This window comes from Erpetoichthys calabaricus, chromosome 1 (assembly GCF_900747795.2).
Source record: "Erpetoichthys calabaricus chromosome 1, fErpCal1.3, whole genome shotgun sequence".
NCBI lineage: Eukaryota > Metazoa > Chordata > Cladistia > Polypteriformes > Polypteridae > Erpetoichthys > Erpetoichthys calabaricus.
The window spans coordinates 352087393-352231571 of record NC_041394.2 but is presented as its reverse complement, the minus strand read 5'-3'; the positions used below and the strand labels follow the sequence as shown (position 1 = coordinate 352231571).

Here is a 144179-nt window from a genome sequence, read left to right as displayed (position 1 = left end):
GATGTAAAAAACAATAAATTTATAATCATAGATTACAATCATGTCAGTGATTAGACTAAATGTAGCAATAAATTAGCCAACAATATAAGGTAGCACAGAGCAAAGGTTTTTATTTTTTTTCAATCAAGTACACATACATTCATAGAACAGATGGATCTTCAATCACTTCTTAAATCCATTGAGCGAGTCAACAGTATGGATGGAGGTGGGCAGCCCATTCCACAAACTTGCAACTACACATGAAAAGAGTCTGGATTGAGACATGATACCACACAGACGCAGCATCACCAGATAATCTTTGTTGCCAGATATGAGTGGGCAAGAAGGAGTAGAGAACCTCACCAGTGTCTCCATATACTCAGGTGATGACCCTCTGACTACTCTGTAGGCAAACACCAGGGATTTGAACTTAATATGTGCTGCTACAGGGAGCCAATGTAGCGACTTGTAGATAGGAGTGACATGTGCCCACCTTGGGTGGTTAAATACAAGACAGGCCACTGCATTCTGGATCATCTGCATTGGCTTGAGAGCACGTCTGGGTACTCCTGCCAGAAGTATGTTGCTGTAGTCCAAACGCAACAAGACTAAATCCTGGACCAGAACTTGTGTTGTATACTCTGTCAGATAAGGTCTGATCTTGTGGATGTTGTACAGTGTGAACCTGCATGAATGAGAAACGGGAGAAATCTGGTCAATAAAAGATATCTGCTCACCAGTGACCACCACAAGGTTGTGTACTGACTTGTCAGGTGTTATTGACGGTGAGCTAAGCTGTACAGAGATAAGGAGCTGAACAGACTGGCTGGTCAGTTTTTGCCAGGTTGAGCTGTAGATGGTGGTCGTTCATCCAGGTTGAGATAACATGCAGAGACTCTTGCTGATACCATGTTGTCCTCGGGCAGGAAGGACAGGTACAGCTGTGTGCTATCACCATAGCACTGATAAGTGAACCCATGGGATTGGATGATGATGGTGTACAGAGAAAAAAGTAGTTGACCCAACACTGATCCTTCTACATGTCTGGTGTGCCGTTGACAACTTTCATCATCAGCACACATTGTAGGATCTGCCGAAGATGTAGGACTCAAACCATCTGAGAGCTGTCCCAGTGATGCCAGTGTCAAGAAGGATGGCGTGGTTGACCATGTCATAGGCAGAGTAGAGATCTAGCAGTATCTGAACCAATGACATGTTGGTCACAACTAGTCGACCACAGTCAGTTGAGGCGTCTCAGTCAAGTGGATCCTCTTGAAGACAGACTGGTTGGTATCCATTCTGTACAAGAAAGGAAGAGACCTGGTTAGAAACGATACATTCAAGTGTTTTGGAACACAAGGAAAGGAGAGAGACAGGTCTGTAATTGTTTACCTGGGATGGATCGAGTGGTGGTTTTATAAGAAATGAGGTTATCACAGCATATTTGAAGATGGGAGAAAAGGTGCTAATGATGTGTGTAATTACAGGAATGAGTGAGGGGGGAGATGGCATGAAGGAGATGTGAGGGGATAGGGTCAAGTGGATATACCATGTTTGTTTTAGTTTTGGACTTCTTCCATTTCCTTTTGATTGTCCTGAGGTCTTCCAACTCATTACATCAAACTGTATTAAATCACCTAAAGGCAGAATGTAAGTAGACTGTGATCAGGGCAGTACACTCTCCTCGAATGAATCTTCTCTTGTCTCACTTGTTTTATTTCACATTCTCCAGTTCCATTTCTTTTCAAACCACCTGTTCACCTTCATTCCTTATCATGTATTCCTTCAGTCGGTGTCCTAGCAGGACTGCCAAATTCTTTGAGTGTGAGGAGCAGACGCTGCCATCTCAGATTTTATTTTTCAATTTACGAGTTTAAACTCCCTGCAGTAACACACAGTCTAGTCAATGATACACTTGCAAAAGCAAAATGGCAATAGAGGCTTTGTGTTCCAAATATCCTTCAAATAAAAAACAGAAAGCTCAAAACCTGCTCCTTCTATGAAGATCAGAGAGTTAAATGGGAAAAAGAGATCAGCGTATTTACTGTTATCCATTAAATCAGCAGTGCAAGTCCAGAGAACACCCGGTAAGCTGTTTAACGATGATATGAATTCATTCTTGACGATATCTTGAACAGCTGCTCAGACAGATAATTTCCCATCGAGTTATGAGAGGTATATTTGGATTATTCCAATGGAATAAGAGTAGTTGTGCGGTCATGTAGTGCAGAATATGAAGCTGAATGAATTTTCATTAAATATTCTGCTTATTCCTAGAATGTATAACATAAGCACTGATATAACCAATACCAGGTCTAAAACAACCTGAATTATTTATTTATTTATTTAGTACACAGAAGTCACCAGAGACATGAATGTCGCTGCTGTAGTAGATGGATTTGGAGAGCATTGGGGGTTATGAGGTCACTGGTGTGTGGTGCTCCTGATATCTCTGCAAAAGGACAAATGTCCAAGTCTTTAGAGTCCTGGTGCTCCCTGTTTTGCTATATGGTTGCGAGAGATGGACGCTATCCAGTGACTTGAGATGAAGACTGGACTCCTTCATTACTGTGTCTCTTGGGAGAATCCTTGGGTATCGCTGGTTTGAGTTTGTGTTGAACAAGCAGTTACTCACAGTGTCCCGAATGAGTCACATTACCTCCCTTGTGAGGGAGCGTCACTTACGGCACTACGGCCATATGGCGCAATTCCCATTACGGGTGGTACTGATTATCCGTCAAACAGTATTCTCATTGTTGAGGACTCTGGTGGCTGGACCAGGCCAAGGGGATGCCCATGTAACACCTGGCAGCAGTAGATGGTCATTTCCGGAGGGTGAGACTGGACTGTGTGTCTACCTGGGGGGGGTTCCCAACCAGGATCCCGAGCTGTTTCATCATGTGCTGGGTGCGGCAACGTGCTGTACCAGTGCATGATCTCCAACCTGACCTGACTGTGATGATGCAGGTCCAGCTTCAAGCTTGCTCTTTCCATTTGGGAGCCTGTCAACCCAACACCGTCGGTAATGTCACTGGATAGGCTGGTCTGATGGGGGCAAATCAAGTTGAGCAAGGGGATGGTGTAAAGGTGCAAAAAGTGCTTTTATTAAAAACAAACAAAACCAAAACAATGTCCAAAGTGAAAGTGCAGTGATTCAAAGTTCAATAAATAAATAAACCATAAAATGACAAATGGAGGTTAAAAATCCAAAATAAATAAATCCATTAAAATGAGGTTAAAAACAACAGGCTGTTAGCAGCCCCCTTTGAAAATCCCGGTGCCTTCACCTTTCATCTGACGGCTCCTCTGCTTATCCCTCTCAGGCGTGGCAGCAGAGGAGTCGCTCCTTTCAGCAGGTGCAGCTGCCTTCAAAACTGCTCGAGTCACGCCAGACCAAGACTCGGGTTTCCCAACGACCAGGGCGCTCACGTTGGGATTCTCCCTCCCAAGCCTCCACGACTCACACTGCCTTCCACGGCGACCCATCTTTGATCCTGGTCACTACTGCTCCTCTGAAAAACTTTGCAAGTGTGACCCAATCCATCTGCCGCTGAGTGCTGGCCAAACACCCCGCCAGGGCTCTCTTCTCAGCTGCCTGCCATTACTACTGCGAGCCTCCTCTGCTCTCTCCTTTGCCTTCTTCTGTCACTCTTAACCCCCATCCTCTCTTTTCTTCTTTCTTTTTCCCTCTGCAATCACGCTCTTCCTATTTATAATGCGGACGTGGCACAGTTGTGGGAATTAGCAGCTAGCGGCATCAACTACAGACACTGGCGATTCCACACCTGTGCACTTCAGTGAGGAAACCCCCAAGCCCGTATCGCAACTGGGACCATTCCAGCCACACTCCCAAGCCCCCTCCTTAAACCGCAAGTGTGGTAATTATTTATTTAAAATGGCAAACAGCCGGGCACCTCACTTTACCACACTGAATTGACAGTAGAAGAAGAATAAAAAAAGAAGAAGGATAACATAATAAGGTAGGATATGGCACTAAGATCCACTGAACTGTTGCCATTTAACAACATAAAGAATAATAGTTCAATGGAAAGTTTGTGACCAACACACATCAAATGAGACTAAATCTCAATAATGGGCACAATTATTTAATAATGAATGATTCACAGTCGTACTTAATGAAGAATCACATTCCTGCTGTTATGGTCACAGGATACGCCTCATAAAATAATAGTCAAACTGAAACAAGCCACAGCTATTCTTGTGCTGTTCCCAGAAGTCCCCTTCACTTTTCCAGTGCTCCCAATTGTCTCCCACTGTTGTGTGTTCTGCTTCTCCATGTTATCTTCTCTGAAGCTCCATTTTTACAGTTCCCTGGGAGTCTCTGCCTACTTGAACCTTCCCAGACTTGTGAAATGTAATAGGAATGTATCAAAAGTTGCTGAAATGCAGAGCTCAGTATACCTGTGGGACATTTTGCTGTCAATCACCCATTCAGCCCACTGCTTATCTTCAGGGTAGTATGCCAGCTACAACACTACCACCTGTGTGCTGATTATCACTCAGGGCAATGACCTTTAACTGTGTGCCAATTGGCGTGAATGCAGCTTACTTTAACATTACCTCACTTGCAGTGTCAGGAAAAGGTAAGAAAATCAGCAGTTGCAAAGGAGTTCAATGTTTGGTGTAAAATCTGAGAAATGGTGAGTCGTGACATTCCCAATTCAGCGCTATTGCAAACGTAATGTTACCAGCACTTTAAGTTTAGTTGACCAGGTACAGCTTGTCTGTGTAGATCAGTGGGTACTCTTTTCTCCTGGTAGAGTTCAGTTTTTAGTATACAGTTTTCATCGGCGTTAGACGCCAATTGTTCCGCTGTTTCAGCTCAAGCCGTGAATGCCTGCTTAACGTCTTCCAGCTGATCTGTAACGTCATTCATCTGATCGGCAAGTTTTTTCAGATTGGATCTGTTTTCTTCGATGTGTTCCTCTAATTTCTCCAACATGCTTTTAAATGTCACGTCAAAACGTTTAAGTAGACGCGTTCCCCGGTCTTTGTTATCCTTTTTAAGCTCAATGTTAGCCTTCTTAAGCTCATTCTTGTTATCCTCCTTAAGATCATTTATGGCCATAGCCATGGCGGTGTGGCCAGTGTAGCGATCATCTCTTTCAATTCGGACAGTTCGCTTCGGATTTCGTGCTCCACGAGTGGAAATGCAGCTCCTGTTACAGGCTCGCAATGAGTAGATGAGAGCACATCCTGCAGGGCCTTTTCTAGTCTCAAATGATCCTCAGAAATCGGCGATCCATCGCGACCTGTATCACTTGCACCTTCGCTCCCATTTTCACTCTCGACTGGAGACGATACAATGCAGTGGGGTCCCAGGAAATCTGCGCATTCGTCTGCCTGTTCCAGGTCAGTCTCCGAGAGGCCATACCTTGCACTCGGGCCGGATGTCTGTCCAGAATTTGATGCAGCTTTAAGTTTCTTTTCCGGTTCTTTCTGACTTTTCTTCTTGCTACTCATGCTTGTATATTGTAGTGGAAGTTCCTTGGTCGGGTTAAATACAGGATACCTCGAAATAATATGAAATACGTGAGAAAATAAAGCCGCTGCTAGCAGAGCTCTGCTTCAGACGTCCATCTCCTATAACGGACGAGACCACTAGTGTTTATTGATAATGTGACACAGGACATGAGCAGCCGAATGAATTCTGAGGTGTTCAGAGACATACTGTCTGCTCAAATCCAGCTAAATGCAGTCAAATTGATTGGGCGGCATTTCATGATACAGATGGACAATGACCCAAAACATACAGCCAAAGCAACCCAGGAGTTTATTAAAGCAAAGAAGTGGAAAATTCTGGAATGGACCAGTCAGTCACCTGATCTTAACCCAATTCAGCATGCATTTCACTTGTTGAAGACTAAACTTCAGACAGAAAGGCCCACAAACAAACAGCAACTGAAAGCCGCTGCAGTAAAGGCCTGGCAGAGCATTAAAAAGGAGGAAACCCAGCATCTGGTGATGTCCATGAGTTCAAGACTTCAGGCTGTCATTGCCAGCAAAGGGTTTTCAACCAAGTATAAGAAATGAACATTTTGTTTCCAGTTATTCAATTTGTCCAATTACTTTTGAGCCCCTGAAATGAAGGGATTGTGTTCAAAAAATGCTTTAGTTGCCTCACATTTTTATGCAATCGTTTTGTTCGCCCCACTGAATTAAAACTGAAAGTCTGCACTTCAACTGCATCTGAGTTGTTTCATTTCAAATTCATTGTGGTAACGTACAGAACCAAAATTAGAAAAAAGTTGTCTCTCTCCAAATATTTATGGACCTAACTGTAGATATAACTCACTATAATAAGTCGGCTAAAGGTTTTGGATGTACTTATTCAGTATTGTTCAGCAAACATTTTTTTTCAGTGTAAGAAAGAAATCTTTGATTAGCTTCCAGAAACTTGTTTTATGTCATTGCTCCAACGTTTTCATGTTGTTTTGCTCAACCAACTTGCCAAGTACAGTCATATACACTTTAGTTAAGTTAGATTTTTCACATTGTACTATTGTACTACTACTATTACTATTATTATTACTATTATTATTATTATTATTATTATTATTATTATTATTATTATTATTATTATTATTACACGGCTTTGTGGAACAGTCTATTCTGACAAAAAATTGAAGCACTCAATGGTTTTGATTCAAATTATTATTTTTCACAGTTGACCGTTGTTAAGAATAACTGACCAGAGCTGTGTGTGACAGACAGTAATCGAGTGTCAATGACGGTGATATCGTTCAGCATATGTCCGTCATATCACAGTTCAAAAGAAATAAAAATAAGACAAAATCAAAAGAAATATAAGCAATCAGAATAATACTGTACTTTAGATATCAAAATATACTCCAGCAAGAAAACAAACAGAGCCTGTGCCGATAGGTGGTGATTACGGCACAGAAAAATCTTCTGTTTGGAAGACTTAAAAAAACTAATAAAGGCCATAAAGTTTTTATAAGTGCAGTAAATTTAAAAGTATAACCCAACCACAGGGGATGCACAAGCCAGTGTGTTTCTTCATGCTGGTCCCAAGCCCAGATAAATGGAGAGGGTTACGTCAGGAAGGGCATCCGGTGTAAAATTTTGCCAAATCAATATGCGGACAGCAACACAAATTTCTAAATCAGATTGGTCTTGCCCCAGGTTAGCAATGAGTGCCACCTGTGCTGTTAGCCAACAGGGTGCTGGAGGAAATTGGGATACTGTTGGCTGAAGAAGGAGAAGAAGAGGGGAGAGACATGTCTGAAGGCATTAAGAGAGAAGGAAGATAAAGAGATTGGAACTGAGGGTAGGAACCTTGAATGTTGGCAGTATGACTGGTAAGGGGAGAGAGTTAGCAGATATGATGGAGAGAAGGAAGGTTGATATATTGAGAGCAAAAGAGACTAAATGGAAGGGGAGTAAGGCCTGGTGGATCGGAGGTGGATTCAAATTGTTCTATCATGGTGTGGATGGGAGGAGAAATGGCACAGGAGTAATTCTGAAGGAACAGTATGTCAAGAGAGCTTTGGAGGTGAAAAGAGTGTCAGACAGAGTAATGATTACGAAGCTGGAAATTGGAGGTGTGGTGATGAATGTTGTTAGTGCATATGCACCGCAAGTTGGGTGTACAATGGGTGAGAAAAAAGACTTCTGGAGTGAGTTGGATGGATGAAGTGATGAACAGTGTACCCAAGGGACAGAAAGTGGTGATTGGAGCGGATTTCAGTGGACATGTTGATGAAGGGAACAGTGGAGACGAGGAGGTGATGGGTAGGTGTGATGTCAAGGAGTGGAATGAAGAAGGTCAGAGGATAGTGGATTTTGCCAAAAGGATGGACATGGCTGTGGTGAATACGTATTTTAAGAAGAAAGAGGAACATAGGGTTACGTACAAGAGTGGAGGAAGATGCACACAGGTAGATTACATCCTATGCAGAAGAGTTGATCTAAAGGAGATTGAAGACTGCAAAGTGGTGGCAGGGGGAAAGTGTAGTTAAGCATGGTGGTCTATAGGATGACGGTGCAGATCAAGAAGAGGAAGAGAGTGAGGGCAAAGCCAAGGATCAAATGGTGGAAGTTGAAAAAGGAAGACTGCAAGGCTGGATTTAGGGAGGAGGTGAGACAGGCACTGGGTGGCAGTGAAAAGCTACAAGATAGTTGGGAAACTACAGCAGAAGTAGTAATGGTGACAGCAAGAAGGGTGCTTGGCGTGACATCTGGACAGAAGAAGGAGGAAAAGGAAACCTGGTACTGGAATGGGGAAGTACAGGAGAGTATACAGAGGAAGAGGATGGCAAAGAAGAAGTGGGATAGTCAGAGAGATGCAGAAAATAGACAAGAGTACAAGGAGATAAGGCGCTGAGAGAGGTGGCGAAGGCTAAAGAAAAGGCATATGATGAGTTGTATGAGAGGTTGGACACCAATGAGGGAGAAAAGGACCAGTGGGCTAAACAGAGGGACTGAGCTGGGAAAGATGTGCAGCAGGTTAGGGTGATAAAGGATAAAGATGGAAACGTACTCACAAGCGAGGAGAGTGTGTTGAACAGATGGAAAGAGTACTTTGAGAGGCTGAAGAATTAAGAGAATGAGAGAGAGAAGGTTGGATGATGTGGAGATAGTGAATCAGGAAGTGCAAGCGATTAGCAAGGAGGAAGTAAGGACAGCTATGAAGAAGATGAAAAATGGAAAGGTCATTGGTTTAGATGACATACCTGTTGAAGCATGGATGTGTTTAGGAGAGATGGCAATGGAGTCTTTAACCAGATTGTTTAATTGGATCTTGGAAAGTGAGAGGATGACTGAGGAGTGGAGAAGAAGTGTACTGGTGACGATATTTAAGAATAAGGGGGATGTGCAGAACTACATTAGGAAAAAATTGATGAGCAAAAGCATGAAGTTATAGGAAGCTCGGTTAAGAAGTGAGGTGATGATTAGCGAGCAGCAGTATGTTTTCATGCCAAGAAAGAGCACCACAGATGCGATGTTTGCTCTGCGGGTGTTGATGGAGACGTTTAGAGAAGGCCAAAAGGAGTTGCATTGCATCTTTGTGGACCTGGAGAAAGCATATAACAGGGTGCCTCAAAAGGAGTTGTGGTATTGTATGAGGAAGTCAGGAATGGCAGAGAAGTATGGAAGAGTTGTACAGGATATGTACGAGGGAAGTGTGACTGTGGTGAGGTCTGAGGTAGGAGTGACTGATGCATTCAAGGTGGAGGTGGGATTACATCAGGGATCGGCTCTGAGCCCTTTCTTATTTACAATGGTGATGGACAGGTTGACAGACGAGATTAGACAGGAGCCCCTGTGGACTATGATGTTTGCTGATGACATTATGATCTATAGTGATAGTAGGGAGCAGGTCCAGGAGACCCTGGAGAAGTGGAGATATGCTCTGGAGAGGAGAGGAATGAAGGTCAGTAGGAACAAGACAGAATACATGTGTGTGAATGACAGGGAGGTCAGTGAAATGGTGAGGATGCAAGGAGTAGAGTTGGTGAAGGTGGATAAGTTTAAATACTTGGGATCAACAGTACAGAGTTATGGGGATTGTGGAAGAGAGGTGAAAAAGAGAGTGCAGGCAGGGTGGAGTGGGTGGAGAAGAGTGTCAGGAGTGATTTGTGACAGATGGGTATCAGCAAGAGTGAAAGGGAAGGTCTACAGGAGGGTAGTGAGACCAGCTGTGTTATATGGGTTGGAGACGGTGGCACTGACCAGAAATCAGGAGACAGAGCTGGAGGTGGCAGAGTGAAAGATGCTAAGATTTGCATTGGGTGTGATGAGGATGGACAGGATTAGAAATGAGGACAATTAGAGGTATAAGCTCAGGTTGGATGGTTGGGAGACAACGTCAGAGAAACGAGATTGCATTGGTTTGGACATGTGCAGAGGAGAGATGTGGAGTATATTGAGAGAAGGATGCTAAGGATAGAGCTGCCAGGGAAGAGGAAAAGAGGAAGACCTAAGAGGAGGTTTATGGATGTGGTGAGAGAGGACATGCAAGGTGATCAGTGTAACAGAACAAGATGCAGACGACAGAAAGATATGGAAGAAGATGATCTGCTTGGCAACCACTAACGGGAGCAGCCGGAAGAAGAAGAAGAAGAGTTAAAAGTCTGAAAAGCACACTTGCTGTCAGTGTTGTGCATGAACTAGTTCAAAAAAGCGAGTGCATTGAACAAGCTAATTTTTCTAAGAACAGTGAACTTAACGTAACCTATTTGCAAGTGAAGAACTTGAACGTGAGCTTGTTCAGTTTTATGTGACATTCTGAAATTGGTTTTGGTCCAGATTAAACGTTTTGCCTTACCCTGTAATGTAGGGGTGGAGCCAAATCCAAATATCGCTGGTTCCACACTCACCATTTGTGTCACATTGTTGGAAATAGAGTGGTACTTTATATTTATACTTACATCAATTTAATTTCTTTTTTGAACGGGAGGATATTAGCATATATGGTTATACATGTTTGTTGCTGAGTATAACTCAATAAAGTGTATTTAAATAAAAACGTCTTCATATTAATTGTATTTTATTCAATAGCTAAGACATGCAAAATTGAAAAAAGTAAACTCATGGGTTATTTATTCTCACTCCTTAAAAATACAAAATGAACTGAACATGAACTAGTTCAAATTGAAATGGTAAACTATGAGCGTGAATCTATTCACTTAAATATGTGTGAACTGAATTTTGAGCGAGTTCTTCTGAGGTGTGAACTTATAAATTTCTTTGGTTAATTGTTTTTATGTACAGTACAAAATTCAGGATTAACACAAGTGACTATGAACAAAACATAAGTGCCACAGCATCATTCATGAAAGTTTTTCATTCTTTTCAATGCTATTACAGTAGACGTCTCAAAATAATATTCATGACTTCATGGTCGGCTGCCCTGCATTCTTCAAAAATGCTGCACATTTCCCAGGTTTAATAATTGTTTGTATTTCTTTTAGATTTGGAACACAGTGAGATTACTCTATTGAAGTTATGAGATTAACACACCATTTTGTTTGGTGCTCCTCTTGCTGATTGTGTCACAAAGTCACAGAGCCTGCAGACATCATCAGCCATTTACACAGCCACACTAGGACAGGGCCGACTCGGGAGGAGTGTGGAGGTCTCGGGAATACAAATGAATGTCCACGTTCATCACGTGACACTAAACAAAATCAGAGACAGCAGGATCTCCACTTGAACAGCAAAAGAACAACATGACAAATAATGACAAAATCATACACTGTACACATTTGGCTTTGCTTACATTTAGATTCAGTTTTTGCATTGTTCTGTATTAACACTTTTTTGTCTGTTTTTAATCATTTATTTTCCATATACTGTTTCCTATATTAGTAATCTGTCATTTTTCACATACCCATCTTACTCACCAGACAGTTTTTTTTTAGGGTCAGCTTTGCAGGTTAAGGGTCTTCCTCAAGGGCCAAACGGAGTGGAATTCTTTCTGGCACTACCAGGATTCGAACCGGCAACTTTCAAATTTTCATGGTTCTGTATTAGCACATTTTTGGCTTAAAACCATTTTAGTAGAATGTGACAAAGATTATAATACTGATACTTTAATGTCAAAGTACATAAATGTGGAATTACGTCACGCATAATTAATAAGCTATATTCTCATTTGTATGCTGCCTTATTGCACCTCACTCTACTATTTGCACTTTCTGGTTAGACATTCAGCAGCATTTTGTTGTACCTCTAGTCTATAATGACAATAAAGCTGAATCCAATACGATTATGTGTTTAGACGCATCATTAGATCTGTCTATTATTCACTCGATTATTGTGATTTTAAAAAATGTTAAACAACGTGTTGGGCTTTTTCAGAAAATTTGACAATACTTGCATGCGTAACATTTTTTTTAAATTTAAGGTGATCTGAATTTTTTATCAAAAGTATATGAGTTTAGCAAAATTACACTTGATGTTTCATTTTTTTCCCCTCTCTTTACCGTTTCAGAATACTCAAGTGTTCACTGAACGGCCCGGTTCGTTCTTATTGTACGTATCAGAAGACGGCGCGTTTTTAAAAATGCCGCGTTGTATTCAACAGCTGGGTGTTCGCCCACTTCATTGTTTAAAGTCTGATCTGCTCTCTCAGTTCTATTCATTGTGTCACCAAGGGTCGCGTTGTGTGGTGTTTGTGGGGTCTTAATCGGCCCTTGGTCACCTCACTGGATGATACCAGCCCTAGTGAAACTACTGATTGTTCATTTCAACTGACACACGTATCTGAAGGGGAGGAGTCTGACAGCGAGACTCTACCTGAAGGGGCGTGGCTCTCGTGAGATGCCGCGCAGGGGACGTGTCAGTCAGAGATCGTGAATGACTTGGAGAGCAGCTTCGAGCTGCTCCGCTGTTTACATCCATTAGCCTGGCTATGTGAGCATCTGGTGATCGGAGGAAGAAAAAACTTCATCGGGGCCACATGGAAATATTGATGTAGTGCCGGTCTCTCGAGTGGAAGACAAAATTTGAAACGGAGGACAGGTACGTACCTGTAGGTTTGGTTTCAGCAAATAGTGACTGCCGATATGAATGTCATTCAAGACTCTGTTTTTTGTCTGATCGATGGCCTGTAAACGCAGGCGCACTAACGAGTGATTGTTTCTTAGCTCATTTCTTACCTGTGCGCGACGTTTCGCGTTTTGATTTTGCCTAAAGTCGCCATGCCCGTCGGTAGTGTGCATGCGCACACGCTATTTCTTTCAGACGTGCACTCATCTCCGATCGGTCTGTTCATTCCGTTTTGAAGGTTGCGGTGTCTTTGGAAGCTTGTAATATTTTTAAAGGGTACAGAACACTGTTGACACGTAGACAAAATGTCCTTGCAAAGGTAAGAAAACTAGTAACACTGTACACTTGGGTAATATACTGACGGAAGAAAAATAACAACACTCTCTGAAACTTCTCGACTAGGAAAAACACCGGTCTTGCAGTCTCCCTTTATTATAATTTCTCTTTACGTGTACATACGCACCACCGGGCACCAAAATCACGCGAGCACTTAACAAGGGAACACATCTTTACATTCATATGTTAACACCTCCCGTTGCTCTCACATTGCTATGCATTCTTGACAACAGCCTTCCATAAAAACAAAACAGACTTCTCAATTTGCATACCAAATAAAAATCCTTTGATCTTTTGTTACAGATTTTGTCATAATGTTGGCACCTATTTCTTCTGTTGGACAGTACTACAGAGTAATTTTCCATCATTAACATTGCTCTGACAAAGTGGTTCCCAATGTCCACATGTTTACACCTCTGTCTGCTTACAGGGCTCTTTGCTAGAGTAATTGCAGCCTGGTTATCGTCATGAATTTCCACTGGTTCATGGTGAACTTCACCATCTTTTCCTTTTAAGTGCTGCATGAGGTGCATACTGTCCTGTACTGTGGTGGTAAGTGCCATATATAATCAGCATCACATGTAGATGATGTCACAGTGGATTGCTTCTTTGTTTTCCATTAAATTAACCCCCACCCCCCCTCCATTTTACTTAGACTGTAACAGTATCCAGGCATGCTGCGTACGTCTGTCATCTGCATCTGTTTCTCAATCTGCATCACTATAGGCCTGTACTTTTAATTGATTGTCACATTTTCTATAACATATACCATAGTCAGCTGTTCCTTTCAAATATTGTAACACATGTTTTGCTGTCACCCACTGTTGGGCACATGGTTTGGACAAGTACTGTGATAACTTACTGGTGACAAAACATAAGTCTGGTCTGGTGCATGTCATTACACACTGTAGATCAAACTGCCAACTAGTTCTCTAAACCTTAGCTGACTTCTCATACTCCTGGTTATAATTCAGCTTCTGCTCTCATGGTGTTGCTCTTATTTTACATTCTGTCAAGTCAAACCTCTCCAAAGTTTTCTTAATATACCCCTCTTGGTCCATTTTTACAAAATCTTCTCCTTGCTCAAAGTTTATTCCTAAGAAATGTTTCAGTTTTCCCAGGTCTTTCATTTTACACTTCTCTGTTAGCATTTCTTTGACATTTTTTCATCACCTCTTCATCACTTGCAGCTCGTATCAAATTGTCAATCCAAATAATGGTTGTTACTTTGTCAGATCCAGTTTCTTTGGTAAACACACAATGGTCAGCCGGATTTAGGAATCCATTTTTACTCAAGTGATCGTGTAACATTTTGTACCAATACCTGCCTGACTGTTTTAACCCACTCCATGATTTCTCCAATTTGCATTCCAATTTTTCTCCTTTCTCAGAATCAACCTCAGATCCTTCCTGCTGTTCCATATACACTTCACAGTCTATCGGCACACGCAAGTATGCAGTTTTTACATCCATCTGGTGTAACAACATACCATTCTGTGCAGTTGTTTGGATCAAAACCCTTATGCTTGTCATATTTGTGGATGGTGAAAAAGTAATTTTATAATCTACTCCCACCACCTGATTGTACCTTTTAGCTACATACCTCGCTTTGTACGTCTCAGAACCATCAGGATTGTTTTTAATGGCATACACCCCCCCCCCCCCCCCCACTCAATTTTTACCTTCAGGTACAGTGGTTTATGTGAAAGTCTTGTTTTCTTTCAATAACTTCATTTCTTCCACTCTCTGGATCGATTGGAATTCACGACTTCTGTAAATGTTTGTGGCATGTTACTCATAATATTGTAACAATAATCAATATTAACTATTGTTTGGCCGTTATTATCTATATAAAATACATAAACATCCAAGTTCACTGGCTTCCTATGCTGTCTGCTGGGATAGTTTGTACCAGGATTGTCTTGGTTATCTGCTCCAGTTTGATTTCCATGAACCTGTACTGGCTTTACATCAGTAATGGCAGAACTACCAATAATTCTGCTAATCTGCCCAGTGTTACCCTTCCTCAGGTCATAATCATCACTGTCATCAATCTCTTTTCTGGTCGTCTGTGTGCTCTGCTCTATCCTACTTTTCTGGGTAAATTTCACTAGTCATGTGCTTTAGGACCCTGCCAGTATCTGGATAGTAGATTATGTAGGCTGGGCTATATTTGTCATAGCCAACAAAAAATACCTTTCTCACACCTACTGTCTAACTTCTTTTTGTCTTGTTTGTATGCATAGCACACTGACCCAAACTTGTGCTTCCCAGAAATATTAGGCTTTTAACCTTTCAAGAGAGTTTGGTGTGACTGCAGTAGCACGTGTTCCTGATTGCCAGTGTTGTTTCTACCACATACACCCATAGCTCTTTGGGGAGGTTACTCTCAGTGAGTTTGCACCTGGCCATGTCAAACAGTGTTCTCCACTGTCGTTCAGCAGTATCAGTGCTCTTAGCCGAGAGAGCGGTACAAACCCTCTTTTTTTTTCTTCCTCGGAAACCAGCCCACGTCTGTGGGTCCCTCCCACCTTCTCCTTTCTGTAGGATTTATGCCCAGGGGTGTCTTTGTGGAGCATAGCATGTACCGGGTCTTTCCTGACCCCCTGATGCACTCCCCATCCAGAAACTCGGCCCCGGTACTTTCCTAACTCAGTTGCTTTTGGGTTCCATCCTGGTTTCTTCTGGGACGTCATCCTGCCGGCTACGCCACTGTAACAAGGAAGGACACCAGACATTGCAATGGTTTGGGGCAGCCACCCGTATAATGTGTTCCTGGCTGCAAAAGCAAAAGGTTTTAGAGTGAGTAGTGTTTACAAGACAGAGTCCAAAACAGCACTAAAATCCAGAGGGAGGGAGTGAGGTTTTATAGGGAGTCTGGGGAGAGTGATGTCATACTCGGGGCTGGGACCGGAAATGATGTGTCCCATGCTGAGGTAGCAGCTCCTGGTGAGATTTCCCGGGAAAGGTCTGCAGGAGACTTAGAAAAAGAGTTACTGCACCCCACTACCCCTCGGGCAGAGATGTTACTACCAGTCGTTAAGCCCTTCATCTGCCTCCTATTCGCACGTGTGTGTGACACTTGTAAAAGTCTTCCTTATTTTCCTTTAGTTTTACAAATCTTAATCTTCCATTTTGGCAGGCAGTCAGTCAGAACAAAAACTAAAAATAAGTGGACTGCTGCAGTGCACTTGACTTTCTGATATCGCTAACTTATCGGTGCCAATAGCCTCTGTATAGAAGAACATAAGAAAATGATCACCTGTTTTGCTCACATGCGCCCCCTTCAGGCCGGCACAGTACTGTCTGCTCACCTTCTGCCTTTTCACTGCGGTTTTATGTCGGATCAGCAAGACTAAATATGTCACACACATTCATTAAAGATATTAGCCATACTGTGGAAAGTCATGGTGTATAATAAATGTGTCTGCAAACCCCTTATATTGGCGACATACAGAGAGACAGCGACAGGCAAGTGCCAATTGCAGGCATCAACCCAGTTTGTGAGGGAGAGCGCAGTCCGAGGTGAGATGAGGCTTGTCGCTACCGCACCTCACGTGTCTCCCCTGGATATGAACAGGAAATGTGCCAATTCAGCGATTTGGACTATAAAAATTATACAATTATTGGAATCATACAGAAAAGAAATTTATAGCACATACCAGTGGACAATTTAATTTATATTATCATTATTAGTTTTTTTACTTTTCATGATGACCTTCCCTGACTGCATGTCCCTGATACGAGGTGTATTACCACGTGAGGCTTTTACTCCAGTAAGGTCCAAGCTGGGCACAGGGGCTAGTAAAGCAGTTGTTTGACTTTATTTTTCATGTCGCTGACACACTTTGGAGCTCATTTAGGACATGTGGCTCACAAATTGTAGGAGAGAGTGTTTTATTGAGGAATTCTGAGTTCCACGTAGGTTTTTGCTTGCAATGCCACTAGAGCGCAGAACAACTTCTACATACAGTATGACTGAAATAGCAAATGTTACTGAGTCTTCTCGGTAGACATTTGACATGTTGAGGTACTGTGATTCTGAGTTGTGATTCACAGCAGTTTTAATTTTAAATTCAATTTAAATGATTTTTATCATATGTGGTAAAAGACTGTGAGCTTTTTCAGTGTCTATTGTCTTTTGCTGCTTTGCAGTAAGGAGACTGTGGAAGATTGTGGGTTCGCTTCCTGGTTCCTCCCTGTGAGGATAGCGTTTTGAGTACTGAGAAAAGTGCTATATAAATGTAATGAATTATTATTATTATTAGTGGTCTACAGAACAGTGACAGCAGTTCATTTCCAGGTGTCTTTTTACAATAATGGGGCTTGGAGACGATTCTTCAGGTGAAAAGTATGTGCTGGAGGAAAGAACAGCCCTGCTGGGGTGGGGGACGAGCAGCGAGGTGAAGCACACAGCCAGTATGCTCTTAAAAATGGTGGAATTTCACAAGATGTTATTTCCTTCCTAAAATACATGAATATAAAGAGCAAGTTCAGCTTAGTTCTCATAATAGTTTTTTTTTTTTACTGGTTTTCAATGATGTCCTCAATGCTATTTCCTATCCAGTAAAATCTTTTTTTTTCCCCCAGTCTGTTTTCCAGCCCTTGGTTTCTCAGTGTCATCTCCATACTTTGGATCAAGTGCAGCAGTTTCCCCTTGGAATTTGAATTATAAGACCCTTTGTTGGTTAATGAGTGTGTGTAATAATGTTGGTAATGTAATAAAAAGGGTGCCTTAAATTGTACAACTCATTTTTTTAAAGTTGTAGTCCTGAAGATCATTAAATCGCGTCTGTTAAATTTCTGTACAATATGACTCAGAACTTTGTCCAGGGACTGGGAATTGGAAGTTCATGCATTTTTATGGGGTTTCTGTCTTGTTGTTGAGTGTTTGATGTTGATGTTGAGATATCTGGTAATCTTGTGCTTTAGTGCTTTTACTGTATGTCCACATACTCTGTATTGATAGATCTTCATTTTATGTATTTTTATGGCATTATTCTGTCAACTTTTTATCATTACTGCTACTGGTAGCCTAACACATTTTCAGATGTTCAGATCTTTCACACCACTACCTTTCATGCAACTCCAATGGTCTTTTCATTTCTGCGTCCACTGCTTTCACAGTAATTTCCATCACATTCCCTAAGTTAGGGTCAGAAGAGACCCCATCTGTACTCAGTTTCCAAAACTCAGTCAGCAGATCCAACCCAGGATCCTTCCATCTTCTGACAGTGCCTTTCTCTCACTGCCACTTCTGACAGTGTCTCTCTTATTTTTTGTGACACTCCATCACCCATTTTCCAGCCCAAAGTGCCAGTGTAAGAGGGGTCTGATTGTAATGAGCTGTGAGGGATGACTGAATGAGTCGCCTCCAAAGTACACATTTTTTTGGAGAACTTCTTATTTCGACTCTTCTCTCTCTGTACAGATCACAAGGAGGCTGCTATCTCAACTTATCCGACATGGAGAAGGCAAATTTATCTGTTCAAGGAACTCAACTTGTGAAATATAAATGTGAAGAGAATGTCTCTGAAGAAGTGTGTGAGAATGAACAAGAGACATATCACAGAATGCACTGGGGCCTCCTTTTGATGCATGGTATTGAAGTTGATGAAGAGCACTGTAAATGGAGTTCTGGACATCTTGAACAGGAGAGTGTCTGCATTAATAAGCAGGAGGATTGTGATAGTGGACCTATGGACTTTACAGTGGACTCTGAGCTGTTGTCTTCCATTACCGATGTGCAGAAAAACAAAGCTGTCAGCAGCATAAAGGAAGAAGACCTCAGTTCTGAGTCTGACAGGCAGTGTTCTGATCCAGATGAAGAGGCTCCTGGATTGGGATTGACCCCCAGTAGACACTGCCCCCTACAGCAACATTCTCTCCATATGAAGATGGAATTTGTGGGATCTCACATGAAGAGGACAGTCAAAGCATCAGATTCAAGTCCTTCTGATGAAGGTAGGTGCTAAAATACAAGAATTATCCTGAGGCCCTGGGCTAATGGATTTGACTTGACATGTACAGCATTTTCTTTATCAGCGATCTCAGAATTTCATGTTGGTTTTGGTTTGTCCCAACAAATTAAATAATTTATTTCACATTTTATATTGAGCAATTGTTTTTTTATCCTTGAGAATTCAAAAATATTACTCTTTTTAAACAGTAGCATGACTGGCAGTGACCACCATTAGGCACATTAAAATGGCAGCATAAGTGCAGTGAGATGGGCAGCATGCAGATGTTGGAAATGCTTGTTAGAGTAAGTCAGTGATCAGGGCTCAGATTAATGCGGTAGAATTTGCTAGTAATTAATTTGTGTAATGCACTCTAAATAAGGGGACATCAAATAGGTTTGACATGGGGGGGGGGGGGGGGCATATTGCTGCAGAGTAAATTCACTTTTAGTGGGGCAGCACTTTGGCTAATAAAAGTGGGAAAGATTCGATTCACACACCGTTTTACTGACCTAAAACTGATATTTTTTTCTTAGGTGATTTCTCAAATGTGCAACATGACACTCAGTAAATCAAGGTTTGTGAGGGGGTTCAATGGTTGTTTTTTTTTCAGTCTTTTAAAATGAAGAATGTTGCTTGTTAAAACCTCATGCTGTGTTCATGTGCTATCAGACAGATGTTGAATATAACTTTCCTCATGAACGCCATACAAACTCAGAGCTACAAGTCAGCCAATTAGAAGAAAACAAAGCTACCTGAGTTCTCCTGATCTTTCACCTTAATCAGTTGTTTTAAAATAAAAATATCACCTTGTCACCCTGAAATGTCATTATTGTGGTAAAATTGCATTTGGAGTTAATTGATACACATGAACCATGTTTAATTTGGTCTTCATTTCCATAAACATACAGTTTATCCTTAATTCTGTTTTACAGACCAAGTAACAAATGAACAGCGGCCTTGCGTCTTTCCAAATAGTCCAATCTGAAATGAACACACTTAGAAAACATCTACATGTATCAGGAAATGAGCCCTATGCCCTGCGACTTACTTTTTTAAATTTAACTTGAGATCTTTAAAAAAAATAGTACAGTAATCCCTCCTCCATCGCGGGGGTTGCGTTCCAGAGCCACCCGCGAAATAAGAAAATCCGCGAAGTAGAAACCATATGTTTATATGGTTATTTTTATATTGTCATGCTTGGGTCGCAGATTTGCGCAGAAACACAGGAGGTTGTAGAGAGACAGGAACGTTATTCAAACACTGCAAACAAACATTTGTCTCTTTTTCAAAAGTTTAAACTGTGCTCCATGACAAGACAGAGATGACAGTTCTGTCTCACAATTAAAAGAATGCAAACATATCTTCCTCTTCAAAGGAGTGCGCGTCAGGAGAGAGAGAGAGAGAGAGAACAAAGCAAGCAGTCAAAAATCAATAGTGCTGTTTCGCTTAAGTATGCGAAGCACCGCCAGTACAAAGCTGTTGAAGGCGGCAGCTCACACCCCCTCCGTCAGGAGCAGGGAGAGAGAGAGAGAAAAACAAAGTCAAAAATCAATACGTGCCCTTTGAGCTTTTAAGTATGTGAAGCACCGTGCAGCATGTCACTTCAGGAAGCAGCTGCACACAGAAGGTAGCAACGTGAAGATAATCTTTCAGCATTTTTAGACGAGCGTCCGTATCGTCTAGGTGTGCGAACAGCCCCCCTGCTCACACCCCCCTACGTCAGCGCAAGAGAGAGAGAGAGAAAGTAAGTTGGGTAGCTTCTCAGCCATCTGCCAATAGCGTCCCTTGTATGAAATCAACTGGGCAAACCAACTGAGGAAACATGTACCAGAAATTAAAAGACCCATTGTCCTCAGAAATCCGCGAACCAGCAAAAAATCTGCGATATATATTTAAATATGCTTACATATAAAATCTGCGATAGAGTGAAGCCGCGAAAGGCGAAGCGCGATATAGCGAGGGATCACTGTACATGACAGGCAGACACCTGAAATGATTGTAAGAAAAGTTCAACCAAACGGGAGCTACACAGATTTCTTTGTGTCAATGGAATAAATTTAGCTCAAAACATTATTTGTTACGTGAAATATGGAGTTTCATTTCCATTTTGTGCATCACCATACCAGAGGTCATGCTGTTCTTTTGATTTTAATGGGGTGTTAGTTAAGTCATAACAGTGTTTTTCTCTGGCCTTTCCCATGCAGATCACAAAATCCCACTTGTTAGGCCCTCACACAGGTAAAGCCCTCCAGCTCCTTGGCCTGTATATTTTAACTACGCACACTCTTTTGTGTACTCCTGATGATATTCGCTATTGCAAACACCCTTTAGGTAACAGGATGGAGCAGTCATGGACACTGAACTGAACTTTAACACTGAAACACAGCCCTGTGCTAAAACTTTATTTTAACTCCAAGGGGAAAATTGAGACTGTACAGAAGCTTGACAAAAAATACAAATATATCAAACAGCAATCCTCCAAACACACACAAGAGCTTCTAGCTTTACTAATAGTAAGAGAGCTGTTGCCATCTGATCACAGGCTTATAGGTGAGAATATAAGGATTAAGATTGTGGTCAGATCTGCCCAGTGGTGCCACAGGTTTACATTTAAAGGCATACTCTGACTGTTGGCCTTCCTCTGTTTCTCTAGGATGGGGAGTTTGATCTGAATTTAGTTTTATTATGTTTGACTTGATTCTATGGAATGTTACCTCCTTTTAATAAAATCAATGGAAAAAAAAAGGAATTTTTGCTTTGCGCCCTACCCCACCATAACCTTTTGTCTATATGGGAGGAGCGAACGCTTTCAAATTGTCAAAAATTACAATGTTCAGTTTTCAATGGATCTTGATGTTTTCGGGTCCCCGATACCAAAAACATTGATAACTTAATGATGGTTGTGTTTCTGTCTCTGTGTGCCTGTATGTCTGTGTGTCACAGTTTCTTGAGGGTGGTCTAGAGCAGTGTCCTGGGGACCCACCGTGGCTGCAGGTTTTTCTTCCAACCAGCTTCTGTTTTTAATCAGATTCTTGGGATTATTAAGTGATGTGTTATTTCCCAAGTTCTGTGTTTTGGGAACAATATAGAAATGAGAAAACTAAGTTTGTTAAAAAGATATATATCTATCTATTATATCAAAAAAAATTGGGTCAAGACGTGATCATCTCGGGGAGACACTTTGAAGTCCCACGAGACTTCTTGCACATTACGCCCTACTTACAAACAATTTCTCGGAGACACTTTAACGTCCCGGGAGACAAGGAAGTGAGACAAAAGGACAGCTGCTGTACAGACTTTTAAATGATCGTTGTACAGCGCGACACGCAGATCATGCAACAGCTGATTTGTCCGCATCTCCTTAGCGTGTGTTCAGCCTCCCCCCAAAACAATATGAGCGGCAGAGATGCGAAGGGGTGAGCGTGAAGCGCGTCCCTGGAGAGAGGGTTATAACATGCGTATATATATATATTATGGGAATAATGTATTTTTTTTGTTTTTAATAATATTTTCATCTTGATTTTCATTCTACCTTTCTAGGTGTTCTAATTGTTTAATTAATCCATGATTTACTAAGTAGTGGGTCTGACGCTAAAGTCATTGCAGCCTTTGATTATTCCGTGTTGTTTCCCAGCATGTCTGCTCATTTGTAATTGTCATTAATAAGATACAACGAAGGGGACAAACTGCACAAAGAGCAAAACAGAATGAAATCAACCAAAGAGAGTTAATCACTTAAATCTCTAGCAAAAGCAGAAATATTTCTAAATGTCTTATAAATGTAAAAATCATGCTGCTGTGCTTTTCTGAATGTAGAATACAAGAAAAATAATACCAGCTAAGTAAATGAGATGAGTGCTATCAGGTGTTGTCACTGATGAGGAATCGGATGAAACAAAAACCTGCAGTCACAGGGGGTCCCCAGGATCGAGGTTGGGAAACACTGAACTAGAGCTAAAACGTCTGGACGGAAAAATACTAAACTCGAAGCTTAAGCCTGTTATGAGATGACGATGTGCTGATCAGTTTTTGAGCCAAATCGTGCGAGAGAAAGAGGCACTCTAGAGGAACCCTCTAATACCGTAATTCTGCAACTCATTATTAATTCTCATCACTTGCTATCGTAATGACCTATTTTATGATCAGAAAGATCACAGCTTGTAAATCATCACTGAAATGTTATTGAATAGTTTGGGTAACTTAGTCCCTAGGATGCAAAGCCTACTGATGATCATGTCCGAATTTTTAATATTTGAAAACCGCAGGTGCAGCTTGTGTCCACCAGTAGAACATGACATATACGTATAAAAGTTTGTGATTGTTCCTTCTAAACTAACATGGTTTTTAAATTGAAATCAGAAACTGAAATTAATTTTTACTCTTTAAAGAAAATAAAAAAACAATCACATTATCTTCATGACACCCCTTAGTCCTCATTATGACTGCTGGTTTGTAAAGCTCCTTGACTGTGGCAGCTCTGTATTCAACTGTCAGCTTTGATGCAGTGCACTGGAGATGAGTGATATTTTAAATAACTGTGCTATATGAGCAAACGTGTATAGAGATCCTTACCATTAATAAGGAATGTGTATTGTTAATTCCATGTTATGTTTCCCCAAGTGGTTTGTGAAAAGTAGGAACTGCAAGAACAAGCTGAAGTATTCAGAAAACTACGTACAGTGGAACCTCGGTTCACGACCATAATTCGTTCCAAAACTCTGGTCGGAAACCGATTTGGTCGTGAAGCAAAGCAATTTCCCCCATAGGATTGTATGTAAATACAATTAATCCGTTCCAGACCGTGCAAACTGTATGTAAATATATATTTTTTTTTAATTTTTAAGCACAAATATAGTTAATTATACCATAGAATGCACAGCGTAATAGCAAACTAAATGTAAAAACATTGAATAACACTGAGAAAACCTTGAACAACAGAGAAAACTAACACTGCAATAGTTCGTGCTATAGTGCTAGGAACCGCTCGCTAAAAACACTTTTTTTTTTTAATGAGTTTTAAGCACAGGGGGAAAAATTAACATTTGAAAAATCCGTAATTTAATAAACCACCAAGAAAAGTAACATTGCAACAATGCACGCTACAAACCGATCGCTGTAAACAGAAGTGAAAACAAAATCAAGCCTTCTCTACCTTATGCATCCCTCGCTCTCTTGCTCGCTTTCTCTCTCTCTTTTGTGAGCCTGGAGCGCCTGTGTGTGTGTCTCTCTAGCGCACTCCTGTGTGTGTGCGCGCCTCTCTCTCACGCTCCTGTGTCTGTGCGCGTCTGTCTCTCTCTGGTGCTGCCTGTGTGTGTGTGTCGCTCTCTCGCTCTCTCTCTCTCTCTCTCTCTCTTGCTCGCTGCACAGGGAGAGACTGAACATGTACAAACCGAACGGGAACCTGGCTTGTTCGTATACCGAGTGTGTGGTCGTGCACCGAGGCAAAAGTTTGGCAAACTTTTTGGTCGTAAACCGATTTGTACGTGTACCTAGACGTTCGTGAACCGAGGTTCCACTGTACTGTATATTATCTCTTTTTACCAAGTGTTTACTGCATGCAACAGACTGTGTGATTGGGGTTTGATGTGCGGCACTTGCTGGGCAAATAAGGCATTGATTTGAGGAAAACTGAATCCCCAATGAAACGTTGAGTTTCACTTTGAAGAAAAACAAACCAATAAGAGGAAGATCTTCTCTCTTGGCAGTGAGAGGGCCTGAAGCCTCCTCTCATTGTGGCTATGTAGCCCCTGACTCAACAATGAAACCTCTCCAATACAATTGTGCCCCCCACCCCATTAGCCCCCAAAGGTTTAATTGCTTTTCTCAGCATTTTCTTGAGCTTCAAAGGATGCAATGAAGTCATGAACTGGACTCTGGTCAATTATCTTCCCCCACCCATGTCACAGTTGACCAAAGCGTTTTCTTATCAGTAATCAAGGGTGTAAAACTGTTAGGGATAGAAGTTACTATAGCTTACTTTAAGAAGGCCATTTCTTTCTTTAAAATGCTTTAAATGACCTTATAATATACAATTCTCAAAATGCTTAATATTACAAACACACAGCAGTGTGAAACAATCACAAAAGCACATTAGCAAAGCAATGTTTCAGTTAACAACTGTAATTTGTTGCAGTCCTTAAACTCGGCGTATTTCTCCTCTGCATATTTTTATTTCCAAGTATATTTTTATTCCCGGTAGATGTATTTATCTTTGTTTCAGTTCTGTTCTGAGAATTGCACAGGTCCAAAAAGCATGCATGACACTATTATAACAAATGTATTGCCAAACTAATTAAATTGCTTAAGTTTTCACTCAAATTTAATAATGCGGGATGGCTAAAAACATAAAGAACTGATTTCCATTCTCTTTGTTACTGCTCTGCAACTCCATTTTGTACATTTTTTCATTTTTTGTTCTTTTGTGGTCATGTTTACTCTCAAATCAGAATCACCTTTATCTCCATATTTGTTTTCTCTGCAGCTTTACAAGCCAATGGCAGCTTCTTCTTCTCCCCATTGGCTCAGATATCTCCTCAGTGCAGATCTCAACAGACAGTTTATGAAAAGAATATGAAGAACCTGACATTAGCATCAGAGAACGGGATACCCACCTCTATACAGGATGATTCTCAGCCGGTGATGAAACTAAACACAGTAGGTGTGATCACCACTCAAACTCAGATACCCAATACGGACGTAACCACAGTCTACCAGACAAAGAGTGAATTGGTGGACAGCAAATGTAAGTCCAGGAATGGTAATCTGTGTCAGACACAACAGGAGCCATATGAGTGTTCTGAATGTGGCAAGATATTCCAACAAATGAGCGATCTAAAAAAACACAGAATACTTCATACTGAAGAGAAGCCATTTTCCTGCCTGGAATGTGGAAAAGGATATGTAACCATTGGCAGCCTTCGTAGACATGTAAAAATTCACACAGGAGAAAAGCCATTTTGTTGTGCAGAATGTGGAAAACGATTCACCTACAGGAATAGCCTTCAGAAACACATTACAGTTCATACTGGAGAGAAGCCATATTGTTGTTCTGATTGTGGTAAGCGATTCAAACAATGGAGCAGTCTAAAGGCCCACAAAGGAATTCACAAAGGAGAGAAGCCATATAGTTGTTCAGAATGTGGTAAAGGATTTTCTTTTACTAGCAACCTTCAGAGACATAGAAAAATTCATACTGGAGAGAAACCATGTTGTTGTTCTGAATGTGGAAAGCGATTCAGAAAGATTGCCGATCTTCAGGTGCACAGAAGAATTCACACAGGAGAGAAGCCATATTGTTGTTCTGATTGTGATAAGCGATTCACACAAATATGCAGTCTGAAGATCCACAGAAGAACTCACACAGGAGAGATGCCATATTGTTGTTCAGATTGTGGTAGGGGATTTACCAACATTGCCAGCCTTCAGAAACATGTGAAAGTACACATGGGAGAAAAGCCATATTATTGTTCAGAATGTGGTAGGGGATTTACCAAGAAGAATACCCTCAAGGTCCACACAGGAACTCATACTGGAAAGAAGGCTGAATAAGGATAATTCAAGTACTAAAACAAGGCCTGTAGCAGTAAATACATGACTTCCTGATTCAAGAGTGAGGTTCATGTCTGTCTTGAAAATACTCATGCAAAACCATTGCTGAGAATTTAACCTCGATAGAAGCACTAAAGTAGTAAGCAGGAGGATGAAGAATGAAGGAGCACAGGGAGGCGAGAAATGTAAGTCTCCATACTGTTCGAGGCTTGATGAGTATCTTCATGCTGTGGGCTTTGCTGCACACCAAACCTCCTCAAGGTAAATCTATTTTTAAAAGGACCTGGAGAGTACTTCAATGTGGCTGTTCATCTCCCTGAATTAAAGGTGCCCACTCCCTGTGTGGTTGTAGTGATAGTGCAACATCTTCAGATGAACAGAAGACCACCAAATATGGTGTCAGTCCAAATGGACAATATTTCCAGCCCCACCAGATTGGACATGGTCAGGACACAAATGTGCAACATGAGCAAGAAATGAAGGAAACTGCAGAGAGTCCAGTGGTCATCTGAAGACAACGCATGATGGGAACACAGGTGCACTTTTGCTGCCGCTCCTCTCTGTGAATAACACTTTTTTGTTGAAATTTGCAATGAGCCTTTCTCTGTTTGGATTACATTTCACTTTTTCTCACTGTGTGTTTTGTTCAAGGGTCCAAACAGGTCCTTTTTGTCCTCAGTTTGGATTTATTTTTATGGATTATGCATTTGCTGGGTTTGCGGCCTGTGAGACAATTGATTTGAATTTCTGTGAGCTTCACTGAATGAACCTTTTTATCAATTGTCCAGCCTATTGCCTGGCATGGAGGTCAAGTTTTTGGGAAAGTTCCACTTTCTTTAATGTACTGGATTGCTGTCTGCACTTTCTTTATGTACTTCAATAAAGAAATGACCCAATGTCTGCGCCCACCTGTGAGTCATTTCTGGTTGTGGTGGCCCTACTGGCCAGTTTGTTTGTTTGTTTGTTTTTGTGTACTTCACTCCGTGTTTCATGATGTTTTTGTGTGGATTGTTGACTATTTGTCACCAGCTTTACTTGGGGGCTTGTGACACTATGGGGATCACAACTGCTGACTGCCTGTTACTGTGTAGTGGGACCCCCAAGCTTTCTTCTCAACTCTTGCTGTGTTGTCACATCTCGCTTTCCCTGCTGTGCTGCTCTGCTTTTACGTCAGCTTGCTGTTTGACAGTTAATGTAAGTCCTGGCTTTGCTGTATGTTGAAATACTCTCACGATAAATATCTGTATATTAAACAATTTGTTCAGAGCAAACGGTCAGACTGGAATATCTTAAGAGACTTTGGAATTGTGTGGCACCCAAAATATGTACACCGTGGATCCGTGTCAAGAAACGTGACTGCGGCTTCTTACACTAACAGCAATACAGTAATCCCTCGCTATATCGCGCTTCGCCTTTCGCGGCTTCACTCTATCGCGGATTTTATATGTAAGCATATTTAAATAATATATATCGCGGATTTTTCGCTGCTTCGCGGGTTTCTGCGGACAATGGGTCATTTTACTTCTGGTACATGCTTCCTCAGTTGGTTTGCCCAGTTGATTTCATTGGCGGATGGCTGAGAAGCTACCTAATCAGAGCACACAGTTAAGTTCCTGTGTGCTGATTGGCTCAGCGACGGAGTGCTGCATTAACCAGGAAGTCTCATCTCACTCATTCAGTATTAATGTGCTCCTGCTGCTGCTTCAGGGGCCGTGTCCAAGCGCCAACAGAAGATGCAAATGATTGCAGAAAAGGTAAAAGTTTTGGATATGTTGAAGGAAGGGAACAGCTACATCAATGAGTCCACGATTCTTTTTATTTAAAAAGGAGGAAAAGCATATAAGATCTATGGCCGCAGTGTCCTTTAACCAGGGCGCAAAACGAGTTGCAAGTGGACGTGATAAAGCAGTAGTCTGGATGGAATCTGCTTTAGGGATTTGGATTGAAGAGTGATGGAAGAAGAACAACTGTCGCCTGAAGAGGCTCCTTTAGAAGAGCTGTAACGCTATCCTTTGTTGTGCAGTAAAATTAAACTCATCGTTATCAGACAAGTCGTCGTGTCATTGTTGGTGAGTAACCATAATTATCTACGTACAGTTCTTATTTCATGTACATAGTTTAGTGTCACTGTACACACATTTTACTGAATACAATTTTTCTTGCATTGTACGTATTTATTGCTGGTGGCCTGTCTGTCGTAATGGCTGTAACATATGTGATATCGGAGATGCTCAATATCTTTAAAATAATATTTAGGTTTTACTGTATGTAAACTGTGTTTGCATACATAATTTCAACGAATCTTACCTAATAACTAAGAGAATATAAAGGGTTTATGCTGTATAACTGTACGAGGAATATTTATAAACCATGTGGGGGAGTTTATAAGGACTTAAAATATATAAAAATAACCATATAAACATATGGTTTCTACTTTGCGGGTGGCTCTGGAACGCAACCCCCGTGATGGAGGAGGGATTACTGTACATCTGTTTGACTTGGCCGTCCCAGTACCACTTTCATTTTAAATTTTCTTTCTTTTTAGACATTCTGGTGTGTGTGTTCAGACCACAGTGTGTGTGGGTGTGTATTTTTCTATCTGTTTCTTTATTTATGTATTTATTTTTAAAGATCTTCCCAAACAAGGCAAATTTCATCCTGGAGAGAAATAAAGTTCTGTCTGTGTTCTGTTGTTTATAATGAAGGTTTCTACATTAAGGAAAGATAGATCATTTATTAAGTGGTACATACTAATGGAAGTAAAGTAAGAAAGAAATGACGGTCATTAAGTGTTTATACTGAAAGGTGCTATATGAACAAAGGAAATCATTAAGTGGTGTATAATAAAGAACAGTATGAAATGCTCTCTATGACGTAAATTAAGTACAGTTATTGAGCTGTTTAAATTAATGTCCAGAAAGAAAGAAAAAAGAACGAACAGATAATAAGCATAAGTGAATATTGACTTCTTGCCACCCTCTGGTGGTTACAATGTAAATTGCAGTTGATTTCATCCGTTATTGCTTAAAAAGAAATTCTCTGTAACCGCCTCGCTGTGCTTGTATCACTACACGTGCTATAACACAGTGTGCGTTGTGAAAGAACGAAACAGGACATCATTACGTGTTGCTTATTCTATGCAGAAAAAAGACGACGTCAACTGAGAAAATGAACTGCAACTTCATACAGGGCTATGGTAGTTCATATGTGGGGACCTGAAAGTTGTATCGGTGTATCTTGACGGGTCAGCAGTCACGGCAGGTTAAATTTGTTAGTGGGACAGCAGAGCCAAGAACGGACATTGGGTGCAGAAGGAATGGCCAGCTAGAAAAAAAAGCTACAGTTTGGTGACAAAAAACATCACCAGACCTCGCTTGGTGGATCAAGATAAAGTGCCGCTACTCCTGCTTCATATGAAGTTTCGTTTAATGATGTACTTTGTCCTGTCACAAGATGGCGCCTGTTTGATGTATTTGTTCCAAAAGTCTCCGTGATTGACTGCGGCTAAACTGAAAGAGGACATTTTTGCCGAGCCTGATATTTGAAAACTGTTTTCTAAGGCAGAATGTAAAGGTGCAATGGACGAAATGAAGTGAGAGGCTTGTATATCATTCAGAGATGTTATATCTATGTTTTTAGGTAAAGGTCCAAATTATAAAGAAATTGTGAACAATGCGTTAGTTATGTTTAAGGGATTTCATTTTCAACATGAGCATCAAATTCTACATTTAGAATTTCCCCCTGAAAATCTTAGAGCGGTGAGTGAAGAGTGGGGTGTAAGATTTAATCAGGACAAGGTATCACGGAGTTTGGGATGTCAGTTTGATGGTGGACTACTGCTGGATGATGAAATAGTGGACAAAGGACAAGCCAGCAAACAGCTAAGAAATGGCAACAACAAGAAGCATTATATGGACAGCAATGATTTTTAATGTGAAAATTTTAGAACAATATGTATGCATCAAAAAATTATTTACAATTTAAATTAAATTACAACTTTAATTAAATTTAACTTTAAATCCAGCCACAGGGTAGTCACAAGCCAGTGTGTTTCTTCGCGCCGGTCACAAGCCCAGATAAATAGTGAGGGTTATGTCAGGAAGGGCATCCGGTGTAAAATTTTGCCAAATCAATATACGGACAACAATACAAATTTCCAAATCGGATCGGTCGAGCCTTGGGCCAACAGGGTGCTGGCGGAAATTGGGCTACTGTTGGCCGAAGAAGAGGGGGGAGACGTGTCCGGAGGCAGGAGGAGAGGAGGAAACTAAAGAGAGGTTAGGAACTTTAAATGTTGGTAGTATGACTGGTAAGGGGAGAGAGTTAGACTTAATCGGCCCTTGGTCACTGCACTGAGTGATACCAGCCATAGCGACACTACTAGTTGTTGAATTGAATTGACACACCGTCTGAAGGGGAGGAGTCTGAGAGCGAGACTCTGAAGGGGCGGGGCTATCCTGATATTCCGTGCAGAGGGCGTGTCACTCAGAGATCGTGAATGACTTAGAGAGCAGCACTGATTCGAGCTGCTCCGCTGTTTACATCCATTAGCCTGGATATGTGAGCATCTGGCGATCGGAGGAAAAGAAAACTTCATCAGGGCCTCATGAAAAAGCTGATGTAGTGCTGACCTGTCGAGTGGAAGACACGATTTGAAACAAAGGACAGGTACGTACTTGAAGGTCTGGTTTCAGCAAATAGTGAACGCCGATGTAAAAGTCGTTCACGTGAAGATTCGGAATGGGAGACTCTTTGTTTCCTGTCTGACTGATGGCCAGTAAACGCAGGCGCACTAACGAGTGATTGTTTCCTATCTCATGTTTACGTGTGTGCGGGGTTTCGCATTTTGATTTTACCTAAAGTCATCTTGCCCATCCGTAGTGTGAATGCGCAGACGCTTACTCTTGCACATGTGCAGTCATATGTCAGTTCATTTCGTCGTGAAGGTTGCTGTGTCTTTGAAAGCTTGTAATATTTTAAAGGGTATAAGAACACACACAATGTGTTTTTTTTCTTATCGTCCATTATGTTGAAGACAAAGCCCATGTCCGTCCTCGTTGTTTTCTTTAAGACTAAGAAAGGACAGTCATTGCGGTGTGTAAAATAATGTCCAGAAAGAACAGATGATAAACAGAAGTGAATACTGTAGTGACTTCTTGACGCCCTCTTGTGGTGTCAATGAAAGTTGCAGTTAGCTTGATCCGATATTGCTTAAAAAGAAAAATGACCTGTGACCTGGGTCCGTGTACTTTTTGGTATTTGAAATTTCATTTTAGAATCAAAAACGAAAAAACGAAAATGAAAGGAATTTTCAGATTTTGATTTTTGATTAAAGAATAAAATGATGGAAAATAAAGTATTTTTTAATTCTGTGGTAACAAATAGCAGTCATAAACTTAAAATTACACATACTTTTCTGGATTCATTTGTGATTCAAATAATGAAAGTGTAATAGCTCAAAAACAGCAAAACAGACGCATTTTTGTTGTCTGGCACCAGAGGTACTTCTTCTTCTGCGCGATTTTTGATGACACGTGCGAACAGTCATCCTCACAACACATCGACCGACGGCCTTGAAGTTTTACTGCATAGCATCAGCAGGGGATGGACCATTATGTTGTTTTTCAGAACATTAAAAGAACATTTCAATTTTCACTCCGGGACGAGGACATGACTGCAGAAAAACTGAGTCGCATCTTTCAGGTAAAAATACAAGCTTTGCAAACTTTGCTTCATTGATGTAGCAGTTCTTTTATGAACGTTATTGTTGTTACTTACTACGAAACAGCTAACATTTGGTGATTTCATTTACTAACACTAAGTCTGGCAAATTTTATAGTGCTAACATTTTGAATGTGTGTAAATGTGTGAATGGTTGCTCATCGACAAGTGTAGCACATGTTAAGAAAACTTTCTGTAAATCACGTTGCTCTCCTAAAGTGTTACACGTCAATGAGCAACCATTCAAAATGCTAGCACTATAAAAATTGCCAGACTTAGTGTTAGTAAATGAAATCACCAAATGTTAGCTGTTTCATAGTAACAACAATAATGTTCATAAAAGAACTGCTACATCAATGAAGGAAAGTTTGCAAAGCTTGTATTTTTACCGGAAAGATGCGACTCAGTTTTTCTGCAGTCATGTCCTCGTCCCGGAGTGTCACTCTTTTACTGTTCCGAAAAACAACGTAATGGTCCATCCTCTGCTGATGCCATGCAGTGTAATTTCAAGGCCGTCGATCGATGTGTTGTGAGAAGGACTGTTCGCACGTGTCATCAAAAATCGCGCAGAAGAAGAAGTACCTCTGGTTTCAGACAACTAAAATGCGTCTGTTTTGTTGTTTTTGAGCTATAACACTTTCATTATTTGAATCACAAATAAATCCAGAAAAATATGTGTAATTGTATGTTTATGACTGCTATTTGTTACCACAGAATTAAAAACATACCTTATTTTCTCACATTTTATTCTTTAATCAAAAATCAAAATCTGAAAATTCCTTTCATTTTCGTTTTTTTGTTTTTGCTTCTAAAAAGCCTCGCCGTACATGCTTCGCTACACTTGCTATAAAACAGTGTGCATTGTGGGAGTACGAAAAATGACGTCATTACGCTACAGTGACCAGACGTCCCGGTTTACCCGGGACAGTCCCTATTTTTGGATCACCCGTCCCGGCGTCCCCGAAAGATCAGGAAATGTCCGGCCTGTGGCGTTTTCGGACAAAATGCGTACTTTTCCCTAGAGGCCTAGACCCCATTCAGCCTTTCTGATTCCAAATCATACTTTCTACCCATCATGACGTCAGGTGGTTAGTCGACCTTCTTCTGAGTCTGACGCCTGCTGGTGGCCATTGTTTGCAGTATGGAAACGCACGGAAGGCGAGAAGGTGGAAGCGGACGCATCGTCGGATGGTATCGGCTAGTGATGGGCGGAGTGAAGCCTCACGAAACATCAACACGTTTGAAGCAATTGTGTCGGAGATCGTATCGAAGCTTCGAAGCATTTGACACTCACCTCTCTAGGGACACCTCCTGGCCATTTTCATTAACGTTACACAAACTTATGATCCACTTCAGTGACGTCTGTCACAACTCTTTTATTACTTTTATTTTTTCGCAGCTACAGACTGACAATGAAGAGAAGGGTTCGTCAGCAGCTTCTAGTGTCTGATGTCTAAAATATATAAATATAACTAACGCCGACAGGCAGAATGCACTATACGATAGCAAGAGTTAAACAAAATAAGACGCCTCACTCATGGATTCCCGGCTCTTTCAATTAGTATTTACTTTTGCACTGTATCATTATAATCGCTCCTGTTATTAGTATTATAATTAACCCTCATCTTCTCTTGAGATCACATTTAATAGCCTTAAATGTTTTCTTTAGTCTGACTTAATTAAAAACAGAGTAGACAGAAAATAAAGGTTTATCCTTGTACTTTGCCATGATATAGGTAAGCACATTTGAGAAAGAAAATGTGAAATCCTTAAATCACAGATGTTATTATTCGATCAAGTATTAAAATATTTCATTTATTAATACTTTACAATATTTTTGGATCTCAAAAATAACGAGTTCGCTACGAGAAAAGACGCCGTCAGTGGCTCAATTAACTAAGGTGGTTGCTTTTCAAATTCTGAGCGTAGTGCTAGCCCGAGTTCGATCCAAACTAAAGACTCATCATAATTAATAAAAATTAAAAAAAAAATCTCGAGTGAAATCTTTATAACCAATTTGAACTAAATAATTTTGAGAGATACTGTGGAAGGATCGCATAAGAGATCTGTTCGGGAATCATCTCCACTTAGAATCGCCATCAAAATGCGATGACTAATTGCGTAAGGCAGCTCACGTATTTACATTAATTCATCTTCTATTCATCGCCATTTGACGTCCATGAACCCCTCCATTGAATAAGGTGATAACAAACCCACTGTGGTAGATCAGGTTGAATTTGCTCTGCTGCACCAAACATTCAAAGATGTCAATCCGGAGCACATCGGAGAGGCTGAGAGACACAGCGCAGATCAGTCACCGGCACACCGACACACACGGGACACTCCAAGGTGAGCAGTGCATGTATCAAGGTCGGCATTAAAGATCCTCTTGAGTGCTGAGGCAACAACAGTGGGATAAACACATCTGGACCTGCTGCCGAAAAAGCATTTGTTTTTAACAACAGCATCCCTCCCTCGTGAACACATCTTCAAGGTCCAGACAGGCGATCAGGAAAACGTTGTCTTAGTCACAGCACAGTGCAATAGTAAAACATTTCCTAAACTAATATGACAGTTGTCCAGTCTGTATCATTCCTAAGCAATCTTCCAGTTATAGAGGCGCAATCCCAGTTACTAACACATTTATCGTGTAGCTCTCACCCCCAACACTCAAAGTAAGAACACATTCCACCTTATTAATTTAATATTTAAAATTTTAAACCGCTAAACCCGCCATCAACAACTACAATAACAGTTGAAATCGTCACTCAAATATTTTTTTTTTGTTATAGACATAAAACAAGATGCCCATTTCCATTTGATAGATCTTTACTGGTGTTCTCGCCTTGCTTGCTCTCGGTCCACAGTGGAATTTGCTGTTAAATGGAAAAAAAAAAAAGAAAAATAGACTCTTTAGGGTCACAATTCACAATGGGTGGACGTGGGACCCGAACCCACACAAGCCTTATTATGGAGCAGCAACGCTACCGCTGCACCACTACTATGGTGCTCTTTGTTTGTGTTGCCCTTGTATGCTGCCTCATATTTTATCTTCTTATATCTTTTGCAGTCTGTGTTGTTCTTATATGTTGCACCAGTACAATCAAGACAAATTCCTAGTGCACGTTAGTGTGCCTGGCCAATCAAGTGAACTCTGATTCTGCCTAACTGGTGTGAAACTTTGAGACAATTGGTGCATTTTTATTAAATATTTCACATTAAGAGTTATCGATTATTAATTTTTTTCTAATATATTTTACTTAGTGTTTGTGGCCGCCACAGCTCCCCAAACCCAACACTGACAGACACCAGGCATAAGTCCAGAAGCATGGAAGGTTTTATTTCAGTGGGAAACGCTTTTCTTTTTGTTTCCCACCAGCACCAAGCGCAGCACTTTCTTTTCTTCTTTCTCTCTCTCTCGCTTTGTCTGTCCTTCCACCTACACTCCTGCTCTGGCAAGCTTTGACCTCCTTCCGACTCTGGCTCCCCGCATGAAGGCAGGTGGCTCCTTTTATGCAGCACCCGGGAGTACTGCAGGTGGCTCATTGGTGAAGTCTGGAAGCATGCCCAGGTGTGGTAGAAGCCCAACACAGCAAGGCTCTGTCACTTTCCTTGGTGGCCCCCAAAGATCCCAACAGGGCTGTGCCAAACTCCAACTCCCATGGAGTCCCGTGTCCTGTGCACATCTGCTCCCCCAGTCCTTCTTTCACAATGGCGTCCTGTGCAGGAAAGGGCTCCAGCCATCTTGTCACACTTTAAAAGCCTCCACACATTGACTGAACATCTTGCATGACTGAAATAAGCACAGGGTACCACCTGGTGTGGGCAGACTGTCACTTCTCTTCCAAAGGGTTAGTGGCCGAGGAGGGACACCTCCAACAATGAGCAGTGGAGGAAAGAGAACTTCACTGCTGGTAAGTGACAGTAAAGCACACCGTCCTCCATTGTCTTGTGGACACCAGCTTGGTTTGCTCTACCTCTGCTAGAGCCACGTAGTCAGGGCTTAAGTGAGCTTGTATGTGTGAGATAAGCCTTAGCTGTGCAACAGCAGGCCCACCAATAAGGAATCAAGCGAGTCCAAATCACTCTATGACTATCCAGGGTGTGAGATTTATTGTTGCGTCAGAACAATGAAATTCTTATGGGCATGTGTACTCAGAACAGCTGACATTTATACAACAACAAAAACACAAACACTAAGTTCCGGGTCTTTGTGGGGATGTAGCAGTAAGGCACCTCCTGTATTTGTGGTCTTACCAGAAGTCTATCCAGTTTGTACAAAACTCAGTTCTGCCATTTACCTACAGATAAGGTGAAGGGTATTTGCCATCACTTTTGTACAATAATGACTTAAATGTTAGAACTTTTTGTTTGTTTCATGGTTGAATGTCTTCTGTACAGGCCACCAACTTGACTCGGCCAGGTACCAGGGGAGACTTGCTGGCTTTGAAAGTGGGGGAGCAGGCCCTCTAAATGGGAAACTGGTCACAAAAACTGCATCTCCCAAAATGCACTAGTGAATACCCTTAGAGGGAGAAGGACACCTGTAAACCATAATAAAGGGCAGTCAAAGAATCGGTATAACAATAAAATATTTATTTCTGCAAATGTAAAATGCTCAAAAGAGCCCCAAAAGCACAAATGGATATCCCCATATGTTATATATATATATATATATATGTTACGGCCAAAACCCGAAGTTCAGCCAGTTCCCGAATTGACCGGCCATTTCGCATTTTGGCCGCGAGGTGTGGCCAAAGTCCGAAGTACTAGAAATGACCAGCATATATGCTACTTTGGCCAGCCATTTCGCGAAGTGGCAAGAACTCCCTGGTCAAAATCCGAAGATGCTTAAAAATTTTCAGATGCAGATTCAGAAGTGAGTTTTCCATTCTGCACGAGAAACTGCTCAAGGCGGGTCTTGTTCAGCAAAGCGGACGCCACTTGAGACGGCCTTCCCCTCACCCAAACACTAACCTTAAGGTCAATAAAATAGGTCCCTGATGTTAAGTCACTATTTTATTGCTAAAATAATAACAGAAATGTGAAATCTACTTATATACCTGATCTTAATTATTGTGAAACAACCAAGTGGCGTTCTGAACATGAGCCGCCAAGGCTACACTCAATGCAATTGCACTAGTAAGTGCGCAACAAATCGCTGCTCATGCCTTTTTCCTTCCGACTTTGGCCGATCGCCCCATGCCATTTCGCAAACTGGCTGGCCAAATCCCGAAATTCAGGAAAAGATCGGACATTGGCCGGTCAATTTACAGCGACATTGGCCATAACATACATATTATATATATATATATATATATATATATATATATATATATATATATATATATACACACACACAGTGGGGCAAAAAAGTATTTAGTCAGCCACCAATTGTGCAAGTTCTCCCACTTAAAAAGATGAGAGAGGCCTGTAATTTTCATCATAGGTATACCTCAACTATGAGAGACAAAATGAGAAAAAAAAAATCCAGAAAAATCACATTCTCTGATTTTTAAAGAATTTATTTGCAAATTATGGTGGAAAATAAGTATTTGGTCACCTACAAACAAGCAAGATTTCTGGCTCTCACAGACCGGTAACTTCTTCTGTAAGAGGCTCCTCTGTCCTCCACTCGTCACCTGTATTAATGGCACCTGTTTGAACTCGTTATCAATATAAAAGACACCTGTCCACAACCTCAAACAGTCACACTCCAAACTCCACTATGGCCAAGACCAAAGAGATGTCAAAGGACACCAGAAACAAAATTGTAGACCTGCACCAGGCTGGGAAGACTGAATCTGCAATAGGTAAGCAGCTTGGTGTGAAGAAATCAACTGTGGGAGCAATTATTAGAAAATGGAAGACATACAAGACCACTGATAATCTCCCTCAATCTGGGGCTCCACGCAAGATCTCACTCCGTGGGGTCAAAATGATCACAAGAACGGTGAGCAAAAATCCCAGAACCACACGGGGGGACCTAGTGAATGACCTGCAGAGAGCTGGGACCAAAGTAACAAAGGCTACCATCAGTAACACACTACGCCGCCAGGGACTCAAATCCTGCAGTGCCAGACGTGTCCCCCTGCTTAAGCCAGTACATGTGCAGGCCCGTCTGAAGTTTGCTAGAGAGCATTTGGATGATCCAGAAGAGGACTGGGAGAATGTCATATGGTCAGATGAAACCAAAATAGAACTTTTTGGTAAAAACTCTACTTGTCGTGTTTGGAGGAATAAGAATGCTGAGTTGCACCCAAAGAACACCATACCTATTGTAAAGCATGGGGGTGGTAACATCATGCTTTGGGGCTGTTTTTCTGCAAAGGGACCAGGACGACTGATCCGTGTAAAGGAAAGAATGAATGGGGCCATGTATCATCAGATTTTGAGTGAAAACCTCCTTCCATCAGGAAGGGCATTGAAGATGAAACGTCGCTGGGTCTTTCAGCATGACAATGATCCCAAACACACCGCCCGGGTAACAAAGGAGTGGCTTCGTAAGAAGCATTTCAAGGTCCTGGAGTGGCCTAGCCAGTCTCCAGATCTCAACCCCATAGAAAATCTTTGGAGGGAGTTGAAAGTCCGTGTTGCCCAGCGACAGCCCCGAAACATCACTGCTCTAGAGGAGATCTGCATGGAGGAATGGGCCAAAATACCAGCAACAGTGTGTGAAAACCTTGTGAAGACTTACAGAAAACGTTTGACCTCTGTCATTGCCAACAAAGGGTATATAACAAAGTATTGAGATGAACTTTTGTTTTTGACCAAATAGTTTTTTTCCACCATAATTTGCAAATAAATTCTTCAAAAATCAGACAATGTGATTTTCTGGATTTTTTTTCTCATTTTGTCTCTCATAGTTGAGGTATACCGATGAAGAAAATTACAGGCCTCTCTCATCTTTTTAAGTGGGAGAACTTGCACAATTGGTGGCTGACTAAATACTTTTTTGCCCCACTGTACATTATATGATTTTGACACATGGTCAAAAACAGTCCAGACATCAGAAATCTAGTGAATCACATAAAACAATACTATTCTAAAAAAACATAAGAGAACTTGCCAACAGCAGGAACAAATGAACGGACCACATTTGGCCAGTGGGTCTCCTCTGGATTAACAGAGCTAGTGCAATTCAACATGGAGGAAGAGAGGTGGTCCCGCCTCCCGGGCAACAGCCCAAAAAATACAAGGGACATATCAGAACATAAATACACACACAGAAACAAAACTACATAATAAATGAAAAATATACACCTCACATAAATACAGTGCCCTTCACAATTATTGACACCCCTAGTTAAGATGTGTTCTTCGGCTTCTAATAAATTATTTTTTTCCCCCAAAAAATATAGGCTCACAACACAAAAAAAAGAGAAAAATCCAACCTTTATTTGAAGTACATTTATTCGATGGGGGGAAAAAATCCCACATTAAGAAATAAATTTTTACATGAAATCATGTGTGCCACAATTAATGGCACCCCTAACAATTCCTATAAAATAAATATAACTGAAGCATTTTTGTAATTCGTTTTTAAAGTTGATCAGAGTAAATTGGAACATTAAATTAGTAATTAATGACTTGCTGTGTCCCTGGGGTATAAATATGACGTGACACAGAGTCCTATTGTTCTTAGCCACTCTTCAACATGGGAAAGACAAGAGAACATGCCGTTCATTTCAGGCAGATGTGTGTCGACCCTTGTAAGTCAGATAATGGCTACTCGCCTAAACCTGCCTGTATCTACAGTCAGAGGAATAATAAAGAAGTATAAAACAATAGGAACAGTGACAAACAAGGCTGGACGAGGACCACCACACACAGTGAGGAGGATGGTAAGAAGTAATACATTCTCCAAAGCTTACTGTTAGAGAACTGCACCAAAGAGTGGTATCTTGGGGGTCACAAAGTCTCCATGCCAACAAGCTGTTTAGGAGACATGCAAGAGAAAAGCCTTTTCTCACCTACAATCACAAACGTAAATGTCTGGAGTTTGTTAAGTGGTACCGGGGCTTCAACTGGGACCATCTGCTTTGGTCAGATGAGACTAAAATGGAGCTTTTTGGCAATAAACATTCTAAGTGGGTCTGGCGTGAATTCAAGAATGAGTATGCGGAAAAGCACCTCATGCCCACCGTAAAGTACGGTGGGAGGATCTGTGATGCTGTGGGGCTGTTACTCTTCCAAAGGCCCTAGGAACCTTGTTAGGGTGCATAGCATCATGAACTCCTTGAAATACCAGGATATTGTAAATCAAAATCTGGTGGCCTCTGCCAGAAAGCTGAAGATGGGTTGTCACTGGGTCTTCCAGCAGGATTATGATCCTAAACATATGGCAAAATTGACACAGAAATGGCTCAGTAGACACTCACTCAAGCACCTCCCATGGCCATCTCAATCCCCTGACCTCAACCCCGTTGAAAACCTGTGGGGTGAGCTGAAGAGGAGAGGACCCAGGACTCTGGAAGATCTAGAAAGATTGTGCAAAGAGGAATGGTCAAAAATCCCCGTCTCTGTAGTCTACAACCTTGTGAAATGTTAGAGGAGAAGATTAAGTGCAGTCTTGTTGGGAAAAGGGGGTTGTACCAAATATTAACAGCAGGGGTGCCAATAATCGTGGCACACATGATTTCATGTAATGATCCCCCCCGCCAATGAATAAATGTACTTCAATTAAAGGTTGGATTTTTCTCTTTTTTGTGTTGTGAGCCTAAATGTTTGGGGGGAAAAAATAATTTATTAGAAGCTGAAGAACACATCTTAACCAGGGGTGCCAATAATTGTGGAGGACGCTGTACAATAAACACATAGAAAAAACTTGAAATTCAAACAAATTAAGACATGAAAAGGGAACTTAAACAGTAAACACATTAAAAAGCAGAACCAAATAAGTCAGCATGACTTCTCTTTTGTGTGAATCTTTTCGTGGCTCCGCAGATTAAACTTCAGTGAAAACTGCTTCCCACATTCTGAACAGCAATATGGCTTTTCTCCCGTATGAATTCTTTTGTGCCTCCTAAGATTGTTCTTTTGTGAAAACTGTTTGCCACACTCAGAACAGCAATACGGCTTCTCTCCTGTGTGAATTCTTTCATGGCTCTTCAGAGTGTTTCTTTGAGAAAACCGCTGGCCACATTCAGAACAGCAATAGGGCTTCTCTCCGGTGTGAATTCTTTTGTGGTTTTGAAGATTGCTCTTTTGTGAAAACTCTTTGCCACAATCAGAACAGCAATGAGACTTCTCTGCAGTGTGAATTCGTCTGTGGCTCTGAAGAGTGTTTCTTTTAGAAAACTGTTTGCCACACTCAGAACAGCAATACATCTCCCTTTGGGTGTGACTTTTCGCGTGGTGCCTGAGAGAACCCCTGTCCCGATATCGTTTGCCACATTCCGAACAGGAATATGGCCTCTCTCCGGTGTGAATTCTTGTATGGATCTGAAGGCTGCTCTTCCAGGAAAAGTGTTTCCCACACTCAGAACAGCAATACGGCTTCTCTCCAGTGTGAGTTCTTGCATGTTTTTGAAGATCAGCGCTATCTAAGAATCTTTTGCCACATTCAGAACAGCAATGCAGCTTCTCTCCGGTGTGTAGTCTAGTGTGTTTGTTGAGACTTTTCCCGCTGCAGAATTGTTTGCCACATTCAGAACAGCGGTACGGAGTCTTTCCAGTGTGAATTCTCATGTGACGTCGAAGCTTCCTTAAATGCGAAAATCGTCTGCCACATTCAGAACAGCAGAAAGGTTTATCTCCTGTATAAAGTTGAAAAGGGAGAAAAAAAAATGTTGTGAATCCAATGCCCTACGATTGATATTAAGCAACAACACAAAATGATTTTTGAAATTATGAACACATTTTTTGTAGCACAAGTAAATACACGTGAGAAAACACTCAAATGATAATTCAGCCTTCTGTATTACAACTACGCATGGGCACTTTTTTTTTTTTTAAATTTAAGCTATATTTGTTCCAGATAAACTTTACAGAAGAAGTTAAAAAATACTGCAATCACATAGTATTAAAAAAATAAGATTAACAACATACATTCAATCTGAACATATAATCACTGAAACAGTAACATATTAAATGAACACAATTACCATAGTTAAGTTGAAATTGTAAAAAGCATAGATCACATGTGATGGACCCAGTGGGCCTCATTTTGATAGCTATATTACAGAACTGTGTAATCATTTAACCATCATAGTCTCAAAATATTATTGAAAATTACACATTGCCCATAGTTTATTCAATTGAGGAAAAATGGCGTAATGAAGAGCATTTCATTTGTAAAACACAGTGCCATGTCCAAATGTGAAATGCTTTTTCAATAATCAGAATGTACCCTGACATTCCTCCATTTATGGCCCATTCACACCTAAGCGTTTTCCTAGCATTTCAGCGCTGCACCAGAACAACTCCTAACTGCTTGAAAAGTGATTTGCCATTATTTTCAACGACACTATTCACACCTTTAGCAGCAAGGGGTTTAGAAAAACTCCTGCACACAGCAGTTTTCAACCATTTTTAGCCAAACATTTGTTCCAGTGTTGGGTACAAAAAACCCATTTTGAAGCATTTGTACAGGAAGTTGCAGCCTCTACTGGATTAGCCAGAAGAGACACAGATCACTGAAAAAAATACCAGTGTTATCATGCAAGTGAGCGCAAGGTACAGCAATTGAGAATGACGTCAACTGTCTTGAAATCAGGCAACAGGAACTCAACGAAAGTCCAAAGTATACATTTAATTTTAATCATGTTTAAGTTCGGCACATAAAGCAGCAGCTCCAACTGTATGGGCTTTGCATGTTTTCTCCTTGGGGTGTGGAGCGATGGCATTGAAGCTAAGGATCTGTGATGTTACCTGGAAGGTTGCCAGTTCGAATCCCCGTATTGCCAGGAGGGATCCTACTCTGTTGGTCACTTGACCTGAAAATGGCTCCAGGGGCGCTGGCTGTACAATGGCTCACCCTGTGCCCCGACCCCCTCAAAAGTCACATGAAAAGAAAATAATTTTCCCTCGGCGATTAATACAGTGTACCAAATACCAAAATATTGGTGTATTGATCGCTGCTTTAGGAGTGTTTAACAGAGTAGTATTACCCGTTTTAACAATAAATACTGGAAATGTGTCAACAATATTTTTCAGTTAAGAAAATATGTTTAGTGCTTTACGTAGTGAATAACATCTGCCCCCTTTTTCCGTCCCCAATCTGAAACCCTGGCTAAACAGTAACCGCTGCGCCCACAAATCACAGTTTCAAAAAAAATATTTAGCAAATAAGTGAATTGAAAATAACAGATACTTATAATAGGATTCTGTTGCTGGATTGAAAGCAGCACACTCTTTACTGCTTGGCTGTGTGACTAATCCCTGACAAGAACTGGTGCACCGTCAAGCAAATTTGCTTTTTATGTTACACCCAGTGCTACGGAGTGGCACAATAGTGCAGTAGTTGTGCTGCTGCCTCACAGTAAGTAGGCCCGGAGGCAAGGAGGCTCCCTACGTGGAGTTAGCATATTCACCCAGTGTGTGTGTGGGTTTCCTCCCACAGTCCAAAACTTGCTAGTTAGATGATTTGGCGATTCCAGATTGGCCTGTGTGTGGGTGTGTTCACTCCATGTTGGACCGGCACCCTGCCCAGGGTTTGTTCCAGGCCTTTCACCCTTAGCTAACTGGGATAGGCTCCAGCAGGTTCCCGTGATCTTGTTCAACAATAAATGGATTAGAGAATGACTGACTGATCCAGTGCTCCTGCAAAATTCAGTTGCAAATTAAACTTACCTCTCAGTATACACAGGATTAAGTAAATATGGTTAATTAAATAGGGCGGCACGGTGGTGCAGTGGGTAGTGCTGCTGCCTCGCAGTTAGGAGACCCGGGTTCGCCCTGTGTGGAGTTTGCATGTCCTTCCCGTGTCTACGTGGGTTTCCACCCACAGTCCAAAGACATGCAGGTTAGGTGCATTGGCAATCCTAAATTGTCCCTAGTGTGTGTGCCCTGCGGTGGGCTGGCGCCCTGCCTGGGGTTTGTTTCCTGCCTTGCGCCCTGTGTTGGCTCCGGCAGACCCCCGTGACCCTTTAGTTAGGATATAGCAGTTCAGTGAATGATATAAAGTGTGATGCAGGCAAAACTGAAAAGGTTTTGTGTTGAAAAGGGAAACCACGGACAGTAATGTTAATGTATTAATGGTAACATTTTCCTGTATTGTAATTTTCTTTTTAAATTCTGTTATGTTTTGATAATAAGTTGTGAAGTGCAGGCAGCTTGTGATGTGCTGTTGGGAAGCAGAAAGTGTGTAAGTAATGGGACTGGGTGAAGGGTGAAGGGCTTCTGTTCTGTAAGGGGAGGACATGTCTGTCAGGAGAAGTTAGGAGAAAAAGGAAAAGGTGCGGCGAAAAAGCCCTTTAAGTTGTAGCAGCGCTACTTAAAATTCCTACAAGTCCCAGCAGCCCCAGCATTATGCAGTAATGCTACTGGATAACTTCAGGGGGCAGGGGCTGCTGGAAAGATAGGTGAGACCTTTAAAAAAAAATAACTTTAAAAGATGCTGTGGGGATTGCAATCATCTGTTTGTGAATATGCCTCATGCCCACTACAGTTTTCTGCCTGGATGTATGTGCTGCCCTTGGACTGATTGGATATGTCTTCATCTGAGGGAGCACTTGCAATCAACTCAAACCCCACAGCGCATCAGGATCCTGGTAGGACAAAACTTTACATTGATTTCAGAAGGCTGTTCACAGAGGTTTTCATTCACACATCCATCATCAACTGCATCTGCTAAACTGGATTGTTTTGGACAATGGTGTTAATGTTTTTACAGCTTAGTGTTGATGGTTAAGAGTTACAATTTATTATTGGTGTCGATAATGAACTGAATGTAGACAAAACTGCTGAGACCACTGCAGGTAAACTGAGGTTGAGATGAATGAGCAATGGCAATGCTGACTAGAAATAGTAGGAAGAAGACAACTGGTGTGGCAAAAACTCACACACTCCTTGTCTTGAGATGTGGTAGCAGTTGTAAATTAGTCAAATTCCATATGTTGTAAGTCGATATGTATCTGTATTTTTGAAGAGTTAAGTGGATTGGACTGGCAAGCTTTGTTGGGTTGAATGGACTCATTCTTCTAATGTTCTACTTAAATTAAGAAGCTACATTCACATCCAAAACAAAAAATACAAACTTCAAGTAAACAGCCATTAATGTAGTTTTCCTCCTTGGGCAATATACAGTCGACCCTGACATGCGAACAACTTAGTTTACGACCAAAATTTTTGTTTTGAATTACGACCAATGTCTTGTGTTACGACCCGATTGTGGTCACGTGTAAACAACGTGTAAACAAACAGCCAAGAGCGTTTGTAAGCGTCAGTCAGAGCCCAGATACATGTGTTTGTGGACGTAATTTTGGTCAGTGCAGCGATTTATATAATTTTGATAATTGCTAAGGAAGGAAGAGAAGGTAACAAAGGTAAAGAAAGAAATCACAATCAAAATGAAACGAAGAAGGAAATTGTGTGGAAATATGAGTGGCGATCATGTGACCAATCTCGCTAATATGTACTGCATGTCGAAATCCACCATCTCGACAATTTTACAAAGAAAAGATTTGTATAAGGAGGCTCCTTCCAAACAATAACCACCTTCCATTTCATTCTCCTCCTCCTCCCTTCCTGCAGCCCAAAGATGTCAACTTAAATGGTGAATACAGTATGAAATTGTTCTGGTAGGCTAGGCAATTTTTATAACTTTTTGGTCAGTACATTAGAAAAATTATTGGTGTTTTTGGTAAATTATGCACCTTATACAACCCTTTTTTTTTGTTTTTTTTTCTTTTTTTAAAGTTAAGTGTTGCGGTGGGTGGTTCGGAACACATTAAGGGGATTTCCATTATTTCTTATGGGAAAACCAGTCTTGACTTACAACCAACTTGAGTTACAACCGGCCTTCGCGAACGAATTGAGTTCGTAAGTCAAGGGTCCACTGTACAAACATGAAACACGACCATGGGGGATGCAAAAATCAATGTGATTCTTTGTTGCGGTCCCAACCCTAGGACCCTATGATTTCCGCGATGCGGAAAACACAGATGGAGTCACATAATTAACACTTAAAAACTAATTTTAGATTTAAAATCGTAAATGTGTGGAATTTAGAGACTGAAGGGGTGACTGTTACGAAACTTCCCAATAAATTAAACGAATGAATAATCTGTAGTTCTATCATGCAGATACTATTTTCAAGTTTGTTGTTTTTGAAGCGAATGCAATTCTTCGCAGAAATTTGGCCATGCCTCTAATCTGTTTGTGCGTGTGTTTCCTGAATGTTTTCTCGTTAAAAAGGCATGTGAATTAGCTAACTGCACAAGACAGAAATCTCGAAGCGAGCAGTATCAGGTACCCTAACTACGTCGAAAAAAAAATAATAAAACACAAGCTTAAGTGCAAAATTGAGGGCACAACAATATTCCGTCGACTTTAAAGAATCTGGACAACTTTTCTGCAAGTTTTGCCAGCATGCTATGCACTGGACATGAAAAGATACTCGCAATGACCATGTCAAATCTAAAACCCATCTCAAGAACAAGGAGAAATTAAAATCAAAAAGTGTTCCCCTTCAGGTAACAGCAGTGGGAACGACAAAATCGTCAGATGCAAGACGGCAGTTTGTGTCCATGCGAGTCAGACATACCACGTGAAAAAATGCGTCCTTTCTTTATTAAGCATTGTAAATAAGGAGGCGCGCTGCCAGAAAATGACAGCAGTATTTGTCAAAGTCAATTGCCCTGTGTCTTTGAATAACAAGTGGACACCGTTCTTCGAAAGATCTGTGGCAAGAGAATACATGTTGTAGTCGATGAAACCATGGATAGCCGAGACCACGGCATTCTCCACATAGTGACAGGTGAGCAAACATTTGGCGATATGGTAATTCTGTTTTTTACAATGTCTGTTTTTTACCTGCATTATTATCAATCTTTAATATTGTTTTTTTTATCAGTATGCTGCTGCTGGAGTATGTGAATTTCCCCTTGGGATTAATAAAGTATCTATCTATCTATCTTCTTTTATGTAGGCAGTTCAAATTGTACGTGATTTATTTACTGTGAACCATTTAACCGATTCAATTTCACAGGTATTTAACCGGTATTAACAGTCTTTCCCATAGAAAAATGTTACTAGTGAATGGCACTGGTTATTAACAGTTTCCCTTTTACAAATTAACAACGATGTTTTCGGGATTTAATAAATGTTACGCCTCACGGTGACAAGGCACGCAAGCTGCACATTTGACTCTATAAACTCGGCACCTACAAACCTGGGCAGAAGAGCAGCAGGCATCTCATCAGATGCAACAAGCCCTTAACAGCGGGTCACTCTTTCTTTTTTCTAAAAGTGAAGTTCACATTCATCTCAGAAGGATGCATCAAAGTAGTAACAGCTCTTACAATTCAGGAGGACACTCACTGTCCTACTGCAGTCTCAGCATACAGCATCATGGAGGGTCTGGGCTCCTACCTGATGAATGGAACTGCAAAATAAGGTTCAGTTGTGCTAGTGTGCCAATTCATTAAAAGGAATGTAGAGTGTGGTTTCATTATTGTTTGTTTTGTTGTAGCTGTTACTACTTTCTTACAGTAGAAAAAAAAATGTAAAAACCCAAAAATATGAACGGTGAAAACTGAAAATTATTAAGAAAATAAAACGGAATTTGTGAAAAAATAAAACACTCCATAGGGCCCGACAAGCCCACATAAATGGAGAGGGTTATGTTAGGAAAGGCATCCATTGTAAAATTTTGCCAGATCAAAATGCGGACAACAATACACATTTCCATACCAGTTCGGTTGAGGCCCGGGTTAACACTGGTTGCAACCAGTACTGTTAGCTAACACTAGGGAAAACTGGCCTAACATTGGCTGAAGGAGAACAAGAAGAAGTGGAAGATTTTTCCGAATGCAGGAAAAGAGGAGGAAGGTTAGAAGAGTGGAAGTGAGGCTAGGAACTTTGAATACTGGCAGTATGACTGGTAAAGGGAGAGAGTTAGCAGATATGATGGAGATAAGGAAGGGGTGATTTGTGCGTGCAAGAGACCAGATACAGGGCAGGTAAGGCCAGGTGTGTCGGAGGCGAGTTCAAATTGTTATACCATGGTGTGAATGGGAGGAGAAATGGGGTAGGGGTTACCCTGAAGGAACAGTATGTCAAAAGTGTTTTTTTAGGTGAAAGGTGAAGGTGTCAGACAGAGTGAGGATTATGAAGCTTGAAAGTGATGGCGTGATGATGAATGTTGTTAGTGCATATGCCCCACAAGTTGGGTGCGCAATGGATGAGAAAGAAAATTTCTGGAGTGAGTTGGATGAAGTGGTGGAGAGTGTCCCAAGGGAGAGAGGCAGGTGATTGGAGCAGATTTTCAATGAGCATGTTTGTGGAGGGAACAGTGCGGATGAGGAGGTGATAGGTAGGGATTGTGTTAAGGAGAGGAATGATAACAGTCAGATGGTAGTGGATGTTGAGAAAACGATGGACATGGCTGTGGTGAATACATGTGTTAGGTAGAGAATGGAACACAGGGTGACATACAAGAGTGGAGCAAGATGCAGATAGATGGATTATATCCTATGCAGTAGGGTCAGTCTGAAGGAGATTGGAGACTAAAAAGTGGAGGCAGGGTAAAGTGTACTTAAACAGCAAAGGATGGTGGTCTGTAAGATGATAGAGATCAAGAAGAGGAGGAGAGTGAGGACAGAGCCAAGGATCAAGTGGTGTAAGTTGAAAAAGGAAGGCTAAGGTGGAGTTCAGGGAGGAGGTAAGACAGACACTGGGTGGCAGAGAAGGGAGTTACCAGATAGCTGGGCAACTACAGCAGAAGTAGTAAGGGTGAGAACAAGAAGGGTGCTTGGCGTGACATCTGGGCAGAGGAAGGAGGAAAAGGAAACCTTGTGGTGGAATGGGGAAGTACAGGAGAGTATACAGAGGAAGAGGATGGCAAAGAAGAAGTGGGATAGTCAGAGAGATGCAGAAAGTAGACAAGAGTACAAGGAGATAAGGCACAAGGTGAAGAGAGAGGTGGCAAAGGCTAAAGAAAAGGAATGTGATGAGTTGTATGAGAGGTTGGACACTAAGGAGGGAGAAAAGGACCTGTACCGATTGGCTAGACAGAGGGAATGAGCTGGGAAAAATGTGCAGCAGGTTAGGGTGATAAAGGATAAAGATGGAAATTTACTCATACGCAAGGAGTGTGTTCAGTAGATGGAAAGAGTACTTTGAGTGGCTGATGAATGGAGAGAATGAGAGACAGAAGGTTGGATGATGTGGTGATAGTGAATCAGGAAGTGCAACGGATTAGCAAAGAGGAAATAAGAACAGGCATGAACAGAATGAAGAATGGAAAGGCCGTTGGTCCAGATGACATGCCTGTGGAAGCACGGAGGTGTTTAGGAGAGATGGCAGTGGAGTTTTTAACCAGATTGTTTAATGGAATCTTGGAAAGTGAGAGGATGCCTGAGGAGTGGAGAAGAAGTGTACTGGTGCTGATTTTTAAAAATAAGAGGGATGTGCAGAGCTGTTTTAACTACAGAGGGATAAAACTGAACAGCCACAGCATGAAGTTATGAGAAAGAGTATTAGAAGCTCGGTAAAGAAGTGAGGTGATGATTAGCGAGCAGCAGTATGGTCTCATGCCAGGAAAGAGCATCACAGATGCAATGTTTGCTCTGAGGATGTTGATGGAGAAGTTCAGAGAAAGCCAGAAGGAGTTGCACTGTGTTTTTGTCGACTTAGAGAAAGCAAATGACAGGGTGCCTCAAGAGGAGCTGTGATATTGAATGAGGAAGTCGGGAGTGGCAAAGAAGTATGCAAGAGTGGTACAGGATATGTACAAGGGAAGTGTGACAGTGGGGAGGTCTGCAGTAGGGGTGATGGATGCATTCAATGTGGTGGTGGGATTATATCAGGGATTTGGTACGTGACAGATTGACAGAGAAGATTAGACAGGAGTCCCAATGGACTATGATGATTGAGGATGCCATTATGATCTGTAGCAAAAGTAGGGAGCAGGTTGAGGAGACCCTGGATAGGTGGAGATCTGCTCTAGAGAGGAGAGGAATGAAGGTCAGTAAGAACAAGACAGAATACATGTGTGTGAATGAGGGAGGTCAGAGAAATGGTGAGGATGCAGGGAGTAGAGTTGGCGAAGGTGGATGAGTTTAAATACTTGGGATCAACAGTACAGAGTAACAGGGAGTTTTGAAAAGAGGTGAAGAAGAGAGTGCAGGCAGGGTGGAGTGGGTGGAGAAAAGTGTCAGAAGTGTTTTGTGACAGAAGGGTATCAGCAAGAGTGAAAGGTCTACAAGACGGTAGTGAGACCAGCTATGTTATACGGCTTGGAGACGGTGGTACTGACAAAAAGACAGAAGATAAACTGGAGGTGGCAGAATTAAAGATGTTAAGATTGCATGCACTGGGTGTGATGAGGATGGACAGGATTAGAGGGTCAGCTCAGGTTGGACGGTTTGAACTAAAATTCAGAGTGGCGAGATTGTGTTGGTTTGGACATGTGCAGAGGAGAGATGCTGGGTATATTGGGAGAAGGATATTAAGGATAGAGCTGCCAGGCAAGAGGAAAAGAGGAAGACCTAAGAGAAGGTTTATGGATGTGGTGAGAGAGGACATGCAGGTGATGGGTGTGACAGAGCAAGGTGCAGATGACAGGAAGATATGGAAACTGATGATCCTTTGTGATGACCCCTAATTGAAGCAGCCGAAAGAAGAAAAACCAATATACAAACATTGAACAACTCATTCAAAAGAAAACCTCGGATCCTTGCTCCATTTTTTTTCTCCTAACACTCACCAGTACCACCAGAAATCATGGGCAGAGTCAACAGAATCACATTTAGAAACAGGACAGCAGTTATGTGGATTTTATTCAACATTTAGAAGTTGTACAAGTTCTACCTAGATTTTGCCCATTCTTACCAATACCAGAATATTACCGCATCTCGACCCTCATGTTTTATCTAGGGGGAGGCAGGTCCACATTGTTTTTGCCAGATTGGGTTACGTGGACCACCTAGCTACTAGGTGCTAGCCAGATTTTGGTTTCACTCTTCCTAGTGACTCTCTTTAAATGATTGAATCACAACTGAAACGAGGGTCATTTATTGATCATTCTTTGTGTGACACCTCCTCTTAGTCTAATCCAGGATGGAGTATAATTCTCCAGACAACATCACTCAAAGACTCGACTGGGGCACACAAGCCCCCCTCAACTGACCCAGCTCTAGGAGGGGGAAGTGGAAAGTCAACACATTAAGCATTTATCTCATCGCTTCCTAATGAAATTAATAGCGGCAATAAGGATTACTTTGACAATAAACGTACAAGAACGGGAGGAGGAAAAAAAAAATTGCAACGTTCTTTTATTCTCCAAACGGAAACTTGCAATTTTACACAAAGATATTTTAATATAAAAGAAATTAGAAAAAAATATAATAAAAAGGCAAAAAATATAAAAAATAAATTTACTATACACAGTCAAATCAGTATCTAACCTACACCATTCTAATGGCAAACAAGAAAAACCTTACCCAGTTACCTTTCTTTGTTCAGATTTATTACTTACAAAACCTGAAATACGGAGTCGGGTGACCAACCTGAACGTTTATTATTAACCTCTCACACCCTTTTTTTTGTCCTTCATGCTTGTTGTGCCAGTCTCTAAAACAGTTTCGACTTAAAACAAAGCAGAGCGCAACATCACACTTGGTGCAATATACCGGTGTCTTTCCATGACAGATGACACACTTTCTTCTGCTTTGTTTGGCTTCTTGTCCAAAGTATGCTGGCATGAAACTTCCTTGTCTGGGTTGGTCAGGCACCGGTGGCTTGGCTGCATCAGAAAGTTCCACCATCAGCTGTTGGCGGAAAGCCTTTTGTGTCAGTGGCGGTTTGTTCTGGGATTTCAGCAGCTCTTTGTGCAAAATAAAAGCATTGACAACCGCAATGTCTACAAAATGCTGAAAAAGTTATGTACCATTTTTTTGTTTTGTGGAGGACGTTGTAGTATCCCAAGAGTGCATCTGAGAGGTCAACTCCACCCATATGTTTATTGTAGTCCAGCACAGTATCTGGAACGGGTATGTCCCTTTTGGACCAAACACCCTCATGGTCCTTCACTCTTCTCTTGACTGTGGCCCCTGAAAAGGCTTTGTGAATGGAGGAACACATGCTTACTTCACGGGAGTCCATCCACTTGACAAATAGAAGACCGTCTTTCCTTAGTCACCGGATGGATCCTCTTTCTGCTTGGTTTGAAAGGTCATTCTCTTTTCTTTGTGGAAATCCCTCCCTGTTGGACCAGATTGTGCCACATGCGCCTGTATGTTTTTCCAGCAAATCCTGGAATAAAGCTGGACTTGTGTAAAATTTGTCAACGTACAACTTGTAGGCCATTCCAAGCCGTGAAAACTCCATTAGTGACATGACAGACTGATGACTAAGACCACTGTCTGAGAGCATTTTTTCTTCTTGATAAATAAAGAAATTCCAGGTATAACCAGAGATGGAATCTGCAAGCACAAACAGTTTATAACCCCATTTCGCTGCTTTGTTCTTTACGTACTGCTTCAGACCAATGCGCGCTTTTGTCGCAACCATCCGTTCATCAATGGAGAGGTGTCTGTCTGGCTGGTAGAAAGATTTACAAGACGACACAAGTTCATCATGCAGGTGTTTCACTTTGAAAAGGCAATCAAAGCCATCGGTGCCCTTCTTCTGTTGGTTCTTCTTGTCATCACTGGGGTCACAGAGATGCAGAGACCACGAAATTGCAAGAAACCGGTCTCTGGACATTACTGATGATGGAAATGAGAAGTTGTACCCACGCTTTATGCTCCAGTAATTGGTCAGATTACTTGCTTTGAAGAGGCCCATGTAAATAACCAAGGCAATGTAACCAAAAAATTCAGGTACAGACAGAAGAGTCCATTTATATTTCTTCCCCATTCCAGAGCGTTCACATGCAAACTTATTGGTGTTTTCAACAATGGTGGTCACAGAATTGCAGCTAAAAAATAGCTGAAACAGCTGCAAAGGTGAATAGCTCTGTGACACGATCAACTGTGGCCCTGGAGGACGCTTGGGTACAAAATCTAGCCGAGGTGGAACATGGTCATCTTCATCTGATATGCAGTGCCACACTTCTTCAGGCTGACAAGGAACGCAGAGTGTCTGTTTTGTGGCCTTCCTGGATTGTGAGGTTGTGGATAAGTGGATGGACATTTGAACTGGGCCTGTACTTCTGGCTGGATGTGATGCTTTCACAGGGAAGCTGCTTCTTGCTTGATTTTGACAGTCTATCACCATGGCCAGACATGAGGGAGGGTTCTACTAAACTCTTCTTAAGGGGAGGCTCCCAGTCCTCATCCAACTGGTCTCTGTGCAATCATCAATTTTATAAACATATTGTCAAAATGCAATAAACTGTAAATGGACAATGACACCAAATCAACACAGTGACAACAACTACACAGAAAGCACACACAAAGTTTTGCTATACACATATAAACAGTATTGCTCACACACATACACACGTACACATAAACACTGAACAGTTTTACAGTGGGTATAAAAAAGAACCCCCCCCCCCCCACACACACACACACACACCTTTGAAATATTCCCTTTTTTGCTTTAAAGCCTTAAATGAAAACACATAAACCAATATTTTTCCAGCTTTACTTACTCAATGCAATCTGTAATATCCAAGTGAAAGATATCACAGCTACAGTTCAGAAGAATTATAAACAAAATCAAAAACAAGGCCTACTGAGATTAATAAAGGATCACCCCCAATGTTAATGTCATTTTGTTGAACCCCCTTTTGATTTAATGACAGCCTTGAGTCTGTTGATTCTTCTCTATCAGCTTTGCACATCTAGATTGAGCCCACTCAATATCTGCCCCCCATTCTTCTTCGGTCACATTGGATGGTGAGCGTTGGTGGTCTGCTATCTTCAGATCTTTCCACAGATTTTCACTGTGATTTAGGTCTGGGCTCTGACTGGTCACACCAGGACATTCACTTTTTTCTCCTTCTGCCAATGTGTGGTCCATTTTGCTGTGTGCTTCGGGTCGTTGTCGTGTTGAAAAGTGAACATTCTGCCCATCTTCAACATTCTGGCAGAGGGTAACAGGTTTTCCTCAAGAATTTGACCGTATTTTGCCTGATCCATTTTTCCTTCTACCCTAACAAGAGCCCCAGGCCCTGCAACAGAGAAACACCCCCACAACAGGATGCTGCTACCGCCATGCTTTACTGTAGGTATGGTGTGTTGTGGATGGTCAGCTGCATTGGATTTCCGCCAGGTGTACCGTTCAATTTTAGTCTCATCTGACCATAAGACCTTTTTCCACTTGGCACTAGAATCTTCAAGGTACATTCTGGCAAAGCTCAAATGAGCCTTAAGGTGTCCTTTCTTGAGAAGTGGCTTTTTCCTTGCGACCCTCCTGAACAAGGCACAATTGTGGAGTGCTTGTGAAATTGTTGTCATATGCACACAAAAGACTACTCTGTGCCATCAAATCCTTTAACTCCTTCACAGTGGACATTGGCCTCTTGGTAGCCTCTCTTACCAGTTACCTCTTTGCTCTTCCATCCAGTTTGGAGGGATGGCCAGATCCAGGGAGGGTTCTAGTAGCAACAAACACTTGCCACTTCTTTATGATGGACTTTACTGACCTGCTTGGGATTGATAAAGCCTTTGAGATTGTTTTGTCTCCATCTCCTGCCTTATGTCTGTCCACAAGTCTATCCCGGAGATCTTCTGAAAGTGGTTTGCCACCCATAGTCAGTTGTTTGCTGTCAGTTGCACTACCAAGGAAGGGAATGAATGCTCCAGGAACAGCTTCACTAATCACACTCATTACAGTTGATCACAGGTGGAAGGAAGCCAGGAACCGCAATGGAAATGGTGAGCACTTAACACCTGATTGAGTTTAGGGGGGGGTCCTTTATTAATCTCAGGTTATCTTGTTTTTGATTTTTGAAAATTCTTCTGAACTGTAGCTGTGATATCTCTCACTTGGATGGACTGCATTGAGCAAGTAAAGCTGGAAAAAATATTGGTTTGTGTGTTTTCATTTAAGGCTGTAAAGCAAAAAAATGGGAATATTTTGAAGGGGGGGGTTTGTTTTCTATACCCACTGTATGTATATAAAAAAAATATATATAAACGCCTTTGAGTATATATTATTATGTAACACTAACAAACAGAGATGCAGTTATATGCATTGTAATATACATACACATTAAATATAATATATACACTCACCGGTCACTCTATTGGGTACACCTGTTCAACTGCTTGTTAATGCAAATATCTAATCAGCCAATCATATGGCAGCAAATCCATGCATTTCAATGTGTAGACATTGTCAAGACAATCTGCTAAAGTTCAAACCGAGCATCAAAAAGAGGAAAAAAGGTGACTGAAGTGACTTTGAATGTGGCATGATTGTGCGTGCCAGACGGGCTGGTCCGAGTATTTCAGAAACTGCTGATCTACCGGGATTTTCATGCACAACCAATGCCAGCGAGTGGCAGTTCTCTGGGCGAGAACACCTTGTTGATGCCAGAGGTCTGAGGAGAATGGCCAGACTGGTCTGAGCTGATAGAAAGGCAACAGTAACTCGAATAAGCACTTGCTACAACCAAAGTATGCCGAAGAGCATCTCTGAACACACAACACATTGAACCTTGAAGCAGAGGGGCTACAGCAGCAGGAGACCACACCAGGTGCCACTCCTGTCAGCTAAGAACTGGCCACTTTAGCTACAATTCACACGGGCTCAACAAACTTGGACATTAAACACTGCCTGATCTGATGAGTTTCGATTTCTGCTGTGACATTCGGATGATAAGGTCAGAATTTGGTGTCATCAACATGAAAACATGGACCCATCCTTCCTTGTATCAATGGTTCAGGCTGCTGGTGGTGGTTTATTGGTGTGGGGGACATTTTCATGACACACATTGGGCCCCTTAGTAACAACTGAGCATCATTTAAATGCCTCCGCCTACCCGCGCATTGGTGCTGACCATGTCCATTCCTTTATGACCGCAGTGTACACACCTTCTGATAGCTACTTCCACAGGATAACATATGATGTTGTAAAGCTCAGATTATCTCAAACTGGCTTCTTGAACATAACAATGGGTTCACTGTACTCAAATGGCCTCCATGGTCACCAGTGGCCTCATGCATAAATGGTGTGCATGCACAGAAATGTTGCGTACACCTGTTTACACGCTCACTTCGAGATGTATAAAAACTAAACTTGGGGTAAAGCCACTTACATTTTCACAGCAGCCTCCTGCATTGCGTACATACGATTCTGCTTGGTTTTGCAAACTGGCGGCACCCCGCGTCAAAGCGGTGCTACCAATTCTGTGTCGTTTCCCTTTCTTTTTTAGATTCACACCCATGATGCGGCTTTATCAAATACACCAAATTTAACTGCATATTGCTTACAAATTTAAGGCACTTGATTGTAATCATTCTGTAACAACTAGGGGGCTCCGCCCCCTGCTCGCTTCGCTCGCCAACCCCTGGTGTTGGGAATGACAAAGAGCGTGATGTATGAATGAGATATAGAATAGTGTGACGGTGTAGATGATGCAAATAGAAAGCACACAATAAAGTGTGTGGCACAGTGTAAAGGTTTATTGGAAAATTTCTTTGTACACGCCGTTTAAGTGTAAAAGGTAATTCCAGGTCAGAACTTGTAAGGTCAATGAAGATGGTCATTATCGTGATCAGAGTCAACTTTGTCAGAGCTTAGAAAGAGTTGTGTCTCTCCAGGAAGTAATGGAATGACTTGGGTATTTATGTTTTCCACATTAATATTTTTTGGACATAATATAGTGCGTTGTGTTAAAAGGGGCATTTGGTCTAATGAGATTGCTGTTCCAAATCTCTCTGTAACTAAGTCGTCGCAGATAAAGGCTTGAGGAATTGTAATAATATGTGGCTGAAGTCCATCTGTATTGGTGAGTGTACCATCTCTCAGTTGTAATAAGCAATTGTTATGATCTGGTTCTGGACATCGTATCTTTTTTACTAACTGTATCTTTTGAAAGCAATGCCAATTGTCTGCGTATTTTAAGGTGCACTGAACAATAGCTGAGTGCATGGCATCTGGAAGAATAGCTAATCACTGTTTAAAATCTCCTCCTAATAAAAGTACCTTTCCTCCAAATCGAATATTATTATTCATAAACGTTTGTAGAAGTTTATGAATGGTGTTGAGTAAGTGACTTCATGCCATTGTACATTCATCAATAAACAACATTTTTTGAAGACGGATGTCACGTGCAGTGCCACCGTTAATGTTCATAGTGGATACCGATTTGTAGGATCTAATGCAGTTGATAAAGATTTCACTTTCAGGTACATCGTCAGTTAGAATCTTCTGTAGATATTCAACATATGAATGTAAAGAAGGCAGTCTAATTTGACCCTTTTGACAACACCGTCTAAATGTATTACTTGTATTGCCAGTTGTTTCTTCAGGGAAGTGAACTGAATGACAATGATTGCAAATGACATTCATTAATCTGAATGAATTTTCCCGGTGTATATTTTGCTTGTGCCGTTTGAGAGGTGCGTTGTTGCATGTGTAGTATTTGGGACGTGTTGTTTTGGAGCTGTAATCGATTTGCCTGTGCTGTGTGAGACGCCCGTTGTAGCCTTCCTTGCCGTTAACGTATGTCTGAGACGGGAGGTGTTTCGTTTTGAATCCGTGCCTGTTGCGATGCAGCACTTTGATTGATAGTTTGCGTAATGTGGATCTAGGATGTAGATTTGTGCATATTTGCGTTGTTGATTTGTTTCAGGGTGCACTGTTCCAATGCGATGCAGTATTTGTGCACATATGGGAAAGCAGTATGGGCCATTGCCTTTTGGTGGCCTGATATTTACTAAAAGCAAATAAACTATTGTAGGATCTAACGCAGTTCATAAAGTTTTTACTTTTAGGTACATCGTTAGTTAGAAGCTTTAGTTGAGCTTTGCGTTTTTGGAGTCGAGACATTTTTTCTTTTAGAAATATGGATAAGTAATAAGAAGTATTGCACTCACTGTTAATATGGAGCCTTTTCTGCGGTTGAACGGTTAATAGTGCCTTATTGTAATGAGATCCACCTATGCTGCATAGCCGTCTATTTTGTTGTTTCTTTCGTGCTCGTGTGTTTGTTCCTGTTATCCTTTCCTTTTCGTTTTGTACCCGTGACCGTGTATTCATGACTTGTTTCTTTCTCAGCATCCGAAATATGGATAAGTAATAAGGAGGATCGCAGTCACTGTTAATATGTTTCCTTTTCTGCAGTTGAACGGTTAATAGTGCTTTATTGTAAGGAGATCCACCAATGCTGACACCTATGCTGTCTAGTGTGAAGGTGCTGACGTTCACTTTAGAATATGTGGCTTTGGGTGTGACTTCTTATGGATGTGGGTGGGGGGGGGGGGGGATTGTTGAGGATTGTTGTTGCGCGAGCGTCTTCTTTCTTTTTGTGTTCCTGTGTCTTGTTGAATCCCCCTCTTTGTGTGTGTCCCGTCCCTCGCTTGTAGGGTCTGTGGGGTGGTTTTGTGTTCTTTTTTTTGTGTTCTATGGGCTTGTTGAATCCCCCTCTTGGTGTGTGTCCCGTCCGGTGCCTGTAGGGGGGGGGGGGGGTGCCTTGCTGTTGTGCGCGAGCCTCTTTTTTTTTTTTTTTTTCGGGTCTAGTTTCGTGTGCAATGTGTTTCGTGCTTTTCCTGTGTTTGACTTTGCGCCTCATTTCTCCTTTTTGTATGTGCTCACTCCTTTTTTCTGTGGTCTTGTCCGCCACTCGCGGCCCCTCATCCGCCTTTGTCGCCCTCTTTTCTCCGCCTTTCTCCAACTCTCGCGGACTCTTTTTGCGCCTGCGCCTCTCACGGCCCCTCATCCGCCTCTCTCGCCCTCTTTTGTCCGCCTTTCTCGGCTCCTCAGCCGACTCTCGCGGACTCTTTTTGCGCCTGCGCAGTACGTCTTTTTGCAGCTACGGCCCATGGCCGGATGTGCCTGCGTCCATCATCCGGTTTAGCATTCTCAGTTAGTAATATGGATATAATGGTACACGGAATGGCCAAACTATTCTAACTACCAATGATGCTGTAGCATTGTTAGAAGACATCGCAAATGGATGAATCAGAAAAGATCTAATGATGCAGGGAATGGCCAAACTGTTCTAACAACCATGGCTGCTGTAGCATTGTTAGAAGATAACGCAAACGGAAGAATTAGAAAAGAGTGCATATTTACATATTTACAGATGATGATGACAACTGGCTTCTAAGTCGATTTAGATTTCCAAGAGCTATTTTCTTGGAGCTCTGTGCTGTTAGAATACTAGGATGTATACTTGATATCATTTCTATGATAAAATGCATTAAAGTATGTATATTACATTTTAAAAGATAACATTGTTTAAACAAAGTTAATTTAAGTATTAAACAAACATGTCGGGGCAGGGTGGCACAGTGGTAGCGATGAGCTGGTACCCCATCTAAGGATTGTTCCTGCCTCGCAGACGATGCTTGATGGGACGGGTGCAATCCTAGATGGAATCATTTATTGCAGCAGTACTGTCTCTGTCACATGTACCAACACCTAATCCTGTCCTTCCGTTTTCTTTCGCCACATAACCAACTTTCACAAAATAAGAGTCTGTAACAAATGTAAAATGTGAGGCACGAACAATCCCTAGCTCATTGCTACCACTGCACTACAGTGCCTCCACATGCTTAATACATGCTTTAAAGGATTTCTTCATGAGAAATATACATCCTAGTATTTTAAAATGTTCAGAGAGCATGAATGTAATGTATTCTGTGTGGTGATCACTGCCTGTGCGCTCCTATCAGCATAAGAGAAAGCCCATTTAAGAAGCATATAGTAATTAACGACTGGGATGAGGAACACTCAGAATATGTAGCATTTTACGTGCTACTTTAGATACAATGGGATGTGACAAACTCCAGGAAATTAAACATCATTTTTAAAATAAAGTTTATAATGTTCCACTTTAATGACAAAATAAAGTATGAGATTAAAGTGGAAACTTTGAGATTAAAGTCGGCATTTCGACATATTGATTTCCATATTCAAATAGGCAAAATTTTGGGAGGAGTCAGGGTGGGGCTGTAGGTGCATGCATGTTAGTTAAAATTAGTGTCAATGAGGATTTATAAAGGGGAAGTGCGTGGAACTTTACTCACGCAGTTTTAAGCATCTGAATTTATTTGTGCATGCTCACATTTCTGTTTTTGTTTGTACACCATGTTTTAGTGTGAATTCTACGCCTGGCGTTATACATGACAGCCCAGATCTTAATACAACAAAGCGCCTTTGTGATGTGGTGGAATGGGAGACTCGCATCAAATCTGCAGCAACTGCATGATGTTATCATGTCTATATGGACTAAAACCCCTTGTTGAATCTATGCCACGAGGAATTATGGCACTTCTGACAAAAGGGGGTCAAACCAAGAACAAGTAAGGTGTGCCTAATAAAGTGGCCAGTAAGTAAATGAATAATCCATCCATCCATTATCCAACCCGCTGAATCCGAACACAGGGTCACCAGGGTCTGCTGGAGCCAATCCCAGCCAACACAGGGCACAAGACAGGAACCAATCTTGGGCAGGGTGCCAACCCACCGCAGGACACACACAAACACACCCACACACCAAGCACACACTGGGGCCAATTTAGAATCGCCAATCCACCTAACCTGCATGTCTTTGGACTGTGGGAGGAAACCGGAGCACCCGGAGGAAACCCACGCAGACACGGGGAGAACATGCAAACTCCACGCAGGGAGGACCTGGGAAGCAAACCTGGGTCTCCTAACTGCAAGGCAGCAGCGCTACCACTGCACCACCGTGCCGCCCTGAATGAATTATATATTATAAAATGTATATTATGGCTGATTGATAGTGCCATTGTCAATATAACATTAGTTATGATAATTTCAAGTAGCAACGATCTATACTGATCAAACAACGCTAAATAAGAATTGCACAGAGTAACAGTTTAGCAAATTTACTTACTCAGGAAGCTCTTCTTCTGAACTGTTGTTTGTGTCGGACTCTAAACCAGCCAGCTCTTTATCACTGTCTTCTGAATTGCTGTCTGTGTTGGACTCAAAATCAGCCAGGTCTTTATCACTGTCTTCAGAGATAGCCTGCAAAACCTCACTCAAAGTGAGTTTTGGTCGACTTGAAGTCATTTCTGGAAATGTCACTGCTGGCGATATCGGAACTGGAGGAATTGTTAGGAGAAGTTCAATGGGGGCTACTCTGAAAAAAGGGGAGCAACACCTGAGATCCACTGACCAATAAGAGGCCTGCCCCAATTGGCTCCAAACTATATTGCAGTTAGTTAACAGAGATGAACACCAGGAACAGAAACTAGCAAAAAAATGGGAACACAAGGCACCAAAGACACCACGACACTGCAACAATTCAAAACTCAAAGGAACATTGGCCATTTTTTGTATCAACTATATCATGTTGTCAGATGGACACAGTATAAGGAGTCAGGGGACAGTCTACACCTAAACAGAACCTAAATATGTGATATCATTACAAAGGAATGACTGCCCTTCAAATCTCTTTAAAATAAAAGCACAAAGTTCTTTTTTTGTATGCAGATAAAACTTTTATTCTATTAAGTTTTGTTAATCTGAGGGAAAGCATTTCAGTGCAAAGAATGCCATGGTGGACTGTACTGAAAGAGGGCACAGCAATGTCTAACGTCTGACAAGAAACTTCAACCTGGACTGGAGTCTCTCATGATTTTCATCTCAAAACACTGTAAATTAATTTTATTGTTTTATTATGCATTCAAAAAAAGGACAGCAGTGTGAAATTTACACTTGAATTATTTGTCATAGCTTCACCTGCTTAACCAATTTTGTTATTTCCCACAAAGTTCCATTTTGGACAATTTTCTAGCTTTTTTTATTTATTTATTTAAAAAGCACCTTTTGCAGACAGAGCCGCAAAGTGCTGTACACTATAAAAAACAATTAAGACACACAGTTACAAACAGTACTAAATAAAATTAACATCTCAACAAAACGGAACAACCAAAAACTGCTACCCATATGCTAACCCAAATGTTTTTATGTGTATCTGCAGTCCGTAAGGCACAAGGAAGGCCACTTCAACAGACTGAAAAGCCCGATCCCCACAAGTCTTCAGCCGAGTACGTGGATCAATAAGTTAGCCCTGGTCTGATGACCTAAATGGGTGACTGGTAATACAATGTAAAAAAAAAAAAAAAAAACAGAAATATATTCTGGTATTTGAGCATGCAGAGCTCTATAGGTGAGATTACTAAAATTTTAAAACAGATTCTAAATTCCACTGGGAGCCAATAAAGAGAAAATAAAATCAAAGGAATGCAAAACCACTTATTGGAGCGGGTTAACAATCTAGCAGTAGCATTTTGAATACCGTCTTGAAACCCGAAAAAATCAATCATAAAATCAGACCCCCGACTTGTACGCGCATTAGAACATTTTTGAACATCCTCTTGCCTCCTCCAATCTCGCATCAGTTTCTCAGACGCATCAAAGTTTGTTGCAGCAGTGCAGTTACCAATTTCTTTTGCTACATCAACGACGTTTAATTTAAAACCAGCTTCCTATTTTCTTCTGATTGAATGCTCCATCGTAGATGAGGGATGCTCTTACGATAAAGGTGTATGAGGGTGTGAGATACAAAAAACAGAAAACAGTGCAAACATCGCTTTGGAATAGTTCGGGTATCACCGTGTGGTCACGTAGGCACAATAGAGAGAGACAGGATAGGAGTACATGCTGATACAGCACATTGCCACATCCACATATAGAAAAAAAAAAGGCCTTGTGTTCCGTCGCTACTCTCTCAGGCGGGAGTTAGCATATTATAATCTCTTGTACCAATAGTGTGAGTTTTCCGCATTCGACTTATACGAGCGACATTATAAAATACCAGAAATTATACTGTAAAATCAAGTCCTGACTTATCCGCGGGAAAACTTATCCGCAAGTATATACGGTAGACTGAAGCCGCAGCAGTGGCATATTGTTTAAACATTTAAATAAGAAATACGTTAATCAGGATGTGAAAAAATAAAAGCATGCATTAATGTCACCATTTGAGCCCTTGATGCTATTGTTCTTCGGTTCGATCTAATCCTCAGATGATAAAAACAAGAACGAGATGAGCAACAAGATTTAGTGACGGGTTAAATAGAACACCCAGGTTCTGGGCGCAAGATTTAAAGATAAGTGAAACAGCCGATAATTTGAGGCTGATCTCTGTGTGCAAATTTAACAGGGCAATAACAAAAACGTCAGTTTTTAAAGAACTGAGCTGCATAAAATTAGCAGCTAGCCAATTATTTATTTCACTCAGACATTCAACCAGAGCAGTTAAACTTATGGAGGAGTTGTGGTTTAAAAAGCATGAAAGCTGAATATTGTCAACATAAATGTGATATGAAAGATCTTTGAAAGAACTTAAAATAAGAGCAAAAGGAAAAATGTACCAGGAAGATTAACACTGGCCCAAAAACAAATTCTTGCAGCACTCCACACGACAAGCACGCTGGGGTTGACATGTACTCACCCACGTTAACCAAGAATCTCCTTTCTGCCAAATAAGAAGTAAACCAGTCTAAGGCGGTCCCAGGGATACTCGAGCAACGATTTAACCTGAAAAGCATATGGTCTACAGCATCAAATGCTGCACTAAGCTCCAAAAGAACAAGAACTGAACACTCCCGCACATCAGCAGGCATAAGAAGGTCATTAGCCACCTTAAGAAGCACCATTTCTGTAGAAGGTTGTTTCCAAAATGCCAGACTGAAATGAATCTAAAATCTGATATTTATTAAGAAAAGCAGTCAGCTGTGATTTAACTACCTTTTCTAAAATTTTAGCTAGGAATGGGAGTGGAGAGAGAGAGAGAGAGAGAGAGAGAGAGGACTTAGATTACTGAAAATCAGAGGGATGGATGGATGGATGGATGGATGGATGGATGGATGGATACATACATACATAGATACATACATACATAGATACATACATACTTAATTAATTAATTAATTCCAATGGGAAATTCACATTTTCCAGCACCAGCATACTGATACAATAAATAATATTAAAGAATGATAATAATGCAGGTGAAAAAAAGACAATAACTTTGTATAATCTTAAATGTTAACGTTTACCCCCCTGGGTGGAATTATATCCTAATAATGAACAATAATAGCAAGTAGACCAGATATAACACCAAAATCTACAAGACTGCAGCTACTACAGTGTTAGGCCAGCTTTGTACTTCATGCTCCTGCGGATGCTACTGCTACACAAGTTTTGTGCTGTTTATACTTGTGTGCGTACTTACGCAAATCTGGAAGATTCCACCAGATGGCAGTGCGAGATATCATTCAGTTTCCCTGTGTTGTGAATTGCCTGAAACGTCCATTAAATTCCCAGGACGCCTTGCCACAATATCTCTGAAAAGGATGTTTAATGATTACATCCATCAATCCGGGGATGTGCCCATTCCAGCAAGCATTGGGCACGAGGCAGAAACACAATCCCTGGATGGGGCATCAGCTCATCGCAAGGTGAACAGAAACACACACACACATTAGCATCATTTTAGCTTCACCAAATCCCCAAACCTTCATGTCTTTGGAAGGAAACTGTGGAAACAGGAAAACTCCAGGCATGGAACACCAAGGACGTGATTCCCTGTGAGACAACAGCGCTACCGCTCTGCCACAGTGGCACCCCCACGTGTAATTAGTATTCATTATTTAAATGAAGTTAACGACTGATCTGTAAAATGTAATATATATATTTTAATGCATTTCATCATGAAAGTGATATCCAGTATAAATCTAAGGATTCTAAATGTGCCGAGAGCTGGAATATCATAAATGTAATGTGTTCTTTGTGGCGATCTATTGCTGCTTGCCGCCATTGTCAATGCAGGAGGAAGACCCAGAAGCTCATAGCGATCAACAGCTGGGTTGGTTTTAAGATGATGTTTACAATGAACTACTTCAATGACAAAATAAACTATGAGATTGAAGTGGACATTTCAAGATTTAAGCTGAAATTTCTACTTTAAATCCCAAAATACACCTTTTTACCATGTCCTTAATTTTTTCTCAGTGGTTCAAATACGACGCCGTACATTCTGATGACGGCACGAAAGATGGTATGTGAGACTTTTAAAATGTATTGTGTCATTACATTGGGGAATATGCGACAATTGAATATCAAAGCACCATGAGCGCATTTGAAGGTCGGCATTTTGCTTCACCACATCGAATCATTCATCAAACATCGAAGCACGCACATTAATCCCGTATTATCCGCAAAGTGGCTTTCTGTCACATGTAGATAGTAAACAGAAACTCTGACGTAACGTTCTGACTTTTATCAGACTGCGCCCCCGACTTTTTGCTGGTACTGCAACTGATGCAACACATTGCATTCATTTCTGGGGATGAGCTCAGAGGACGTGTCAAATGAACGCTGGGAGCACGTGGCGGCCATGATTGCATGTGTGTACATGTTCTGAGCGTGAAGTATAAACCGGCCCTTAGACCCGGCCGACTAGTAAATTTCAGGTGAAATAACTAAAATGTCTGAGCTCCTTGCACAAAGTCACAATTACAGGTGTTCAAAAACAGAAGAGTTCAAGCTTAAGAGAGTTTTTGTGAGAGAGTTTAATTTAACTTGTTCTTTCAAGTTACGTGCCATCATCTTCACAGTTACAAGAATCAGTGTGGTATTGCACAGTAATTTTCTATGTTGGATGCAACGTGTCACCATTCTCATTTGGACATCTACGTACAGTGTATTATTCTTGTTTGGGACAGACACTGCACAGCGTTATTCTTGGTTGGGGAATGCAACCAACAAGGCAGAAGACATGGATGATCTAGAAACAAAGTCTTTTCATTTATCCCCTTCTCACTCATTGTCACAATAATAAACTGCCCCAAACTGTTTCTCAGTTTGTTCACTGACTGATAAATTGATGGAGGTATTTCTTTGTCATCTAGACAGCACAGTTACTTTTTATTCTTGCTTTTTGTTCAAAGTAAAACATTGTGCAGATGAGCAATGAGTTTCATATGTGCGTTTAGTTTGCAATTCACAATTTACAACTCAGAGTCCTGCCATGTGCAAAAGTTCGCTGACAACACTGCTATCTTGGGCTGCATCAGGAATGGACAGGAGGAGGAGTATAGGAACCTAATCAAGGACTTTGTTAAATGGTGCGACTCAAACCACCCACAACTGAACACCAGCAAAACCAAGGAGCTGGTGGTGGATTTTAGGAGGACCAGGCCCCTCATGGAGCCTGTGATCATCAGAGGTGACTGTGTGCTGATGGTGCAGACCTATAAATACCTGGGAGTGCAGCTGGATGATAAATTGGACTGGACTGCCAATACTGATGCTCTGTGCAAGAGAGGACAGATCCGACTATACTTCCTTAGAAGGCTGGTGTCCTTCAACATCTGCAATAAGATGCTGCAGATGGTCTATCAGACAGTTGAGGCGAGCTCCCTCTTCTACGCGGTGGTGTGCTGGGGAGGCAGCATTAAGAAGAGGGATGCCTCACGCCTGGACAAACTGGTGAGGAAGGCAGGCTCTATTGTAGGCATGGAGCTGGACAGTTTGACATCCATGGCAGAGCGACGGGCGCTCAGCAGGCTCCTATCAATTATGAAGAATCCACTGCATCCACTAAACAGTATCATCTCCAGACAGAGGAGCAGCTTCAGCGACAGACTGCTGTCACCATCCTGCTCCACTGACAGACTGAGGAGATCATTCCTCCCCCACACTATGCGACTCTTCAATTCCACCAGGGGTGTTAAACGTTAACATTATACAAAGTTATTGTCTGTCTCTTATACCTGCATTGTTATCACTCTTTAATTTAATATTGTTTTTTTATCAGTATGATGCTGCTGGAGTATGTGAATTTCCCCTTGGGATTAATAAAATATCTATCTATCTATCTATCTATCTATCTATCTATCTATCTATCTATCTATCTATCTATTCAAGCGTACGCTGTCATACACATGCAGGGAAGTATAAAGGCAGGGATGTCAAACTTTACTTTTTTTTTCTTTTTTCAATGTATCTGAACTTATGTTCTCTTCACACTATGAGGAGGAGGTTAGGAGCAGGTGCTGATACAGTGCATTGCTGCACCCACCACATGACAAACCAACTCAGGTTCCAGATAAGGACAAGAGTGCAGCCATGCAACGGGTGACATCTCGGCACCACACTAGTTCAGATGAAATGGAACAATGTGAGGTTTTTTATAGTGACTGGAGTGCCAATTGCGCCACCAATCCCCAAGTTTTCCCTGCAGGTTAGAGGGTCTACATGTAGGCCTGGATGCAGATTAACGTCACATCCAGGATGGAGCAACTGCAGGTTAAGTGCCTAGGTTTTATATAGGGTTTATAATATATAGGGTTTGACTTCAGGTGCCACAAAGATTTATAATCTCTCTGTCCCCAGGAAGGAGGACACCGGAAGTGACACCAGAGATATTATATTTGTCAATCACCCCGATCTGCAAAGACAGGAAGAGAAAAGGCATCAGTCAACACTGCCCTCTGGTGTTCTGGTGGGAGATTACAATTATCTACGCTCTTGAGTTGCACGTATGTGACTAAACGTATAATGCCACAACTACGAACAAGCTTAATGGAGGCTGTATTACAGGTTTATAATGATGGGAAAAGGCCTCTTGTAAGTGTGTTTTAAGAGTGACTGTGTTGATTTTAATGGAATTTCACGTTTAAGAAATATGGGTGAAAATAACGGGAGGAAAATGCTAATGGGGTTATGATTTTGCTTTTCTTTTTTTTTCCCCCCCAAATGAGATTTTGTCTTATGAGGGTATTTTCAGGAAGGCATTATATTTGTAAAAAGCAAGACGACTGTGTAATGCAACAACGGTGTATTGCCTACCGTTACAAAATTAACAACCATGAACACTAAAACTACATTAAAACATACAGGAAAAAAATTTGTTATTTCAATTTGATTGGCAAAAACAGACCGTGACAATATCAAGCATGTGTACCTACCGATTCCTGTCCTTATTTTCAACAGTTTGACTCATTCTCCTATTTACATCTTCTTTAATTGTCCATTGGCTCAGTCCGACTTTCCTAACCTCGGGTAGCTCTTCTTTACACATTCACTAGTGTCTCTGGATCCTCTTTGGAATACACATCTCAATACTCTACTTTATTGCTTCTCTCTTCTGATTCTCTATTTAACTAACCTTAAACTCCTATCTTGATGTTCAGGGTGTGGGAGTGAATGTAAAAATAAGGATAGATGTACTTGACTACTGGCGTCACAAGAGGGTGGACATGGCCTTTATATAAGAAAAGAAGCTTTTATAAAAATGGCAGGGCTCCTACAGTCACCAGCGGTGTTCTCCTTGAACACAACAGCACTTGAAAAATGACACCTTAGAGTTTAGGATCAACAATATGGAGGCCAATTTACCTGAAAAGAGCCCAAAACCATCACCTCCACTACTTAGGACTGAACCCACACAAACTCCATGGAGCGCACGCTTTTCACCCTTGTATATTAAACCTTACTAAATTAACAAGTTTTACATAAAAAGTGCTAGACAGCCTTTTTATGCTCATACTGCTGACCCTAAAACTTAAAATATAATGTTGTTTTACACTTACTCATATCAGCCGAGATTGAAGGTGCTGGTTGATCTTTCCGAGTTGTAATAGCTGACGTTTCCTCAGTCCTTTCCTGGACCTCACAGTTTAAAGACTCATGGGGGGTCCGAGACTTGTTTGTCTCAGACTGCAACGACTTGGCCCTCACCTTGAAGTCGTCGTGGTCCACACTTTCATGTTTGTGCATCTCTACATTTACGCAATTCTCCTCGGCCTCTTCTTTAACGGCCACTGACCCCACTTCATGATCTTCATCCTTAATACTGAGATTCTCCTGCTTAGGGTGCACAGACTCCCATTCACAGTTCTCCTTCTTAACAGCTGCAGTTGTTAGTGCCATGGTATTTAGGTCAACCTCACACATCTCCTGTTTCACAGCCATCTTGGAATGGAAGTAAATGGCTGCTGCTTTTTCCTTGCTGTTGAAAGAACAGAATTTAAATCCATTAAAACTATACCAGCTCAGGTTTACAGACTTGTTATACCATCCCAACAGCTAAAGTTGTATAGTTTAGAGAATTCACACTACAGAATACTGACAGCAAATCATTACTCTTTAAACAAATGAAATTATCAGGTGTAAAACAAACTTAGAACAGCTGAGTGAAGAATCAGCAGACTTGAGTAGGACCACCTCACACAGATTGGCCAACCAGAACTACTTGGCTTACACTTATCGTGTTTGTAGTGAGAAGTCAAGCAAAATGACACCTTTTATTGGCTAACTAAAAAGATTACAATATGCAAGCTTTCGAGGCAACTCAGGTCCCTTCTTCAGGCAAGATGTCATACAAAAGCTGGAGTTCTCTGTTTTTATATACACACTAAGACAAATAACAATATTGGAAAACCTTCAAGTAAGAAATTAATAGACCTCTTCTGTCCAACAAAGTCTTTTGAAGTTTCTGATTAGTTTTCCAATACAATGTGGGTCTGCAGACAGGTTGTCTGTATCAGTTGGACAATTACATTATTAGAATATTAGAACACTCTAGACAAGAACAGGCCATTCAGCCCAACAAAGCTCGCCAGTCCTATCCTCTTATTTCTTCCAAAAAAACATCAAGTCAAGTTTTGAAAGTCCATAAAGTCTTACTGTCCACCGCTCTACTTGATAGCTTATTCCAAGTGTCTGTGGTCCTCTGTGTAAAGAAATACTTCCTAATGTTTGTGTGATATTTATCATTAACAAGTTTCCAACTGTGTCCCCGTGTTCTTGATGAACGCATTTTAAAGGTCACCGTCTTGATCCACTGGACTAATTCCCTTCATAATTTTAAACAATTCAGTCCTGTCACCTCTTAATCTTCTTTTGCTTAAACTGTAAAGACTCAGCTCTTTTCATCTTTCCTCATAACTCATCCTCTGTAGCCCTGAATCAGCCTTCTCCAGTTTTAATGTCACTACACTGGTTACCTGTCTCATTCAGAATTGATTTTAAAATTCTGCTTATGGTTTATAAAGCCTTAAATAATCTCGCCCCATCTTATATATCGGAATGTCTGACATCTTATATTCCAAATCGCAACCTCAGATCCTCAACTGAGTGTCTCCTTAGAATTCCAAGAGCAAAACTTAAAAGAAGTGGTGAGGCGGCCTTCTGCTGTTATGCACCTAAAATCTGGAATAGCCTGCCAGTAGGAATTCGACAGGGTAATACAGTGGAGCACTTTAAAAAACTGCTGAAAACACATTACTTTAACATGGCCTTCTCATAACTTCACTGTAATTTAAATCCTGATACTCAGTATATCCAATTCATTATAATAACTATTCATTCAAAATCTGTACTAACCCCTACTCTCTCTTCTGTTTCCTTTTCGAGGCATCAAAGTACACAGTTCATTGGGAAATGGTGTAGACACTTCCTCATAGATATATTTTAACAAAGTGAAAGAAATTTCACATAAGATCAGATCTGTGAATTTCCCCTTGGGGATTAATAAAGTATCTATCTATCTACTCATAAATATTATCCATGTAATAGGTTAATGTCTAAATTTATTCCAGATGTATTAAATGAATGTAGCTTTTGTGGTGAAAATAATGTATTGAGCATGTTTTCTGTAACTGTGTACATTCAAAAGAGTTTTGGTTTGCTTTATTGAAGGACATTGGACATAAAATGAATATTACAACAAATATAGAAAACGGTGATATCCTATTCCGTTATACAAAAAGTAACAAAGAATGTAACTATGTAATAAATCTCTGCATATTACCTGCAAAACACTTTATTCACAAAATGAGAGCTAGTAACAGACTTCCAATAATTTATTATATATATATATATATATATATATATATATATATATATATATATATATATATATATATATATATATATATATATATATATATATATATATATACAGTGCATCCGGAAAGTATTCACAGTGCATCACTTTTTCCACATTTTGTTATGTTACAGCCTTATTCCAAAATGGATTAAATTCATTTTTTCCTCAGAATTCTACACACAACACCCCATAATGACAACGTGAAAAATGTTTACTTGAGGTTTTTGCAAATTTATTAAAAATAAAAAAAACTGAGAAAGCACATGTACATAAGTATCCACAGCTTTTGCCATGAAGCTCAAAATTGAGCTTAGGTGCATCCTTTTTCCCCTGATCATCCTTGAGATGTTTCTGCAACTTAATTGGAGTCCACCTGTGGTCAATTCAGTTCACTGGACATGATTTGGAAAGGCACACACCTGTCTATATAAGGTCCCACAGTTGACAGTTCATGTCAGAGCACAAACTAAGCATGAAGTCAAAAGGAATTGTCTGTAGACCTCCGAGACAGGATTGTCTCGAGGCACAAATCTGGGGAAGGTTACAGAAAAAATTCTGCTGCTTTTGAAGGTCCCAATGAGCACAGTGGCCTCCATCATTCTTAAGTGGAAGAAGTTCGAAACCACCAGGATTCTTCCTAGAGCTGGCTGGCCATCTAAACTGAGCGATCAGGGGAGAAGGACCTTAGTCAGGAAGGTGACCAAGAACCCGATGGTCACTCTGTCAGAGCTCCAGAGGTCCTCTGTGGAGAGAGGAGACCCTTCCAGAAGGACAACCATCTCTGCAGCAATCCACCAATCAGGCCTGTATGGTAGAGTGGCCAGACGGAAGCCACTCCTTAGTAAAAGGCACATGACAGCCCACCTGGAGTTTGCCAAAAGGCACCTGAAGGACTCTCAGACCATGAGAAAGAAAATTCTCTGGTCTGATGAGACAAAGATTGAACTCTTTGGTGTGAATGCCAGGCACCACGTTTGAAGGAAACCGGGCACCGCTCATCAGCAGGCCAATACCATCCCTACAGTGAAGCATAGTGGTGGCAGCATCATGCAGTGGGGATGTTTTTCAGCAGCAGGGACTGGGAGACTAGTCAGGATAAAGGGAAAGATGACTGCAGCAATGTACAGACACATCCTGGATGAAAACCTGCTCCAGAGCGCTCTTGACGTCAGACTGGGGCGACGGTTCATCTTTCAGCAGGTCAACGACCCTAAGCACACAGCCAAGATATCAAAGGAGTGGCTTCAGGACAACTCTGTGAATGTCCTTGAGTGGCCCAGCCAGAGCCCAGACTTGAATCTGATTGAACATCTCTGGAGAGATCTTAAAATGGCTGTGCATACCTCTTCTCTAATGGCTACTGTACATGAAATCCTACTCTCTTCAACTCCCAAGATATGTCATTCCTCAGTCAAACACTTCAAGTTAAAAGTCCTTCTACCACTACTAGTTTACATCAGCAGATTAAAAGTTTTAGCAGGTTCAGATGCACATAACATACTTCCTCTTTCCATTCTGTTTCCTTACCAAAAAAAAAGTATGTAAATTATTAAATACAATGATAGACAGATACATAGATAGATAGATAGTTGCAATAAAATAAAATAAGATAGCAGGCTCCTATCAATTATGGAGAATCCACTGCAGCCACTAAATAGTATCATCTCCAGACAGAAGAGCAGCTTCAGCGACAGACTGCTGTCACTGTCCTGCTCCACTGACAGATTGAGGAGATCGTTCCTCCCCCAAACTATGCGACTCTTCAATTCCTATCTATCTATTTATCTATCAATTGTAAAGTTGGTTACAAATGTAGAATGAAAATGTTCTACTGTGGTGTCTGTATGCAGACTTGTATGTCAACTGTGTGCCTTCTTCTTCGTCTTTGTTCCCCTAATCTAGTAATGGTTTCCTCTGTTGACTGTACACAGCTGCGGGTGGCACAAGGTTTTGAATTTCACTAATGATGTTTCTCCATGCTAGGCAGTCCAAAGTGATGGCTATGGCGTCCTGGAGGCTTAGTCGACAGGTCTTCAAATCCTCCTCGATTTGTTTTGTCCAAATTTTTTGGTGCCCTTCTTTGCATCTTCCAATCCTGTGGTCATTTTCACCTTATAAATTTGTATAGTGCCTGGTTCTAGTCCATTCACCAGACATGACCAAAATGACCTGTGTGTATGCAATAAGTGTAACGGCAACCACACCACTGTAGGAACATTTTTGTTAGACAGTTTATCCATATTACTAACCGAAGGTTGTAAACCGGATGGGCGCAGGGCTCACCGGATGTCCGGCATCCCCGGATGTACAGAATCCCCAAAGGTCCATGCTGTGACACCGCGCGCGGCTCAAACCAAAGGTCCATGCTGTGAGCGCGCCTACAACGCACTTGCGAAAGGAGTTATGGCTCAAACCAAAGGTCCACGCGCGCGCCTACAATGCGCTTGCAAAAGGAGTCATGGCTCAAAAATGAAAGGAGTCACTGCTCAAACCAACTAACAACAGAAACGAGAATATTCAGTGCATATTTCAGTCACATTCCAGTATTACAGTACGGAAACCCCACACGTCCACACTACATGGCATATGTACGCAGGCGCCTACAACGCAAATGCCTATACAGTAATAATAAGCCACAGAAAACACCGAGACGAGAGCAGATGGATAAACACAATAAATGAGCGCAGGGCTCACCGGATGTACGGCATCCCCGAATCCCCAACGGTCCATGCTGCGACAACGTGCGCGGCTCAAACCAAAGGTCCATGCTGTGCGAAAGGAGACATGGCTCAAAAACGAAAGGATTCAAGCAGTCAGTGTCAGTGAAGGCAACAGACTCACGTCTCCACAAAACGAAACCGCTTTAGTACAGATATGCTTATTGGATTAAATGACATTTCCCCAGACGCACCCGCCCTCCATGATATGTCATCCATCCACAGATCGGACGGAACAGAAACTGATTGCCATTCTAGGATTTCCAATTTGCTAGCGAATCGCGGGCTTACTTGTTATGTAGAAATGAAGTTAACATTTTGGATAAGAGTTGTAATAATAATTGTATATAGCACTTATTAAACAGACAATTGACTCTTCAGTGACATTTCAATGGTCATCTCAACAAAGGAATTACCGTCAACTCAATCTAAGTCTTAACAAAATCAAAACGAAACTGGTGCTGTTTAATACATTGCACAGATAATACAAAGTTAATAAAACACTCTGCAAGTCCTGTGATACTTACATGTTTTGTAAAGGGGCTAAACATTCTATTCTATGGACTGATTTTGTTTCCATTTTGCATTTGTCAATTCTTTACAGAAAGATTTTTTTTTTTTTGAACAGCATGAAAATAATTTGTAGGGGGATCCCATTTCAATGTTGCTACATACAATTACATTCTAGGAATGCCTCCTTAAGGTCAGATGAACACAATATAATTATGTAGTATTAACTAAATGTTACATCTATAGGACTGATATTTATACTGTACATAATAATTCATATTATTGCTCAACTAAGTTTGTGAGCGCAGCCTAAGAAAATGTTAAGTAAATAATACTTCAAGTCAAATACACTGTAGCTAATTTAAAAGTAATCCATATTACTAACCGAAGGTTATGGATGCAGGACGCAGGACACAGGCTCACAGCTCACGGACGCATCGAGGTGCACGCGCACTGCGATTCAAGGTCAAGCAAAGGAGTCACGGCTCCACTATATTGTGAGTGGCACTGCTGAAGTAATGAATAATGTACTGCCTGGGATTGTACAAAGGTCAAGCAAAGGAGTCACGGCTCCAAAAAGAAAGAGCTCAACTAACGGAAATACAAAAACGAGCACGTATTAATAAAAACAATGAACGAAGGCGCCTACAACGCGCTTCTCAAACAGCAGAAGCAAAGAAGTCACGGCTCCAAAAAGAAAGAGCTCAACGATTGGACGAACGACAGACAGCCGCTGAACAATTCTGCCAGTTAGCTGACAACCCATTCTATAATGTTAGGTCACAATACAACCGCTGCCCGAGAGGAAGACAAGACAGGCTATAAGTAATAATCTTTAACAGGTCCTTTACTAAGATCGTTTTCCAGAGTACACATTACACAGCTCCCCAATACCCATAATTCCGTATTACTACGGAATCCCCAAAGGTCCAGACTACAATATAGTACAGCATATTTGAATCACATTACAGTAATTCAGTATTAACAGTAAGTGCCATTATAAACGAGACCAGATGGATATAAACAATAAACGAACGCTCCTTATCAAAAGTACGCCTACAACGCGCTTCTCAAACAGCAGAAGCAAAGGAGTCATGGCTCCAAAAAGAAAGCGCTCAACAATTGGAAGAACGACAGACAGCCGCTGAACAATTCTGCCAGTTAGCTGACAACCCATTCTATAACGTTAGGTCACAATACAACCGCTGCCCGAGAGGAAGACAAGACAGGCTATAAGTAATAATCTTTAACAGGTCCTTTACTAAGATCGTTTTCCAGAGTACACATTACAACAGCTCCCCAATACCCATAATTCCATATTACTACGGAATCCCCAAAGGTCCAGACTACAATATACTACAGCATATTTGAATCACATTACAGTAATTCAGTATTAACAGTAAGTGCCATTATAAACGAGACCAGATGGATATAAATAATAAACGAACGCTCCTTATTTAAAGTACGCCTACAACGCGCTTCTAAAACAGCAGAAGCAAAGGAGTCACGGCTCCAAAAACAACCCAGAGTTCAGTAGGTAGCGCCCAAGCAACACAACACAGCCTGTAAACTAAACGTTACATCACAATACAACCACTGCCCGAGAGGAAGACGAGACAGGCTATAAGTAATAAACTTTAACAGGTCCTTTACTAAGATCATCTTCCACGTCACAATGCAACCGCTGCCCTTCTGAAACACCAGAAGCAAAGGTGGCACGGCTCCAAAAAGAAACAGCTCAGGTATCATATAGTCGGGCTGACGTATCGTGTCTACTGGGAAACACAGTAAATGCGGCGTTTATCTATATATGTGCATGTATCTAAACATGAGGTAGTGGTGACTACTGACAGTGCCAGCAGTCAGCTACTCCACAGTGCCTGCGGTCAGCAGTCCAATTATAATTCCTAACAGCAAACGATGTCTAGCTAACAATGAACGAAGGCGCCTACAACGCGCTTCTGAAACACCAGAACCAAATGAGTCATGGCTCCAAAACGAAACCGCTTTACTACAAATATATTTATTTCATTAAATTAATACTTTCCCAGGATGCTCCCACCCTCCATGATCTTACATCCCTACAAATATTGGAGAGAACAGAAACTAATTGCCATTCTTGTTTTTGCGATTCTGTAGAGAATCGCGGGTTTACTGGTTTAATAGAACTATTGGAATTCAACAAAAAGGTGGCAGGAGTGAGTTGTGATAGAAGTGTAACTGCAAGACTGAAATGAAAGGTCTATAAAGTGATAGCGAGACCAGCAATGTTGTATGATTTGGAGATGGTGGCACTGAAGCAAAGACAAGAGAAAGAGCTGAAAATGGCAGAGTTGAAGATGCTACGATTTTTATTCAGAGTAACAAGGGTAGACTGGATTAGGTATGAGTATATTAGAGGGACAACAAAGGCGCGACTGCTTGGTGACCACATGACAGGGGTGAGACTGAGATGGTTTGGGCACGTGCAGAGGAGACATGAGGGGTACATCCGAAAAGAATATGGAGGATGAAACCGCCAGGCAAGATGACACGAGTAAATCCAAAGAGGAGGTTTATGGAGTTGGTGAGGGAGGACATGAAGGCAGAAAATAATGTAAAAGACAGGGACTGATGGAGACAGATGATCTGCTGAAGAAGAAGGTATCCATATTACTAACCGAGAATGGTAAACCGGAAGGCATAGACGCAGGTCTCGGTAAACCGGAAGGCACAGACGCAGGTACACGGCGATGGACCCAGGAGACATAGTGCGCAGGCGCCTACAGCGCGCGTCTCATAAACCGCAAGCGAAATCTGATCCACCGCGAATGAAGGAGTTACGGCTCAAAAACGAAAGAGCTCAACTAACGTAAATAAGACATGAAGCAACAACGCGCCCATAGCTAACGACTAACGACACAGCCACACAGAAAAGAGGATTCTGCACTGCACCCTGGAGTCAAACGGAAGACACTACGGAGTCCGCAAGGGTCCACAACGATAGTATGGAAGGCGCAAGCGAAGTCTGATCCACCGTGAATGAAGGAGTCACGGCTCAAACATGAAAGAGGTCAACTAACGTAAATAAGACATGAAGCGACAACGCGCCCATAGCTAACGACTAACGACACAGCCACACAGAAAAGAGGAGGATTCAGCCCACCGCCCCAGAGTGAAACGGGAAAAACTACGGAGCCCACAAAGGTCCACAACACACAGCATAATCAAAACCGAGATAGTACGGAAAGCGCAGGCGCCTACAACGCGCTTCTGAACCATAGCTAACCACCGCAAGCGAATTCTGATACACCGCCAAAAACGAAACAGCTCAGCTAACGGAAATAGGAAATAAAGCAACGAGCCCAGACAATACAGAACCCTAACCGTCCACACTACACAGCATAGTCAAACCCGACATAGTACGGAAGGTGCGGGCGCCTACAACGCGCGTCTAACACACCGCAGGCAAAACCCCCGAGATGGTACAGAAGCCCCAGAGATACAGACTCCACAGCATATGTGAATCACATTTCAGTAATACAATAATATGAGTGCTCACAGAAAAAACAAACACAAGACACTTCGGCGTCCCGCCCCACAATCAAACTGGAGAGAGTATGGAGTCCCCAAACGTCCACAAGACACAGCATAGTCAAACCCGAGATAGTACGGAGGGCGCATGCGCCTACAACGACAACCACATGAAACACACACATGGCACCGGAGGTATAATATTAATAAACGAACGCTCCGTATTAAACGGACAGAATCCCCAAACATCCAGAGTACACAGCATATGTGAAGCACATTACAGTGATACATTACTAACAGTACAACCACGGAACACACAGACACGAGACCAGATGGAGGAGTACGGAACAGTGCACGCCCACACTACACGGCATAGTCAGACCCGACATAGTACGGAAGGTGCAAGCGCCTACAACGCACGTCTAAAACACCGCAGCCAAAAACCCAGGATAGTACAGACGCCCCAAAGATCCGGACTCCACAGCATATGTGAATCACATTACAGTAATACAATATTATAAGTACTCACGGAAGTAACAAACACAAGAGGCCTCGGCGTCCCGCCCCACAGTCAAACCAGACAAAGTACGGAGTCCCCAAATGTCCACAAACCACAGCATGATCAAACCCGACATAGTACGGAGCGCCTACAACGACAAACACAGACAACACACACACGACACCAGAGGTATAATATGAATAAACGAACGCTCCATATTATATGGACGGAATCCCCAAACGTCCAAACTACACAGCATATGTGAAGCACATTACAGTGATACATTATTAATGGCTGCTAACAATACTGTTCACTTAAACGACGCCAATCTTCCATTAAAGCTGCATTTGCAATGACAATCAACAAATCCCAAAGACATACCATGGATAGAGTCGGCCTTTACCTCTTTGAGCCTGTATTTAGACATGGACAACTTTATGTAGCCTTCTCAAGAGTTCGGCATTCATGTGACGTTAACGTTAAGATTATAATAACTCCATACCAGGGAACACTCATTCACGGACAACACTCCATCTATACTACACATATTGTGTATATCTGTACTTCCTATATACGCCATCTACACCTTTACACTCCAATATGTCTCATACATAGATCTGCACATCTATACCTACATAACATAACAATTAAACTGCTATTGTCATTTACATATATTACATAGACCTACAGATATCGTGGCAGTGAACATGATACATATGTAACAATCACCAAGAAAGACAATAATCTCTATCAAATGTATTTCGGGTTACCCAAGACCAGGGGTTGGCGAGCGAAGCGAGCAGGAGGCGGAGCCCCCTAGTTCAACATATTATGCTTATGCCCTTCTTTTTTAAACCTATAAATAATGCTCAGATGTTAGCTATATAGCACTGTTTATGTTAGATATTCTTGAAAAGTGCAACCTATGTAATAAAAAAATACACTGTCCTACAATACATGGCTCATACTCATTTAATTAGAAGAAATCAATCTCATACCTTAATGGGGAAATCTCTTATCTGAAACTGGAAAAAAAAAATGAAATTGTCTCTGAGTAGCTGCTCAAGAGTTGTGTAGAATTTGGCAGGAATTAATTCATGTTCCCCCGTGACCCTGTATTCGGATTCAGCGGGTTGGAAAATGGATGGATGGATAATTCATGTTACCGTACAACTGCCAGCTGGGTCTCCGCTTGACTGTTACTTCTGTCTTAACAGACACGAGGAAGCAGAACGTTGGCTGCTAACTCGCATTTTCCTTTCTACCTCAAATCGCAGAACCTCAATCGGCCTTGTTTTGTCTTTATTATCATATTGCTCTCTGATGTAGCAGCACAAGAGGTTTTGTGTGCGATCTCATTTTACTGGATGGATTTTTTGGGAACGCAATGATCGTACCGCTTTCACGTGCGTATCTTTGACTCACGTAAGTTTCTATGCGATATCACCTTTTCCTAAAACTATAAGAAAGGGGCTATTTCACGAGAACACTAAAAGAAGAAATACACAGCAAGGAATGGAGGGGTTCCCATGAGCACTGAGGTAGGAACGGGACACGACAATATAAAGTGAAAGGAGCCGCACAGGAAAGAAAATTTTAATTCCAAAAAAATCCAACATTCATAAAGTGACGGCCCAAACGTACATCACTTACCTTCTGCCTCTGGGCGATGAGATTCTTTTTAAAAGTCGATCCACTGAAGAACAACAGCTTAACGTCTCGTCTGCGGCCTCCAGTTTACTTTAACTATTCAAAAAGTTTCGTTTTCGTCGCCTAATATGACGTCACAGACAGCCTATTCTACGCCGGCATGCAGAGAGCCTGATTTTTTAAAGTAACATAAAATGTCCACACAGACCACACTCTATGCCACTCACGACACCTTACAGATGAGTGTAATTATGAATTCATAGTTTTAAAGTGAAACAGAGAGGAAAAACACTGGCGGCGACGCGCAGACTCATATATACGAGAGCGAGCAAATGCGCGAGCACGAAGACGACTTGTTACGTAATCAAATGCGACAAACATTGAAGTCGGCGGACAGATGTGACATTTGTCGCTACCCGATCTGCGTGCCTACCAGATTTGCGCGCGCAGGCGTATTGAAAGCGCGAGACAAATCGGATGGGGACTCGTGTCGCAAAGTAAAAAAAACGCAGATCGTGCAGGGTCGTAATAGTTAAGCTCTGCGCATGCGCGCGCAAATCGGGTAGGCACCGCAGATCGGGTAGCGACAGGCACCACAGATCGCGTAGCGGTCAGTGAGCAAAGTGAAATACGATGTGTGGCTATCACACAAAGCGAGACAAAAACGTGGCTTCTGTTTCCGTCGCCTTGAATGACGTAGCTGTTTGGTAAAACTACTTGGGTAATCGGCCAAATGCCTCAAATGTGACGCCATCAATGGCGAAGAAAACAAAATTGGTGTGCACGTGCGTTTCGTGTCTTTTTTACTTTTGAGTTGTAAATTGGAGAACTGGATCGAGACGGTTGAGTCAGCAGACTTTTAAAAAAGCATCATGTCACCCAGAGGCAAAGGGTAAGTGGTTCGAGTTTGGAGTCTTGATTTTTCTGATGTGGATTTTGCTTCTATCTTTCAACTTCACTCCGAGTTAAGACACGCTACGGAATGTTAAAGATTGTTCTCGACTGCATTTCTGTGTGTCATTCGGTACTCGCCATTCATTGTTTTTGTATGCGGCTCGCGCCACTTCGTGTTGTTGAGACTTGATTCTACTTTAAAACCACCGAGAAACTTCGCCATCCTTAGCCGTATCTTCTGTCCGTGTTCCGTAGGATCCCCGAATTCTTTGAGCTTGAGAAGAAGGCAATTTCATAGTCAAACTACGCTTTGTCTTTTTTTAAAGAGATGTGAGTAAAACGTCCACCGCAACACACAGTCAAAGTAAAGATACACTCGTGAGGGCAGTACAGCCATTGTGTCCCAAAACTCCATCAGATAAGAGAAAGCGCACACACAACCTCCTCCTCCGATCAGCATCTGAGAGCAAATATGAACAAAAAAGAGCCGTTTGGGGTACCACGATTTAAGGTGGGAGTAAAAGGGAGAACAGTTAGCCAACTTAAACCTCCTTGTTGTTTCCGTTTAAAATGGCAATAATACTCAACCGATTACCTGGCAAGTGGTTTTACGATAAATTATTTTCTAATAAATCCCACAAACACCCGAACATCTCTTCAGAGAGACAATTACATTTTATTTCTATGAAGTTTAGATCTCATTTTCCATTGAGTTACGAACTCGGGTGTACAGGTATTTGAATTCTTCCAACTAAATGAGTATTTTTGCGAGACATGTAGTGTTGTATCGTTTACTTTTTATTAAAAAAAATCTACACATGCCAAGAATACATAACATGATAATTGATATAACCAATATAAGGCCTACGGTTCTTAGTTTTTAATACACAGGATAAAACCGGAAAAAGTTACACAAAATCGAATACCAAACTTAGATTGAGATAAGAATTCTTAACAGAGCAGTTGATTTAGTTAATGGTTTGTTTTTGTTGAGATTGCAAACCTATGAGTGTAGTTGAGTTTATTTAATAATAGATTAGTTCATACTAACTGTATTCTGCATATGATGGTATCCATCTCTTACATATGCTAGTATTTGGTAGGATGCAGATTCAAATCTCTTTACTGCCAGAAGGACCCTTGAGCAAGGCCCTTAACCTGAAAATTTTTTCAGGGGCTCTTGCTGTACAATGGCCAACCCCGCACTCTGTCCCATAAAGGTCATGCGAAAAGACAATATCACCTCGGGGATTAATACAGTGTGCCAAGTCTTAAAAAAATATATACAGTATATCTTGTAGTTAGAGTTAATGGATGCATTATCAACATGCAATTGTATATAGCAGGTTTGAAAAGGGAACTTACTACAATTATTTAATTCGTGTTCAATAATGGACTTCTCCAAAAATAGCGGTCAAACGCTCAACTACATTTACCTTTATATATTTTGCTGATGTCTTTATTCAAGGTGACTTACAATATTTATGACACAATTGGTTACATTTCTTTTTTTGGTTAAAAATAAACCTGTTGAATAGAATGTTCAGCCCCTTTACCTAACATACAAGCATCTCTTATGTCAAGGGACTTGTTGCATAGTGTTTTAGTAACTGGTTAGTATTAGTGACATATTTTTAGGCAGGAATTCTCATTTTGTTTTTAATAAGGTACAGGTGGAGTCAACACCATTTGCTTTTACAGTCATGGCCGAAATTATCGGCACCCCTGGAATTTTTCTTAAAAATGCACCATTTCTCCCAGAAAATTGTTGCAATTACAAATGTTTTGGTATACACATGTTTATTTCCTTTATGTGCATTGGAGCAACACAAAAAAACAGAGAAAAAAGGCCAAATCTGACATCATTTCACACACAACTCAAAAACCAGGCTGGACAAAATTATTGGCACCCTCTACTTAATATTTGGTTGCACGCCCTTTGGAAAAAATAACTGAAATCAAGCGCTTCGTATAACCATCAACAAGCTTGTTACACCTCTCAACTGGAATTTCCGACCACTCTTCTTTTGCAAACTGCTCAAGGTTTCTCAGATATGAAGGACTCCTTCTCTCAACAGCAATTTTGAGATCTCTCCATAAGTGTTCAATCAGATTTAGATCCAAACTCATTGCTGGCCACTTCAGAACTCTCCAGCGCTTTGTCTTCAACCATTTCTGAGTGCTTTTAGAGGTATGTTTGGGGTCATTGTCCTGCTGGAACACCCATGACTTCTGACACAGACCCAGCTTTCTGACACTGGGCCATACTTCCATCCATCCATTTTCCAACCCGCTGAATCCGAACACAGGGTCACGGGGGCCTGCTGGAGCCAATCCCAGCCAACACAGGGCACAAGGCAGGAACCAATCCCGGGCAGGGTGCCAACCCACCGCAGGACTGGGCCATACTTTGCGCCCCAATATCTTTTAGTAGTCTTAAGATTTCATGATGCCTTGCACACAGTCAAGGCATCCAGTGCCAGAGGCAGCAAGACATCCCCAAAACATCTTAGAACCTCCACCATGTTTGACTGTAGGTACCATGTTCTTTTCTTCGTAGACCTCATTCCGTTTTCTGTAAACAGTAGAAGCTACAGTGCCATGTGTTGTGAACTTCTTGATTATGTTGCGCACAGTGGACAAAGGAACATGAAGATCTCTGGAGATGGACTTGTAGCCTTGAGATTGTTGATATTTTTCCACAGTTTTTGTTCTCAAGTCCTCAGACAATTCTCTGGGGGGTACTTTTCGTATGTGGATTACTCGTTTAGCCGGATTTAATTGCTGACGATTTGGCCTGATCCTGGATCTGTCGGTTTTTCAAAACTCTTGCTGGAAGTGTTGTCATAGCAACACATCCTAATCCTCAAACCTGCTCGGAGCAGGGGGGTATTTTCCGTACGTCGCTTAAATCATCCGAGATCAGATGCCTCATTTTGGACGAGTTAATGCCAGTGAAACTCATCCCTGAAAAGTCGGTTTTTCAAATGCAGCCATGTAGTAAATTAGTCGAGCTGGATCTAATCATCCGAGATGAATGCACGCGCCCGCTCTGATTGAAAAGCCCATATATATTGAGTCTAGAAAATATGATCAGCAAGTCTTTGATAGGCTGTAACAAAATGACGAAAGAACGGGCGCATTTTTTTTCACACAAGCGGAGCAAGACCTTTTATTCGAAGGACATGAAGAATTTCAAGATTTAATATGCACAAGGGGTAACACTGCAAAAGCAGCCCAAACCAGAAAAGACAGCTGGCAAAAAGTGGTCGACAAATTCAACGCCAAGTAGTGTGCATTGTACTTACTGAATGCAGCGTTTCATTTCCTATTTGTCAGATTAATTATTATTTAATATGTCATAATTCCAGATCAAACATGAGCACAAGGAGAACATGGAAACAGGTTACAGTGAAGTACAAGAATATACTTCAAACTGGTAAATATTGGTATATAACTATTTAAAGAATTGTTGACATAAAGAATCACACATAATATAAAAAACATTTAATTTTAAAGCTAAAAACAGGTGGAGGACCACGCGGTCCAGAGCTAGCCCCTGCAGAAGAGTTGGCTCTCCAGCAAAATGCCCATCGCCCTGTTTCTGAGGGCATTCCAGGGGGAAGCTCCTCCTCCGAACCAGTGACAGGATGCAGTGGTCACTTCATTTCGGGTGAAGGATGGTCATTGCATATATTTGTCATTGAAATGTGCCATAGGTATGTTCCATATAGCCCTCTTTTTTTTGTTGGGTCAGTTGTAGGGAATGTCATATCCCTAGAACTTGTCTGACCAACGAGATATTGACGAAGGTCAAATATTTGATGAAGACACTTGTGTCTGATTATTTGGAAAATGTACCTCTCCTCCTGATGAATAATGTTTGATCAAACTCCACTCTGATCAGTCCCAAGTGCCCCAATCACATTTGGAAATCCTGGGTAATGAGAATGTTAGGCTGATTGTGAGATTCTTTATGGAACTGTTAGTGTTTTAGCCTGTGTATTACCTACCTGCAATGACATGAAATGCCTCTTTTATTGTCTGCACACGCAGGTGTCCAGGAAACACTATGAAAACCCAAAGGAAACATTTCAGAGCCAAACAGACTTTACGAATTGCCTGGCAAACTGCACTTTTAGAGAGATTTTCTGCATCGCCTACAGTATATAAAAAAAGTGCCGCTTGCAAAAAAATTTAAAGCAATGCCTACTGTCTGTGTGGTTGTGAGAGCCCGTCTTCGCTGAGTTTGACTTTTGATGTATGGGGTTAAGGTCAGGCGAGCTTGTTGGCCAATCAAGAACAGGGATACCATGGTCCGTAAACCAGGTACTGGTAGCTTTGGCACTGTGTGCAGGTGCCAGGTCCTGTTGGAAAATGAAATCTGCATCTCCATAAAGTTTGTCAGCAGCAGAAAGCATGAAGTGCTCTAAAACTTCCTGATAGACGGCTGCGTTGACCTTGGACCTCAGAACACACAATGAACCAACACCAGCAGATGACATGGCACCCCAAACCATCACTGACTGTGGAAACTTTACACTGGACCTCACGCAACATGGATTCTGTGCCTCCCCTCTCTTCCTCCAGACTCTGGGACCTTGATTTCCAAAGGAAATGCAAAATTTTCTTTCATTAGAAAGCAGCAGTCCAGTCCTTTTTGTCTTTAGCCCAGGCAAAACGCTTCTGACACTGTCTCTTGTTCAAGTCTTACATACGTCTGTGTGTGGTGGTTCTTGAAGCACTGACTCCAGCTGCAGTCCACTCTTTGTGAATCTCCCCCACATTTTTGAATGAGTTTTGTTTCACAATCCTCTCCAGGGTGCGGTTATCCCTATTGCTTGTACACTTTTTTCTACCACATCTTGTCCTTCCCTTCGCCTCTCTATTAATGTGCTTGGACACAGAGCTCTGTGAACAGCCAGCCTCTTTAGTAATGACCTTTTGTGTCTTGCCCTCCTTGTGCAAGGTGTCAATGGTCGTGTTTTGGACAACTGTCAAGTCAGCAGTCTTCCCCATGATTGTGTAGCCTACAGAACTTGACTGAGAGACCATTTAAAGGCTTTTGCAGGTGTTTTGAGTTAATTAGCTGATTAGAGTGTGGCACCAGGTGTCTTCAATATTGAACCTTTTCACAATATTCTAATTTTCCGAGATACTGAATTTGGGACTTTCATTAGTTGTCAGTTATAATCATCAACATTAAAAGAAATAAACATTTGATTAAACATCAGTCTGTATGTAATGAATGAATCTAATATACAAGTTTCACTTTTTGAATGGAATTACTGAAATAAATCAACTTTGTCATGATACTCTAATTTTATGACCAGCACCTGTATATGCAATGACCATCCTTTATCTGAAATGAAGTGACCACTGCCTCCTGCCACTGGTTCTGAGGAGGAGCTTCCCCCTGGAATGCCCTCAGAAACGGGGCGATAGGCATTTTGCTGGAGAGCCAACTCTTCTGCAGGGGTTAGGTCTGGACTGTGTGGACCTCCACCTGTTTTTTGCTTGTCTGCCTTCTTATTAGCTTTAAAATTAATGTTCTTTACATTATATATGATTCTTTATGTCAACAATTCTTTAAATAGTCATATACCAATATTTACCAGTTTGAAGTATATTCTTGTACTTCACTTTAACCTGTTCCCATGCTCCCCTTGTGCTCACGTTTGATCTGGAATTGACATATTAAATTAATCTGACACATAGGAAATGAAACGCTGCTTTCAGTAAGTACAATGCACACTACTTAGCATTAAATTTGCTGGCCACTTTTAGCCAGCTGTCTTTTCTGGTTTGGGCTTCTTTTGCAGTGTTACCCCTTGTGCGTCTTAAATCTTGAAATTCTTCATGTCCTTCGAATAAAAGGTCTTGCTCTGCTTGTGTGATGAAAAAAAAAATGCGCCCATCATTTTGTTACAGCCTATCAAAGACTTGCTGATCATGTTTTCTAGTCTCAATATATATGGGCTTTTCAATCAGTGCATGCACGCGCATTCATCTCGGATGATTAGATCCAGCTAAACTAACCTACTACACGGCTGCGTTTGAAAAACCGACTTATGAGTTAACCGACCGATGAGTTTCACCGGCATTAACTCATCCAAGATCAGGCATCTGATCTCGGATGATTTAAGCGACATACGGAAAATACCCCTCTGCTCTTCTTTCTGTTCTCCATGCTTAGTGTGGCACAGTCAGACACACAACAGAAAGGTTCAGTCAATTGTTCTCCATTTTAACTGGCTTCAGGTGTGATTGCTGTATTGCCAGCACCTGTTTCTTGCCACAGGTGAGTTCAAACGAGCATCATATGCTTGAAATAAAACGATTTACCCACAATTTTGAAACGGTGCCAATAATTTTGTCCGGCGCATTTTTGGAGTTCTGTGTGACATGATGTCAGATTTGGCTTTTTTTGTTTTTTTGTGTTGTTCCATTGCACATAAAGGAAATAAACATGTTTATACAAAAACATTTGTAATTGTAATAATTTTCTGAGAGAAATGGTGCATTTTCTGGGAAAATTCCAGGGGTGCCGATAATTTCGGCCATGACTGTAAGTTGGCCATTGAAATGTCACTGGTGGGTCAGTGTTATGATTTAATTAGTGCAATATGCATTTATCTTGTCTGATATGTTAAGTTCATTTATAGATAATAAACTGTAATATAATTATTCACAGTGATGTGGTCAACTTTATGGTAAGAGGAAAACGCATCTGGGATAAAGTCATATACCATTATACACTTCTCTAAATGAAAGACCTACACATCTAATGGAAATAATGCCCTGCCTCATTTGATTTAATTGCCATTTTCTTGCCATCATCACTGGAATATTGTCCAAATGTTACTTCAGGGAGTGTAGTAACAGTCTGGTCCAACTCTGCTTTAAGACACACAGATGGTTTGTAAGTAATCAACACAAGTTGGGACACCTGTGCAAGTTGTTTGCTTCAGCGTTCAAGGCTTCATTTACTTGAATTGCTGCAGAACATCTGTAGGTTGTAACCTATTAGTTTTTCCCTGAAATTCCCTTTTTCAGTTTTTGCAAACCTAAACCTGAAATGTAAACCTCTGACAGTTTACTGCTTACCTTTTCACCATTTTAGGCCATTCATTGTATTTCAACTGATTAAATTTGAAGAAAAACTGCGGTGTTCTAAAACTTTTGACTGGTAGTGGTCCTGTCTGAAACATAGGTTAATTTAAACAACAAAAAAAAAAATTCTGTAAATCTGTGTGTGTATATACGTATATGTATGTAGTTGGGTACAGAGAAGCTAATAACTTAAATGTTTACCAGCCAAAAGGGGGCTTTGTGAGATCAAGAAGACAGTGGTTGGAAAAAGGAGAAAATTTTTTTTTAGTCTAGAACAGGGGTCCCCAACCCCCGGTCCGCGGCCCACTACCGGTCCGCAGCCGTCTGACAGCCGGGCCACGAGAGAACTGCCGGCAACGGCGACTCACTCAGACTTTTCAGAACGCTTGGTGGGTGGGGCTTTGCAGTGGCGCAGAGAGAGGAGAGACTGAGGTGACAGAGTATTACAACAAAGTATTTTTATGGTCACGACAGTTTCCCCATATGACATGAGTCTATAGAAATCCCGTTACTACGAAGTACATTAAGCAGATCCTTTCATTACAACGAAGTGACCTTGAAATGCTTGAACGAATCATCCACAGAGCAGTTAGATCTGTGGTGGCAGCTCAGTTGTGCATGTTTGCACAACGATCCCCAAACAGAAACATTGTAAAAAAAATCTCTTTCTTCGAACTTTCCTCGTACTGTTTTTTTTTTTTTTTTTTTTGCTGTTTTTGTTGTCTGTGGTTTTCAGTGATTCCTTTTGCTTATTACTTGTCAACATTTGAAAAACATCCATTGGAATTTAACTCATTGTCACCCTCCTATAGAAACGTCAGACACGAACAGTGTTAATGTTTGTGATGTGCAGTCTGTTGGAATGGCAAATGCAAAGCATATGTCTTTGTTATATGCAAAAAAAGAAGAAAAGTCTCAGGTTGCAAACGTATGCAAACTGCTTAATAACTTAATAATAATAGAAATGTTATGTAAATTGTGTCTAAAACTGCCCCCCCCCCCGACCGGTCCGTGGAAAAATTTACATCTAATAAAGTGGTCCTTTCTGTCAAAAAGGTTGGGGACCACTGGTCTAGAAGATATAGAAGTAAAATCAACATACTTTGAAAGCTCATAATTAATGAGGTCCTTTTTGAGAATCCTACAGTAATTGAAGAATTTACAACCAATTTTTTATAACGAACTTTATATATTAGATAGTAATCTTGACATATTTGGGTCCCAGCATACAAGTATAAATGAAATAGGCCATCAAAAATTTAAAAGATAATAAATCACTTGGGAACGATGACCTAACCTCAGAATTTTATAAAATGTTTTTAGATCACATTTCATATTTTTAATTGCAACTTTCAAAGGTTTTGAAATGAGAGAATGACCAAATTTAGTAAGACAAGGCATCATTACCTTAATTCCTAAGCCTAATAAAGATGTTTTACTTTTGGATAATTGGCATTCTGTAACGCTTTTGAACAATGATTACAAGATACTAGCCTTGGTATTCTCTAATGAAATTTGGGATAAATGACCTTGTTGACGAATGTCAGTCAAGTTATGTTAAAGATAGTTATAGTTCTAATAATATCTGTTTGATTTTAGACTTGACTGAATATAATGAATTGCTGTCTGGAGACCCAGTGATTCTATTTCTGGATTTTCAAAGGGTATATGACACAATAAGACATGAATTTTTCTTTGTCAAAAATCTATTTATGAATTTAGGGAAACCCTACAAAAATTTTAAATTTAATTATTTTGTTTTTTTTTGTAAAAGCAATTATGACGGTTTATAAGTGAAGTAATGGCTCAGTTAAAGTTTCTCATGGAACCTCCCCACAATTTGAAATTCAGAGGAATTTGTCAACATTGCCTCTTATCACCCATACCCCCCACATTTTCTCCTTACTTCTGAAATTCTTAGTTTGTTGGTCACTCAAAGTGAACTTAAAGGTATTAAACTCAATTTAAAAAAAAAAAATAAAAAAATAAGGATCTCACAGCTGGCAGACGACACTACTTTTTTTTTTTGAAAATGTCAGTGAAGTGCATACAGCACTTGATGTTATTGAAATATTTTCAAGCAAATGTGAACTACTGGAGCTGAAACAAAGTAATCAAACTAAATTCTGTGAAATTCCTGTTGAAACACAGTTACTTACTTGGAAATTAAGATCAACAAAGCAACAACAAATAATAAAAACAGTGTACTAGACCTTAATTCAGTTGTTGCTCCATTAAGAAAACAATTCACTCATGGCTGACTAGAGATCTGACCGATCATGGCAGATTCTTACTACCAAAAGCTGAATGCTTATATCATGTTTCCTATACATTTTCAGCTCCTCTTGTACCCTTCTCTTCATGGCCAGCCTTTACCAATTGAAAAATAAAAGTAGTAAAAGTTTAATAGACGTCATTGAAGTTAATCATCAGTTTGTGTAACGTTAATGCAGATGGCCAGGAGATGTCACTAGGGAGGTGAGTGTTAAATTCTTCAACATAGTTTTCAACGCAGTTGCTTCAAATATTTCGATGCTTCTTGAGGCTTCCCTTCGCCCATTACTACTTTACACTTCTGATATGTCTTCTTCTTTTGGCTGCTCCCGTTAGGGGTTGCCACAGCAGATCATCTTTTTCCATCTCTTTCTGTCCTCTTTCTCTGTCACACTCGTCACTTTCATGTCCTCTCTCACCACATCCATAAACCTTCTCTTAAGCCTTCCTCTTTTTCTCCTGCCTGCCAGCTCTATTCTTATCATTCTTCTCCCAATATTTCCAGCATCTCTCCTCTGCACCAAACCAATGCAATCTCGCCTCTCTGACTTTGTCTCCCAACCTGAGCTGACCCTCTATGTCCTCATTTCTAATCCTGTCCATCCTCGTCACACCCAATGTAAATCTTAGCATCTTTAACTCTGCCACCTCCAGCTCTGTCTCCTTCTTTCTGGTCAGTGCCACCGTCTAGACCTTCCCTTTCACTCTTGCTGATATCCGTCTATCATTAATCACTCCTGTCACTCTTCTCCACCTATTCCAACCTGCCTGCACTCTTTTTCACTTCTCTTCCACAAGCCCTTTTACTCTGTACTGTTGATCCCAAGTATTTAAACTCATCCACCTTCACCAACTCTATTTCCCTCATCCTCACCATTCCACTGACCTCCCTCACATTCACACACATTTTCTGTCTTGTTCCTACTGACCCTCATTCCTCTCCTCTCTAGAGCAGATCTCCACCTTTCCAGGGTCTCTTCAACCTGCTCACTACTATCGCCACAGATCACAATGTCATCAGAACAGAACTTTACAATTCTGGTAAGTAAAAGAAAAAAACAAACTGAGAAGAACTTGAGTCTGTGACTGTGGTGGACAGAATACAAGATGAGAACGAATACAAATGTATACTGTGAGGAACTACACTTATCTCCCACTCTAATTTTTCTAATTTTCCTGTAGACGTTAATAACTGGCAAAGGTCGTCCATCAACTTTCTGCACACTTTGTGCTCTGGGTTTAATTTTAAATTTGCCAGTTTTGCCCAACACTGTCCACTCAATAACACGTAATGACAAAGTGAAAAAATGTCTTCTTAAAGGTTTGCATATGTAATGCAAATCAAAAATCTGAATCTCTCATTTATATATGTACTTAGACACTTCTGTACTTTGTAGAAGCCCCATTGGCAACAGTTCCAGCTTTGAGTCTTCCTAAGCAAGTCTCTATAGGCTGAGCACACCTGGATTTGGGCAGTTTATTGAATTCTTCTTGGTAAATCTGTCTTCCATTTTGGAAGCTGTTTGAAGTTACTTTATGGCTGTGCCAATCCTGCCGCCAATCCCCAAGTTTTCCCTGCAAGTTGGAGGACCAATTGCAGGACCGGACTGAACAGGGTGTTGCCAACAAGGATCGCGAGCTGTTTTGTCATGTGGTGGGTGTGGCAACACGCTGTACCAGTGCATGCTCCCCAGCCTGACCTGAGATCTTCTCATGCTCTGTTAGATTGTATGGGAAGCATCAGAAAATCTACCAGGTCTCTCCACAGCTGTTCTATGGGGTTTAAATGTGGTCTTTAGCTGGACCACTCTTAGACACTCAAACTTTCCACAAAGCCAGCATATCATTGTATTGGTGGTATACTTTTTGTCATTATCATGGTGAAAGGAAAGCCATCTCCCCTGTCTGAGGTTGTGTGTACTCTGGAGCAGGTTTTGCTCAAGGTTCTCTCTGTATTTGACTGCATACATTCTTTCCTCAGTTCTGACCACTTTTTCCATCCCTGCTGCTGAGGAGCACTCCATAGCATGATGCTGCCATCACCATGCTTCAAAGAAGAGATGATATTAGGCAGATGATGAGCATTGCCTGATTTTTGCCCGAGACAGTGGTTGGAGTTTTGCCCAAATAGTTCAAATTCTGTCTCATGCAACCAGAGAATCTTTTTCCTCATGCTCTGAGTCCTTTAAATGTCAGTTGGCAAACTTCAAGTGATCCATTATATGCCTTTTACTCAATAATGACTTCCATCTAGTCACTCTACCATAAATGTCTGATTGATGGAGTGCTGCCAAGATGTTCGTTCTTCTAACTGGTTCTCCCAACTTCTGAAGCTCTGTTACAGCAACCATTAGGTGTTTGATCACCTTCATGACCAATGCCTATCTTGGAGTGTTACTCTGTTTGGCTGGACTGCACATTCCAGGTGAAATCCTGGTGGTGCCAATATTCTTCCATTTCACAATTATTAAGGCCAGAGTATCACTGGAAATGCACACAGCTTTAGAAATGGTTTTTATCCCCTTGTCCTTATCTATGCCTGACCACAATTTGATTGCAGAGGTCTACGGAGAGTTCCTTGGACATCTTGGCTTAGGTTTCATTGTGACATGCAGTTTAAATCATGGGGACTTACATACACAGGTACACGTGTGCTTTTCTAAACGACGTCAAATGAAGTCAATTTGTCACAGGTGGTCTCCAATGAGGTTCTAGACACATCTCAAGAAGAATGAAAGCAAATAGGATGCACCTGAACACAATCTGAAGAGCCACAGCAAAGTGTCTGAATATGTCTAATGTTGAAATGAGAGAATACAGTTTTTAAACTTTTTTGAAAATATATTTTCATGTTGTCATTGAGTGTGCATTGATGGGCAAAAGTGTCAAATGTATCCATTTAAAATTGAACCTGCAACAAAATCAAGTGTACAGAAAATGAAAGGCTCTGAATACTTGATGAAGCCTCCATATGGTTTTTTCATCCATCCAGTATCCAACCCACTATATCCTAACTACAGGGTCACAGGGGTCTGCTGGAGCCAATATACGGTTCTTGTAAACTACTTATTCCAGTTAAAACAGCATACATTTCCATGCATTGAGTGGATTAGATTTTTTTTTTCTCTCCCTAATCCTATCCCACCGTACTTCATAATTTTATATCTTTTGGTGCTAAAGTTCAACTGGTAATGCCTTATAATGAGAGTATTACAAAAGTTATTAACAATTTGAAGTCTGTGTTCCTGCCGCACAGCTCCAGTATTGCGAGTTTAAACCGCAGCCTGTTTGCGTCCCATGTGCAGTTTTCCTGTGTGTCCTGTTTCTGCCTTTATTATTATTATTATTATTTATTTATTCTCCCATGTTCTAAAGATGCATTGAGAAATCTAACTTTGCTTTGCAAGGTAGTGTTAGATCGATGCTCAGTCTTTTGACATTGGTATCAATACCAGCATTCAGACCGCAATATTGGTACCGAGTCAGTAAATTACGGTCATCCCTACATACCACCTGACCTCTCTCCTCTTATCAAGATCCTCTTTGAGTAGAATATTCATGAAGGTTAGTATTTGGTTGCTGCTTATCTGGTTTCTCCTCTTAGGGTTACCCACAGCAGATTGATTGTCTTGTTTCAGCTTATTGGACTTTCCCTCCGCTCCCAAGATTGTTTCACATCTCATAATTTGAAATAAAGAGTACTGTGCTACTGTCGGCATGCTATGAACAGACAAACTTTACATAAACCTTAACAGAGAGGGTGTTGTGAAATGACATTTAAGTGACTTCAGATCTAAGTGATGCAGTTTTAATGAAGTTAATTCCTGTTCTTTTTACAGAGAAAAAGAAAATGCTGATGTTTACTGAAACATTTCAATGGATGTGAAACAGGAGAGCTGTGATGTGGACAGAAATGTCATGGATATTAAGGAGGAGGACTGCGAGTTGGAGTCCATCTACCTTAAACAGGAAAGTCTGAGCATCAAGGAGGAGAACAGTGAACTGCAGGCAGCGGGCAGTAAAGAAGAACTTGAAGAGAAGTCTGTCAGTATTGAGATGCACAACCATACAAATCTGAACAGTGTAAAAGAAGACAACCTTCATGATGGGTGTCAAGATGGAGTGGTGACCAGGTTAGACTCTTCTCAAGGCAGACAATGTTCATCTCCAGAGCCTTCTGTCAATGTGAAGACTGAATCATTACAGTCTAAACCAAAGGGGACTAAGAAAACTACATCTGTTAGAGCTCAGGAAAATTGGCCACCATCTACAAAGAAGTCTGGAAAAAGTAAGTGCAAAATAAAAAATGGGCAAGTTTTAGGGTTGGGGTTTATGGGCTTGAAAGGTCGGGTCTTGCGGTTTTTATGAGAAATACTGTGTTTTATTGTGTGCTTAAATATATTTTGAGATTTCATCAATGTGTATGTAAGGTTTAGCAATTTTTCATGCAAAAGTCCTAAACATGTCCTTGGTAAAGAGTGCTATCCAAATATACAGCTGCAAAAGAAGGTTGTGATCCTTTTCGAATTCCCTGGATATCTGCTTTAATTCATCTTAACAATGTGGTCTGATCTTCAATTATGCTCCAAATACATACAACCACAGTTGTCCTAAGCTAATAACTCACAAACAATTGGACGACTTCTTTTCAGTCCTGAACATTCACAGTCCACCCTGTGACTTTCCTATCTTTACAGACTGGTTGACCCTTCTTTAATAGTAATGGCCTCCACCAAACTTCATGTGGCTGCTGATCAGCCTTGAATTTTAATCCATCCCTTTTCTCCAAACCTTTTTGGTTCCTTTTATTCCTGAGAGCTCTTTTTCTGATCAGTTCTCTTTAGGTCAGACAACAGCAATGTGTGTCTCTTACTGGCCATTCCAGAACACCAGTTTCCTTCTGTTTAAGTCTTTCTCTTTTTGACTTTTTCCTGTGTTATGGCTCATTGTCTTGTATGATAACTCAACTTTTGTTAAGCTTTTGCTATCCTGATGTTTTGCTCTCAGATTTTTTGACAATGTTTTGAATTCACTGTCCCTTTGATAGTGTCAAGCTCTCCAGGCTCTGAAGATGCAAAGCAGGCCAACCCATGATGCTCCCTTCACCTTGAGGCTTTAGTATTGGTGTAGAGTTGTCTCCTTCCTCCAAGCATCGTGTCACGTGTTTTGACAGATGAGTTCAACTTTTTCCTGATTCGTCTACAGAACATTGTCTGTTCTGGAACTTCGAGGTGATCTTTTACAAGTTTGAGGTGTGCAGTGATGCTTTTGTTAGATTATCCTGATTTCTTTTGTGTTGTCCTTCCATAAACCCCATTCTTATTTACTGCTCAAAAAATTAAAGGAATAATTTTTTAATCAGAGTATAGCATCAAGTTAATTAAACTTTTGGGCTATTGATCTGGTCAGTTAAGTAGCAGAGGGGGTTGTTAATTAGTCTCAGCTGCTGTGGTGTTAATGAAATGAACAACAGGGGCATTAGAGGGGCAACAATGAGCTGACCCCCAAACCAGGAATGGTTTACAGTAATCCGTCGCTATATCATGCTTCGACTTTCGTGCCTTCACTCTATCACGGATTTTTTATGTAAGCATTTTTAAATATATATTGCGGATTTTTTCTGGTTCGTGGGTTTCTGCAGACAATGGGTCTTTTAATTTCTGGTACATGCTTCCTCAGTTGGTTTGCCCAGTTGATTTCATACAAGGGACGCTATTGGCAGATGGCTGAGAAGCTACCCAACCAGAGTGCGTATTACGTATTAAATAAAACTCCAACTATATTGTGAGCACGGGGGCTGTTCGCACCCCTAGAGGATACGGCCGCTCCTCAAAAAATGCTGAAAGATTACCTTCACATTGCTCTCTTCCTTGCTGGGCTTACATATGGCTGCTTTGTCAAGTGATATGCATCCCACACTGTGCTTCGCATACTTAAATGCTCGAAGGGCACGTATTGATTTTTGATTGTTTGCTTTTCTCTTTCTTGCTCTGACATTCTCTGCTCCTGACGGAGGAGGTGTGAGCGGGGGGGCTGTTCGCACCCCTAGACGATACAGACGCTCGTCTAAAAATGCTGAAAGATTACCTTCACGTTGCTCCCTTCTGTGCAGCTGGTTTGTCAAGCGACATGCTTCCCGCACGGTGCTTCGCATACTTAAAAGCTCGAAGGGCACGTATTGATTTTTGATTGTCTGTTTTTCTCTCTCTCTCTCTCTCTCTGACATTCTCTGCTCCTGACGGAGGGGGTGTGAGCAGAGGGGCTGTTTGCACACTGGCCTAGAGGATACGGACACTCCTCTAAAAAATGCTGAAAGACTACCTTTACATTGTACATCCTTGCAGCTGCTTTGTCTGGCGGTGCTTTGCATACTTAAAAGCCAAACAGCCCTATTGATTTTTGTTTGCTTTTTTCTCTCTCTCTCCGACATTCTCTGCTCCTGACTCCTTTGAAGAGGAAGATATGCTTGCATTCTTTTAATTGTGAGACGGAACTGTCATCTCTGTCTTGTCATGGAGCACAGTTTAAACTTTTGAAAAAGAGACAAATGTTTGTTTGCAGTGTTTGAATAACGTTCCTGTCTCTCTACAACCTCCTGTGTTTCTGTGCAAATCTGTGACCCAAGCATGACAATATAAAAATAACCATATAAACATATGGTTTCTACTTCGTGGATTTTCACCTTTCGCGGGGGGTTCTGGAATGCAACACCCGCGATCGAGGAGGGATTACTGTAATAGGTGGAAGGAGGCCACTGACATTTTTTCCCTCCGTCTTTTTTTTTTTTTTTTTTTTTCCACTAGTTTTTGCATTTGGCTATGGTCAGTGTCACTACTGGTTAAATGAGGTGATACCTAGACAATACAGAGATGGCACAGGTAGTCCAACTTCTCCTGGATTGGCAGACACATCAATACGTGCCTGTCATTGCCAGAAGGTTTGCTGTATCTCCCAGCACAGTCTCAAGGGCGTGGAGGAGATTGCAGGAGACAGGCAGTTACTCTACGAGAGCTGCATAGGGCACCTTGTAGAAGGTCCTTAACCCATCAGCAGGACCCACCGGTATCTGCTCCTTTGGGCAAGGAGGAACAGGATGAGCACTGCCAGAGCCTACAAAATGTCCTCCAGCAGGCAGGCCACTGGTGTGAATGTCTCTGACCAAACCATCAGAAACAGGCTTCATGAGGGTGGCATGTGGGCCCAATGTTCTCTAGTGGGCACCATGGAGCTCGATTAGCACTTGTCATAGAATACCAGAATTGGCAGGTTCACCCTGAGCACATGTGACAGACATGAAAGGGTCTGGAGAAGCTGTGGACAACATTATGCTGCCTGTAACATCGTTCAGCATGACCGCTTTGGTGGTGGGTCAGTGATGGTATATCTGGGGGGGCATATCCATGGAGAGACGCACAGACCTCTACAGACTAGACAGCTGCACCTTGACTGCCATTAGTTATCAGGATGAAATTCTTCGACCCTTTGTCAGACCCTATGCTGGTGCAGTGGCTCCTGGGTTCCTTCTGGTGCATGACAATGCCCAGCCTCATGTGTTTGCGAGAGTATGCAGACAGTTCCTGGGGGATGAAGGAATTGATACCATTGACTGGCCCCCACACTCACTCGCCTGACCTCAATCCAATAGAACACCTCTGGGTGGGACATTATGTTTTGGTCCATCCGACGCCTCCGACTGTCCAGGAGCTCAGTGATGCCCTGGTCCAGATTTGGGAGGAATTCCCGCAGGTCACCATCCGTCGTCTTATTAGGACGTTGTCAGGCATGCATACAAGCACATGGGAGCCATACAGACTACCGAGTACGATTTGGAGTTGCTGCAATGAAATTTTGGCCAAATGGACTCGCCTGCCTACTGCATCATTTATTCCTTTTGATTTTTTGGGGGGTCTTTGAATTCAGCCCTCTGTAGGTGGATCATTTTCATTTCCATCAAACAATGTGTCTGCCATCCTTTCGTTCCTAACACATTACCCTATCAGTCCATGGCAGTAGAGATAGCCAGCAGGATTTTTTTTCCCCATTGAGATCTGATGGGTTTTCATAGTGTTCCTTTAATTTTTTAAGCATTTTATTTTCCTTCACATGGGCACATGCACAAATTTTTTTTTCACCTCTGCTTTCACACGGTGATCTTTGCAGGATTCCCACTCCAGTACTGAATTTGCTCCATTTTTGTAGACAGTTTGGCTCCCCGTCAAGCCTTTCAAAATGCTTTGTTCATGTTTTCCAGTTTTATATAGCTCTTCAGATCTTTTAAGGTCCTTTTGAAAACCCTTATGAGGTATCTGGATGGAACATTGAAGCACTGAATTGGAGCAACATCGTTGTTGTGATGTGAAATTTTTCATACAAGTTGATAAATATTTTGTATGTCTTTATTTTTAATTTAGGCAACGCAATGTAATACTGCTGTTGCATTAGTGATAAGCATTCATGTTTGCCCCTGCCTTTTGGGAATGGGTCTGTTTGAATTTTACGACAGAGTTGGCGGGAAGTGCCTTAGACAAGTTTGGCTAATGTTTCTCTGAAGTCTCTGTCAACCCTCCTGGGAAAGTCAGGCTGCCTAACTGCAAAGCTTTAACTTAACATATGGTTTGGGGGCAGGTGTGAAGATGTTCTTTTTCCCCATTGGTCTGAAGTATGGCTGTTTTGAACTGGCTTGTATCAGAAGCCTTTAAGTATCACAACGTCCTATTGGCTCTAGGGGTTGGACAGAACATCTATAAATTTGCTTGTTTAACCTCACTCTCTCTCTCTCTCACCAAACTGATGAACTGAAAAGGACAACACAATGAAGAGCACAGCTCGGCAGCCATATTCAGACAGGCATGTGGCCTGCTCTGAAAAAAGTTGACCACAAAAAATGCCTTAACTAGAGACAATTTAAGTAACTAACAAGTCTGTGTGCCGCCTGAAACTACACATCACCATTTAATCATGTTGTATGGTTGCCAGTATTCAAATGTACTTTGCATATTGTTATTGTTTATAAATATTATCAATAATTGTTTAAATTGTAACTTAACTCCTGGTTGTCTTTTACTACACCTAATTGACTGACGTTATAAATGTAGGGAGGGAAGGTGGGGAGAAGTTATATACTATAATACCTTATAAACAGTGGTAAGTCTGTGAGATTTGAGGCGTTCTGACAGAGGTTACATATTAATAATAAAATAGGGGAAAGTAGAGCAAAATATATTACTCTTCCAAGACAAAACAACACAGTGAAGTGACATGCTAACATCATTCTTGCATTGTAAAGTGAAAAAGGCTGTGTGTATGTGTTACTTTTGTGTGAGAGTGAGTTAAATATAACTTTTGCTCATGAAAACTTTTTGTTTTTGTGGTTACCGTTAAGGAGTTTGGAGAGTGTTTCCTACCTTTTATCTATTTGTTTTTCTTTTTTTTTTTGCCATCTACACAAGAGCTATTTGAATGTTTAGTAAAGGTACTTGTCGTCAAACCTTTGCTTTGAAAACCCACACAAATCGCTCCAGAAACTCGTTTCTTTCTAGTGCCATATGACTTTTCAATAAGAAATATCGGAGATAATGTTTAAGGTTTTGATGTATATCCTGTTACCTTTTTTTTTTTTTTTTTTTTGGTATAAATATGTTTTATCTAACTGCCTTACCTTAACCTTTCTTATTTCTATTTGTCTGTTTTATTTCATTCTGTCTGTTACCTGTTATTAGATGCAACTGAGAAGGCAAATTTCCTGTTTTCCTGTGTAAACATGACTAAATAAAGAAACCTAAACCTTTGTGTTTGTTGGTCAGAGGGCAGAGAAAGCTTTTGCAGTTGCCGGCAAGTCAATAATTAACTGGTATCATAGCAGCAAACAATCAAGAGTAACTGGGATTCCTTATTAGGAAGAAGTTAAACATTTGACATATGAAGCAGGACAGATTTAAAGAAATTAATGAGAACTCTGCAGTGGGTAAATAAGATTAAAGAAGCTGCAAATGTAAAAAATAGCTAAATAAGTCATAGAAGACTAATTACCCCAATGCTAACAGTAGGGCATTTAGAGTAAGAGGGCAGTCATTAAGAAAGATGTCAGGGAATATAAAATGCAGCTACAGAGGAATATTGCAGATAAGGCAAAAAGATGGACCAAACAGAGTTTTTCAGTATTTTAGTAATAAAAACCAAGGCGGTGAAGCAGATCAGGAACAATAAAGGGGAATTACAACACATCCATCCATCCATTATCCTAACCACAATGTCACGGGGGGTCTGCTGGAGCCAATCCCAGCCAACAGGGCGCAAGGCAGGAAACAAACCCCAGGAATACAATAGGGACAATTTATAATCGCCAATGCACCTAACTTGCATGTCTTTGGACTATGAGAGGAAACCGGAGCACCTGAACAAACACGCAGCCGCGGAGAGAACATGCAAACTACACACAGGGAGGACCCGGGAAGCGAACCCGGGTCTCCTAACTTCGAGGCAGCAGCACTACCCACAGCACCACCGTGCCACCCATTACAATACATAGACAGTGAAATATCAAATGCACTAAACTTGTATTTTTTCTGAAATTTTCACAAGTGAGCAAGTGGATAACCTCCCAGTGGTAACAGGGACTACTATGGAGGGACTGAGAGATTTGGAAATTGTAGAGAGAGAAGTGCTGCTCAGATTAAATAGGCTGAAGTCAAACAAATCACTAGGACCAGATAATATTTATCCTCGAGTGCTTAGTGGAGTAAGTGAATACATATATAAACCTTTGACACGGTCAAAACACAAAGGGAGAGCAGAAAAAGATTTTGGGGATCCGCCCCATATATTATAACACACAGTATAAGAAAAAAAAGATGGCTCCAGAATACTCTATGGTTCCGCATCCAAAAAGGGACAAACTAAAGAGGGAAGGTGCTGGGTTCTTATAGAGGCAGGGGAGGAAGAGGTGGGTCCAAAATCAAAGAGCAGGAAATGACGTCGATGGGAGGTGTAGCTAGGAAAGCGGTACAGGAACTTGAGGAAGCTTTTTAGGCTTATTTCTCCTCGGTTCATCTGCAGAAGAGCGAGAAGAAAGGTTTGTGCACTTTGTCAAAGCCTGCTCACGTATCTTGCCCTCAGTTAAGCCCTTAGTCTGCCTCCCAAGCGCACGTGTGTAGGAAGTCCTCGCACACTGCGGAAATTTCTGTTGACTGGAAAATGGAAAATATTATCTCGTTTTATAAAAAAAAGGTGATTGAGATGATCCAAGCAGCTATAGGCCAGTAAGCTTAGCATGGATCCCGGATAAATTAATGGAAGGAATTTATTAAGGAAAAGATTTTGCAAGACATGGAAAGAACAGTTTTACTGATCAGACCTCCCTCATCTGACGTGTTATTTTGGCCAAACAGCTAACTTAATGCACAAGCTCTTCTTCTGTCACCATCCTTGTTTCAGTGCTGCTCCATTACTTTGTCAAACAAATCACCAGGACCAGATATTTACCCTCGAGTTCTTAAGGAGACTAGTGAGTACAGATATAAACCCTTGACACATTTTTAGGAAGTCACTGCGTACTGGAGAGATCCTGAAGGCCTGGAAAATGGCAAATATCATCTTATTATATAAAATGGGTGGCAGGGCAGATCCAAGCAACTATAGGCCAGTAAGCTTAATGTGCATCACAGGAAAATTAACGGAAGGAATTAAGGATAAGATTGAGCAACACTTGGCAAAGACTGGAGTTATTCTGAACAGTCAGCATGGGTTCAGGAGAGGGAGGTCGTGTTTAACTAACATGCTGGAATTCTGTGAGGAGGCAACAAAAGGATACGATCAAAGTGGAGCAGATGAGATTATTTATCTTGACTTTCAGTAAGCATTTGATAAGGTGTCACATGAGAGGGTGGGCATCAAACTAAAAAAAGTTGGAGTTCAGGGTGATGTTTAGATGGGTGCAGAATTGACTGACACAGGAAGCAGAGAGTGATGGTGCAAGGAACCTTCTGGTATTTGGCTAGATTATTGTGTGATTATAAGAGTGGTGACCCATAGGGGTCAGTGCTGGGGCCATTGCTATTTTTATTAATATAAGTATTTGGATTGGAATATGAATAACAAGCTGGTAAAGTTTTCAGATGATACTAAGCTAGGTGGATTGGCAGTTATTCGAGAATCTGTTGAATCATTACAGAGAGAATTAGACAGCATACACACTGGGGCAGATTTGCAGAAGATGAAAATTAATATAAGAAAATGTACAGTACAAGGGGGTTCGCCCCCTGCTCACTTCACTCGCCAACCTTCCCGGCCTGCGCTACGCGCCAGCCATTTGGCATTTCTGCCACTCGCGTTGTGAACAGGGGGGCTGAATGCACCCCAAGGAGATGCGGTTGCTCCTCTGAAACCACTTCTTAAACGATGATACAATGGGAAACAAAGTGGTGTTTTTTTTTTTTTTATTTCCTCTTTGCTTGATCAGCTGCTAGCTTGCTGCGTGAACTGCATCTCGCACTGCGCTTCAAACATTTAAAAGCCTTTACAGCAGCTGTGCTACTCTGTCTTTTATTTCTAGCCCCGGGCCTGGTTAAATCTCTTGGCACAAAGTCTCATCTCACAGGATGTGAGTTCTTGTTATTTTTTTAGTTTATAATTTAAAAACGAAATAAGAATCTGAAAATGTACCAACATCACATTAAAGTTTGATAAATTCTGAAAAGAGTGATACCAAACACATATATAGGTTTTAAAATAAGCCTGACTTAAAGCATGCCAGAAAACCATTGCACTTTTAGGCTTAGGATTTTATATACAGGCAGTCCCCGGGTTACGTACAAGATAGGGACTGTAGGTTTGTACTTAAGTTGAATTTGTATGTACAGTGGTGTGAAAAACTATTTGCCCCCTTCCTGATTTCTTATTCTTTTGCATGTTTGTCACACAAAATGTTTCTGATCATCAACAACAACAACAACATTTATTTATATAGCACATTTTCATACAAAAAGTAGCTCAAAGTGCTTTACATAATGAAGAAAAAAAGAATAAAAGACAAAAAAGAAATTAAAATAAGACAACCTTAGTTAACATAATAAGGAGTAAGGTCCGATGGCCAGGGTGGACAGAAAAAAACAAAAAAAAACTCCAGAAAGCTGGAGAAAAAAATAAAATCTGTAGGGGTTCCAGGCCACGAGACCGCCCAGTCCCCTTTGGGCATTCTACCTAACATAAATGAAATAGTCCTCTTTGTAGTTAGGGTTCTCACGGAGTCACTTGATGCTGATGGTTATACAGACTTCTGGCTTTTAATCCATCCATCATTGTTGGAACATCATGGTGCTTTGGGTAGATGGTGGTGGCACAAGCCACCACCAATAGGACACCGGAAAAGGAAACAGAAGAGAGAGTAGGGGTTAGTACAAATTTTGAATGAATAGTTATTATAATGAATTGGATATACAGAGTGTCAGGATTAAATTACAGTGAAGTTAGGAGAAGGCCATGTTAAAGTAATGTGTTTTCAGTAGTTTTTTAAAGTGCTCCACTGTATTAGCCTGGCGAATTCCTACTGGCAGGCTATTCCAGATTTTAGGTGCATAACAGCAGAAGGCCGCCTCACCACTTCTTTTAAGTTTTGCTCTTGGAATTCTAAGGAGACACTCAGTTGAGGATCTGAGGTTGCGATTTGGAATATAAGGTGTCAGACATTCCGATATATAAGACGGGGCGAGATTATTTAAAGCTTTATAAACCATAAGCAGAATTTTAAAGTCAATTCTGAATGACACAGGTAACCAGTGTAGTGACATCAAAACTGGAGAAATGTGTTCGGATTTTCTTTTCCTGGTAAGGATTCTAGCAGCTGCATTCTGCACTAACTGCAAACGATTGATGTCTTTTTTGGGGAGTCCTGACAGGAGTGCATTACAGTAATCTAGCCGACTAAAGACAAACGCATGAACTAATTTCTCTGCATCTTTCGATGATATAAGAGGTCTAACTTTTGCTATGTTCCTTAGGTGAAAAAATGCTGTCCTAGTGATTTTATTAATATGCGATTTAAAATTCAGATTACAATCAACGGTTACCCCTAAGCTTTTTACCTCCGATTTGACTTTTAATCCTAATGCATCCAGTTTATTTCTAATAGCCTCATTGTATCCATTATTGCCAATCACTAAGATTTCGGTTTTTTCTTTATTTAATTTGAGAAAGTTACTATTCATCCATTCTGAGATACAGGTTAGACATTGTGTTAGCGAATCAAGAGATTTGGGGTCATCAGGTGCTATTGATAAATACAGCTGTGTGTCATCAGCATAGCTGTGGTAGCTCACGTTATGTCCCGAGATAATCTGACCTAATGGAAGCATGTAGATGGAGAAGAGCAGCGGACCCAGGATAGAGCCTTGTGGAACACCATATAGAATATCATGTGTCTTTGAGTTATAATTACCACAACTAACAAAGAATTTTCTCCCTGCCAGGTAGGATTCAAACCAGTTTAAGACACTGCCAGAGAGGCCCACCCATTGACTAAGGCGATTCTTAAGAATATTATGATCAATAGTGTCAAATGCGGCACTCAAATCTAAGAGGATGAGAACAGATAAATGGCCTCTGTCTGCATTTACCCGCAAGTCATTTACTACTTTAACGAGTGCAGTTTCTGTGCTGTGATTTGTTCTAAAACCTGACTGAAATTTATCAAGAATAGCATGTTTATTGAGGTGCTCCTTTAACTGCATAATGACTGCCTTCTCTAGAATTTTACTTAAGAAAGGCAGGTTAGAGATGGGTCTATAATTTTCAAGAGCAGAGGGGTCGAGATTATTTTTCTTAAGTAGGGGTTTAACTACCGCAGTCTTAAGACAGTCTGGGAAGACCCCCGTATCTAATGACGAATTTACTATGTCAAGAACATTATCAATAAGCACACCCGATACTTCTTTGAAAAAATTTGTTGGTATTGGGTCAAGGGCACAGGTGGATGGTTTCATTTGAGAAATTATTTTATGTAAATCAGGTAAATCTATCCTAGTGAAAGACTCTAATTTATTTATTATGGAGTACTGGGGTTTCGGGGGATCCTTAGTGTTGGGGAGATATACTATGTTATTTCTAATATCATTAATTTTTTGATTGAAAAATACAGCGATAGCCTCACAGGTTTTACTGGAAGTACTTAGGAGGCATTCCTTTGAGTTACCTGGGTTTAACAGATGATCAATTGTCGAAAATAAGACTCTGGGATTACTAGCATTGTTATTTATAATCTTAGAGAAATAGCAGCGCCTCTCAAGACGGACTGTGTTATTGTATTCTGTTATTTTAACTTTTAATATCTCATAGTCAATAGTTAGTTTAGTCTTCCTCCATTTACGCTCAGCTCTACGGCATGTTCTCTTTAAATCAGACACTCTTTGGGTCTTCCAAGGTATAACAATGCTAGAAGATTTTTTAACTGTCTTTTCAGATGCAACTATGTCAACAGCAGCCCTCACTTTAGTATTAAATCTTTCCACCTTACTATTTACATTCTCCTCGCTATTATAGTTGGCACTATAAACGGACTGATTGGTTAGAATGTTTGTAAGTTTTAAAGTTGCTGATGAGTCAAAGAAGCGTTTTTTAACAATATGCTTCTCATGAGTGTTTTCTATCATTATTTCTATATTAAAAAGTAGAAGAAAATGGTCTGAAAGACCCGTATCAATGACCTGCTTTATATCAACTTTTAGTCCTTTAGTAATTACTAAGTCTAACGTATGACCTGCTTTATGTGTAGGCTGATTAACGAGCTGTCTCAAATCAAAAGAGTCCAGGAGGTTCATAAATTCTTTTACTTTTTGGTCACATTGATTATCTACATGAAAATTAAAGTCGCCGACTATTAAGAGTGCGTCATAGTTCGTAATTAAGATTGACATCAAGTCAGAGAATTCCTCAAAAAAAGACGCGTTGAATTTTGGAGGTCTATACACAGATAATACTAGAACGTGAGAATCTCCCTGAATAATAATGGCGAGATACTCAAAAGACTTGAATTTACCAAAACTGATATTTTTACATTTTAACCTGCTAGAGTAAATGTTCGCTAGCCCTCCACCTCTCTTTCCTTGGCGATCAGCACGAGTAAAACTGTAATCCGGAGGCGCAGATTCGATTAAAACAGCTGCGCCATCTGAGCTAAGCCACGTTTCACTTAGTGCAATAAAATCTATTTTTTTTTCACTAATAATGTCGTTGATAAAAAACGTCTTGTTAGTTAAAGCTCTAATATTTAATAGTGCCATATTCAATGTTTCGGAGGAGCAGAGATGAATACTATGTGCGTTATTGATATAGGGAACCGGAATTAAGTTATTTTTATTAGCGCCGCTCTGTGTGTATTTTTTGTTTAATCTATGATCTGTTTTTACAGTTTTAATACATTGTTCATCTAAAGTAGTAACTTTAATTAAATTATTGGCGTTTATGCCGTATTGCCTAGATTTTCTATGTGCATTAAGATTGGTTATTACAGTATTTATGTTGCGCACTTTTATGGAAGATTTTTTTAAACAATTATCATGACCAAACACAGGAGTGGCATTTCGGAAGGGGTTAAAAGCAGAGATAGATAGTCAAGATAAACGAATTACCTTGGATATGTTTTCGGAGAGGACCCGGGCGCCGAAGCTGTTCGGATGCAGGCCATCTCGCTTGAAGAAACGCGGTCTTTCCCAAAAGAGGTCCCAGTTGTTAATGAAACCGATGTCTTGACTCTTGCAGAAGCCCTGCAGCCAGTTGTTTAAACCAAGCAGACGACTGTAATACTCGTTTGATCGTCTGACGAGAGGGAGTGGACCCGAGATGAATATCTTTGCCGATGGGGTCCTCTCCTTTGTGTCTTTAATTAATGCAGTGAAGTCTGCCTTGAGGATCTCCGACTGTCGGTGCCTTATGTCGTTTACGCCAGCATGTATAACAATGGCTCCAACTGCCCTGTTCTTGTAGATCGCCGGTGCACGTCTCGTCACATCTCGGACACGAGCACCGGGAAAACAAGAAACAAAAGATTTTCTATTAGGGCAAGTGATATTGAGGTTCCTAACAATAGAATCACCTACCACAATTACATCACCAGGAGCTGAAGGCGAACTGGGGACGCTTAGAGGGTCAAACCGGTTCTGGGTTACGATGCTTGCCTGTGCCGATGGAGGTGTTCTGGCCTTGAACCCCCGCCTGCATAGCTGAAATACACCGAGGTCATCATCGGTGTCGCTCCTACGAGGCGCGGGGGTGAAGGTGACTTGCGCGGCACAACGCGGGGTTGATGTTACGCCGATAACAGATGGCGAGGACGGTTTATCCAACAGCCGAGCCTTCAGATCTCTGAGGTATCTTCGTCTGGACAGAAGATTCTGAATCTGTTCATCGAGTGCCTGGAGTTCCTCGACTACAGTTGCAATGCGATTCACCTCACTGTCGGCCATTGTCCGCTTCTGCTTTGCTTCCGCTTCCGCTTCGTGCCCTAGGAAAAATGAGAGAGAGAGAGAAGGTGAGAACCATTAGTCAAATATAACACAAGTAAACACAAAATGCAGTTTGTAAATGGTGGTTTTTATTATTTAGGGAGAAAAAAAAATCCAAACCTACATGGCCCTGTGTGAAAAAGTAATTGCCCCCTGAACCTAATAACTGGTTGGGCCACCCTTAGCAGCAATAACTGCAATCAAGCGTTTGCGATAACTTGCAATGAGTCTTTTACAGCGCTCTGGAGGAATTTTGGCCCACTCATCTTTGCAAAATTGTTGTAATTCAGCTTTATTTGAGGGTTTTCTAGCATGAACCGCCTTTTTAAGGTCATGCCATAGCATCTCAATTGGATTCAGGTCAGGACTTTGACTAGGCCACTCCAAAGTCTTCATTTTGTTTTTCTTCAGCCATTCAGAGGTGGATTTGCTGGTGTGTTTTGGGTCATTGTCCTGTTGCAGCACCCAAGATCGCTTCAGCTTGAGTTGACGAACAGATGGCCGGACATTCTCCTTCAGGATTTTTTGGTAGACAGTAGAATTCATGGTTCCATCTATCACAGCAAGCCTTCCAGGTCCTGAAGCAGCAAAACAACCCCAGACCATCACACTACCACCACCATATTTTACTGTTGGTATGATGTTCTTTTTCTGAAATGCTGTGTTCCTTTTACGCCAGATGTAACGGGACATTTGCCTTCCAAAAAGTTCAACTTTTGACTCATCAGTCCACAAGGTATTTTCCCAAAAGTCTTGGCAATCATTGAGATGTTTCTTAGCAAAATTGAGACGAGCCCTAATGTTCTTTTTGCTTAACAGTGGTTTGCGTCTTGGAAATCTGCCATGCAGGCCGTTTTTGCCCAGTCTCTTTCTTATGGTGGAGTCGTGAACACTGACCTTAATTGAGGCAAGTGAGGCCTGCAGTTCTTTAGACGTTGTCCTGGGGTCTTTTGTGACCTCTCGGATGAGTCGTCTCTGCGCTCTTGGGGTAATTTTGGTCGGCCGGCCACTCCTGGGAAGGTTCACCACTGTTCCATGTTTTTGCCATTTGTGGATAATGGCTCTCACTGTGGTTCGCTGGAGTCCCAAAGCTTTAGAAATGGCTTTATAACCTTTACCAGACTGATAGATCTCAATTACTTCTGTTCTCATTTGTTCCTGAATTTCTTTGGATCTTGGCATGATGTCTAGCTTTTGAGGTGCTTTTGGTCTACTTCTGTGTGTCAGGCAGCTCCTATTTAAGTGATTTCTTGATTGAAACAGGTGTGGCAGTAATCAGGCCTGGGGGTGGCTACGGAAATTGAACTCAGGTGTGATACACCACAGTTAGGTTATTTTTTAACAAGGGGGCAATTACTTTTTCACACAGGGCCATGTAGGTTTGGATTTTTTTTCTCCCTAAATAATAAACACCATCATTTAAAAACTGCATTTTGTGTTTACTTGTGTTATATTTGACTAATGGTTAAATGTGTTTGATGATCAGAAACATTTTGTGTGACAAACATGCAAAAGAATAAGAAATCAGGAAGGGGGCAAATAGTTTTTCACACCACTGTAAGTCAGAACAGCTACATTATTTTAATAAATGCTGCTGTTGACTGACTGTAACCAAATGCTCTGCCAATGAATGATGCAGTTTCACCTCTCTCTGACCTTATTATTTCTACTTTATTTTCAATGGTGGTGATTTTTCTTTTTTTTACTGTAGCACCAGCACTTGCATCAGATTTGTGTTTCAGAGACATTCTTGAAGGGTGAAGACAAAAGGTTCAGATGAGCTCTTCTGCACAGCACTGTACACGCTATCACAGCAGGCAGGCATCCCTCGTCAGCACGTCTGGTGTACTGACAAGAGACAACTTCCTGCTATGTACGTAACAGTACAAGCAGGCTTGCTATTGAGAATGAATGGGAGTAGCGAGGGGCGGTTCACCACCCACCCACCACACAGTCACCTCCACTACAGTATGCAGCCTGCAGCATGCGTCCTCCCACCGAGAACGAACATGGTGCAGCCAAAGACATGTAGTGAATTGCCCAACACCGCCCCCATTCAACAGGCAGCCACCCGAAGCACACTACATTGCTACCCGCCACCCCGTTCACCCTCAATGGCCTTCGTTCAGCCACAACCGGGTCACTGCTTGCAGCATTACCAGCTGCCCACCGAAAACGATTCAGGGGGAGCTGTGTGTAGTGGGTGGGCAGTGAAATGCCCTATTAAGCCTCCGTCCTAGACACGAGCGATAGCTGTGGCCCCAGTGACTATGGACCACGGGTCACCGCTCGCTTGCAGCAGGGAGCCGCCCGATGGACACAGGGACACTACACTGCGCAAGCAGCGAAATCACACCCATCCATCCACCACTACTTGCAGCGCCCTCCTGCCAAAGATGACGGAGCGGCAGTTAATAAGGTGCATGCGTCACAGCTGCAGCCTCGTTCGTAAGTTGTAGGTCGGGTGTCCGTAACCTGGGTACTACCTGTATAGAGAATAGATTTGGATAGGAATATGAATAACAAGCTGGTTACATTTTCAGATGATACCAAAATATGTGGATTGGCAGATAATCGAGAATCTGTTGAATTATTACAGAGAGACTTGAACAGCATGCAGGCTTGGGCAGATTTGTGGAAGACGAAATTTATTGTAAGAAAATGTAAAGTATTACACACAGGAAGTAAAAGTCTATGGTTTGAGTACAGAATGGAAGGTCTGAAAATTCTAAGTACACTCGATGAGAAGAATTTAGGAGTCATAGTGGACTCGTCTCTATCAACTTCCAGACAGTGTTCAGAAGCCATTGCAGTTAAAAGAATATCCGTTTATATAGTGCCTTGATGTGTGGAGTACAAGTCACAGGAGGTCATGTTGAAGCCTTATAACACACTGGTGAGGTCTCATGTGGAGTTCTGTGTGCAGTTTTGGTCTCCAGGATACAAAAAGGACATAGCAGTGCTAGAAAAAGTCCAGAGGAAAGCTAATTCTAGGGGTGAGAGGGTAGAAGTATCAGAAAAGATTAAATGAGTTCAACCTTTTCAATTAAAGCAAATGGAGATTAAGAGGAGGCATGACTGAAGTGTTTAACATCATGAAAGTAATTAGAGCAGTGGAGCCAAGCTGTTACTTTAAAAAGAGTTCAACAAGAACATGAGGACACAGCTGGAGACTTGTTAAGGGATAATTTCAACATAAAGCTGACTTAAAAACCCAGCTATGATTCCCACTGTCGATAAGATGGTGATTTATTTATTTTTTCAGTGGGGATCCCAGGAATATACCCAACTCACACATACTCCCTCGCAGAGACAAAAAAGCAACCGGTAATAGAAGTTAAAGAATATTAAATGAAAATGATCCTACCCCAGGTCCCCTTATGGCGATATACAATAAACATGAATTCAACAATAACAAAACAGTAACACAAACCACACATGATGAAGTCCATGTAAATGGCAACTGATGAAATGAAATGATGGCGGTAGGTAGTCCAGAGATCGGCACGCTGTATGTGAATGTAAAGGTCAGTCCTACTGCTATTTCCTGATGAGATGATGACGTGTCGATGGGATCAGGAGCACTCCTTTCTTTGCAGGATGACATTAAATCCTCACAATCCTCATGCAGCAGGAAGACACCAGACAATCCATACATGCACAACAGGAGACAATCTCCAGGACAAAACAAGAAAACACAAGTAGCAAAACAGGAAAGCAAACAGATGGGCAACTCCAGACACCAAACACAAAAGACTTTTTGTCCTCTGTTGAACTGGCCTCCTTTTAAATGTTGCACCTGCTTCCTTGTCCCCAGCAGCCCCTACACCCTCAGCAGATGACCATTTAGAACCACTGCTGGGACTTGAAGTTTCATTCCCCAGTAGCACTGCTACTCATTAAAGAGTTTTTCTTCACACAGGAAACAACAGCCACCATTACCAGGTAGTGTGTTGGAAAGCAGGACTTTTAGGAACTTTGAAAACTCAAACTGATATTTTAGAGATATTAGGTAGATCAGATTGGCAAGCCTTGTTGGGCTGAATGGCCTGTTCTCATCAGATTTTTTTGTAATATTTCCAATTTCTGTTTAATCAAAGGAAAATAAGTTTGTAAGGCTGTCACTTTGTCCATCTTTCCTTTCTCTGTATGAAGATGGGGTCTTCATCGTTTGTATGTATCCACTGTTGCTGTTGTCATTTCTTAGTAACGCTGCAAACTGAGAATATGGCTCCTTTAAAACTCTTTGCGGTCTTCTTGTAGCCTTTTCCTGCTTTGTGGGCGCCACTTATTTTATTCCTCAGAGTGCTAGGCAGCTGCTTAGAGGAGCCCATGGCTGCTGATTGCTGGGACAAGGTTTGAGGAGTCTGAGAATTGATACAGCTTTGACATCTGTATCACGTTGCCATTCCTAATGACGATTGTGAACAAGCCAAAGCCCTCAAGGACCTAATTTTAAAGTCTGACTCCTGGGGGCGGGGGTTTATAGTTATTTGAGACCTCTGATCACTTGGGGTGCCCATACATTAGTGGGTTTCTTCTTCCTTTTCTCATACTACAAAACAAATAATAAATCTTGTTTAAATCGCAGATAAGAATGGTGGCCTTTGGAGATCAATTCATCTTCTATTGACTTAACTATTCACAGTAACAGTTATTTTGATCCCGGGTCCCCACACTTTCTCATGTCACTGTATATGAAATGTTACGCAGGTGTCCGTCTTGGGTAATGCTACGTCTGAAAAGAACCATCCTCTCGCCAGTGTATGTCATGCATCCAAGTTATGGGACTTAAATGATGGAATCCTAAACTTTCTACTATAGAAAATGGCAGAGTCTCTAAAACTAGCCAACCCGTGGCGTAGCAGTGATGCCGCATAATCACGCTGCTTTTTTAATGATTTTTAAGCACAGAGAAAATAAATGAACAATGCACGCTACGAACCAACATACAATCATCGTTCAGTATGCGCTGCCTGCTCATGTGCCCGCCCCCAACTCCTCACCTGAGTTGCTTTCGTCTGTGCACCTCTGAGCCACGTTGTCTTTTCATTGTGCTTTGCGATTCCGGCTGCTTTTCTATATATAATCCACCAAGTCACCCGGGTTGGTGGTGGGTATGGCAGGGGTGTACAAACGGCAGGGACGTAATCAGTTCAAGCGTATGACCCGCACTTACTGGGTATTCCTCGTTCGTGGGGAACAATTGCAAGCCCCGGTCCACCAACACGAATGGGGTTCAACGGCTTACCCACGCCTGTTGGCGCCAGGTAGACACACGTTGATCCATTCAGTGTAGCACGCGTGCAATACCGGACATCCAAGGGCATCACAGACCTGTTAATGCTTAATCTCACATGGCTGAAAGCCACTTGTTCCTCTAAGAAGTTGGACACCGACCGCTTGGCGATCACGTAACTATTTAGCAGTAGGGAGCCTCGTTCGTTTTCAGAATTAACCAGACTAATCGCTCCACCAACTAAGTATGGCCATGCAACACCACGCACAGAATCGAGAAAGAGCTGTCAATCCTCTCCGTGTCCGGGCCGGGTGAGGTTTCCCGTGTTGAGTCAAATTAAGCAAAATTTGTGTGTGGTGAGTTGTTGCGTCGGGGCACATGAGCAGGGACTGTGAATGCCTTGAGAGCGTGGGTGGACGCGTGCCGGGGAATATTGAGTATCTATATATCTTCTTAGATATAGATAGCGTCTGATGCGGTGTTTGGTGAATTGTTGCAGTTTGTGAGTTAGCAGTTGTGATGGTTTTACACTCCAGTACATTGCGGTGAACGCTGGTAACAGTCAGGCAGGCGGGCAGGTGTTCTCATCCCATGCTCTTAGAGTTGGTGGGCGTGTCTCTGTATCGGTTTGAGTTGGTGGGCGGTGCTCTGTCGTTTGTATCCCATGGTCGGACGACTTGGTGGATTATATATAGAAATGCAGCCAAAACCGAAATGAATAATGAAAAGTCAACGTGGCTAAGTGGTGCATGTGTACTGTAACAAGAGACGAAAGCTAGTTGGTGAGTTGTTGCGTCCGGGCACTTGAGCAGGCACTGTGAATGCCTTGAGAGCGTGGGTGGACACGTGCTCGAGTTGGTGGGCGTGAGTTGGTGGGCCGGGCTTTGTGAGTTGACTGACATGGCTATTTTTTTTGCGTATCCCATGGTTGTCTTCCGGCAGTGTGAATGCCTCGAGAGACAGGGTGTCCTTGTTTGGTGAGTTGTTGCAATTTGTGAGTTAAAAGCTGCAATGGTTTTACACGCTGGTAACAGTCGGGCGGGCGGGTGATTAGGCATTCTCATCCCATGGTCTTAGAGTTGGTGGGCGTGGCTGAGTTGTCAGTGTATCCCATCGTCTTAGCGTTGGTGGGTGGGTCTCTGTGAGTTGGCGGGCGTGGCTATATCGTGCGTATCTCATGGTTGTCATGCCTGTTCTGTCGGCTTAGTGAATTATATATATATAGATGATAAATTGCAATTATTTTTGAGGGATACACTTTTGTCCTGTCCTGACCATATTTGTGGTTCTTTTCAAACAGTGCCATTACTGACAGCTAAAACACATTTGTTTCCTTAGCAGTTTTCCTGCTTTCACTGCATTTCTGAAAGTCAATACGCTCACCTGAGTGTTGTACCTACAAGTGTCTCATCAAATAAGTTGCTCCAAATGTCTTTGCTTTAAATCCACCACAACTAACATCTAAATTTTTAATTTTAAACTTCACATATAACATTCCTATCACTTTTCAGATACTTGAAGATATTTCCAAACAGCAGTTATTTTCTTCACCACTTTCCACTTTGTGCACTCTGTCAGTGCTGCGCGTGCCCTCAGATTAAAATATTCCATGTCATAAAATTGGTAGACCAGTCAACCAGCTACAAGCCGGTTTCACAATAAACAGCAAAAACTGGGCAATTTTGTTTCAAGGCTGATTAATTTGTCTAACACAGTGATTCTCAACCTTTTTCTCCTTGTGAACTCCTTTAAAAAAAACTGGAATAAATTGGCAAACCCCCTGTGTAGTCATTACGATATAGTAAATAAAACAATAAAATTGGATTGTTTATTAAAATTTATTTTCTATATTGAATAAATGATTCATAACGAAAAACCTAAACATAACTGTAAAACATTTACAGACAAACATTAATAAAACTAAGGTTTATCCTTGTACGTTGGATGTTTGGCTTCAATTTGTCTACGAAGAAGAGATGGTTTTAAACTGCTGTCTGTAAGGACTTCATTACAAATTACACAGAGCGGTTTAGGTTCTGACTCATCCCCGGTAAAATAAAAACCCATTTGTAAATAGTCGCTGTCATATTTTCGTTTTTTCTCTTTTTTGTCTTACTATGTTCGCCTATTTTTTCCTTGCTTTCAGTCTGGAGAGACATTAGCTGACTACAACTTTCAGTATCGTCGCCCAGTGTTGGTACCAAATCAGGGACTGAAGAAGAAGCAATTTATTGCTCATCCAGCTTTTTGTAAGACTTGATGAAACTACCCATTTTTAACCATCGATTCATAATAAAATTATGGAGTAGTAATTATTCACTTTCGATGTGTGCACGTTTAAGTAAAAGGTTTTTATCGTAGTTTATTTACACACACTATGCACTACTAACTTATCTTATTAAAATCACTTGTGGTTCTTAAGCGTGTCGTACGATTCAGTTCGACTCTACTCTCCCTTGTCTGATCACGGCGTTTTTATATCGCCAGACGTTATTCTTGTTCTTTCAAGTGCATTCAGGTTTCTCGGTTTGCTGAATTGGAAGTTTCCGAATCATATGAGGATGTACATGCATTGCCAGTGACTTAGCGTCTCATTGCGTTACAGATTATCTGTTGGAATCTTCCATCGCAATGCATAAGTGACTGAGATGGTAACCATGAATTTGACATTTAAGTGATTTGTTGACCCATTTTTATTATTGTATTATTAATAGTACTGAGAATATATTTGCCTACATTTAATATTTCATTATTTTTTATGTTTTGGATTTAAAATTCCGCCATTACAATATTTTTTTCACAAACCCCTTTTATAAATCACTGACTTATGAATCACTGGTCTAACTCTGTTTTAGTTCAGTTGTATTTATTGTTTGTATCGCTCTTCATTGAGTTTAGTCTTGGACTGCTTGATGTTTGCAGCCATAGCAAAGATAATTCCATACGTGAATAAACACATTGGATCAAATAGACAGTAAAACCTGGCAAATTTTAGTTTACTTAACATAAATAAGTCCTGACAGTAGATACCTGTAAACATTATAATGGTGAATATAAATGTCACCAGTGTGTCACAAAGATGACCCGTCCTGGTGTCACCTGCCACTCCCCTATAGAGCTGAAACACCAACAGCTGCACTCTTCCTCAGTTTTCTAATCTTCTCATTTTTCTCCGAGGTCACAGCAGCTTCTGTAGGCCTGGGCACTAAGGCGTCACTCATCCATTGCTCTCTTTTCCTTGGTGATTTAAAGAAGCCATTGATGTTTGTTTTGGTGTAAAATGGTTTTAGTTTAATTGTGGATAAATGTGAGGACACATTCTGATTATTGAAAGTGCCTTTTTCATGCTTGGCATGGCATTCTGTTTTATACTGTACTCTCCGTAATGGCTTAAACAAAGAAACATTTTTCTTTCATTTACTCCTTTGCTCAACAGATTAAAAATTACAAATTAAATAATTCAGATGTGTTTAAAGTCACATTACACATTTTCATTAAAAGGGGATTTGCAAACATTTCGGTCACACCCTGTAGAAATGACAGCACTTTTTTTACATGGTTTCCCTCCCATTTCAGGGCACCGTAATGTTTGGGCCAATTGATGTTAGAGGAGTTTGTGATTCCTCAGGTGTATTTCATTGCCATAGTCTTGCAGGCCTAAGATACCTCGGCTTGCTTCTACCCTTTTGAGTTTGTAGTGGCCATTGTTCAACATGAGGACAACAGCTGTGCCAATGATAGTCAAAGAAGCCATTATGAGGCTGAAAAACAATAATAAAACCATTACAGACATCGGTAAAACGTTAGGATGACCTAAATCAACTGTGTGGAATATCAATAAGAAGAAAGCAAGCACAGGTGAGCTCAGTAATCACAAAGGGACAGGTAGACCAAGTAAGACCACCACTGCTGATGACAGAAGATGTTGCTGCAGATTGCATTTTGATTACAGCTTGCACATCCTGCTAGTAAGGATATTACATGTATCTCTGTAACATCTTAAATGTACCACCCCATACAGATGGCATGATGTGGCTCAGGGTGACTCAGAGGTTCCTCACCGGTCAGGCAGTTCACACTGAAAAGCCGCCATCGCCAAATAACCCACACCTGTTAAGACCTGTAAGAGAACTGAGATTATGTGATTTTTGTGTGATGGTCTCTGTAATGAAGGCACATGTTCAGCACACACTTCAAACAGGATGACAGTAGGGTGTCTAAATCGGCTTATAATTAAGTCATCATCATGAGCCAAAATGTCATTGTGATATATCAAAACTCACTTCTTGTGTAGCCTGTCAAACATCAGAATGTGAAATGTGCAATGAAATGAGATTTTCTGTTCAGTTAGTTTTTCCACCAGGTGTTGCTAAAATGCCAACGCAAATAAAGTCTGCATGGGGCTTACAAATGCTGAAAACTTGCCATAACTTTAAGCCAATTTAAACACCAAGTTCTAGTTTCAAAAGCGGCTTACACATGTTGCTGAGCATAAGGAAGTTTTATACATGTGGTCCTGCTAAGTAGTTGTAATAGAAAACATAAAATTAACAAATTGAGTATGCTTTCCATGTACGGCAAAATTTTTATAATTGGTTATGCTTATCAAAGGTTTTTTCTAATTTCAGCCATCATGTATTTATTGTGAGATAATGTTAATAATAAGGCAATGGACTGAAAGTAAGCTCTTTTTTCCCCTTTTCTTTTAAACTTTGTACAGGAAACAAAGATCAGTGCAGTTTGAAATCTGGAAAAGAATTCTGTGGCAGGAGTGCTCTTCAGATCCACACTGGAATTCACACCGGAGAGAAGCCATATTGCTGTAATGAATGTGGTAAACAGTTTTCACATATAAACAGTCTTAAGAAACACACTAGAGTTCACACTGGAGAGAAGCCGTATTGCTGTAATAAATGTGGTAAACAGTTTTCACATATAAACAGTCTTAAGAAACACACTAGAGTTCACACCGGTGAGAAGCCGTATTGCTGTAATGAATGTGGTAAACAGTTTTCACAAATGAGCAATCTGAAGAGCCACACTAGAATTCACACTAGAGAGAAGCCATATTGCTGTAATGAATGTGGGAAACAGTTTTCACGTATAAACCATCTTCAGTCCCACGCTAGAGTTCACACTGGAGAGAAGCCATATTGCTGTAATGAATGTGGTAAACAGTTTTCACAAATGAGCAATCTTCAGAAACACACTAGAGTTCACACCGGAGAGAAGCCATATTGCTGTACTGAATGTGGTAAACAGTTTTCACATATAAACAGTCTTAAGAAACACACTAGGGTTCACACCGGTGAGAAGCCGTATTGCTGTAATGAATGTGGTAAACAGTTTTCACAAATGAGCAGTCTGAAGAGCCACACTAGAACTCACACTAGAGAGAAGCCATATTGCTGTAATGAATGTGGAAAACAGTTTTCACAAATGAGCAATCTTCAGAAACACACTAGAGTTCACACCGGAGAGAAGCCATATTGCTGTACTGAATGTGGTAAACAATTTTCTCGTATAAGCAATCTGAATGACCACACTAGAGTTCACACCGGAGAGAAGCCATATTGCTGTAATGAATGTGGTAAACAGTTTTCACATATAAACAGTCTTAAGAAACACACTAGAGTTCACACCGGTGAGAAGCCGTATTGCTGTAATGAATGTGGTAAACAGTTTTCACAAATGAGCAGTCTGAAGATCCACACTAGAATTCACACTAGAGAGAAGCCATATTGCTGTAATGAATGTGGGAAACAGTTTTCAAATATAAACAGTCTGAGGTATCACACTAGAGTTCACAACAGAATTAAAAAAGGTTGCAGTTCAAAAATCAGTCCAGAAAAACAAGCACCCTTCAGGACTCGAGAGTGAGGTTCACTCCTGTCCTGAAAAGTAAGCAGACTAAACTATTGTTGACAAATTAACCTCTGAGAGAAACCGTATTGCTGATTGGAATGTGGCAAACAAATCTGTCAGAGGAGTTCTCTTCAGGGACGCACCAGAATTCACACCGGAGAGAAGTGCAGTTGAACTGTCCTGACTAAAGAGCGAGGTTCACTCCTACCTGGACAGTAAGCACATATACCTGACTGGAATCCATCCTAATTGGTGTTGTGTCAAAAACAAATCCACACATAGGAGAATCAGAAGTTTATATCCTTTTTTCCTTTCCAGAAATAAAATTAAGAACAGGGCGTCCTACAAACCGCTTCTCACCAAAGCCCCTACAGCCTCCACCATGCGCCTAGCTCTGCTTTCATAACATACGTATTACATATTGAACTATTACAATATATTATACACATTTCATAAGAAAAGAACTCTTTACAATATACATAACCTCACATAATTGATCATAATTCAACTATATAATATGTTTTTTTCTATTTTTATATAACAAAAAATAAAATAACATACCTTTCCAAAAACCAACTGTGGCACCCCTCTGCTCTTACTGAGGGTTCTTCCCCGAGTTGTTTGTTTTTCTTTTTTCCTTCTTTACTAACTTTAAATATAACCTTTTACCTTAGCATTCTGAGCATAACTATTTCAAGAAACAAACCTTTGTTACTAATGTAATTTACATAAATCTACCATAAATTGCACAATTCGTTACTGGACCCCACATAAGGATATTATAGCCACCTGCCAAACGTGATTTCCCTTTGCCATTTCTTTATAATGGCTGGCTAAGCCATATAAAGAAAAAAAGAAAAAGTTCAATGTTTTAGTTTAAATAAATTAACTATTTACATATATACATAACCCATCCATACAAAAGTATAAACATAATAATCCAAGAATATCTATATCAGTGTTGAATGAGCAGTCCTTTTTTTGAATGCAAAAAATTTCAGTAAACAAGTACAATCCCCTTATAAAACCTAAGCCGGCAAACTAAATTAAAGGAACCAAACAAACGTCAGGTAAAAGGTACCACAGGTAAGCGTTGCAGGCCTGTTACTTGAAGGCGATTGTGACGCTACTCGCCGACGGCCTCTTATGCTGTAATAGAGCAGACGGGTCTCGTTTTCTGGTTTCCAGCAGATGTGCGTTCCCTTTCGTTTCTTTCCTAGCGAGTATCAATTCTCGGCGATAGTTGGTCAGCTGTAACAATATCCGATATCAGCAATGTAATCCAATGTCTGCAGACTTTGTCCATGTTCTGCGTTTCATGGACAGTCCTCCCTAGCTTATCGGTTTAGTGTTCTCGACCAGTCCATCCAATCACCAACACGTTCACTTTTTCTTTCCCCACTGTTAATTCCGTGCTGGAATCCGGTCTTTTTTTTTTTTCCTCTCTTTTTAAACTCCTTGCTGAAGTTTACCATGGACCAGCATTTCAATCCTCGCTTTCAGTGCTAAAGCCCATCTCTCTCCTTTCTTTTCTTGCCCCTCCTTTTCTCGTCTCTTCTGACCTCTGACCCCCGACTTTCGCTACTTTCCAAACCAATAAAATAATTTAACATAAATACCAGCATTTACTTTTTATATTTAAAACCTTAGAAATTACATAACTTTTTAACATGTACAATACATTTAACTGTATTAATCAAATTTATATTACACCATTGCTATTTACCACCTCATAACTTGCACTTTAAAGGGCTACATAACAAAAAAAAAACTGGTGCCATACAAACAGCTTCTCGCCAATGCTTATTAAATAATAAATCGGATCATCCTTCCATTTCCAACCCGCTTTATCCTAACTACAGGGCCACGGTGGTCTGCTGGAGCCAGTCGAAGCCAACACAGGGTGCAAGGCAGGAAACAAACCCCCGGCAGGGCGCACACACTAGGGACAATTTAGAATCGCCAATGCACCTAACCTGCATGTCTTTGGACTGTGGGAGGAAACCCACACAGACAAAGGGAGAACATGCAAACTCCACACAGCGTGGACCCGGGTAGAGAACCCGGGTCAGTTACTAATAATTACAAACACAAACTATTAATACAATATAAATAAAATGAAAATCCAAAGTATCCATATGGTCATGTTGTACACCATGCTGAATTATATTAAAATGCTGTGGCAGCGCACTAAAAAAAGAAATGCTGCTTTTTTAAATTTAGTTTTGTTTTTGTTTGTTTGCTTTTGATAATAAAACCTACAAAGACTGTATGTAAGAACACAGTGGGGGGACACATTTGTTATGTAACACTTGAGAATTACCAAATAACATTCATGTCAAATCAATAGAATAAAATTAGAAAAGGCTTGGAGAGAGCAGACTTGCCTGTGCAGCATCCACCATCACCTGAGGGTGCCTGCAGTCTGTGGGGAATCACATTAATTATCATTTGTACTACAAAATACCATTGGTATGAAACTAAGGACACACAAACAATTGCTTTTGGGGAAATTCATAACTAAAAGCTACAAACAAACAAATTATAAATCAGAATATACTTTGCTACACATACACACACCAAGAAAATTTGGAGGAATTAATCTCGAGAAGCCATATTGCTGTACTGGATGTGGCCGACGAGTCTCACAAACCAGAATCTTCTGGGCCACAAAAGAATTCAGACTGGGTGCCACTTCCAGAAGTGGGCTTAGTTGGAGAAGATCTACACCGGGGGCATCAACCCCTTTGTCTTGGCGTACCACCCCAAAGAACTTAAATGTTCTGAAGTACCTGCATTTTATTTTGGTGTTAAATTGTTTATTCCTGAACTGTTATTATGTAAAACTAAAGGTGGAATTTTTTTCCCACCCAGAAAAATATTCTTTCAGAGAGCTTTCATAAGGTCCTAGCAATGGTAACCTGTCAAAGACGTGTTTTAGAATGAATTTCAAAAGGATTTGATATGTTATGACTGATAGGCACTGATAGTGTGTGACCAGGAGGAGGTCACTTCACCTGCTTGTGCTAATAGTGAAAAAACAAAAGAAATGTAAGCAATTGTGTCTCACATGTTATAAGTCGCTTCGGCAACAGTCAAATAATAATTACAAGACAGTTCAGTAAAATAACGCCCTCGGCCAAACGGGGTTTCCATTTCCCGAGAGACTTTGTATTCCGCTCTCTTGATTTACTTACAGTGTGCTTTCTTGTTTGTTGTTGTAAATTGTTTGTTGCTTTGAATAAATTACAAAATCCTCAAATTCCCCCGTTTGTCATCTCCAGTCATCTGACGGTGACTCCTGCACTCGGGTGTCTGTTGGCCAAACCCTTTGAATTAGCACATTTTTCAGAGGTCCATGAAGCCCCTCTTTTACATGATTTTTCGAGGTGGAAGCTAAACAGACTGACTAAAACCAAAATGGCCAAGGCAGTGTGCGCGGAGGAGCCTAACCTCATCTCTAGTGAACTGGGCATCAATGCAGAAGAGAACATCTGAGCCGATATCTCCACATTCAGCCAAACACCAACTCACACACTGCAGACAACCCATCTGTGGGCGCCGCTGTGGCCTTTCAGACAACGGGCTCAGTGCAGTAAGCTTGAAGTGCTCGGCTGGGGCTGCTGAGAGATGAAGATTGCATCTCACCATTCAGACTGGGATGTGAGATACTGTCCTTAGAGAGGTGACGTGCCCTCCATCGTGAGCTCCAAGGAAAGTGCTGGTAGCAAACTGAGAAGTGCAGTTAAGTAACCGATCAGTTAAATCAGCAGCAACACATGCAGTGGATGTAAAGCTTTAATCCGACTCTGTTTTTCCCCCATCGAGAAAAGTGAGGAAAAGAAATGCGCTGAACTGGAGGAGATTAGGATTTCATATTTAATGAGCAATGTAGTGAATTTAATTTAAGTAACGTTTCCCAGCACTGTTTTCTTATGAACATTTGTTTTTGTATTTGGGACATCATCTCTGGAATGAATGGTGGAAATAAACTGTCTGCCTAAGCAACTGGATGAATTAATAGTCAGAAACGCAATAATGTCTTATTTTTCTTCTTCATATCGTTTTAAAGACAGAATAATTGACATAACCAATCAAAGTGCTGAGTAATTTGCATTATGTGGCTCAAAATTAAAAATAAATAAAAATCCTACTTTGAGCTATTGACTGATTAGTGTTTCACTGTTTATTGTACAGTTTTGTGTAACGAAACAAATGAACAAACAAACTAAAATGCAGGTAAAATTCCATTATAACGAACTCCCAGGGACCTACAAAATATTTAGTTATAATGATACTCTGTATTTGTTACTGTACTGCTTTCTTTCACTTGCATCCAGGCGTTTGCAATCATTTCAGTAGCTTCTTTCGTGTTAATTTTAATCTCCTCCTGCCTACAAGTTATGCTGATAATTTTTCTCAGCATTTCCTTGCCATAATACACTTTCAGGGTGTGAATGATGTCGAAATCCAATGGCTGAAGCACTGCTGTGCAATTGGGTGGGAGGAATTCAATGCGAATATTATATAAATGTGGAAGCATGTTGTGGGCAGCACAGTTATCAATCAGAAGCCGAATCATCCTTTTCTTCTTCTTCTTCATATTGTGAGGTTTCTGAACACTTTCGGGATCCCCACCCAACGGCAACAACATGCTGAATTGCGTCCTAAAGCACGATGGCAGCGTCTATTGAAGAGTGTTTGTCCATTGCTGGGGCAGGTCAACAGCAGGCTCACAGCATTTCAGTGAAGCACAACAGAAGCAAATCACAAAAGATCTGGGTCACGCTATAAGTCTCTTCTCTTCCCCACCACAACACAAGGCTTAGTCTCAGTACTTTAGCAAAACCAGCATTATTCAGCTTGAAACAGGAACGGCATATTTATTCATTGTAGCGTGATCTGCCACTCTTCTTTACACAGACACAACAGTCAGGCAGGGTCGTGGTCAGGTCAGTGACCAAGTAATCCTGTTATCTCCATTTACAATGTACCTTCTCCTAACCTTGCATCACCCATCGAGATCTTTTCTGTTTCCTTTTGGCAGAGAGACACAGCATAGCTGTGAGCCTGCTGTTGCCCCGTACAGACGTGGAGATCACACTTCGGGACGCTCTTCAGCGTGCTGTCTAGTTGGGGGAGGTCCCAAGAGAGTTTACAAACCTCACATTTTCGTGAATGAGTGCCGCATTAATAGGAATGTTTCTCAAACGAGCATCACTGAACCATATAACGGCTTTTTTGATGTCTTCAAATGCAGCAGTTCACATACATTTGCAACCCGAAATTTTTCTTCTTTATTTGCTCTGTCTTTCAGAAAAGTTGATGATAGCAGTGAATTCAGAATTTCGCTAATGTCTTTTTTCTTTTTGCTACAATTGAGAGCTGCAAAAATAATTTTTTTTTTTCTAATATGAACTGTTACTGTTTTTTTGTGTCTGCCGTTTCTATAGGAGGGTGACGATGAGTTAAAATCCAATGGATGTTTTTCAAATGTTGATGAGCAGTAAGAAAAAGGTATCGCTGAAAACCGTAGGAAACAAAAAGGCAAAAAAAAAAAAAAAACCTACGAGGAAAGATACAAAAAAAAATTACAATGTTTGTGTTTGGAGATCGTTGTGCACAACTGAGCTGCGATCACAATACTAACTGCTCTGCGAACGATTCATTCAGGCATTTCAAGGTCTTTTGTGCACTTCGTTGTAATGAAGTATCTGCTGAATGTACTTCATAGTAACGAGATTTCTATAGACTTGTGTCATATGGGGAAACGGTCAGGACCGTAAAAATACTTTGCTGTAAAGATATTCATTGTAACGAAATTTTACCTGTAATTTAATATACGTAGGTAACTGATTATTAAAACTGTTTTGTATTAGAAAATAATCACTGAATTATGTATGCTTTACTTAAAAATATTAATTGCTTGAAGGAAATATGACAAATTGCAATTAATACATAGTGACTTTCAAGTACAAATTTGAACTAAGCGATTAATTGAAATTGAATTTTTTAATCAGTTGTCCGCATGCCAACATATACAGTGGTGTGAAAAACTATTTGCCCCCTTCCTGATTTCTTATTCTTTTGCATGTTTGTCACACAAAATGTTTCTGATCATCAAACACATTTAACCATTAGTCAAATATAACACAAGTAAACACAAAATGCAGTTTTTAAATGATGGTGTTTATTGTTTAGGGAGAAAAAAAAATCCAAACCTACATGGCCCTGTGTGAAAAAGTAATTGCCCCCCTTGTTAAAAAATAACCTAACTGTGGTGTATCACACCTGAGTTCAATTTCCGTAGCCTCCCCCAGGCCTGATTACTGCCACACCTGTTTCAATCAAGAAATCACTTAAATAGGAGCTGCCTGACACAGAGAAGTAGACCAAAAGCACCTCAAAAGCTAGACATCATGCCAAGATCCAAAGAAATTCAGGAACAAATGAGAACAGAAGTAATTGAGATCTATCAGTCTGGTAAAGGTTATAAAGCCATTTCTAAAGCTTTGGGACTCCAGCAAACCACAGTGAGAGCCATTATCCACAAATGTCAAAAACATGGAACAGTGGTGAACCTTCCCAGGAGTGGCTGGCCGACCAAAATTACCCCAAGAGCGCAGAGACGACTCATCCGAGAGGTCACAAAAGACCCCAGGACAACGTCTAAAGAACTGCAGGCCTCACTTGCCTTAATTAAGGTCAGTGTTCACGACTCCACCATAAGAAAGAGACTGGGCAAAAAACGGTCTGCATGGCAGATTTCCAAGACGCAAACCACTGTTAAGCAAAAAGAACATTAGGGCTCGTCTCAATTTTGCTAAGAAACATCTCAATGATTGCCAAGACTTTTGGGAAAATACCTTGTGGACTGATGAGTCAAAAGTTGAACTTTTTGGAAGGCAAATGTCCCGTTACATCTGGCGTAAAAGGAACACAGCATTTCAGAAAAAGAACATCATACCAACAGTAAAATATGGTGGTGGTAGTGTGATGGTCTGGGGTTGTTTTGCTGCTTCAGGACCTGGAAGGCTTGCTGTGATAGATGGAACAATGAATTCTACTGTCTACCAAAAAATCCTGAAGGAGAATGTCCGGCCATCTGTTCGTCAACTCAAGCAGAAGCGATCTTGGGTGCTGCAACAGGACAATGACCCAAAACACACCAGCAAATCCACCTCTGAATGGCTGAAGAAAAACAAAATGAAGACTTTGGAGTGGCCTAGTCAAAGTCCTGACCTGAATCTAATTGAGATGCTATGGCATGACCTTAAAAAGGCGGTTCATGCTAGAAAACCCTCAAATAAAGCTGAATTACAACAATTTTGCAAAGATGAGTGGGCCAAAATTCCTCCAGAGCGCTGTAAAAGACTCATTGCAAGTTATCGCAAACGCTTGATTGCAGTTATTGCTGCTAAGGGTGGCCCAACCAGTTATTAGGTTCAGGGGGCAATTACTTTTTCACACAGGGCCATGTAGGTTTGGATTTTTTTTTCTCACTAAATAATAAAAACCACCATTTACAAACTGCATTTTGTGTTTACTTGTGTTATATTTGACTAATGGTTAAATGTGTTTGATGATCAGAAACATTTTGTTTGACAAACATGCAAAAGAATAAGAAATCAGGAAGTGGGCAAATAGTTTTTCACACCACTGTAATTTAGAGCCATTAGAAATGAGGAAAATCATAAAAATTGTGTACAAAATACAAAGCCACTTCTTGCTCTATGAAGACTACAGAATCAGAGGGCCATCGAAGCCACTAAGGGCTCCCCCCAAGCTGCAAGTTCAGCCTCAGTATATTTGGGGAGTCTGAACATTACCTTTCTGTTTGTAGCCAGCTCAGCCCTATCATGTGTTTAATGAAGCACTTATATGCTTAAATTTAAACATTTTATTTAAACAAAACTCAGCTGCAGTAGCAGGAAAGCTTTGGCTTGTGTTTGTGGGGTAATCAATTCAAAATCAATGATTATCACTAGACAGGCGTGTGGCGCAATGAGTGACGTCTACCGCCAGGTATGATGGGAAGACTCACTGAGAGTCAGGAGGAAAATAACGGAGCGAAAGTCACATTGACACCTAAGATGGCATGAAAAACGGCTTATCAGAAAAAACATGAAGGGGGAAAATGTGCACAGAATAAAGATAAAGCATTTGTTAACAATGACGCAAAGGATCAGAGGTGGGAAGTAACAAAGTAAAACAACTTCGTTACTGTGCTTAAGTAGAATTTTTTCACGTAGGTTATCTGTATCTTTACTTGTGTGTTTTATTTGTTTTCAGACTTTTTACTTGAACTCGCTGCATTTCAAAGGGAAAAGATCTGTACTCCTAACAATAAAAATAAATAAATAAACATCAGTAACTTGCTATATTGCCAACAATTTTCTGTGTCCGAAAAACAGGGCAATATAGGTCAGATAATAGTAATAAATTATTCACGTGTATATGCAAAATGGAGGTACTATCCCATAATATTTATTTGCACATTATATGTCTTTGATTTCTGCGTGTATAAAACTTTAAGCGTACGGGAGAGAAGCGAAAGGAACAGAAACTGTGGTGATTTAAACAGCGAGGATATCGTCAAACCAATGTGAAGCAATGCTGGGCTTTTTAATGACTAGCAAAATACCTGCGCTTCACAGAGGCGAAGTACTGCCTTAATATTGTTATTAAGAAAAGTAAACATTTTTAAACTGAGGGAAAATATACAAATAATTATTTAAGGATCTCTTTGTATACGACGTTGTCAGTTCGTCCCTCCGTTTGTAATTTGACTAAGCTGTGCGCTGAGCTTACTCTTGAGCATGCAACGTATAGTTGGCCATGTGAAAAGCAATCTTGCCTCAAATCAATGCCAACCTTTTGTAGGGTCTGTCCCTGAGACTTATTAATTGTCATTGCGAAGCAGACAGAGCCTTACTAGAAATTGGAGGCGTTTGAATTGAAATGGGAGATCAGAGGGTATAACGGGGATGCGAGGAATAAAAGCTCTCTCCCCTGAGCCACTGCCAGTAAAAATTGTTGCCTCAATTAGGTTCTTTTGCAGACACATGACCTGAAGTCTCGTGCCGTTGCAAAGTTTCGGCGGCTGAACACAAATCCACAATCGGCTTTTTTGAGCCAAACCTGTTGTTTTTGTATGAGCCGCTTTTTATTATTGGGATCGTACCTAGAAACGGAAGCTCTATTAACTTGTGGATTTGCCTGCGAGTATTTAGCGACAGCGTGTCTATTAACTTGTGGATTTGCCTGTGAGTATTTGGCAGCAGCGTCACGAAGTTGTTTCCATCTAGCTGATGTCTGACACGGTTCCTTTTTACTGTTTTCTCACAGCTTGGATTGCTGCTGTCATAATTGGTTTGAGTTTCATGGTTTGTTTCAATTACGTTAGTATTTGCAGGACTTGTTGTGTTGAAGTGACATTTGCCATCTGTCAAGCGTTGTAAGCATACAACCGGTTTCATCGATAACTTTACATCCAGCTTTTGAGAGTTGAAACATTCATAAACATCAAAGTGTCCACTACTGAAATCGTCACCTGTGAATCTAAGGTGTTTAAGAGGCATTGGTGGTTCTCCAAACGTGTAAAATAGGCAGGCAGCCAATTACGTGGGAGGCCAGGGGACGCAGGACGCAACCCCGCCTCACACGGCGACCGAGCTGCAGGCTATGGACGTAAATATGCATGGATGTAAGATTCAGTTATGACCGTTACGCGTAGAATTTCGAAATGAAACCTGCTTTACTTTTGTAAGTGAGCTGTAAGGAATGAGCCTGCCAAATTTCAGCCTTCTACCTACACGGGAAGTTGGAGAATTAGTGATGTGTGAGTCAGTGACAAGGGCTTTGCCTTTTATTAGTATAGATATCAAAGATACAAGGAGGTTAGAAAATACTCCCCTTACAAGTGGCTGGCACATCAACAAGCCTTGGTGAATGAGTCGCGTTTTGTCCCAGCCATAAAAACACGAGGTGATGGTGTTCAAAATTCACCTTTCGATCTTAAAGAAACACATAGAGGTGAGCGTGCGGACATGAACTGTAAGAGAGGAACAACTAAAGGGCTTCTGGTTGTGCAGGAATAGTTGGCATTCGCAGCAAGGTGTCGATTAAAACACTTGGAAAGTAGATTTAACATCCAAAGTTTAATTTGCAGATTTAAACGTACATACAAGTGTACCATAAAAAGTTAAAGCATTCTTTATTCTCAAATTACATATAAAGGAAAATAGATAATTTTGCCAAATCTTACACATACAGTGCATCCGGAAAGTATTCACAGCGCATCACTTTTTCCACATTTTGTTATGTTACAGCCTTATTCCAAAATGGATTAAATTCATTTTTTTCTTAGAATTCTACACACAACACCCCATAATGACAATGTGAAAAAAGTTTACGTGAGGTTTTAGCAAATTTATTAAAAATTAAAAACTGAGAGATCACATGTCCATAAGTATTCACAGCCTTTGCTCAATACTTTGTCGATGCACCTTTGGCAGCAATTCCAGCCTCAAGTCTTGTTGAATATGATGCCACAAGCTTGGCACACGTATCCTTGGCCAGTTTCGCCCATTCCTCTTTGCAGCACCTCTCAAGCTCCATCAGGTTGGATGGGAAGCGTCGGTGCACAGCCATTTTAAGATCTCTCCAGAGATGTTCAATCGGATTCAAGTCTGAGCTCTGGCTGGGCCACTCAGGGACATTCACAGAGTTGTCCTGAAGCCACTCCTTTGATATCTTGGCTGTGTGCTTAGTGTCATTGGTTCATCTTTCAGCAGGACGTCGCTCCAGTCTGAGGTCAAGAGCGCTCTGGAGCAGGTTTTCATCCAGGATATGTCTGTACATTGCTGCAGTCATCTTTCCCTTTATCCTGACTAGTCTCCCAGTCACTGCCGCTGAAAAACATCCCCACAGCATGATACTGCCACCACCATGCTTCACTGTAGGGATGGTATTGGCCTGGTGATGAGCGGTGCCCAGTTTCCTTCAAATGTGGCGCCTGGCATTCACACCAAAGAGTTCAATCTTTGTCTCATCAGACCAGAGAATTTTCTTTCTCATGGTCTGAGAGTCCTTCAGGTGCCTTTTGGCAAACTCCAGGCGGGCTGCCATGTGCCTTTTACTAAGGAGTGGCTTCCGTCTGGCCACTCTACCATACAGGCCTGATTGGTGAATTGCTGCAGAGATGGTTGTCCTCCTGGAAGGTTCTCCTCTCTCCACAGAGGACTCTGGAGCTCTGACAGAATGACCATTGGGTTCTTGGTCACCTCCCTGACTAAGGCCCTTCTCCCCTGATCTCTCAGTTTAGATGGCCGGCCAGCTCTAGGAAGAGTCCTGGTGGTTTCGAACTTCTTCCACTTACGGATGATGGAGGCCACTGTGCTCATTGGGACCTTCAAAGCAGCAGAAATTTTTCTGTAACCTTCCCCAGATTTGTGCCTCAAGACAATCCTGTCTCAGAGGTCTACAGACAGTTCCTTTGACTTCATGCTTGGTTTGCGCTCTGACATGAACTGTCAACTGTGGGACCTTATATAGACAGGTGTGTGCCTTTCCAAATCATGTCCAACCAACTGAATTTACCACAGGTGGACTCCAATGAAGCTGCAGAAACATCTCAAGGATGGTCAGGGGAAACAGGATGCACCTGAGCTCAATTTTGAGCTTTATGGCAAAGGCTGTGAATACTTATGTACATGGGATTTCTCAGTTTTTTTTTTTTTTTAATAAATTTGCAAAAACCTCAAGTACACTTTTTTTACGTTGTCATTATGGGGTGTTGTGTGTAGAATTCTGAGGGAAAAAATGAATTTAATCTATTTTGGAATAAGGCTGTAACATAACAAAATGTGGAAAAAGTGATATGCTGTGAATACTTTCCAGATGCACTGTATACTAATCACAAGTTACAATACTGAAGTTGGTCACTAGATGTCTGAATGTGACGTCACCGTCTCTGTTTACTATCCACATGTGCCAGAAAGCCGCTTTGTGGATCCTCCGGGATCGATGTGCCTGCTGCGATGTTTGCTGAATGGTTCGATGTGGTGAAGCACAATGCCGACACAAATGTATTCTTGGTGCTTTGATTTTCAAGCATCGCATATTCCACAGCAGCGTATTTAAGCCACAGAGAAAAAAATTAAGGACATGGTGAAAAGGTCTAATTTTGAGATTAAAGCGGATATTTTGGCTTTAACCGAAATATCCACTTTAGCCTCGTAGTTTACTTTATCATTAAAGTAGACCGTCGTAAACATTATCTCGAAACCGACCCAGCTGTTAATCGCTATGAGCTTCTGGGGCTTCCTACTGAACTGACAGCAGCAATCGCCACACAGAACACATTACATTTATGATATTCCAGCTCTCTGCACATTTAGAATCCTTAGGTTTATACTGGATATCACTTTCATGATGAAATTCATTAAAGTATATGTTACATTTTACAGATAAGTCATTATCTTCATTTAAACAATGAATACTGTTAATAATTACACGTGGGGGTGGCACGGTGGCAGAGCAGTAGCGCTTGTGCCTCGCAGGGAGTCACGTCGCTGGTGTTTCCTGCCTGGAGTTTGCGTGTTTTCCTGCTTGGTTTCCGTAGTGGGCTCCGGTTTCCTTCCAAAGATATGCAGATTTGGTGATACTAAAAAGACGCCAGTGTATGTGAGTGCTTGTATTCACCTTGCCATGAGTTGATGTCCCATCCAGGGATTTTTTTGCCTTGTGCCCGATGCTTGCATGAATGAGCACATCCCTGGATTGATGGATGTAATCATTTAACCTCCTTTTCAGAGATATTGTGCCAAAGTGTCCTGGAAATTTAAATGGATGTTTCAGGAGGAGGCATAGCTCGAGTTCATGCCACACGGGGTGGGGCGGTGCTTTGATTTGCTGCCCTCCAACATATCTGAATATGTTAACCAATTTAAATAGAAAATTAAAATGAAGTATAGAGAAAATGTATGATAAATTTTGCATAGATGTATTCATCTATAGAGAAACAGGAATAATTTTTTACATATAATTATTTATAAGCATCAACTAGACAAGAATCTTGTATAGAGGCACTGATAAGCCGTGTTCTTATTAATAGTTTAATATAATTACACTGCGAAAACCACAACCTGCGTAGTGTACCAGTGATAAGTGGGGATGTTTTCTGCGCAGAGCAAGAACGCATTCGAATTGATAACGAAACAAAATTATAAATTTTATGTTAATCAGTGTAATGTTTGTTTATTTTTGTTATAAACATATTTATTTTATATTTTTGCTTCATAAATTTCAACTGTTGTTTCTGATGCCATCACAGAAGGACTGTGAAAAGTTTTTTTAATGCATTTGTGGATAAAAATCAGAGTTTTACTTTTTTCATTCATGAGTGATGTTTTTCCAAACCCTGATGCTTACACACGAATTGTGCTGAGCCTTTTGGCCAGTAATGCCACCCCCATAAATTAGCCTCCTGGGACGGACCGCCCCCTCCTAGCTACGCCACTGGTTTCAGGCAAATCACAACACAGCGAATCCAAACGTTTTCTCACCCACCGTGATGATATCTCGCACTGCCACCTGGTGGAATCTTCCAGATTTACGTAAAGTACGCGCGCAAGTATAAACAGTGCAACTCTTGTGTAGTGTCTGCTGGAGCATGCGCTGTGTCGCGTGAAGTATGAAATTACAAGCATAACAATTACAACTTAATTAATAAATTAAATATTCTAAGTTAACAGTGCCTTATAAGAACTGCAGAGACAAGTACACAGTGTTACCTTTCCTGCCTGTCTCCGGACCGTGGTCGGGGTGACGCAGGGGAGCTTCTCCTTCCTCGTGTCCAGTGGTGTGCAGCTCCAGGGCCAGAGCAACGTGCTCTGGGGTAAAACCCTGTCCCTGAGTTCCCTTGTGCTAATTTACAGCAGAGAGCGACACACAAGGCTTGAAGGCTCCAAGGTTTATTAAATACTTATTAGGTGCTTGTTTCAAGTTAACAGATACCAACACCAAGAGAGACAGCCGCAACACGAGCCAACCCAACACAAAAACCAACCCCTCCTAATCTCCATCTATATTCAAAACTCCACCCCTCAAACACCGAAAACTCCACCCACATTCAGTATGATCAGGATGTCAGGCTGCTATTTTAAGCTCTGATCCCAACACTACCTCCACTGCTGGATGGTGATTAACAGCACCATTCCAGCACTAAGAAGAAAAAAAAAAACATAACCTAAGTAACATAAATATAGATTCCTATATTGCATAACTTTTCTCTCTCTGCAACAGAGTACATTTCAACATATGAATATATGAAAAATAACAAGATCAAGTTTTCACAGAACAGTTGTCAATTTAGTTCAATGGGCCACCCATTCACCAAGTTTGTTTGGTGGTCTCCTTATTCTTCTGGGTCTCGCGGTGGGTAGTGGGTTTAAAGGAGAGTTGAAGATACTCTTTTCCATGCTTTGCAGCTCCGCACTACCCCTACTAGTAGGATGCCTGTCTTCATTTGTGGAACCGAAGGTGGCTTTCAGAGGAGGCCGATTTGGAATTAATGGGCTCCAAGTCTTGTTACTATCAAGGTCCATATCCCTCTCGTTTCCTCCTTCCAGGGTAGGATTCCTAAACAGCACTGATAAATCAAAATCTTGTTCAGCAAGGTCTGTATCAAGGTTAGGTGGTAGTATTTCAGCGGGCTTTCATCTTTCCGCACTTTGAAAGACCCAGCCATTATCTAATGGGGTGAGGGGGTGGTACGGTTTCAATTTATCGTAATGTACTGTACTACCTTCCACTTTGTCTTTGGGCTTTTCTGGATGCGATACACCAGATCATCTAAATGACCGTGAACAAAATATGGTCCTTCATAAGTTGGCAAGAACTTCCTCACTTTATTCTTTACTCTTCAGGTTCCCTTCACCAAATGCCAGACAGCATCCCGAATCTAGTGCTGAACCCTACAGATGTTCGTATCATATTGTTTCTTAGCATGAACTACAGACTGTCCTAGGGCATCCCTTACAATCTGATGTGCAAGCTCCAATCTTTCTCGGAGCTGAATCACATATTGTGGAAGGGTTTGATCGTGATCATAGTTTAGGGGCAAGCCAGCAACAATGTCAATAGGTTCCATTACTTCTCATCCAAGTAGCATCATATTGGGTGTAAAACCAATCAAATTGTGTTTTGTGGCTCGGTAAGCCATTACAGCGTACAAGGTCATGAGGTCCCAGTCCCAGTGGCAACGCTCAGCTGTTGTAGCAAGAATTTTCTGCAAAGTAGCATTAAATCGTTCTACTTGGCCATCTGATTGGGGTCGGAATGGAGTAGTATGTGTCTTCTCAATTCCTAACAACCCACACATCCGTTGGAATACTTAAGATTCAAAATTGGAACCCTGGTCACTGTGTAGACTGTATGGCACTCCATAACGGCACACCCATTCTGCAGTAAATACTTCAGCAACTGTAGTAGCTTGATCATTTGGTAGGGAGTAAGCTTCAACCCACTTAGCAAAATAATCCTGTACTACCAGAATATAATGATTATACCTTGCAGTCTCATTCAGGGGGCCCATCAAATCAAGGGCAACTCTTTCCATGGGTGTTCCAACCCGAACAGTCTCCATAGGTGCTTGAGGCAACTTTGAAGGTCGTGACTTGGCTGCACAGTTGGTACATGTGCGACACCAGAGTGCTACGTCTTCCCGCAATTAGTACCAATAATATCTGGTCTGCAAATATGCTAAAGTTCGTTCCACTCCAAAGTGACCCCCAACTGGGCCATCGTGCATTTGCTGCAGCACCTCTGTAACGAAGCTCATGGGGCAAAACAATCTGGGGATAGAACTCTGTGCCTTCAGTGCAGTAAAAACGTCTCAGTAGGATGCCTTCCCGGATATACAACCTTTTCCAGTGGCTCCAGTATGTTTTGGTGGCTGGGCTGTGCTGCGAAACTTCCACCCATGTAGGGCATCCTCTTCCCTTGTCTAGCCACTTCCACATGCCATTTGAGCAGCATGTAGTTGTTCAGTTGTCCAACCATAGAACAAAACTGGCTTGTTGGCTTCCAGAAGGTGAATCTTCTCCACACCCTTTTGAGAAGAATTAATATTTTTGTTCTCACCTTGTTCATCATCATCATCGATTTCTCTCGCCAGAGACTCGGAAGTGACAGGTAGTTCTACCCCCACTGGCAGATGCTCCGGGTTTATAGTCCCAGGGTTTTCTTTTCCTAGGTTGTCATTCAAATTGCACTGGACAGCTTGATGAAGGCAATTTCTTACCGATGAAGGTTCTGGTATCTTACAGGTGCAGGTAATACAGCAGGGTCTTCTTGATAAGACATCAGCATTGGAGTGTTGGCGTCCAGGCCGATGGACCACACAGAAATCATATTCAGCAAGTTTCTCACGCAAACTTGCCAACTGGCCCTCAGGATCCTTCAGTTGTATAAGCCAACGCAGGCTACTATGATCAGAACGGACTATGAAGGATCTTCCTAGCAGGTACTGGCGGAAATAAGAGGTAAACTCCACAACAGCTAACGGCTCCCTTCTCGTGGTGCAATAATTCTGTTCTGTTGATGACAACATTCTGCTCCCACAGGCTAACACTCTTTCTTCCCCGTTCTGCATTTGGGAAAGAATGGCCCCAATTCCACAAACACTAGCATTTGTGTCAAAAATAAGATCACCATCATCAAGGGGATATCCTAGAACGGGAGCGGTAGTAAGTAGTCTCTTTAGATTCTCAAATGCCTCCTGACATTCCTCAGTCCAGTGAAAACGGGCATACTTCTTGGTGAGTTCATGTAGTGGATGACCTTCGGTGGCAAAGTCCTTCATAAAGCGGCGGTAATATGACGCCAAGCCTACAAATTGGTTGACCTCTGAGACGTAGGTAGGTTGGGGCCATTCATGAACTTATATAATTTTCCGGGGGTCTGTAGCAATCCCGTGCTGTGAAATAATGTGCCCAAGATAAGCCACCTGTCTGCGGAACAAACAGCACTTAGCTGTTTTCAGCTTTAAATTGGCTTGCCATAGTCTGTCAAACACCTGTCCCAGTCACCCGAGCATTTCCATAGCATCTTTCCCCAACACAATAATATTGTTCAGATATACCAGACAGGTCTCCTACTGTATGCCAGCCAGAACACGATCCATTAGTCTTTGAAATGTCGCAGGGGCATTGCACAAACCAAATGGCATGACATTCCATTCAAAGAGCCTTTTTCTGCTGCAGAAAGCTGCTGCCTTGCGTGCCCTGGGCTTCAACTCTACCTGCAAATACCTCACGGCCAAATCCAAGGTGCTAAACCATTTGGCTGTGGAAAGTGTATCTAGGGTGTTTTGGATGCAGGGCAATGGGTATGCATCTTTAACTGTACGCTCATTCAGAGCTCTGTAATCCACACAGAGGCGGTATGTCTGGTCCTTTTTACGGACTATAACTATGGGCGAGGCCCAACTACTATTGCTATGTTGAGCGAGTCCAGAGTCCAAGCTTTGTTGTATTTGTTGGTCTGCATTGAGTTGCTTATCCTGTGCCATACGACGTGGCGGTTGTTTCACAAGATTACTAGGCAGTGTCTGAATGTCATGTTGCACAAGGCTGGCGTGTGGTTTGTTTATTTGACAGCAATTTGCATTATTTGACAGTAAACTATTTCAACCATTCTATGATCTGCTTCTCACAACTTAGGACACCGTGGCGGATGTTAGCTGACTTGCTGACCAACCACAAGCGTTACCTGGTAGGTAACCACCCTTACAATCAGATTGTGATTCAGACTGCGAATGCCGTGAATGTAATTACCCCGATCTACATGCTGTCAAATAAACGAACCACGCGCCGTGGCGCAACGCTAGGGGCTTCGCCTCTAGCACTGACGTCCGAGGTTCGATTCCCGTAAGGGAGTGCAGTGAGTGTGTACGCCTGATGAGCCCAGAATTAGGGCGAAACACGTGTCGCATACTCTTTGCTTTATTTGACAGTAAACTATTTCAACCATATTTATATAATAAAATTCAATAAGCCGACAGAACAAGCAAAAGACAACCATGGGATATGCACGGCATAGCCATGCCCACCAACTCACAGAGACCCACCCACCAATGCTAAGACCATGGGATACGATGACAACCCACAGAGCCCCACCCACTAAGAATTCACTAAGCAGCCGACCATAGCACACACCCGACAACAATTCGAGCGAAAGCATTTGCCAAGAATGTTTTCATTAATCAAGAACGAAAGTCGGAGGTTCGAAAGACGGTCACATACGGTCGTAGTTCCGACCATAAACGATGCCGACAGGCGATCCAGCAGCGTCATTCCCATGACCCGCCGGGCGGCCAACCAGGGGCTTCATGTATAAACGGTGCGTACGCACAGAAATGTTGCGGACGAACGTTTCCACGCTCAAATCGCGATGTATAAAACCTAAACTTGGTGTAAAGCCATGCACATTTCCACGGTACCTCATACCTTGGCGTACGCAATTTCTCCGCTCAGTTTTGCAGACTGGCGGCACCCAGCATCAAAGCAGTGCTACTGTTCCTGTGTGGTCACCCTTTCTTTCTTAGCTCCACATTTCTGATGCGGCTTTATAAATTCACTGACACTAACTGCATATTGTTTATTAGTGTAATGCATCTGATTGTAATTAACCTGCAGCAATATAATGGTCTAGGGAATAGCCATAGTATTCCAAATACCATAACTGCTTTAGCGTTGTTACTCTCACTGCATCTTCTTCTTCTTTCAGCTGCTCCCGTTAAGGGTTGCCACAGCAGATCATCTTTTTCCATATTACTCTCACAGCACCACTCGGAGTATTTATATCACTGTATCGGAGTGGGGAATCACAGCAGCAGCTGATCAGAAAGAGAATTATCGGTATACAGCATGAAGCAGACGCTGACTCAGCCACAGCAAAACACTTTAGAGACTTCCCAGTACGGACTTCACGGTTTAGAAAAAGTTTCATCCCAAAAACTCTAAACTCACTCGATCAGTCCATCAAGTGCTCCTTGTAGAACTGTTTACTTATAAGTACAATTACCTCACTGTAAACTTGCACTACAGTTATAATATTGCACAACCTGCGCCACTTTATAAAGCTCGTATTTACATATGATGACGGTATTCATTTTTAAGATGAAATGCAGCAAAATATGTTGATTATATTATACAGATAAAACTTTAACTTCATTTAAATAATCTGTATCTATATATATAAAATTCCTATGTGCGTCCAGGTGTCCGTGTGTGGGTGTCTTCTGATGAAGTGCGCATGCGCGGGGCACGGTGCTATGCGCGATATTACTGTCAGAGAAAGTTAGAGACGTTTTACGGAAATACAAACCAGTATTACTGAGAGAGGAAATTAAAGGCACACAATACAGTGACGCATATTACAGCCACATACAAGCCAGTATTACTGTCAGAGGAGATTAAAGGCATATTACCTCCAGAGAAAATTAAAGGTATATTACGGACATACAAGCCAGCGGACATACAAGACGATATCCTTCAATAAGGGCGCGCACAGGCATCCTTCAATAAGGGCGCACTCAAAAGGGCGACCTCAATTGGACGCAGCGAATAAAGGCGCGCGTAAATAAACATCTGCACTTTTGTTGCTCTTCACATATTCCAGAGCAATTTGAAATAAATTATCTACGAATGCCTTTATTCGCCGCGCTCAATTTTGGTCACCCTTTTGAAACTCGCCTTTTTATGCGCGCCCTTATTGAATAGAGCCGTACAAGACAGTATTACTGTCACAGAAAATTAAAGACACACAATACACAGCGGCAGCCCACGAAGAACGGTCAGCTCAGCAAGTAAACATCAACAAAAGAAAGGCTGAAAGAAAGAAAAATACGACCAACAAAAAGAATGAGGTCAAAGTCCCTTGCCATTTAATATAGACTGTTCCTACTAATGTTTATGCACTACTGTTCTAGCGCCCGTTATTGTAACAGGCTAAATGACTAGTTGTTAATAATTAAACATGTGAGGACACGGTGCCGCAGCGCTAGCTAGTTCAGGGATAGTTCCTGCATTGCGTTGTATTCTTGCGCAGACGCGACACTGGAAAGATAGACGGATATAGTAATTAAACATGTACTACGAAGATATTTCAATGTTCCTTAAAAGTTTTGAAGAATCGGCGTTCTAAGCTTACAAATGGCTTCACGTCTATTACAGAGCTGATTGTGTGGCGATTGGGTATTTGGAGAAAGAAAAGTAAGGACTGGAATTGGAGGTTAGTACGTTTGAAAGAGATAGTACTTCTGTAATAAATTATTTCATCGAAGGTCGCACATGGCGCCGCAAGCCTCTTGCGTGAGATATGAACAAGCACTGCGCCACCGTGTTCCCATGTTTAATAACATGCTTTCATTCCTATCATCTTGAAAATGATATCACGTATACATCTCAGTATTTTAATTATTCAGAGAGCTGTAATATCACGAATGTAATGGATTTTGTGTCCTATCGGAGAAAGAGAAAGCCCGTTTAAGAAGCAGGTAGTGATTCACACACATGTAGAGCACAAAGATGATCAAATACAGAACAAAGCATTTAATGTCCTACTTTAGTTACAATGGGATTTGAGAAACTAGTAAATTAAACGATTTTAAGATGAAGTTTATGATGTTCTACTTAAATGGCAAAATAAACTGTGTGATTAAAGTGGATATTTAGAGATTAAAGTTGACATTTCGTGCTTTTTTCCCACTGTGTGCCTATTTTTTTTGTTTGTACCCTAATGAGCTTTCATATGACACTCAGACGGTGGGCTACGACTCGCCTTTTCATGGCGACTTTGATATGTGATTTCTTTTTTATTTCGGGTACTGTGCGACTTTGTGAACTTGAGCTTTCGAGTTTCTCCGACACCATGTCACTCGATCAACTTTCTTTTGTTGATTATACCACTGTTTAAACCAACAAATAGTACGTTTTTCCTTTGCCTCCACTTGGTATTTGCTGAAATTCTTATATTTTCCCCCATGCTTTTCCCATTGTCTTTTCTCAGAAGGCTATTTATATCGATTTGCATATTCAAAGAGGCGTAATTCTGGGAGGAGTTGGGGTGGTACAGAAGGCGCGTGCGCATGCGTTACTTTTCACGCAAATCGGGATTTATGTAGTGGAAGAACGTGAAAGTTTGCGTACGTACAGATTCCTGCATCTGGATTTTTCTGTGCATACGCACATTCCCGCTTTTGTGCGTACGCCATGTTATAGTGTGAGTTCTACGCACGGCGTTATACATGAGGCCCCAGGTAACCAAAGTCTTTGGGTTCCAGGGGGGAGTATGGTTGCAAAGCTGAAACTTAAAGGAATTGACAGAAGGGCTCCACCAGGTGTGAAGCCTTTTGCTTAATTTGACTCAACACGAGAAACCTCATTTGGCCCGGACACGGAGAGGATTGACAGATTGATAGCTCTTTCTCAATTCTGTGGGTGGTGGTGCATGGCCGTTCTTAGTTGGTGGAGTGATTTGTCTGGTTAATTCAGAAAACGAACGAGACTCGCGCCTGCTAAATAGTTATGTGACCCAAGAGTGGTCAGCGTCCAACTTCTTAGAGGGACAAGTGGCTTTCAGCCACGTGAGATTGAGCATTAACAGGTCTGTGATGCCCTTGGATGTCTGGTACTGCACGCGCGCTACACTGAATGGATCAACGTGTGTCTACCCGGCACCGAGAGATGTGGGTAAGCTGTGGAACCTCATTCGTGATGAGGACCGGGGCTTGCAATTGTTCCCCACGAATGAGGAATTCCCAGTAAGTGTGGGTCATACGCTCGCACTGATTATGTCCCTGCCTTTTGTACAACCAATCGCTACTAACATGGTCAGGTGAGTTGGTGGATTATATATAGAAAAGCAGTGGGAACCGCAAAGAACAATGAAAAGACAACGTGGCTCAGAGGTTCATGTGGAATGTAGCAGAGACAAAAGCGACTCAGGTGAGGAGTTGGGCATGGGCACATGAGCAGGCAGTGCATACTGAACGATAATTGTATGTTGGTTTGTAGCGTGCATTGTTGCAATGTCCAGAAAACATGATCAGCAAGTCTTTGATAGGCTGTAACAAAATGATGGGCGCATTTTTTTTTCACACAAGTGGAGCAGGACCTTTTATTCGAAGGACATGAAGAATTTCAAGATTTAATATGCACAAGGGGTAACACTGCAAAAGCAGCCCAAACCAGAAAAGATGGCCTGCAAAAAGTGGCCGACAAATTAAATGCGTGTGCATTGTACTTACTGAAAGCAGCGTTTCATTTCCTATGTGTCAGATTAATTATTATTTAATATATCATAATTCCAGATCAAACGTGAGCACAAGGAGAACACAGGAACAGGTTAAAGTGAAGTACAAGAATATACTTCAAACTGGTAAATATTGGTATATAACTATTTAAAGAACTGTTGACATAAATAATCATATATAATATAAAAAACATTAATTTTAAAGCTAATAAGAAGGCAGACAAGCAAAAAACAGATGGAGGTCCACACGGTCCAGACCTAACCCCTTCAGAAGAGTTGGCTCTCCAGCAAAATGCCCATCGCCCTGTTTCTGAGGGCATTCCAGGGGGAAGCTCCTCCTCAGAACCAGTGGCAGAATGCAGTGGTCACTTCATTTCAGGTAAAGGATGGTCATTGCATATATTTGTCCTCCATGTGTGCTATAGGTATGTTCCATCTAGCCCTCTTTTTTGTTGGGTCAGTTGCAGGGAATGTCATATCCCTTGAACCTGTGTCTGACCAACGAGATATTGACGAAGATCAAATATTTCATGAAGACACCGTGTCTGATTATTCATCAGGAGGAGAGGTATATTTTCCAAATAATGTTTGATCAAACTCCACTCTGATCAGTCCCATGTGCCCCAATCACATTTGGAAACCCTGAGTAATGAGAAGGTTAGGCTGATTGTGAGATTCTTCATGGAACTGTGGGTGTTCTTGCCTGTGTATTACCTACCTGCAATGGCATGAAACACCTCTTTTATTGTCTGCACACGCAGGTGTCCAGGAAACACAATGAAAACCTGAAGGAAATATTTCAGAGCCAAACAGACTTTACGAATTGCCTGGCAAACTGCACTTTTAGATAGATTTTCTGCATCGCCTACAGTATATAAAAAAAGTGCCGCTTGCAAAAAACCTCAAAGCAATGCCTACTGTCTGTGTGGTTGTGAGAGCCCGACTTCGCCGAGTTTGACTTTGAATATACGAGTCTAAGAGGGGGTTTCGAAGGATCCACCGTGTCTCCTTGGGGTGCGTTCAGCCCCCCCTCCCCCCCCTTCACAACGTGAGCGGCAGAGATGCCAAGTGCATGGCACATAGTGAAGGGGGGAGGGGGGGTTGGCGAGCAAAGGGAGCAGTGGAGAACCCCTTAGTGTATATATGTTACTGAATACCTATACTGTCTTTTGAAAATGTCAAGAATTAGTAAATGATTACTTTTAAGTTATTATTCGTTTCTTTTTGTCTTTGTTAGTTAGAATGAAAAGATACGAAAATAAAAAAGGTTAAGAAGGTGTGTTCCTTGAAGCTAAAATCTCTCTCTTTTACACTAGAATTTCCAAAACAATCCCACAGCCTTTGGCTGATGGGGACCCGAGTGTCTTTTATTTGTTTTTTTCCTGTGTGCTTCAGGCTTCACACCAGGGCCACCTGCTCTCTCAGAGGAAGTTAAACGTCTGAACCTGTAAAACAAAAAAGAATTGTGTGCAGTTTTGCTGGGGGGTGTTGGCTGAGGCTCGATCGAAAGTGGAACTGCAGCGCCACCCAAAGGTTGCAGTTTAACTCCTGCTTTGTCGACTGTCATTTATAATTTAAGCACTATGAAATGTCCACCTTGAACTAAGAATTAGTCGGACATGACAGTGTTTATGGTTACAAACCAGCAAGGAATTGGTGTAATTCAGGAGTCTGATCGGACTCGGAACAAATTCCCGACTCGTGAGAGCAGAAACATGTTAGAGAGGCATGTGGATGACAGACGGGGCATCTAAGCTTTGCTTTCTTTCTTTACTGCATTCTATAGATCTAGAAACGGAGGATACTTTGGCTAGTAGTTAATTATAAAGTAGCGGTAAACCTCCAACACTAACGGAGCACTCATAGTAATGTAATGGACACTTCAAGACCTCCTAGGATCAACCCCGGTGTGCTCCTCTCCTTAAAATCTCATGGAAGTGGCAACACATGTAATCAGCGGTGAGGTTCATGGCTGGCGACTCCGTCAGAGTCAGATTTACAAATATATGAACCCCAAAGAGTAGCTTATTGACTACTGAATTGGCAGGCAGCATGCACAGTGACTACTGGTTCTGTTTCATATCTCATCGGCATTCTTTATACACACACAGGGAAGGCACATATACGTTACATTTATAGCGGCGAGAGAGAGCGCATTTGCTCGGCACCTCCCTGTGTTCTTGTGGGATATTGATGTAATCAGTCAGGAGGTACAGGTCGCTGTGAGGAAAGGGGGGAGGAGGAAAGGAAGGGGAACGAGGAGGAGTGAATAAAGTTAAGGAAGAACTGACTACATTGCGTGGTCCATTTATTTCAGCAAAATATAACAATTCTAAATCTGCCGATGCAATTCCACACTCATTCAGTACAAATGAAAGCATAGAGAGGTGTACAAAAAACGGATTTCAATTTTGACCATAATTGAAATATTTAGTTGTTTTTAAAAGCTTTTAATTCTGATGCTTTAATCAATTTTAATACAGACTGTTCAACAAACGGATAATAAGAAAAACAAAAAAGTATTTTAAGGTCAAAGTTAAGTTTTTAATTATTGGATTGTTTTTTTCTTAGTCCGATCCCATTTTTATAAAACTGAAAACTGTTCATAGTCTTTACCTTTTTTTGTAAATGAAGTCCATGCGCCTATCTTTCTCCACGAAAATCTCCGTCACTTTCTTGTAAAAGTCCTCCTTACTTTCCTTTAGTTTTAAAAGTCTCTCCGCCTCAATGGAAATAATCGCCAAGAAGAACAGCAGCAACGAGCCACCTTTTGGGCTCACATGCGCCCCCTTCAGGCCGGCACGGTACTGTCTGTTCACTTTGTTCCTTTTCACTGCTGTTTTATGTCCGAT

The 144179-nt window shown here is 41.3% G+C and overlaps 2 protein-coding genes across 2 annotated transcripts; one reads left to right on the top strand and one right to left on the bottom strand.

Annotated features, from left to right (window-relative positions):
• Positions 1-40779: 40779 nt before the first annotated feature.
• Positions 40780-80438, bottom strand: LOC114669018 (gastrula zinc finger protein XlCGF52.1-like). Its single transcript, XM_028825113.2, has 3 exons — positions 80134-80438; positions 68942-69360; positions 40780-41842 (listed from the first exon to the last, which is right to left on the bottom strand). The coding sequence occupies exons 2-3, from the start codon at positions 69321-69323 to the stop codon at positions 40986-40988; spliced, it is 1239 nt and encodes a 412-aa protein (XP_028680946.1). The 5' UTR covers positions 69324-69360; positions 80134-80438; the 3' UTR covers positions 40780-40985.
• A 430-nt stretch (positions 80439-80868) lies between these two features.
• Positions 80869-120671, top strand: LOC114668818 (zinc finger protein 501-like). The gene is made up of 3 exons (XM_028824782.2): positions 80869-81022; positions 94251-94699; positions 117863-120671. Exons 2-3 carry the CDS (start codon positions 94288-94290, stop codon positions 119020-119022), a joined length of 1572 nt encoding a protein of 523 aa, XP_028680615.2. The 5' UTR covers positions 80869-81022; positions 94251-94287; the 3' UTR covers positions 119023-120671.
• The last annotated feature ends 23508 nt before the right edge of the window (positions 120672-144179 follow it).

What these genes read in the sequence shown, in the direction of transcription:
- LOC114669018 (XM_028825113.2), bottom strand. Translation starts at nt 69,323, where the DNA reads ATGGCTGTGAAACAGGAGATGTGTGAGGTTGACCTAAATACCATGGCA. An exon ending in TTCAATCTCGGCTGATATGA is followed by an intron (nt 41,843 to 68,941) that starts GTAAGTGTAAAA and finishes AACTTTATACAG; the next exon opens with GAGATAAACCTTTCTGCTGT.
- LOC114668818 (XM_028824782.2), top strand. Translation starts at nt 94,288, where the DNA reads ATGGATGTGAAACAGGAGAGCTGTGATGTGGACAGAAATGTCATGGAT. An exon ending in TACAAAGAAGTCTGGAAAAA is followed by an intron (nt 94,700 to 117,862) that starts GTAAGTGCAAAA and finishes AACTTTGTACAG; the next exon opens with GAAACAAAGATCAGTGCAGT.